The sequence below is a fragment of the Rhipicephalus microplus genome, chromosome 5 (genome assembly GCF_043290135.1).
Source record: "Rhipicephalus microplus isolate Deutch F79 chromosome 5, USDA_Rmic, whole genome shotgun sequence".
Lineage (NCBI taxonomy): Eukaryota > Metazoa > Arthropoda > Arachnida > Ixodida > Ixodidae > Rhipicephalus > Rhipicephalus microplus.
This window is the reverse complement of record NC_134704.1, coordinates 144,079,752-144,221,817: the sequence shown is the minus strand read 5'-3', so window position 1 is coordinate 144,221,817 and position 142,066 is coordinate 144,079,752. Positions and strand designations below refer to the sequence as shown.

General features: G+C 45.8%; 2 protein-coding genes across 6 annotated transcripts in view; one reads left to right on the top strand and one right to left on the bottom strand.

Annotated features, from left to right (window-relative positions):
- Positions 1-58,922: 58,922 nt before the first annotated feature.
- On the top strand, positions 58,923-133,147 carry LOC119173699 (proclotting enzyme). Of its 5 annotated transcripts, none has more exons than XM_075896004.1 (13): positions 58,923-59,225; positions 102,930-102,957; positions 104,664-104,791; positions 107,519-107,652; positions 109,093-109,318; positions 111,400-111,530; positions 112,475-112,599; positions 119,129-119,179; positions 120,511-120,596; positions 123,151-123,242; positions 125,027-125,271; positions 127,609-127,742; positions 132,761-133,147. In XM_075896004.1, the coding sequence occupies exons 1-13, from the start codon at positions 59,184-59,186 to the stop codon at positions 132,938-132,940; spliced, it is 1,602 nt and encodes a 533-aa protein (XP_075752119.1). In that variant the 5' UTR covers positions 58,923-59,183; the 3' UTR covers positions 132,941-133,147. The 5 variants fall into 5 exon arrangements, with proteins under 5 accessions (XP_075752119.1, XP_075752123.1, XP_075752120.1 ...); XM_075896005.1 differs by lacking the exon at positions 58,923-59,225 and adding an exon at positions 81,316-81,402; XM_075896007.1 differs by lacking the exon at positions 58,923-59,225 and adding an exon at positions 100,839-101,450.
- A 6,108-nt stretch (positions 133,148-139,255) lies between these two features.
- LOC119173357 (uncharacterized) overlaps positions 139,256-142,066 on the bottom strand; it is a 420,783-nt gene continuing 417,972 nt past the window's right edge. Inside the window, exon 22 of the mRNA XM_037424210.2 lies at positions 139,256-139,422. Coding sequence (XP_037280107.2) covers positions 139,299-139,422 — 124 coding nt within the window. The 3' untranslated portion in view covers positions 139,256-139,298. The remainder of the gene's footprint in view (positions 139,423-142,066) is intronic.

The following is a 142,066-nucleotide window of genomic DNA, read 5'->3' as shown; positions in this document are numbered from 1 at the left end:
ACAGCCAGACTTCAGATAATATTGGCCGTTAGACATTTAGAAGACGATGCGAGTTCGCGCACGAAGCTGCCCCACAAGTTATCTCGTTGCTTTATCAAAACTTTGCGTCAGTGCTCGTCAGTCGTATACAAGCTATTTACAAAGATAATTGCTAACAGAAGTAAGGCAACATTAGCATTCAATCAAGCAGGTGTTTGTACAGGCTATGTCCCAACAATCGTCCACTTTTTTACTATCAATCATGTGATAGATAAATGCTCTGAATACACCCAACCACTATACATAGCCTTCATAGATTTTGAGAAGGTGTTTGGTCGAGTAGAGGTATCAGCGGTCATGGAGACACTGCGGAATCGAGGCGTCGATGAAGCTAATATAAACATTCTAGGAGAAATCTACAGCAGATTAACTGCCACCATATTGCTCCACAAACAAAGCGCCAGACTGGCAGTAAAGAAGAATAAAAGATATGCGATCCCCTAAATGCGATTTACCACGGGCAAAGAGGTTTTCAGAGGCCCAGAATTGAAAGATTCAAGTCTACGACCTAATGAAGAGTACCTTAGTAACCTGTGCGTTGCCGATGACAGTGTATTGCAGAGTAACTTATGAGACAAATTGCAAATAATGAATAATGAATTAGACAAGAATAAGAGAAAGGTAAGTCTGAAAATTATTATTATGCACAAAACGAAAGTAATCTAGAACAACCTCAGAAGAGAACAGCCCTTCAAGTGAGCTAGTAGTGCTCTTGAATTTGTAAAAGAGGTTGTCTATTTTGAACAGTTAGTAACCGCGGAGCCGAATCATGATGTTGAAGTAACCAGAAGACAAAGAATCAGGCGGAGCACATTCAGCAAGCATTCTAATTCCATGAATGGTAGATTGCCGCTACTCCTCAAGAGGAAGGTATATAAAAGCTGCATCTTATCCGTGCTCACAACGGAGCAGGAACCTTGAGGATTACAAAAAGAGTTCAACTTAGATTGAGGAGGACGCAGCGAGCAATGCAAAAAAATATAAAAAGATAGTTGTAATTATACGGAAAGAGATGAGAGCACAGTGCTCCACGTAACAACATCATAGTCGAAATCAAGAAGAAGAAATGGCCATGGACACGGCACGCCCATGGCCATGGCCAAGTTCAATAGGCCTAATGTGAGATTTATATTTATTTAGCTCGACATATTGGTAGCGTGCTTTCAAATAGGATATAATAGGTTGAAGTGCTGTTCCATGTAGCCCGTAATGTCCTAACTTCTCAACATCTTGTTTTGGTGGAGAAGTCTATTTGCTAGGCCAGTATGTTGCGACGCGTGGCTTCGCAAATGCGCAAATTATTGTGCGTAATGTGCATGCAGTTTCAGCGCGTGAAAGCGTTGTGCTCCCGATTCCTCGTCCGCTACCTAGGGCAAGGAATCGCGTTAGCCTATGTAAAATAGCACGACGGAAGAGTAGAATGGCAACCCAACATCACAAAATGCTCATTCAGCTACAAGTATTTCGTTTCATGCTTGCCGCCCACTGCAAAGCGCTCAGCCATAATTATTCATCGCTGTCGGCCACATGCGGTATCAGCAAAGCTCACAAAATACCTTGCAGGTGTGTAACGGGTGCCTCCCATGGAAAGACAAATAGAGGGGTAGTGGAAGCTGTCGCAGCAGGAGGTGGAGGAATAAACTTTATTATCAGAAATCAGCAGGTTTAGGTGTCCAAGCCATGAGGGGACTGCTTATCTCAACTGGTACGTTCAGAACAAAACAAAATTGATACCCTTATACAAGGGGTCTACAAGCAAGCGCTTGGTCTCCCGCACTACACCAACACCAAACTTTTCAATCAGCTGGGAGTTTACAGCACCACTGAAGCCGTCCCACTTCGCAAAAATAATAATTTATGGCTTAATCAGTAATTTGCGAACGTCCAGAACTTTTAATTACTGCTATTAATATTAATAATACTATAATTATTATTATACCTATTTGTTAGTATACATAGAAAAATCACAGCGTATCCACGCAGTGAATGATGAGTGGGGCGAAGCGTCCGTCAGCCCGTTGGTGCTTCCGTCCATCCGTCAGTCCATTCGTTCATGCGTCCATCCGTGCGTACGTCCATGCGTCCGTCCATACATCTGTCCGTCGGCTAGTCTGTCTGTCCGCCCATCCATGCGTCCGTTTGTGCGTCCATCTATATAGTGAACACTCCAAGTACCACCACCTTCCATCTAGCAACCCCTGTGCACATACCCACTCTAGAGCGGGTATGTGCCACTGGTGGCTACGTTTAACTCTATGCATACATACGGAAGAGCGACAGACCCACGCCCCAAGAAGCTTCGCCCCTAAAAACGAACACACAGAGGAAATGGGGAAGGAGCAGGCTGACAACTGCCACATATATGGGCACAACGACTGCCTGCTCTTTCGGGAAGAGGATACTTAGTGGAAAGAAAAAAAAGGAGAGAAAGAGGTTACAAAAACAAACAAAATGAAACGCACAGGTAAATACAAATAAACAGTCACATGCCTGAACACGAAGCTCCACTCAGAATTCGCACTTAGCAGTTTCATAACCATCAGGGAATTCTTTCTTTTCCTTTCTATGCTGCACCAACGCTATCTTTTGGCTAGTAGACTACCTCACCTTATCCTATTTTGTTTGAAACAGACGTATTAGCAGGTTAACAGGTAGCATAAGAAGCACTCGTTTGAGGCACCGGTGGTATGAGACCAAGCACTATTGCGTAAGCGCCAGTATCAGTGTCATCGAAAGAGCGCTACCGCAGAATGCTCGTGGCGGCATCAGAAGAAGACAAAGGCCAGCTGAGGGAGCTCGTGAAAATTTTTACTGGGTTGCCGAAGAACAAGCAGGCAACTTCGCTACAAGCCTTTTTTCAGCCAGCTTGTACCTGGCTTCTCTTCTGCCGCGCACTCGAACAGCGACGCCATCCTCGGATCCGGTGGAACCGAAGTCCACGCCGCAGTGGCCGCCGCACCAGAAGAGCCACTCCTATGCCGGTCAGTGAAAATCTGTCAACTTATGCCATCTAGGTGCGCGTATTGCTGTAATAGGACGATGAAGACGCAAAGAGACATCGATGTGTGTATCGTTTTTATGCTAATGTTTCAGCTGAAACGAATCGGGGGCTAATAAATAAGTAGCACTATCAGTTTCCGCCTGACTGAAACGAAACAGGTTCAGTGTGGTGCCGTTTGAGAATGGTATCAGTTGATTATCAGTTATCAGGTATCAGTTGATCTTCCTGCGCACTGCAAAGCCCGCGGGTGTGTGTCTTGCTTTGAACAAACGGTGATTCTTGGTGGAAGTAGCGAACAAACAGTTAGACAGCTCTTGGAATCTTTTTATAATAAAAAGAAAGGGTCCGATTGTATCAGTGATAAATATATAATGTTTTATTCCACACGAATGCAGTTTTTCGATAGCACATTGCCTTGACCATGACGCTGTACGACGTTTGTTGGCTGTGCACGCATGCGCGGCATTGTCTTCTTTTTTTGGTGTGCATAAACAGTCGGTAGTTGGCGCTCTTTTTTCTCTTCCTGCCCGTTTCGCAAAATGTTTTCTGCGCCTCAGTCATCTGCACCAAATAAGCCCAAATCGCCCCAAAAGAAGTTTTTTTGCTAACATAATAAAGTCGGCTCAACTTGCCACGAATTCAAAATTTAAATTTAAGAGAGCGACAGGGCAAGCACACACTCGGGCAGAATCTCCTGGGCAATTAGCTTCTCAAAGAACGCACTAAGAATATGATGGAGGTGGGCGAAAAAGCCACCCTCTCTTCTGCCCCGCGCTAACTTTAATTTATTACCGTAGTTATATTATAACGGCCAGTTGATGGCTTTGTCTCCAATTCCCAAAATTTTCTTTCAACCCGCCGCACAGAATCGAGCCTCGAGCGTTTACATGCTCCAATATTCGGCGAGATATTTACAAACATCATTTAGAGTTAGAGATGAGCGATTCCCTTAGCAACTACGCGCGCTTTATCGCCGAAAAGACTTGTACACTACCTGACTACGCGATGCCGCAAACGACCTCTTAGTGCAGCCGTTCAGAGCCCTTTCTCGAAAGTAATCGTGGAAGCGTTGAGTACAAAATGTATTTGCGGCGAAGGCAGACAATTTCAGCCTGTTATGGCCTCTCACTTAGCGTTCGAACTAACATGTCAAGTGATGGCACGAATGTCGATTCACTATGAGGTGCTGCCGTTTTGCTGAGACAATGTTTCAGCAGCGTAGCAGTGCATTCTTCAAGTGCTGCTTCGCAGTGTGACAATGCGGAACGTAGACAATAGGCTTTGTGACATGAACTCTGAAAAAAAAAACACTCCTGGCCGTCAACTCCTTTATTTTATATGCGACCATCAAGTGCCGACCATCAAGTACTCAGCAAGCTCATGTTTATGAGAATTCATGTTCTCCTAAACTTGCCACTGCTTCTGGTAATAATATTATGAAGGCTATCAAATTCACATCGTCACTGATATATGGCTTTCATCTTCAATTTAGAGCACCCTTGGTGGCTAATGAACTCTTTTTTCTATAATAAAGTTTTTCTATAAACATTTTAGCACCTCACTGACCTCTAGTAAAGCTTTATTCACAATAAAGTGTTTCCATTCATCTATCATAGACCGTCTCACAAGCATCTCTAGACTCTGTTTCAGGAGTTATTTGCAGCAGAGTTAAAGCTACTCGATTTTCGTGCACTGAAATACGCGAATCAAGTTGTAGCGCAATTGTACAGAACTCGTTACGCGTACATGACTTTTAAAAACAGTCTCGTCAGAATTTTTTTAATCCACTTATGAAAGTGCACTCTGCCTGGTGATATTACCCCAGTTTTCATGAAAAGCACTTCCTGTGGCCCTAAGATACCGAAGAAAGAGTTTTCGCATCTTCAGGTTATAACGTGAAAATAGAGAAGAAATAACGTAACTGTGCCTTATATACATTAGGCTTTCATCTATCAAATACAGACTATTGGTAATCCCTACAAATTTACTAGTATTCGGCACAGCCCCACACACAACAGCACTGCAGAGAAACCGGAATTGTGTCCGAAAAGCATCGCTGAACTTCCGGGCGGAGTTGTCGCCAAGATCGATTGTATCAAGCGACCGCCGTGTGCTCTGTACAGCTTGTGAGCTCCAAACTGATGCTTCTATTTGGTTTAGATTCATGTCATTAAGCGTTGGCAACACAGTATTCGGATCGATTCAGCACTATTTTCTAGAGCCACACTCAAACACTCGATGTTGTAAGCTACACGAGTGTCGACAGGTGCTTCGCAATTTTAGGAGGGCCTGTATTGCGCGTTTGTTAGTTTTTTCCAATCTTCTGCAAAGGGGGACATTTATTTGCAGGTGCCAGCTTGAGCACACATTGTTTAGTTTGACACTACGTTTTGATAATACTGGGCCTGTGGTCAAGAAACGCAACTGTACGAATTCGATCTCGGTGTGTTGCAGAGCGATGTACAATCGACCCTTCAGAAAATTCAGTCTGTCATCATGACTCTTCCACCATATATTGTTCACACGTGCGAGCTGGCAGGCTGTTTCCCAGCGACGCCGACGAACGTTCCCTGCAGCGCACGCGGACACCGCTGGTGTTCCTGCTGGACGTGTACCGCGTTTAGACGGTACGCCAATGAGTGTCCCTTGGGTGAACAAGACATGGCGGAAAAATGTTTTTGGTTACGTTCGATAGGTGGTGCTGAATGTTGAAAAAGGTCTATTTCTGTTAAGGGAAGAAAATAATGACGCTGCGCAAGCTCACCGCTAGCAGCGCTCGCCGCTGGCAGACGACAGGGCGCAGAATGATAGATTCAAAGGTGCTCGCCTTATTGATTGGTTGAGAAGGACTCTAGCTTTGACAGTGCTGTACGGAACTACTGAAGTAGAGTTTCTTGAAGTCAACAGATCCTTCTTGTATACGCGACGTGCCCATCCTGCGTGTGAAAGCTTCGAGTACAGAAGAAGATGGCGTGCAGTTGAGAGATTAGAAATATTATTCCAGCAGTGATTAAAACTAAGACACCATTAGTTTTCCTATAAAAAATGATAACCTTGAAAACGAGCTTTGCATTCAGGGGCCTAACTTATGCTGTAATTATGGCGTCGACTTAAGTTGGAAGATGATTCGGAATATTGAACTAGCGCACTTCTGGCGGCCTTTATCAAAGTAATGTGTCGCAAGTGAACTTTGCACATATGAAGCTCAACCATAAAGTCTACAAGCCACACCGCTTGCGGAAATCTTGATTCTCGGCTTTCTGCTCTACCTTAGTAGAGTACAAAGTTCTCTAGATCGTTAGACACTTTTTTTAAACACAGGTCTAAAAATCAATACGCAAAAAACTAAAGTAATGTGCTAGTATCGGCAGAAAATGGCACTCAAGTATAAGTGGAGAGACGATGGAAGTTGTAAAAAAATACTGTCACGTAGTGCAGGGGAGACACCGCTAGGGGGCCACGGAGTGCGGACGTGTTGCGCGTCGGCTCCGCAACTTTCCTATGTTTTTGGTGGATTGTCCAATTTATCGTGCAAAACGCTTCTCACCATCGATCGGCGGCAGTTTCAAGGACTTCCCTGACACCAAGTTTTGCCAGGTGGGACCACTTTTTAGCCACTTATTGGCACCTTTTATTCCACCACGAAAGCAAGAACGCCAAGTCCAGCGTCTCTGCGCACGACGCCATAGGCCGGCCGCTGCGGCGGTGGGGCCTGCAAGCCTAACGTGTCGCCGAACCTCCTCGGAGCTCCCGATCCCCGACGGCAGCGTACAAGGCCTTTGCCAGGGCTAAATGGATGTCGTAGAGGTAGAAGGAGAGGACATTCGGCCGGAAGATTTCGGCGAGGGAGCAGGATGGTGCAGCGTAAAGAGAACGAAACAGGCCGACGGCGCGTCCGAGTCAGCGAAAGACCAGAAGACGGAGACGCAGCAACAGGCGGCTGCCGCGGAAACTACAGGGATTGCCCCGGATGCTGCCACAGCGGCGCAGAATAAAAAGAAGTGTGCTCGTTACTTGCAGCACCTCGCTAAGGCGAGCCGAATGCCAGAGCTACCGCCCGATGACTACAGGATCATTGTGCGCCCCCACGGCGGATTCAACGGGGCTGAATACAAGATAGATCGCATTTACTGCTGCCTTCGTAACGCGGCAGGTATCGGTAGAGAAGCGGCTAGAGAGGACAGCATCTGCCTCAACGTTAAACAGAAAGTCGTGGTGCTCAGCACTCCGTCCGCGGACAGAGCCAAACGATACGGAGCCATCAGCAAGCTTTGCATCGGGAACCGAGAGTTCGAGGCGAACACCTATCAGGCCGCCCCGGAGAACACTTCCAAGGGCCTGATTAGGAACATTTCCAAAGACGAGAGCCCGGAGGACATCGTTAACAACCTAGTGACGCAGCGCAACCCCGGCGTGCTGCATGCCAAGCGAATGGGCACCACGGACAACATCATCGTATTGTTCGACGGTTTCCATGTTCCCAGACACGTATACTATGGACCTATGCTTGTGAGATGCTCCCTCTACAGAAAGCACATCGACGTGTGCTACGCGTGCGGGAGGCTGGGCCATCGCTCCGACGTGTGTCCCAACCCTGCCGACAAGATTTGCCGTGGCTGCGGAAGCAGTAACCCACCGTCTGACCATCGCTGCGAGCCGCGGTGTCAACTGTGTGGCAAGGATCATCTCACGGGTGACCGCGTCTGCAAGGCGAGATACAAGACTCCTTACATAGTCAAGCGTCGCCGCCTAGAGCGAAAGCGGCGTGAAGAAGAGCAAGCGGCCGCAGCGTCCGACAGCATCTACAACAGCGGCATTAGCACCGAAGGCAACGGAGGTTACTACAATCATTATCCGGCGTTTGACAGTCATACATCCAACGCCACCCGAAGAGGACGCTCGACAAGCCGAGACGCGAGAGGCGGCGGCGGTAAATCCCGGTCCCGCTCTCGCAGCCGGACACCAAGGCCGAGAAGCATGTCGAAGACGCGCGGTGGCGCCGTTCCGGGCGCCGCAGCTGTCAACCAAGGCACCCAACAAAGTCAGCAGCATCAGACGTGGCGGCAGCCGCAACAACAAGGACCCATGGGCACATGGTAGCAGGTGAGATGGGCGGATGTAGCCGCCTTTCGCGCCGGCGGCGTTGTTTCAGCGGGACGTCCTGGTGGTCCCGCCGTCGGTGGCGGCGCTGGGGGCGAGCTTAAGCTAGCGGTAGAGCGAGCGCTAGAACAACGCCTAGGACCATTACAATCGATAATTTCAGAGCTGAAACGCGAGAACGCCGCCCTAAGAGCGGAAAATTCCAAATTGAAAGGAGAGGCTCCACGAATGCAACAACCGCAGCAACAGTCAACGGCGCCGCCACCACCGACGCCTCGGTCTTCGACTCCGTCGAGACCTGAGGCGGCGGGGATGGACACGGATGACGAGAGCAGTTCGGGAGAGGGGGCAGGCGGACGCGAAGACCGCCCGTGTATCGCGAAAAGGATAGCACTAGATCCTGCCAGGCACGAATCCACACAGCGATTTGGCCGTTATGATAAGCTACAGAAACAAATCGATACTATCGAGACCAGCCTCGATGAACGTTTTGCTAAACAGGTGGCACAGATAAATGACATGTTCAATAGTGTGATAGCTAAGCTCTCTGAACAAATGACACAAATGCTCACCGCGCACACGGCGCGCATAGAAAACATTGAAGCGCGACTCCCGACATCTGCGGGCAGACCGATTAGAACGGTGAGTAAGCCCTACGCTAGACAGCAACAGAGTCAGCAGCAGCAGAACGCGCTGCCAGACGCCGAGCCGCACATTCAGCCGCACCCCAGTCGCCTCGACGGCGATGGGCTAAATTAAACACAAGCATCACCATGGCTAGACACGCGCACACTCACACTAACACTCACAAACAACAGTACACGATCTGGCAGTGGAACTGCCGGGGATATAGGAGGAAGCGGGGAAATCTCGAGCAATTTATTCGAAGCCGTGAGACGAAACCGGACATTATCCTTTTGCAGGAAACAAATTATCCGGCAAAACTAGCTGGTTACAAAGCCATAAATGCGGCCGCAGAGGAAAACAGGCGGAAAGAAAAACGTGCTACACGGCGCTCGGTGCGTGGTGGGGCGCCGGGGGCGGCCGCGGGTCGCCGAGGGCGGGGCGATCCGCTCTCGTCGTCGGCGCGACCGCGGTCGCTGCCGTCGCCCCCGCCGCGTCCGGCGCCGGTCGCCGCCGTGCTAGTTAGACGTAACATCACGGTGGCGCAGCGCGAACTTGAGTGCGTAAGGATACCGCATGTTTTTGTAGAATTAATTCCTAAGCGCGGCCGAGGCCTGTTTGTACTTAACGTCTACAGTAAACCCACGCTACAGCACCGATTTGGGGAGATGCTCCGGAGAGCAAGCACGGCCGCCAACGGCGCACCCCTGCTAGTTGCGGGTGATTTTAATGCGCCCCATGGGGCCTGGGGATACACGCGTGAAACGCTCAAGGGCAAACACCTTTGGGAAGACTCGCAAGACCAACGGCTTGAACTGATCGCGAACCCCGCCGATCCGACGCGCCGGGGTAACAGCGTGAGCGCAGACACGCTACCGGACCTCGCGTTCGTGTCGAATGTCACAGCGGCGTCTTGGCAAAACACGCAGGAGGACTTAGGGAGTGACCACTCTCTGATAGAGATTACGGTAGACACGGGCCCGAGCGTTCGTAAAACATACCTTGAAAGCACAGGCCGTAAACTCAAATTAGTGCAGTAGGACGTGTTCCGCAAAAAGAGAGCAGAAGGCGGGCGGGGCGACGAGCCGATCACGGATATAGACGAGTGGACCGCGACGCTCAATCGGGACGTAGACGCGGTAACGTGCCACATCCCGCCCGAAGCGAAGCTCGAAGTAATCGACAGCAGGCTCCTACACATGTGGGAAGCAAAGCACGCCCTACTCAAGAGGTGGAAACGCCAAAGACATAACCGGGCGTTGAGGAAACGCATAGCACGGTTAGACAGAGAAATTGAGGAACATGCGTTCCAAGTCTGTAGGTCACAATGGGAAGACCTGTGCAACGGCCTCGAGCGACAGATGCGCGGGGCGAGTGCTTGGCGCCTTTTCCGGCACCTATTGGATCCGGAAGATACTCGTGCCGCTCAAGGCCATAAAACTCGGAGACTTGTGAACGATCATAAAGGCGATGACCTGCTCGGTGCAATACGTGACCGTTACTTTAAGTCGGCAGAGAGCGTCCAACACCCAGATTATGACGGCGTTGCTAATGAGCAACTAGACGCCGAATTTAGCGAAGCGGAAATTCGGGCAGTCCTTTTTGCACTAAACACCCAATCGGCGCCCGGCCTGGACCGGGTTTCGAACAAGGCTCTCCGCAACTTAGATGACGAGTCAATCTCCCGATTTGTGACTTATATCAACGAGTGCTGGCAACGCGGTTCCCTTCCTGAAGCGTGGAAAAGAGCTCGAGTTATCATGATTCCTAAACCGGGCAAGCAGGTTACGCTTGATAATCTAAGGCCAATTTCGCTCACGTCTTGTGTAGGAAAAGTTCTGGAGCACGCAGTCCTCAAACGCGTGACTGACTTTCTCGAAGTCCGCGATGTATTTCCGCACACCATGCTAGGATTCCGCCGCAATCTCTCCGCACAAGACGCGTTGCTTCAGCTGAAGCACCACATTGTTGATGACATTACCAGCTCAACCAAGGCGATCCTTGGCCTAGATATTAAAAAGGCCTTCGACAGCGTTAAACACGAAGCAATATTAAACAGAGTTCAAACATTAGGACTAGGACAAAAAACATATAATTACATACGTGACTTCTTTGCCGGCAGATGCGTACGCGTCGTCGTTGGAGATGTGGAACTGCAAGAATTTGAGATGGGCTCGAGGGGCACGCCACAAGGCTCCGTAATTTCGCCATTACTCTTTAATTTAGTTCTATTGGGGCTACCCGAGAAATTATTAGGCATACAAGAATTGTATCACAGTATCTACGCGGATGACATCACCCTCTGGGTTCCCGGCGGAGGTTGTGATGGTCACATCGAGCGTACGCTCCAGGCAGGTGTAGACGAAGTTCAGGAGTACTTGCGAGGAACGGGCCTCGAATGCTCGGCAACCAAGTCGGAACTTCTAATCTACAAACCTACAAGTAGAGGTCGCAAAACCCCGCGCGACGAGGAAAGGGAGTGCTACAAAATAAGCGTTCTATTGGCAGATGGCACTCCCATTCCACACGTAGACAAAATTAGAATTCTGGGGTTACACCTGCAAGCAAACGGCCATAATGGTGAGACGGTGCGAAGACTACGTCGTTCGGTAGACGACACGATCCGACTCCTACGTCGTATCACGAACAGACGTACTGGTATGCGCGAACACTGCGCGATCCGTCTAGTGCAGGCGTACGCAATAAGCCGTATAACATACGTTGCCCCCTACCTCAAATTGCTAGGCTCAGAAAAAAACAAGATCGAATGTATAATACGAAAGGCTTTCAAGAGAGCAATTGGAGTTCCACTGAATGCGAGCACTGAAAAGTTACTAGAACTTGGACTGCACAACTCACTCGACGAGTTAATTGAGGCCCATGTCGTTTCGCAAAACGAACGCTTGTCGGGGTCTAAGACGGGTCGACACATCCTCGAGTCACTTGGCATCCGGTACCACACTCAGCAGGGAGAAAAAGCGGATGTTCCTGCCTCGGTTCGCGACCGCCTAATTGTTCCGCCGCTTCCTAAGAATATGCACCCGACGCACCACGTCGGGCGCCGTAACCAGCGAGCTAGTGACCTTCAAAAGAAGTACGGCACTAGCGACGAAGTTGTGTACGTAGATGCCGCGAGATATGGTGACGGGAGACACGCACACGCCGCTGCGGTCGTTGACCGTGCGGGCAAATGCCTCGCGAGCGCCACGGTGACCACGGGACATACGGAGGCGGCCGAAGAAGCCGCGATAGCCCTAGCAATCGCCATGGTGCCGAACGCTACGATCGTAATCAGCGACTCGCAGGCAGCAATCCGCGGCTTCGCGCGCGGCCGCGTCTCGCGGGAAGCGGCCCGCATCCTTAAGAGGTGCGGTGATGGTGACTCAGCGTCGCGATCGCCACAACAAAATTTAACAGTCTTCCTCCTTTAGACCCCGGCACACACCGATGTCCCGCTTCCGGGCAACGAGGCGGCCCACGCCGCGGCTCGAGGTCTCACTCGCCGAGCCGCGGCACATTCCGTGGCCGCCGCCTCCGCTCCCGAGAACGGGGCTTCTGATCTGCCGGATCGAGACACCTTGACACACACGCAGCGACAACACAGACCACAATGGTCGTGGGGTGATCGTCTCATCACGTTCCGAGATATTACGCAACACTACAGACTGGAAAGGCGAAAGTTCCCGCCACCGCATGACAAATTAAACAGACACGATGCCGTAAGCTATCGCTTACTACAAACTCACTCTTACCCCAGCCCGGTCGTCTTACGCCACTGCTACCCGCACTTACACATTACCGATCTATGTAAAGCATGCGGGCACAGAGCAACGCTGCGCCACATGCTCTTGGAATGCGCCGATAACAATGGTCGAGAAACGGCCGCCGTTCGCGATGCGCCTATGGCGGCTGCCAGTACCAGGCAACAGGAAGCCTCTAGCTCACTCGTTCCCGCCGCCGTCCCGTCTGCGGGTGCCGCGGGGGACCTTCTCCGTCGGCGACGCCGCCGCTGGGAGGCGGCGCTGAGAAGCTCGGAGCTCAACGACCAGCTCTGGGCTGTCCGGCAGGCCGAAGATGCCGCCCGAGTTCAGGGACTCAGCGCCGCCATCTGAGGCCACCAAGACCAAGCTGCCGGCCAAGTTCTAATAAAGTTTCCCCCCCACGTAGTGCAAGAGGCGGAAGCACACACAATGAATTGTTAAGGGCGAGAGAGAGAGAAACAACTTTAATGACGGCGTAGCAAGGTCGGTAAATTTAATTTGCCTGTGGTTCGAAGGGTGGTGGCCGAAAGCTTGCCATGACCGTTTCGGCCCAATTAACCACTTTGCCTGGAGACGGTAGTCGGCTGACGACAGGAGCGACTCCCACGCCTCGAGAGAGAAAACTGGCAGTATTGTTCTTGGTTGGGAGTTCCCCTTGCATTCACAAAGCGTGTGACTTACGTGCCTAGAAATGTAGGTACGATACTACGAAAGAGTCCGCTAAGTGTTCCACAAACTCGTCCCTTTTTCGAACAATTCTAGGTCAGTCTCTCGGCTCGTGCTCGTCCACGAGAGGCATGCGCCGCACGGCACCATGACGCGTGAGCATGCGCGGGTCACTGGTTCTATTAGTAAAGGGGAAGAGCAATCTGTGGTAATGGGTCTACGTAGGACAGGTGGTAACCATGGTGCCAAACCATGAGAGTGAAATAACTTGTAGAATAATGATTGGGTGGATCACATTCGTCAAGCGTTCTGAATCAAGAACGGTAATCTGCCACTAACCCTCAGAAGAAAGGTAAACAACAGCTGCATCTTTCCGGTACTTACCTACGGAACAGAAACCTGGAGGCTTACGAAGAAGCGCTGGAAAGTAAAATTATAGGTGTAACCTTAAGAGACAAGAAGAGAGCAGGGTTAATCAGAGAACAAACCAGGGTTAAGGATATCATAGTTGAAATCATGAACAAATGGACACAGGCAGTGCATGTAGCACGTACGTAGGATAACGGCTGGTTATTAGGCGTAACTGAGTGTAATCCCGGAGGAGGCAAATGCACAAAGGGCTGACAAAAAGTTACGGGGGCTGGTAAGACTAGAAAGTTCCCAGGTATACCGAGGCTGATATGCTCGAAAGGCTCGAAATGCTCTGCTTCGATCCTGATTTGCTGATCTGTCTTCATGGGTGAACGCGACAGCTTAACGCACTCCCTTAGTATAGTACACTATACTCTAACTTGTTGAATATGTTTTTCTAGGCAGAGTTCAATTGCTTTTATGAGATTCCGATGTGTACATAGCAGTGATAAAGATTATTCATGGCGCTAGCACCTAGTGATATGTTTTTTGAGCAGCCAACCAGAATTTGGCTCATTGGCACCAGTTGTTGAGAATTATCTCGAACATTATGAAACGTCAATAAACAATTAAGAAGAGGTGGCAAAGGCTTCAGATGTGAGTTCTATAAAGTACTTATAGGTTACTACACAAAATTTAGAAAATCTCTCTTCTTTCACGTCACCCCTATTCTCTGTAATCTTGCAAGAGGTATGGCAGGCGCGCACGTCGACGAGCTCATTGAGGTTGCAGACTGCTTGACTGTGGAGAAAGCCGATGTCACCGGGTCGGCCCCTCTATCCGTCGACGTTGGCCCAAGTTTACTGCCCCCACAGGAGCAAAGCCTTCTGAAGCTTATTGTTGAGTTTCAGGACTGTTTTTCTTCGACGTCTAGAGTTCACCAAACGCCGTTGACGAAACATCGCATAATTACGGATGAAACGGCCACACCCATACGGCAGAACCCATACCGTGTAGCTCCGCGGGAACGTGAGGCCATAGAAAGTCAGGTGCGAAAGATGGTTCAAGATGACGTTATTCAGCCATAAAAAGGTCCTTGGGCATCACCGGTAGTATTGGTGAAGAAAAAAGACGGAACTTTACGTTTCTGCGTTGATTACCGCAAGCTCAGTCAGGTTACGAAAAAAGACGTTTACCCGCTGCCTTGTATAGACGATTCTCTCGATCGACTACGCCATGCTCGGTATTTCTCTTCGATCAATCTACGGAGCGGGTATTGGCAAATAGAAGTTGATGAAAGCGATCGAAAAAAAAACAGCATTCGTGACACCCGATCGTCTTTATGAGTTTAAAGTTCTCCCGTACGGCTTGTGCTCCACACCGGCAACGTTTCAGCGGCTCATGGACACAGTCCTGTCAGTTCTAAAGTGGCAAACGTGCCTGGTATATTTGGACGATGTAATTGTATTTTCAGCGACATTTGACGAGCACTTGAAGCGACTACACGCGGTATTTCAAGCGATACGGTCGGCCGGACTCTCACTCAAGCCAGAAAAATGTCACTTTGGCTTCGAACAGCTTCTTTCTTGGGACACCTTGTCAGCAGTGAAGGTGTATGGCCTGACCTAGACAAAATAGCCGCTGTTGCAAGTTTTCCTACGCCATCAGACAAGAAGGCAGTGCGGCGATGTTTAGGCCTGTGCGCCTATTACCGACGCTTCATTGAGAATTTTTTTGCATATTGCATCACCTTTAACACAACTCACCCGAGAAGACGTCACGTTTGTGTGGGGTGAAGAGCAGCGGGAAGCGTTCAACGAGCTGCGAGAACGTCTTCAAAGCCCGCCAGTTCTCGGTCACTTCGACGATGACGCTCCGACAGCGGTTCACATCGACGTCAGCAATGTCGGCTTAGGCACTCTGTTCGTTCAGTGGCAAGATGGCGCTGAACGAGTAATTGCTTATGCAAGTCGGACTCTCTCCCGTACAGAAGAGAATTACTCTACCACTGAAAAAGAGTGTCTTGCGGTGGTGTGGGCGGTCATGAAGTTTCGTCCATATTTGTACGGCCGCCCGTTTAAAGTCATCAGCGATCACGACTCGCTTTGTTGGTTGACGAACATAAAGGACCCGTCAGGACGATTGGCGCGCTGGAGCCTCAAGCTTCAAGAATTCGATATGACTATAGTTTATAAATCCGGAAAGTGACATACAGACGCCGAATGCCTTTCTCGCGCCCCATTAGAAGACGCAAATGCTGAAGATGATGACGATGCGGCGTTTGTCGGTGTAGTCAACACGTCTACAATCGCACAGCAGCAACGTGTCGATCCCGAGTTGCACTCCTTATTTATTTCTTAGAGGGACGCACATCTGATATGCCAAACCTCTTCGCAAGAGGGATAGCGTCGTTTTGTTTGTGCAAGGAGGTCCTTTATAAGGTGAACTTTTCTCCGAGCGGCAACACCTACTTACTTGTCGTCCCAACACAACTCAGGAAAAAAGTACTAGAGGCGTGCCATGACGTACCAACATCCGGTCATTTAGGCCACAGACGAACGCTATGCCGAGTGAGACAGAAGTATTACTGGCCGAAACTGACGGCAACCGTTCAACAGCACGTTCGGACTTGTCTTGAGTGCCAACGTAGGAAAGTGCCAGCCGTCAAACTATAGCAGGGCTCCTCCATCCAATTGATGTACCGGAAAATCCATTCGCTCAAGTCGGAATGGATCTTCTAGGACCATTTTTAACTTCGGCTGTTGGTCGCGAATAAATAATTGTAGCCACAGACTATCTTACTCGCTACGCTGAAACCAAGGCTTTGGAGCGGGGCACAGCAAGTGAAGCAGCCCAGTTTTTCATTGAGGATATAGTCCTGAGGCATGGCGCTCTATCTGTAGTAATAACTGACGGAGGAAAAGCGTTCACAGCCGAGCTATTACGCACAGTCTTAAATCTAAGTGGAACATCTCACCGGTGCACAATGGCATACCATCCGCAAACAAATGGTCTGACGGAACGGATGAACAAAACACTCGCGGATATGCTTTGTATGTACGTCGATGTGGAACATAAAAACTGGGACGAGATACTGCCTTATGTCAATTTCGCTTACAATACGGCTCTGCAAGAGACAACACGCATGACACCATTCCATCTTCTCTATGGACGTGACGTCACAACCATGCTCGACGCTATGTTGCCACATGAAAGTGATGGCGTTGACACAAGTGCAGACCACATAACTCACCTTGCTGAAGAAGCCCGCCAACTTGCCCGCGTACGTATTCGTCGCCACCAGGAATATGACACAAGGCGCTATAATCTTCGTCACCGACCTGTCTCCTATGAACCAGGACAGAAAGTTTGGATCTGGACTCCAGTTCGCTGTCGTGGCCTCTCGGAGAAACTCTTGCGACGGTACTTTGGGCCGTATAAAGTCCTCCGTCGTCTCAGTGATGTTAACTTTGAAGTGATTCCCGACAGTCCCCATTGTTCAAGACGTCAAAGACATGCACCAGAAGTTGTTCACGTGGTTAGGATGAAGCCTTATTTGTCCGCATGAACCCGTGGTCTACCAGTGACTACAAACCCTTCCGCCATGATGATAAAGCATCGGGACGATGCCTTCTTGAGAGGGAGGCTAATGTCACGGTTATTAGCCGTAAACACAAAAGGACGAAGAAGCCAGCATCACGGGCGCCAGTCTCTGGCGTTTTTTGAGGAAGACGACGTTGCGCGTCTGCTCTTGCGCTTAATTTTTGTATGTGAATAGAGCCTTGCTTTTAACGTCGAAAGGAAGCCTTGTGTCCTGTTCTTTGCACGTTGCGACAATATTTTAAGCATGGTAGATAGGCACAATGAGAAGCAGCTGGATGACACAAGTTCGAAGATTTTCATGTTTTTAGGTGACTGCCTTGGTATGATGAGGCAGACAAGGTAGCAGTACTTTTGCGAATGTTAAATCTAGGTTCACCTCTGAGTTACCAAAAAAATTCAAATATCAGCCTCTAAATTTGCGAATCAAGTTTGTGTTTTATAAAACTTGCCTAATGTACCAACATATAATCAAAAAATATTCCAAAACCATAATAAGGTCTTTTTTAAGGCAGCGAAAATTGGCGTAGCGACGCCATGAATGAAATTAACTCAGTCGCATCACTGAAGAATTTGATCAAAAAACCGTTTCGACCACCTACAAGGAACCGGTTGTGCAGATGAAGCCAGTTTTGTGACATGCGAAGAGTCACCGCGAAATTAGCTTGGCGACGCCACGACGCGGGCCGGGCATATACTGAGTCTGAGGGTGTGGTCAGAAAGACGATGGCAGTCTTTCATATCACAACACACCACACAGGTAGCAACAAGGTATAGGGTGTGTGTACTGTTGATAGCCGAAATCAATTTGTCAAGTAGATGCCGTACAGTCCAAAGTTCGCAAAAAATGGCGCTATCTAAACAAAGCATAGGTGTGGCATTTCATGTTATGACAACATTTGTCAGATGCCGTACAGTGAAAAGTTCGCAAAAAAGGCGCAATCTAAACAAAGCATAGGTGTGGCATTTGATATTGGGACAACGTTTGTCAATTACTCAAAATAAGTCGCATACGATGTTTCTTTAATACGTGGAAATCTTAGCATTGGTCAAACGGGCCGATGCCTAAATGTACGACTTCACGAAGACAAAATCTCTGTAAAAGGAGCACCGTATTCGCCTCATGAAATCCACTGCAAAGACTACACGTGTCAACCTGACTTTTATACAGCCCCTATTACTGGCTAGCGCCATTAACTATCTCTCAGGTTCACCAATGAAGGCTTTCGTATCGGCAAAAGTAGCAGGGGATCGCGTTACACGCCTATTTGCGTCACCCTCTGTATTTGAAGTTGCTTTTTTAGGAGAATTAAAAATACGAAATGTTCTCCTGAAAGCGTGCGGGGTTTTTCTTCTTTGTTTGTAGTGTCACCGAGTGAAATTTTCCACTTTTTAACGAAGACGTGGACTAATATTTACATATATCTGAGTTTTTGCATAATATTCGCAACTCAAGTGAACTTGAGAGGGCGCTGCGAAGTTGCAGCATGGCGGATTCAGGAGGTCACCGCGTCCGTTGTCGCCACCACAAATATTGAGTTTTCTGCAGTGTGATTGGAGTTCGCGCTGTTTTGTAGAAGGGGAGTGAATTGTTGACGCGAAGAATGTTATTTAAGTCGGCACCAGTGGTCCCGCGAATGCACGCAGCGATCTTGAAGTGGTCGCGTTGTGTGTGTAATGCAAATTTCGCTCCGCGTCTCTGCGAAATTCGTTTACATACTTCGGGCGCCGCACCGACATGTTGCTACAGGATACCATGGTCATTTCTTAGGTTCCTGTAACAAAGTTAATACTGGTGTCTCACCTGGAAAGAGTAAATCTGCTTGACCGTTCATGTTTTCTTCACGGGTGGCATCATCTTACCGTGCTCCTACCGTATACGACTGGCGCGTAAACTGTTTGGACCTCAGTACGCAGCTTCCCTATAATGCCGGTAGGTGCCACATGAATTGACGGAGCCGCGAATACCTTTCAGTCTCTTGTAGCGCCTTGTCCTGTGTTCTCAAAAAGTACCCATTCTTTCTGGTGGTTTACCATCAAGATAAGGTCACAGTTTGAATAAGAAAAGCGGCTAGTGGACCTTACAGACAAGTATTTAAAATAACAGAACGAGTTCATTGTAGAAGCAGAAAGTTTTCTGGTGGGTATGTGCCATCAAATATGCACACAGTAATCGTAGTGCACTCATCGGTCAAGTTATTGCTGCAGGCTACTGTATTATAACAAAGCAGGTAAGGAAAGGTTGACGTCACTGTTTAAGGTTTGCCTGTCTGCCTTGTCACCCAGTTGCGTTCGAATGGTGCACTTTTTGGGCTCCTAATAACATGGAACTTCCCTGTAAATTATCTATGGGCCTTTGGCTGGAATGAAGCTGTACGGAGGCACTGTATTTCCAACACGTATTTTCGTGTCGTAAGTGTTGTTACGATAAATATAGCAATATTGACAAGTCTCAATGTAGGCCAACTTCAGCAGAGTTGCCACGGTAACGAGAGCGAGAACAGACATTAGCAAATCTGTGGTATAATATTCGAAATTGTGTAGTGCTACGAAAATGCGTTGTGTACAATTTCTCGGGTTATTTTAATATCATATTGCATAACACTCTATTAGACGACTGTAATAAAAATAAAGTATATCTGGAAGAGTGGCAATGACACACTCACTTAGCCATGACGCGCAGTAGGATCGACGGCGCAGTAGACTAAGCCATTTGATTGTTTGCCTTAAAATACAGAACGCATGCGTATGCATGGATACGTCAAGGTCATTGTGCATTGGAGCGTGAGCAATTCCAGATATATTAAATGAAGTTTCTAGGTCGGTGATTAGTTTAGGTTACCACACAGTAATTTGTGTACCGCAGTTAAGGTGTTGCATGCGACGTTACACTTGTGTGCAGACACCCTTCGGAGAATCGCAGCCTCTGTCTACGAACAACAGTGCTGCCAGCAGGGGCGAAATTGAGTTCCGGCGCTGGGTGGTGGCCACCGTAATAGCGGCGCTCATAGTGATCCTGATCACGGCCCTCGCTTTTCTCATCGACGGCATGTTACGAGATATCAGCGACCAGCAACAGACTGCGGTACCACTGCAGGATCCTGTCAAGCACCTCCTAAACTCGGTGCCCTGCAACTCGACCCTCTGCCGGCGCTACTCGGAGCTCATCTCTTCCTGCGTCGGACGTGTCCACGGTTCGCCTTGCGACGGGCTATCCCACTTCGTCTGTGGTGACGGAGCATGCTACGACCGACCATTCGAGAGTCTCATCAGGGGCTACCTGCGCGCCCTAGCCGCCGACGCACTCACCTCATGGAGATATATGCCGCCCACTTCCGAGTGGCCCACGGTAGACCGCGCGGCCGATTTGTATCTCGAGTGCCACCAAGTCGCGGACAGCAACGACGGTGGCTCATCTACGAACATCCCCGACGGCGTCAGCGCCACTCAGCTGAGCACACTGCTGAACACAAATGAGACAGCAGGTGAACTGGCGACTCGACTGGCCGCCCGCTATCAAGACGGCGCAGTCTTCTGGCTTGACGTGGCAGGCCGGCGACCCGGGCAATCACAAGGGCACCTACTTGTGAAGCTGAGCAATCCATTCTTGCGATTCGCCGAGTTCAGTGACTTGTCGGCTAGTCACCGAAGGCGAAGGGATTCGGCATCCAGTGCACGAAACGACAACAATTCAAGGGCCATCAACGACAAAAGTTACGCGACGGATGACGCCGAGACCATCATTGCCGGCATGGATAACGTCTACGCGCTCTTGAAGAAAGCGGGAAATCTACTAGTTTATAAACCACAGCTAGTATCACTGGCGGAACTTGACCATTGCGGATTGAGTTCGGAGGTCTTGATAAGGGAACTCAATCGCGATGGTGGTGTGGCGTTCGGTTCGAAAGAAAGGATCGAAGTGGCCAACAGCATGATCCTTCCTTTTCTGGCGAAGGTGTTCTCGCTCAAGAACGTCAAACCGTACCTCGCCTGGGAGTTTCTGCGGCACAGTAGGGCTTGTGTCACTTCACCTCGCTTCCAGGAGATGACGCTGGCTGACAGCTGCTTCGACTGCGTCGAGCGTGTCGCTGGCCTGGCGGCTCATGTGCCGTTTCTGCGCATCAGCAGTGATGTCGACTCCCAGGCCAGGGTGAGTGTCTTCTTGACGCACCTGAAGAACTTCGTCGTGACCACATTGAGCGAGGCCAAGTGGCTGTCGCCCATGCAGAAGGAGCTGATGATTGAGCGGCTTTTCAAATTCGAGTTCACGCGAGGCGTACCTGCCACAAAGAATGCCATGGCATTGCTGAACGACCACTACGCCTACCTGCCTGTCACCACAGGTCACTTCGCACATGACTTCGATGAGGCCGCACACGCTGCCTGGAACGCCACACTGAGGCGAACATCTGGCCTGTCATTCCCCTTGCTCTCGTCGTTCCCCAACATTCTCACTGCTAGAGGCTCGGCGTACATCCCGGCTGTGGCGCTAGTCCCACCCCTTTACAGCTACGGCGAATCGGATCACGTCAACTTCGGTTTCCTCGGCGTTGCCCTAATAAGGTCTATGGTTCACGACCTGGGCTTCACGGGCCTTCAGAAGCTGCCCCAGTCCGAGAATGGGAATACAGCTGCGGAACACCTGGACCTCCTAGGTCGGTGTCTTCGGCTTAACCAATCATCGAAACAGGCGTACGCGTCGGAAATAGCGGATGCGTTTGCTCTGGACGTGGCAGTGCGTGCGTTCCTGGAAGGCCGCCAGGAGAAACGTGCACCGCAAAAGCACATTGTTTTCACTGATATCTGCACGCTTACATGCACACACGAAGACCCTCGCCGATGCGACACCGCCACCAAACAAACGTACGAGTTCGAGGCAGCTTTCACGTGCCCGCACACCTCGGCTATGTCGAAGGCGACAAAGTGTAACCTTTGGTGAACTATCAATTTTGTGTAGAAAATGGTCGCACGCTCTGCTGGTACGGATAATGGCATGGTACGCGAAAGAACTGCGTTATGTGCATTTGACAGCTGTTGAATTTCGTCGCATAGGTTCCTGTTCGCGCACGTAGGATGATGTTGTTTTGTGCTTGAATGTTACGAATGTTTTATTAAACTATTTTTTACAGCGATAGTAGCTGCCGCAGAGAATCAACTGAAAATCACACACGAAGATGTTACATGTTTCTAGCAGCTTCGCTCGTAGCCACGCGTGTATAAGCTAATTCATATTAGTAACAAGCTTTGTCTATTAACAGTTGATGTGTCTTAAGAAAAAACAAAACAAAACCTGAACGCAGTAAGAATACCAGGACCCACCTGCTCAAGTATACTCGAGCGATATTCTACAATATACATCTGAAATCTTAAAGAACGCCATTTTTTGTCAAATTTTGACGCATCGTTTGAGTATCGCTGCCCACATAAGGCTCTGACAACAATTTTCTGTTAGTTATGCTGCGTCATGAATGCAACAGCTTTCTGGTGCTATTTTCCAAAGGTGTTTGAAAAAATTTTCTGCCAATACAGTAAGAACTTCCAGAGTTATTGTCATAAAATACGCACAATCACTCTTACGCCATGTTGAAAAACCGGATGCTAAACATTGCACTATTCACAGACATAAAGCGCGCATTACTCTGAGCCAAATGAGCAAGTAGTGGCCGAAATAGGGTGTATGTATAGCAAGCGTTCAACAACGTCAACTAATCACATTATAGTCTCAGTAATGTATAAAATATTGTCTACGAATTCACATGCTTCAATGTGCATTGTGTGACACTCGTGCATCAAACTATGCACGATGTAAACGCATCATAATATGAATATTGTGACATGAGTGCAGAAATTGAAACACGTACCTGTCCTGAAGCTGTCTTGGTCGTCTTTGGTATTTTTCGGGATGTCCGCCGCAAACAAACCAATGGCATCATGACATGAATGACGTGACATGGACGTCATGTAAGCTAGGACTAGAGTGGATCTCCGCTTATGGGTATGTATCGCCTTAGCCGGCTTGTCACACTCACCTGGTGTTACTTTGGAGTGGCGTTCGAATGATCTTATGCCAAGAAACTGTTAAGAATTTCAGAACTGTCGCAATAACTCTTAGGCCAGAATACTGTCCCTCTTTATAAAGTTCATTACGAAATTTTCGTTCACTGATAGCCCTGCGTGGAAAGGCGCAGCACAGTCACAACAACGGCTAGATGAGCGGCCTTTTAGAGTCTTTTTCTGAACACTCATTGGGTATCTGCTGCAACCACACTTGCTTGATGGCCACTGCGACATTATTATAAAAATTTCAGGGTTGTAGGCCGGCATTCGCTATGGTTCTTTTTTGTCATTTTTCTGAGAAGCGTGGTGTCCCCTAAACTATTGCGAGGAACCTTGTGCCCATTGTTCATGCAGTGGCTGATGACGATGAGTAACCATGCCTGAAGTGGGAATGCGCAACAGTTCGTAGCTGATCAAAAGCAAAGTTTCGTAATGATTGGAGCATTCGATGACCCACTCATCAGGCTATTCGCATTGTGTGAAGACTGCTTGTTCTTTCGCTGATTTGAAACGCTTTATAAGTCGTATTAATGCAATAGCTTTCGCGACATCAAGACTGCCTAAGACAAGTTTGCCATTAAGTTCGAAACACCGGCGTGGCTCAGTGGTCGAATACCGGGCTAGCAACTAGTGGACTCGTTTTCGGGCCACACTGTGTCATTGGTAATAGGCTTTTTTTGCTAATTTCGCGCGATGTGATTAAGGACACTGGTGGCGGTGCTGGCAGTGGACAACTAGATCGAGCACTGCGCGAGACCCGAGTGGTGGTCTCATAACAGCTTTCGCTCTAAAAAGCCACAGCTTTGCCGCAAAGGCGAAGCAATGAACACGATAGCAACAAATTGGAAGGTAACGTGAAAAATGGCAAGCAGATTAGAACGTGCCCCGTGTTTCTCACGCACAAATAACGCACGAAACGTAATCACAGGTACAGATGAACGCTAATAGGATTCTCAGCTGTTCCTGATTGATTTGTGGGGTTTAGCGCCCCAAAGCCACCATATGATTATGAGAAACGCCGTAGTGGAGGGCTCCGGAAATTTTGACCACCTGGGGTTCTTCAACGTGCCCCCAAATCGGAGTACACGGGCCTACAACATTTCCGCCTCCATCGGAAATGCAGCCGCCGCAGCCGGGAATCGAACCCGTGACCTGCGGGTCAGCAGCCGAGTACCTTAGCCACTAGACCACCGTGGTGGGGCTCTGAGCTGTTCCTTTGCAGTGTCTATAAAGCGCGAGCGTTTAGCAAATGGCGACTGCAATGATTGCAGTGATCTTCGTGTGCCCGGTAACTACAACCGAATCGTTACACGTAAAGCCTGAGGCCAGCCGAGACGTACGATCTTCACCGTTAGATGAGGGTGCGTGAGGGAGCGTCGCCCCCCTCCTCTAAGCGGGGAAAAGTATGCATGGGAGATAAGAGCACACACCGCCACGCAATGTGACTACGCGCGCTCATTGCGCCATCGCGCTGGTAATGCTGAAAATGCGATGATTCCACCCGAGACGCTCGTGAACAGCGGTAAGAGGTAGATATAAATAGCTTGCCGTTTGAACGTTTAAGGACGTGCGCCTCTCTGGCTCAGTGGTTAAGAACTCGCACGTAAGATTCAGAATATCAAGTTCGATTCCGCGTGCCGGAGTCATTTCTGGTTTTTTTTTATTTGCTGCATTTTTCTATTGTAGATACCTATACATATACGGTGAGTAACGGCGGCGGCGCCGACACAGACGCTGGCGGCAAAATACAGCTGAGAGTGTCCATATAATTGCTGTCGCAATAAAACCATTCTGACAGGCTATACATCTGTGCATGGCTCGCAACCTTAATGCGCTGATTGAAGACGCGTAGCACTCACGAATAATTTTTATTGCTTGGTGCGTTTTAGCTCAAAGACGCTGTATTTCAGCTTCGCTATTAAAAGGGCTAATAGAGGACTTAGGCTCACAGGTTCACAAACCCCGAGGAAATAGAGTAAAGACATCAGGCTTGCGTTGAACGCGCATCAATGTCACAGCCAAAGCTGGAGAAGCGGCTTTTGCCACCTCGTAACCTCGCTTTGGGCGACTACTTCCTGTATAGTCACAATGCCACACTATAAATAACAATTTTACGATGTAGGGAAGTGCTCATTGTGCCACTACTCGTATCTCGGAGAAGTGAGATACGCGATATTCGTCTGTGAGGCACTTATTTAATGTTGTGGCTGAAGACGTTCAAAAATTAGGGCGAAGAACGCAGAGAAATTTGAATAGCTTCAAATCCCGCACTGGATAAACAAATCGCATTGCGTAATACTTGGTGTCATTGTATTCACCTTGCCTGCTATTAGACATCTTGCCGGCACGACTCCTGTATACGGTCTTTTTGCGAAAAAGGTTCAAGCACCGGTGTGCCTCTCTGGCAGAATATCTGAATCTCATGCAGAGGGCACGGGCTCACGCCCTGCTCGAGTACAGATTATTTTAACACAAAAGGTTTTTATGTCACCGGTTTACGACGACTCCGTGACGTATTTCCGTCACGGCTATGACGTGGTAAAATCCATACCAACAAGCGGCAAAGGAAAACAACGACGAGGAAAAGCTCCACAGCGGGGCGTTAAATCAGCAACCTTGCGCTTCTCAGCGCGTGACGCTCACTACTAAGCAAACGAGCGACCCATCTCCACTGTACCAACGGCAAGCCATTTATATAGACCAAATGTGCCGCTAGCGGTCCTCAGCGTTCGGAATTTAAGCGTGTTTTCATCATTAGTAGCGAGATGGCATGACGAGCGCGTCATGTGCGTGCACCTTAAAGGTCATGCCTTGACACCCCGCGCGTCCGACGTCCTCAGGATTCCGGCTCACGAGCAGGAGGCGCGCTTTCCCACACGGTGGGGGCGGGGCCCCGCGTCACTTTATGGGGCCAGAGAGCAAAACGATAATAAGTCCTCTCCCTTTCTGATTTTCTAATTGCTTTCACGGTTTCAAGTAGCAACTTTATGAATCTTTCTTTTGCCGGAGTTACAATATTGTGGTTGCAATAGTGCGAGTTCCCCAGCTTATTAAAAAATAATGAACAGCGCCTATGGGCGCTCTCGGAAATATCGGTCGTTTTATAGCATTTGAATCGCTACCGTGGAGACCTACTTGAAGATATCCAATTGCTTTCTGGGATTTGGGTTCTGACTTGTGTTTAGTTCGTGATGGTATAAAGCCTGTTTGAATCGCGTGGTAAAAAAAAAAAGTTCCCTGGCCAGTTTTGTTCAGGGTGCGACAGCCGTCAAGCTCTCGTAGCTCCATGTAGCTTTGAGATGGTGTACTGTACGGCGCCACGTAAAAATATAAATAGGGTACGCGTGAACAGAGAGGATTGCTGTGGAAGGCACTTTTATGACATCGCGAAACAATGTTTAGGGTTAGTTGAGGTAAATATCGATAGTATAGCACATCAATAGGGTATTGTTAAAAAAGACGAGGTGCATGTTCCCGAACATACAGTGTATGTACCACATAGATCTTTGTATTTACAGCACTTTCTGATTTTTACAGGTTACATGTCAGGTATAGGTATCTCATAATTAGATAATTAGTGTTATTTAACTAACGCATTAAAGGGCAGGCTTTGAAAGTGCGAATAATATTCACCGGGCAAGATATTACGGATGGTGGTAACAACTCACCGTCCGCGCCACTGAAGGGTCCGTCGGCGGGGCTCTATTCTTTTGGTTTATATCAATAACGCCACCGTGATATTACAGCAAATCTAAAACTTTTCGCAGTTGCCTGCGTGCTTTGAAGTAGTAAACGCTTCGAGCGATCAGATTCTTTTAAAGAACTCTTTAACTAAGATTCAAGATTGGTGCACAAAATGACAGATGACCTTTAAAATTCATTAAATCCATTTATATTCCAATACAGCCTAGGCAATCAATTATTGTCCTTGTCTCGCAGTATACGCACCTTCGTCTTGTCATCACATCTCACTTAAGATAGAACGAACATGTGTCTTATACTGAGAAAAAGGCTTTGAAAATACCAGGCTACCTAAGATGGGCACTCGCTAAGGCGAACGGTGAACCTAAATGACTGCATGTGAAACACCCGTAATACCAATACTAGAATATTCATCGGCTGTCTGGGACCCGTACACGCAAGCTAACACAGATAAACTTGAATCAATACAGAGAAAAGCTGTAAAACTCATGTTCAATGTCTAAAAGTAACACATCTCTGTCAGTTCTTCTGGAAAGCGCTAAACTAGAAACCCTGGAATGGAGACGTGATCGCGAAATAACGAAGCTGTTCAATAGTAATAACCTGGTAATACAAAAACTAATTATATCGAACCAAGATTGTGACACGAAACGCGTTCCTCCATTCCTGAAACAGTGACTGAGCCCCTATATACAAGTACCCTTTTTTCCCCCGCACAAGTGGAGAGTGGAACAATTTGCCACCAGAGATTCTTGAAAGTGTCGATCTCAACTAGTTTCTTCGTGCGTTAGCTGTTTCACATGGCTCATAACAACACCTTCATATATATTACAGTGCGCTTAATTTTATAGCCCATCTTGATAAGACTCATTGCTTGAGGTTCAATACCTCGCTTCTGAACGATTTTTTAATGCTTCACGATGTTTGAAACCACCTTGTGGAACAGTCCGAAAGTTTCGAACAACAAACACAGGAAATCAATGGCAGCTGTCGCAATGTCTGCAATGTCTCGCTTTCTAATATTGCCGACCTTATTTTTGCTACAGTTGGCATTTGCGTTCTTTTTACTTTTTACCTAAACAACATAAACTAGTGGGCACTGTTTTAAGAGTTCTTGTTTTTCGTAGTGTATTATGGCCATTGTTCGGATTATGGATCCTATTTCATGTCGCTTCTTTCTTTATTTTTTTGCGTTTTGAATCATCGTGCTTTCGTTCAACACTAAATATACTGCTCTACCTCCTACATAATGTTGCGTCCACTGCGTCACACACCCCTGCCCAAAGTCCAGCACTAGTCTGACAGTTTTCCTCTAAAATAAATAACAAATCTACTAGTAAATAAATTCACTTCCTTTTTTTATTACGCAACTCTTCAATTTAGCGATAGAAATTAAAAATATTAAAAGAAGTAAGTTAAAAAAGAGGGACATAATTTTGAAAGGCAAGGAGGTGAAAATTTTCGGTACAAATAACACTATTTGCACTGTTATGTCCGCGGTAGCCGCAACAACAAGCATACGTAACAGGAAACGGAGCTTATTACACTCAAGAAAGGCATTTGCGCACAGAATGGTCCAAATAGTCTGAGCTCTGGCTTTCGAGTCCGCTGTGGGTCATAAAAAGGGCGCGGAGCACAAAGGACCGACAACCAGTGCGTAGGCGCACTCATTGCCCCGACCGTCAGTCAGTCTCCGGGCGCGTGGCGTCAAGTATCGGGGGGAAGGGGGGAGGTCGAGGTGGAGGGCAGGGCGCATCCCTGGAGCTGGCTGAAAGAGGGAATACCCGGTCTAAAGCCCTTCGATGCGCTTTCCGGTAGAAAATGCGATGGAGGGGCTTTAACTTCAACAAGCCAAAGCTCCAGCCAAAACTTTTTTTTTTACGAAGGTCGCCGTTCATTCGTGCATTCTGTGAAACTGGCGGGGGACCACTGGTTGCCCTTTGCAGAGTTACCGGCAACGCAAGGCGTATTCCTTATCTGGTGTGACTTTTCAAGGTGGTTCTGGCGAAATGGCTTAGATATGTGTTCGCAGCTCGCAAGAAAACTTGAGATTCTCCGGTACCTGGCCCTTCTGGCCCGTTGTGAGTGGCTTGAAAAAAAAAAGCGTGCAATGCGCCACTATATTGACCCCGTAGTGTCTCTTGGGAAGGGCATGTTTTAGCTCAGCCCCGTAGAGTTTTGCCTGTCCCTATGTGTCGAGGTGGTTTGGAGCAGATTTCACCACTGTGATGCAGTTGTCACTTGCAGGATTTCTGTATTTTGGCTGACACGAATGTAATCACGATGTTTGAAACCACCTTGTGGAACAGTCCGAAAGTTTCGAACAACAAACACAGGAAATCAATGGCAGCTGTCGATGTTGTTTTGTTCACATGGCGAATTTCAACCCATTCACTGCAGACATCCGGAATCACCAGGAATGCGTGCCAAGGGGGGTTCGGTCAGCCCCAGTCCAGTGCCCGAGCTCGTGGCGAAGCGCGTTGATTGAAGTGGTGGGCTGTCCACTCTGCAGCTATCTCGATGCCCGTGCCGATTCCCGGCCACCACATGTAGCTGCAGGCGCACTTCATTGTGATCACGCCTCGGTGTCAGGCTTGAATGAGTGCCATTTTGTCGAACTGGGCCATGAATGACAACTCGTGATCCCAATCTGATACAACCACGATGACAGCTGAACTTAGTTGCTCTCTTGCGAAAAGCGTTGAAGTTCTCATTCTTGAAGTTTGGAACTCTGCCCTCCATCAGGGCGTTGTACAGCTTGAACAATGTCGGGTCATCTTGCGTGGCCATTGTGACTTCGTCGGCTGCTAGTGGGGGGCCTTGGTAGCGCTTCTAATGAGCACGCAGCCAACTTGAGATGTATCCTCAATTGTTTCACTGAGGGGTAAGCGGCTTAGTGCGTCGGTGTTTCCGTGCTTCTTTACAGGACAGTATACGACATCGTATTCTTATGATGACATCTTAACGCACCAGCGAATCATACGAGGCGAAAGTGTCCATGGAATCTGCTTCTGCGGTCCTGCGATACTCAGGAGTGGCCTGTGATCAGTCAGAACAGTCACATGTCTGGCCATGATATACTGATGAAAATGCGTGGCTCCATAGACGACGGCCAGTCCTTCCAGATAAACCTGAGAATAATTTAGTTCCACAAGGGTTAGCGTTCGGGAAGCGAACGCAATCGCAAGGTTTTGGGGGGACTTGATACGTGCACTTTAATGGCATTGCTTTGATAAATTCATGATGTTTTTTGACACTGAGAACTTTTCAGCGCGAACGGGATAAAGCGCGAACGGGATGAAGTACAAAAAATGAACCATACAACACAGGCGCTGTCTATCAGATAAATTTTTATTGAAATAAAATTAAAATTTAATTTATTATGCTTACGTAGCTCACATTCTGAAAGGCAAACGGATGGCTCAGAAATGCAAACATCTCCCGCATCTTTTATGAAGTACGCTTTTGTGAGTTCCCGTGTCATTCTATCACTATGTTGGTGCATCGTGACAGTATTAGCAAAGAACCGTATTGCTTGCGCTGAGTGAGTGAAACAACTTTATTGACGATCCGGCATAAAGGGGGAAGAGGTAGGGGGTTAAAGCGCTGCTTGAGCTGAAAATTTTTCAGCAGGCGTCAGGTACAACTCACCCACTAATCTACTTTACTGCAATTTGTTCAGAGTATCAACTTACAAGACATACACGCATTATGGACAAATATGCCATCAATGCAGACCTCAGCAATTCATTCAAGTGTATTTTAAATTGGGTACTATAATGTTTCCACATTTAGCGTGCAGTTATACGCAGTAGCCACGTTAGGAGAACGAAGCTTGGATGTTGTGGCGTATCGACTTATATGCTAAAGAAAAAAATGAATCTCACGGGGTTACTTATGCGCTCACCTAAGATGAATGAAATGCGAAATCAGTCTTATTTCTTCTCGGCCAATGTACCCAACTTCTCCCCTCCAAGGCGTTACTATAGCAAACATGGTTCTCTGACTGCTTAAGAAATGTGCTGTACTGCGGGCAATGAAGAATCAAATACCAGTGAAAAAAGAGTGTTCATCACGACCGAAAACCGCTTAACATTGTGGTTGCTTTCCGCAGAGACTCTAGGGCATTATGCAACTGCGCTTGTCTTGCTAAATTGATAGGCCAAGTAAAAGGTGCTCTGGAGGCTTATACTAGAAGCTGGGTTATATGAAGACGTGTGGAGCAAGAAACCGTGTTACCGCGATATCGAATTAGTGCCGGCACCCCAGTGCTTTGCTTCATGTTCCCCTTTGCCCCTTCGACGCGGCGGGTGAACAGAGGAAAGCGGGGAAAGCACAAAAAAACGCAGGGACCGACCGACTCTAAGTCATTAGCTGAACTGACACTCTACGTAATAAAAAAGTCATGGTGGCCACCATATCGCAGAGCACCTGTCCCTGACATCACATAAAAACAATGTACAGTGTCAGAGCGGTAATGATTCTTTAGCCAAACATATGATATAGTCCTTAAATTAATCATCGAAGCTGAAATTCTAATTACAATATATCACCACTGACAAAGAGTATTATTGGTTGGTATCATGACTTTTTTATGTACTATAAATTCTGAGTGAATGGACATATTTAAAATTGTTAGTCAGGTCACGAACTCAACCGAGCTAGAAAAAGAAGTCCTCAGCCTGCGAAGCCGTGCATGGCCGGTCCAGATTATATATAATATGAGTGGTCAATTATTAAAGAAAAAGAAATGCGAAGACGCTTCTTTGTGCCTTCCGTGTTAGGGTCATGGCTTGGCACTTTGGCGAAAGGGTATAAAGGGTATATGAAGAGAGAGGAGGAGAGAAATCAGGAGGTTAAGAAAGAAAGTAGTTTGCCCTGGCATGGGCAGGGAGGACTACTTGCTGGCACACCGGCCTACTTCTGAACCATTCATGAGTCAGAACGAATAGGTGGATAGAAAAGCGGCGCGTCGTCTGCTACAGCACTTCCGGTTGACGGAACCTTCAAGGCTCAGCTCTTGGCTGCTTCAAGTTGTCTGAGGTTCAGTGTAATCGGGGAGGAGGCAAGATAACTGGTAACAACCATGCCGCAGAAATTACGTGTTTGCTCCCTCTTACACTAAACGGAACGCACCCTGAAACAGCTTGCACAACTTAACACCTTAAAGCACCTCCAAACGCCTTGTAAAACACCTCAAACACTTTAACAAAAGAGCTTGGCATGGAGCTGGAAGACGTCATTTGGCTATCCACCACTTCAGAGGGGAAAGTGAGGAACTCACTCACCACGAAAAATATGGCTGGTGGCAGGTGCGTTATGCTTGGCCTCAATGAGAGGTTACAGTGGAGGGAACAAGGTGGACGGAAAAGCAGTGCCTGCTCTACTTTCAGACACCTGGCACGTCGGCTGCTGTATTTTTCCGGCTTTTGTGCCGGTTTCTCTAAAAGGGCATCAGCGCCTAACTGCGGGAAACTTTCATGCTCAAACATCAGCAGTGCTCAGCAGAGTGAAAATATACAAGTTCTCGAAACGAAATAAGAGCGCAAATAACAACACTATAGCGCAATGTTTATTCAAGGGTGCCAAACTGCCAGCTAAACACCATGTTGAAGGTAGAATTATCACAAGATTGTAATAATAATGAGATTGAAAATTGCTTCAACATCCAGAATTCAGAACAAGCTACATCAATAGAAACACGATCAAGTGTTTAAAAATTGTGAACAGATTTAGAAACAAATTGGCAGACCCCACGGACCGTGGGAGTCGATTATATGCAAAGCACGAATGAGAAATGTTGATATGTCACTTTAAAATAAGAACAACATTACGAGGTGAGGTAAAGGATGTCATACATGACTTCCGTGTCATGATTATCACGCTTGGATGTGTCGTTTACTTTCGTCCGCTATTCATGTGATACCAAATTTAGTATATGTGGAGCTCGAGAAATGGCCGCGAGAACGCTATGAGCGTGGTATGTTGTGAAGTTCTTAGATGGCATGCGTGTCAGGAATATAATGTTTGCACCAATCATAGATTTCGTCATCCATTGAGGTCCCGTAACACCAAATTTGGTATATGTGGAGCTAGCAAAACGACCGCCAGCGCATCATAAAGGGCACAGTATACTCCAATGTAACGTTGACGCGCGCGCACGCTCGTTATCAAAACGCGAGAACTCTATAGTCTGGCGCCAGGCACGACCAGCGTCGGTCAGCGCGGCTCGACGGCAACCAGCGCGAAATGCGACACGCTGCATATCGCACCGATGCGTTACCCAGATAGCACTGCGTCTGCCTCTTTTCGTGACAGAATGAGGCTGGACGCACTTGAAAGCGCATGCGTCAAAACAACGTAGTGTGGCGTGCGCATGCAAGTATATGGCACGGCCGGCGCCTGCCGTGGCAACGCCGGCGTTACGCGACGAAATGAATGCCGGCGAGCACGCGCATCGCGTCATGTCGAAATGTATTGGCGCCTTGACTGTTACACGTAGCCGTGTTCCCACATGACACGCATCTCATGATTAACATGTTCGCAATAGTCACCTACCACCGTCGTCCATTGGCGTCACGTAATACCAAATTTGGCATAAGTGAAGCCAGCGAAACGGCCACGAACGCATCATAAATGTGGCAGGTAGTCATGTTGTTACATGACATGTATATTGTGATTATCATGTTTGGATGTGTCATTTACCTATGTCGTACATCTTGCGTCGCGTAATACGGAGTTTTGTACATGTGAGGCTAGTGTAACGGCCATGAGTGCGCCATGAGTGTGCCGTGTAGTCATGTTACATGACACGCATCTCATGTTTCTCTAGTTTGCACCATAATCCCACCTTCGTCATCCATTCACGTCCCGTAACACAAAGTTAGGTAAAACAGAAGCTAGCGAAACGGCCACCAGCGCATCATGAGCGTAGCATTTAGTCATGTTGTTACATGACACGCAACTCATGATTATCATTTCTGCACCAGTCACATACCTTCGTCATCCATTCAAGTACCGTAATACCAAATTTCGTATATGGGACGCTAGCGAAGCGGCCGCGAGTGCATCATGAGCGTGACATGTCATGATTTTCATTGTAGGTTTTGTCGTTTGTGATCGCCATGCAATCATGTCACACCATACCAGTTTTTCAACATGCCATGTGAAGGAAACCACTCCGAGAGCTGCTGGACCATGAAATGTAAATCAGGACTTTGATGACATATATGTCGTGACTTTGACGTCGTCACTTGTCAAATATGTTCTTCATACAGTCATGATATGACATACCAAGTTTGGCATCCATACCTTTATCGAAACGGGCAGGAAGCTAAATGTCGTTGGCGGCTGGATAGATTGATATGATTGATTTGTGGCGTTTAACGTCCCAAAACCACCATATGATTATGAGAGACACCGTAGTGGAGGACTCCGGAAATTTTGACTACCTGGGGTTCTTTAACGTGCACTGAAATCTGAGCACACGGGCCTACGACATTTCCGCCTCCATCGGAAATGCAGCCGCCGCAGCCGAGATTTGAACCCGCGACCTGCGGGTCAGCAGCCGAGTACCTTAGCCACTAGACCACCGCGGCGGGGCTAGATAGATTGATAGATAGATATGCTCAAAATCGCCAATATTCAGTAAGAAATGCTTCGCATTTAAAAAATGTCAGTTAAGAGAAATGCTTCGCATTTAAAAAAAAATGTCAGTTAAGATACAAAAGCGTTCGCGAGCTGCCTCGTTTCGCATGTGTCCTTTCCTCTTCAAGTACCACACTAATTGTTGCAATCGCAACGGCGTCCTCAATACTGTCACGGCGTGAGGGTAGGCAGACGGTAGAAATATATAGGTCGTACACGGAGTACAAAGCGGCCTTGAACCAAGATGGCAGAGTGGCAACAACAGCAGTTTTTGTTCAATCGTCATCTTCGTCGCCTTTATGGAGCATTCGTTGATGTTAATGATGACTTGTATCATATAGCCGGTGCCGATGAAAGTGCCATCTCGGTGCTTAAGAAGGCGTGAAATCCTGTGCAGAGGAGTATGGCTTAAGGCGGGAGACGTGTACAATATCAGTGGACGGCAGAGACGGTGAGGATGGAGTTTCCAAGGGGGCGATCTCATAGGTGACCTCGGTCAGTTGGAGCAAGACTTTGTAAGGCCAGTTGTAGCGAGCGAGGAACTTCGAGGAGAGGCCAACGTGACGGGAGGGAGTCCAGAGCAAGACCAACAATCCTGGGGAGTGAGACACCTCTGTGACGGCTGTCGTAGCGATCTTTTTGAGATAGCTGCGAAGCAAAAAGGTGATCCTGGGCAATCTGGCGGGCCGCTCGAGCCTGAGTTGTTGCATCGCGAGCGTCCTCGGTAGGAGTGTCAGTATGCGATGGCAGAAGAGTGTCAAAAGGCAAAGTGAGGTGACGGCCATACAAGAGATAGAAGGAGAAAAGCCAGCGGTGTCTTGTCGTGACGAGTTGTAGGCAAACGTCACGTAAGGCAAAGTTGCATCCCAAACATGGTGATCTGCGGAGAAATACATGGATAGAGTTATTGTCAGGGTGTGGTTAAGGCGCTAAGTGAGTTTATTCGTTTGCGGGTGGTAGACAGTGTTGAGTTTATGACGTGTGGAACACGAGCGAAGAATGTCGTCCACGACCTTGGAGAGAAATGAACGACCACAGTTGGTCTCAAATTGACGTGGCGCTCCATGGTGCAGAATAAGGTCATAAAGAAGAAAGTCTGTGACATCAGTAGCACAGCTTGTTGGTAGCGCTCGCGTGAGGGCAAAGCGTGTCGCGTAATTTGTACCAACCACTACCCACTTATTCCCCCTCAGAGACGTTGGAAATGGTTCAATGAGATCGAGGCGGACGTGGTAGAACGGGTCTGTTGGAATGTCGATAAGCTGAAGTGGGCCAGGTGGTGCCAATGAAGGATGCCTGCGGCACTAGCAAGACTCGCAACATGCAACGTATCGGCGCACAGAGTGGTAAACGCCGGGCCAGAAGAATAGACGCCGTACGCGGTGATACGTGCGGGCGTGTCATGAAGCGTGAACCGGCGAAGGGAAGTATCCGAGGTGTCAGAAGCCAGACGCCGTATAATAGATTGCGAATTGCCATCACTGAGTTATTCCCTACGTATGCCTGTGAAATAGGAAATAGTAAAGACACAGTCAACAGAATCGTGCGCTGACAGGTCAGGGGGATCGATGGCATGGCGAGATAGACAGTTGGCATCCTCGTGCATTAGCCAGACCTGTAGGTCACGACAAAGCTATATTCCTGTAGCTTTAAAGCCCCACGACCCAGGCGTTCAGAAGGATCTTTGAGGGATGACAACCAGAACAGGGCGTGGTGATCCGTGATGACCGAAAAGTGGCGGCTGAACAAGTACGGTCGGAAATTTCCAACTGCCCATACAAGAGCAAGGCGTTCGCGCTCAGTGATGGAAAACTTGCACTCGGATGGGGAGAGGAGGTGACTTGCGTAGGCGATTACGCGATTTGGACCCTGTTGCCACTGGGCGAGGACAGCGTCAATACCGTGTCCACTGGCGTCAGTGCAAACTTCAGTGGGTGCTGAAGGATCGAAATGACCTATGATGGGCGGGGATGTGAGCAACGCAGTAAGTCGGCGAAACGAATTGGCTTGCTGGGGACCCCAAGAAAACAGCCTTGTCCTTCTTCAGTAGCTGTGTCAAAGGATGGCAATGTCGGCGAAGTTGTGGACGAAATGCCGGAAATAGGAACAGAGGCCGGCAAAGCTCCGTGCATATTTCGTGAAACGTTGTGTGGGGAAATCTTTGACGACACGAATTTCGTCGGGATCGGGTTGCACGTCTTTAGCACTGATAAGATGGCCTAGCACAGTGGTTTTTCGACGGCCGAAACGGCATTTGGAGGAATTGAGTTGTAAACCTGCCCTTCTGAAAACTTCCAGAAGAGCTGACAGGCTGAGGTAACTTTGAAATGATGGCAAAAATACAATGACGTCATCGAGATAACAAAGGCATGTTGACCATTTGTAACCACGTAGCAGGGAGTCCACCATTCTCTCAAATGTCGCGGGAGCATTGCATAAGCCAAAGGGCACAAGCTTAAACTGGAAAAGTCCGTCCGGTGTGACAAATGCAGTCTTTTCGCGCTCTAATTCGTCGACGGGAATCTGCTAGCATCCTGAACGCAGGTCGTTAGAGGAGAAGTAGGTTGACTCGTGCAGACAGTCGAGGACATCGTCAATCCGTGGCAGTTTGTAGACTTCCTTGCGTGTGGCCTTGTTTGGGTGACGGTAGTCGACGCAGAAGCGCCAGCTGCCATCCTTTTTTTTACTAGAACGACTGGTGAGGCCCATGGGCTGCAAGATGGTTCAATGACGTCTTTTGTGAGAATTTTATCAACTTCACGTCGGATGACTTGTCACTCTGCATGTGACACGCAATAAGGACGTCATCAGATTGGGCTGCCGTCTCCAGTGTTGATTTTGTGAGTAACAACTGATGTCTAACCCAAAGAGCTGTCGCCAAAGTCGAAGATGTCCCCGAAGGATGCCAAGATAAGCCGGAGATCGGCTGCCTGTGCTGGAACGATATATGGCACGATCATCTTGTCAAAGTCGGCATCAGTGGAGCTCTGTGAAGAGAATGCAGTAGCGGGCAAAGGAGCGTCTGCAATGAATGCAGAAACAGAATGTTCACTGATGGAAGAGACGTTGGTTAGAGTCATGCCATCTGGAACAACTTGAACTTGAACATTACGAGTAATGTAGCAACGCCACATTACTCGTAATCGTCAACAGAGTGTGACGAAGGGCAACATTTCTGTCTAATAAGACCTTAAAAATCGGTGCCAGCACATAATCGCCGTCGGGTACCGGAGCAAAACACCTCATGGTTACATAGGTAACGGCTTTGGGCGCAAGGCGAACGTACTCGACAGAACACAAACGTGGTTAGGGTGTAGTTGGAGCGTCATAGCAATAAGGTATGTCAAGCTGAAGCAAGCCTGTTCCACAGTCAATTAAGGCAGAGGGCGCGGCAAAACATCCATGCCCAGGATGAGTTCATGAGAGCACTTCTCGAGCATGGCAAAAAGCACAGTTGTGGAGCCATCAGCAAATTAAACACGTGTGGCGCACATCCCAAGCACAGGAAAAGTTTCACCGTCGGTGACTTGGATGAGCGGCACTGTGGCGGTGTTAAAACCTTTTCAAGGTGATGGCAAAGCTTCGAGTTCATCACCAAAAAGTGGGACCCTGTGTATACAAGGGCAACAACAAGTGCATCGTCCACTTTAATGTCTATAGGGTTGCGTCGTGTCGGCATAGTCAGAGGATTTGGCTGGTGAATTGTCGATGCAGCATCACCTCTGGGAGCTTCATCGTCTAGTTTTCCCGAGCCAGATGTGCAGTCGGCGAAGGAGGACGATGAAATTGGGGTGAGCGTGACGATGGGCGACTACAGAGCGCAGAGCGGGACTGGTGGCCAGGAGGGTATGGGGACCGACAATGCACCGTCGACGAACCGTCATTACCGGCTGGGCAAGACTAATTGTGGCGAGTTCCAAAGTGGCCATCTGCCTCTGCACGACGGTTGTAGCCATAGGAAGGCTGACGCCAATACCACCTGCTATTGCAATAGCGGTCCACGTGACCAACACGATGGCAGGTAAAGCAAATGGGCCGGTCATCAGCAGTCGTACACTCAGCGGGATTGCGAGAGTGCGCTGGGAGCCTCTGGCCTTGGGCGTAGGAAACTGGCGGACGACGGTCAGTCGAACGTGAGGGGGCGGCGGTGTACACAGATTCAAGGTCAACATTCGAAAGCTTTTGGCGAACGATGGTATGCACTAAAGGCACCATTTGGGAGCTGGACTGAGAGGCACGAGAGAAAGTTGAAGCGGGAGACAGAGCTTCAAGTTTTCGGCTGATTACCATCGTGACATGCTCTGCAGTCAGCGGTGCCTGGGGTACAGGCGTGTCTTCGCATGACCATGTTGCTGCTGTGTTGAGAAGCTGAGCGAACTGATGGGAAATACGTCGGCTTTTGGCAGCCTCAAAACGCTGGCACTCTCGGATAATGGCATCTACTGTGTCACAGTCCTTGTAGATTAGCGAATTGAACGCGTAATCGGCAATGCCTTTAAATATGTGCGCTACCTTCTCGGATTCCTCCGTGCCGTCGTCTGCTTGGCGGCAAAGGGCGAGCACGTCCTGTATATACGACAGGTACGCCTCCGATGACGTTTGAGCGTGAGATGCCAGCTCCTTCTTGGCCGCTGTCTTCCTGCCAGTTGATTTGCCGAACAGTGCACGCATCCCAGCTGCCATTTTTCACTTCGTGGTTTTCAAACCACACTTTACTTGTCTTCTTCAGGCAAAATAGTATGTTCGCCAGCATGAGCGCTTCGTCCCAGCGATAATTCCTGCTTGTTCGCTCGTACAGGGGCAACCATTCTTCAATGTCGACATTGTCGGTCCCGCAAAACGTGCCAGGATCTTTCAGCTGGGGCAGATCAACTGTCGTCATTGTGGTGGCCGCTGCGGGAGCCGGACCCTTTTGTGCCATCGTGGAAGAAACAAAGCGTCTGCTGCTGCGTAGCTCCGTCTTGTTACCCCGCACCACCACCAAAATGTAGGCAGAGGGTAGAGTAGGCAGAGGGTAGAAATATATTTACAGATTGTACACGGAGTACACAGTGTCCTTGAACCAATATGGTGGAGCTTTTGTTCAATCGTCATCTTCGTCGCCTTTATGGAGCATTCGTGGATGTTAATGTTGACTTGTATCAATAACATCGACATAACGGGCGATACGGCATGAAAGCTTCCCGTATGGTAAGACTTTCAGTTTCATTTTATTGGGCATCCTTCCGACATCATAGAGCAACGGAAGCACGGTCAGATGAGCTCGCGAAAATTGAGTGGAAGGTAAGCATTCCTTTCATTGTATTTTGATATCTCTACGCTGAATAACTTTGCAATGTGTGCCCCGATACTGCCGTTGTTGCGGCACATATCTCTTAAGCGTTTCCTGCACGCAACCAGATAGAAGAAACATGTAATAAAATGAAGTCGTGAAAAGTGCTAAAGGGCCCCTTTAATGTCAGGTGGGTATTCGCTGAGTTATAAACATAAGGACTAAGGAACGGAACTTAATTAGGGTAAAAACAATACAAGCTACTATAGCACACTGTATAAAGTGTGCTTTGTAGGTTTGTTTCGCGTAACTACGTGCTTTTTATTTCAACACGAAAATATTTTATGCCGTGCTGTGACTCCGGGTCCCGCGGGTCTCATTGTGGTAGCGGGACCCCGTTCTAGGACCCATCTTCGAACAAGTCAGATAAGACGTTCGTAAGAACGACAACAATTTATTTACATGGTTAGTAACTGAGAATTCGAAAAGAGGTGGTCAAGTGCCGTTGTCAGATAGGAAGGAGACGCGGAGCTGAAGCGCTTTGTCCCAGAGTCACACTTAACTCATCAACCCATCATCATCCTACGTCTGTCCCGGCACTGCCTCCCCCCCAGGGTCGTGGGGGGGGACGTTTTGTTTCGGGCAGACGGCCATGCCCTGGCAACGGGGCCACCGTTCGGCGCCAGGCGCCAAACAGACGTGGCCTGCCTCCCGGCGTACAAGCCAGGGAGACCCAAAAAGGGACTACTTTTCGGCGAAGGAACTTCGGTTGCGACGCGCAAAGTAAACGTACCCTGGCAAGGTGGACTATCGCAGCGCGTGGGGTGCGCTGCGGTCATGGCTCGTCTCTTGACCGCTAGGGCCCAGTGAGACTTACACAGGCGCTACCCTTCAACACGGTGGCTCTCGACACCGCACGCAAAGCGGACGTACCCAAAAATGTGGCAGCGGGGCTGCCCTCGGTCGCAGTAACTTCAGTCACCACAACCAAAGTGCCCGTGCACTCACACTGTCGCGCGGCTGAGAGCCTGCGACGACACCCCCTCAGGACGGATGGGCTATCGCTCGGCGCAAGGCGCTTTGCCGTCACGGCCCGTCTCCTCACCACAAGGGCGCAGTGAGACACAATCCGTCCTGTGGGGTCTACGGAACTACTATTTGGTGCAGAGGCCAATGCCGCTGCACGCAAACCAAACGTACCCACGGAAACCGGCACGGCTGAAAGCCGGCTTAGTCCTTCTCGAGGAAGGCAGCCACCTTCCACCTCGACGAGTAGGGTCGCCGAGCCTGCAGAAGAGGCCAACACGGACCTTATGGGTAAAGCCCGACAAGGCGACAGGATCACCTTAGCACATGCAAAGCTCGGGTGAAAGACCATACAGACCAAACTCGGGGGCGACCGGCTCACTAGGCCTAGTTGTGGAGCCTTAGAGAAAGCCATCATTAAAATTTGATGGTTATCTGCCCTCCTGCCTCACTGAAAATCACTGCCGGACAGTGCCACATCTCATAAAAATTCTTGGCACCTAGGCGCTGCCACTCTCGGTGGAGAACAAACCAGACCTCCTTCCGTACTTTTGCAAGCACTTCGTGAAGCCCGGGTCGCTTGCCGTCAAAGACGGCACAGCACCATGCCACCCACACTTGGTAGGAGCACTCAACAAGCAGAAGCACGTATTGCTTAGCCGCTTGTCCCGACAGGGGATGAAGAAAACGAACGGTGTCGAAAGGAACACATGGGTGACCAAACAAGCTAGCTATACTTTGGTGGAGGGCAGCTGGTAGTGCACAATCGGAGAACACGTTAACCAGGTCCTCCATAGTGCCACAAAACGGGCACGTCCCTCGTTGAGGAATTCTCGTGAAGGGTCTGAACTTTAGAGGCATGCATCCTCTGGCCAGGCGATACATGAATGTAGCGCGCTTGGCATCTAGAAAACTGGCAGTAATTAACCGCCAGTTAGGACTATGGTGGGATAGGTCAAATGCTACACAGCTTGCGGATAATGCTGGGGTAAGTCTACCAACTAACTCGTGAAGCTCTACCGAAACTAACTTTATCTCGGGGTCGACCTCTTGGAGACGAGTCAAAGTAGAAGCGGCTCCTGCATAGAAGGCAGAAGGCGTTCCCGCCCGAGGCACCGAATTCGAAAATAGCCCTGGCGAGAACAACCTCAGCCGCGTGCTCAGAAAATACGACGCGAAGCTTCTAGTAAGGAGCATATCTGAATCAAGAGCTACCCGTGTCGATTTAACGTGTAATTGCATGGTCACAACGCTAAGGTCGGGAATACCTAGTCCTCCTTCGTCCCTACGCAACTTCAACACGGGGCGCGACGCAAAAGGAGAGGCACGACTCCAAAGGAAATCGAAAAGTTTCTTTTCCAAGATAACCTTGGTGTGGGGCTTAACTGGCATACCATAACCGAATCTATGTACGTAAGAAAACTAAAGAACAGTGATCGAATTATCGTGGCCCTAGCTGTAAGCGGACAAGACAAGGCAATGTGTTCCTTAAACCTGTCAGTCAGGCCATCTGACTCGAAATGGAAACCTAATATAGGTAGGCGCTCCTTTATGGGGAGGCCTTGTACAGGACGTGGACTAGAGGGAGCGCAGTTCAGATACATGACTGCGCTCTTCAACTTAGTTATCCTGGCGCCACTCGTGGAGCAGTACCCCTCCATAACGTCCAAGACGGTGCAAACAGTTGCCTCATCCGGGACGACAATAGAGAAATAGAGGGGTCATCTGCATAGGCAAACATTGCCACCGGGGGGGGGGGGAACCCGGCGGAAGGGGAAATATACCTATGCTGGTGTCTTTAGAAAGCCTTTGAAAAAGCGCTTCGAATGCAAGCACGTAGAGAGCGGGCGACAGTGGGTCGCCCAGTCTGACTCCACGGCACACACCGAAAGACTCCGAGACGCGATCTTGTATGGCAACAGCAGAACTAGGACGAAAGTAGAGAGCCCTGACCATGCTGATGAACTTGGAACTGAAGCACGCCTGCTTAAAAACTTTAAAGATGTACTTATGACTGATAATATCAAAAGCCTTTTCTTGATCAAAAGAACAAAGGATTCCACTTAGGCTGCGTGAATTCGACCACTCTATAAGGTCCCTGATAGCAACATCATGAAATTGGCATGATCTACCTTGGACACAACACGCCTGGTACGGACTGTTACGAAGTGCACCTCCGATGACGTTACGAAAGGCGCCAAGAATCCCACCGCTGCCACCACTGTTACGAAAGACGGCGACGCCAACACGGTGCCGAAGGCGCCACTGCTCCGATCTTCACCGACACGGTCACCAGCCGTTTGGTAGCGTAGGTTTCTCAGCTCGCGACTGCTTCTGCGCAGAGCTGATAGACGAGCGGACGAGACGACGTTGAGTTAAACAAGGTTTATGTACAGCATATATACAGAGGCGTTACAAATTTGGCACTGGGGCCGACAGCTTAGAGACCCGAAGAGCCGAGCTCTCCTCTCTAACACATAGGTCTACTGCTCGCGACGCGCCGCAGGGCTTTTTTTATATGCACCGGAAGGATTCTCTGACTAACCAAATGTCCAACCACAAGCGCCGCTGGCCGTGAGGTCAGAATCTTCCAATGGGGTCGCCGCTGGGCCGCGTCATTCTCATCGAATCTGGAGCCGCTGCGCTGCACGTGGCTGCACCCAAGGACGAGTGACGTCGCCACGCATTGCGTCAGACTCGCCCGACAGGAAGGTGCCGATCGCTTCGACGGGCTCGCTGTGCGTGCGCGACAGAAAGGCACCGCCGCGTGATGACGCCGTTGAGTTGTTCGCGTCAGGCGGGCTCACGTGCTGGCCTTGACACAGATTGCCTTTTTCAGAGGCATGGACGTTGGGTGTGGATTCGCAGGCATAACAGGACCCAAAACAGTACTAAGCACTGGAGTGAGTCGAACGGACAGGCACTTAGCTATGAGCTTGTAGTCGCAGTTTAGAAGGGTGATGGGCCGCCAGACTCTCAGGTCGGTGCGTCTCCTCTCATCCTTGCACAGGAGAGTGATCCGCCCCTCCCTTTGAGTTGCTGACAGGGTGCCCTCACGGAGAAGCGTGTTTGCCAATGTAGTAAAAGCCCCCCCCCCCCAAAAAAAAAACCTTCCAAAACTTGACATAAAACTCGACTGTCAAACTATCTGAACCTAGGCTACGATTACGGTTCATGGATTTAAGGGCTGCAAACACCTCCTCTTCGATGAGAGGAGTGTCACAAACATCAAAGTCCTCGTAGGTTTTCGTGAAAGGAAACGAGTACGGAGTGGGAGGTGGTTCGGCGTAAAGGTTCTTGTAGAACTGCCTTGCCACATCTAATACTTCATCCTGCGTTTCCACTAAACTGCCTGTGTTTGGATTTACGAAAGATGTTATGGCTGAGCTCTTCCTAGCTTAGTGTCTGCGAAGAACATTTCTGCTGCACCAAGCCTTCATTCCCATTGCTCTGCTCGTGCTGTAGCCCGCAAGTGGTCCCAGCGTCGCTGGAGCAGGACTCTATATTCTTTGCGCAGTGAAGTAAGAGCCGTGGTTACCCCCGACCGCCAGACAATGGCTTTGAGAGCAGGAGAATCGCGTCAGAGACCGCTTTGATCTCGGCACGCTCCTCCCGCGCCCGCCTCTTGCCCCAATCCCGAAAGCGCTCCGTGACTCCGGCTTTCGCCGTGTCCTATTCACTACCGCCTAAGTTCTGGTCACCAAGGAGTGAACCGATGAGAAAGCTTGCTACATCTTTTGTGGCGTTCTTATCTTTAAGGAGCCACGGATTTAAACGCCATGGTCACTTGCACCATGGCACTAAACTAGAGTCGGCAAATCTCAATGCAAGGAGGCTATGGTTACTCAATGCGGAAGAACACAGCCAGGTAGAGTGCATGCTAGGAGCAAGCGAGGGTGAGACATAAAAACGATCGATCCTCGACTGGCTCCCCCTCCCCGTCCAAGTCATTCCTGACTAGAGAGGGCGGAGGGACCGCCAAGCATCGACACGTCTCAGCTCGTTAACAAGCTCCCGCAACGCTAGGTCGCCGTTTCGATCTCTAAACTTTGGAGTTCCTCTGAGGGAAACACGATCCGCTTGTTCTAGAACACAGTTGAAATCGCCTACTAAAATGACTCGGGGAGGGCCAACTAGACAAGAATCTAAGGAGTTAAAGAAATCTTTCTGCTGTCCGTACTGCGCTGGAGCATAAACATTCACACTTTAACACCAGAGTCAAGATCCACCGAGAGAACACGGCCATCTGAATCCCTGGCGTAGCGTAGCACAGAAGCGCTGAATCATGGCATTAAAATGACAGCAACTCCTCGGCAACTTGTGCCGCCATAATTCCAGTAGGATTTGGTGCCAAACATTCTGTCGAAGTTCTTAATCTGTCCCAATCTAGGTACAAATGTTTCTTGCCAGACGAGAATGTGTATTTTGCGGGACCGAGCTAAATAGATAACCTCGGCTTGTTTCGCTGCTCTTGTGATACCTCGACAATCAAAGGTAACAATAGTGAGAGAAGAAGCCATGATGAAAGATAGGAGAGAAAACAGACACTAGGATAGACAAGAAGCAAAAAGAAAAACACAGAAGAGGAAGGAAACAGCTAATACTCGAAGGTATCAGCTGCTGAAAAGCTACCTAAACTAAACCTACGAACGAGAGAGTCCCCCTCGGAGAGGGAGTCCTCGTTCGTGGACGAGTACCTTGTGTCAGACATTAACGAACACTCGCAATTCCCTGGTCCACAATTAGGGCAAGAAGAACTGTTGCTCAACTCATCCGCGGTACTGCCCGTGACACTCGACGAGGTAGATTCCTCGTCAGACTCTGTCGCCGCGGGTCGCTTCGGAACCGGGAGATCGTCCTTAGGGCTGCCGGGGCCGCCGCGCGAAGCCGCCGCCAGCCTTTCTTTGGAGGGCCCTGGTGATCGGCGGGCGCGCCGATTCTTGCCCCGAACAGCGTCGGTCCAGCTCATGGGTTCATCCTTGTCCTCGGCAGCAGGCGCGTCAGCAGGGCTGGTCCTGGGCGCACCGGCAGGCGAGGCCGGCGATGGTTCGGCGGCAGCAGGGAGGGGGGGGGCCTCAGCTAATTCCAACCCCGCCCCCTGCTCTTCCCCTCCTGGAGCCCCTTCACTAATGGGCTCCGGCTGTGGCTGGGTCGAGCCCTCAGCATCCCCTGGAGCAGCCTTCCGGTCCTCCGCAACGCCGCTCACCTGTTCTTGGGAAGAAAAAGAGGCTACAGGCGGGGCGGCCGACGAATTCATCCGCGCCTTGCACTCTGAGGAGTCATGATCGCCGCCGCAGTACTTGCATTTGAGTGTGCACTGGTCGTGACCAAAAACCCCACAGCGCACACGCTGTGGTATAGTACACTTCGCCGCATGTTGTCCGGTTCTGCAGCATCGCCGACAAACTCGCGCGACACCCTCGTACTCAAACTGGACGATGACGTCCCGCACCTGGTGGAGGTTGGGGACACTCTTGTGCATTTCAAGTCGGACCACGAGGTGGCCACTCAAGACTCCCGGCAGAAACCGCGATTCCTCTCGCGACACATCCAAAACAACGCCATACGTTCCCAACAATTGCACAATGATGCGCACATCCGCGTCCGTCAGTAAGCCAATAACGCGCACTACCTTGACCCGAACACCTCGGTATTGGAACCTGACCCTCGCATCGCGAATGACGAGGACTGGATCGTCGGAAAACCGCCGACTCGCCTCATCGTTCCCGAATGTCACTTCAAGCTTCCCCAAGTAGAAGTCAAGAACTGTACATGAGAACGGTTGAACTGGAGAACTTGAAATATACAAAAGTCTTCCGCTTATATAGCGCCGCGTTGCCAACCCTGGGCGCATTGTCCGTGGCTTCAGCCAATACGGCGCTCCATGGTCTAGGGGCTCCACCTTCGAAGGAGGGAAAAGACACCACACAATGCATGTGGAGAGGACACATTCTACACGATGCCCAAGTAAGGTTACAAATGCACTGCACCGACGTTTCGCACGCGTCACCAAGATTTCGCACACGTCCGATGATCTTAGATGACCTTGGTTTCCAAGAATCTTCTAGCAGTTGGGTGAAGTTTGAAAAACTGGCTCCCTGTACTCGTGTCAAACTTGCCTGACTGTGTTCGGGTAGGACAATGTAGTGGTCCGCCAGCATATCGTCAAAATATGCCACTCTATTCAGCCGATCCTATCCCCCTTTCCCATTTCTCCCCCTTTCCCCATCTTATTTCCCCTTTCCCCTTTCCCTTTCTTCTATGAATAAAGGGGAAAGGAGGAGTGGTCGACTAATTCCTCGTCGTCGAGGCGGGCTCCCGCTGCAGATAGTGCTTTTTTCTTTCCTCCAACCCCACATTCCATTCTTCGTTGTTTGCTGGAAGGTGCGGCTTAGCTGCGAATTTCCGGGGCTCCACTTCTCTTCGCAAGGTGCAGTCACAACCAGTTTGGTTTTAGCTTTTAGCCTAAACTGCAAATACCACGCTGGTTCCGATCTTTCCAAATCCTCCGTGACCTTGAAAATGGCCCCGCTGCTTCCTTGTTTGCCTCTAAAGCCTTGCATAGAGTCCAGCTGACAATGACCTTTCTTGGGTCGTGTGTTTTCTTTGCGCGAACTGATCCCGGACCCCTCGTTCACGTTTTGCTGACAGGAAATCAACCCGCCTTGACGGCACACCGTTGCTTGGAATGCGTCGAATTATTTTCGTCCAGTTCACAAAGACCGAAAGACTACAAAAATGATGACAGTCATAACAGTATCTCGTGCAGGGGGGTGAAGATCTCGATGGGCTGAAGACTATCCTTGATGAAGTAGTCACCACCTGCTTCATTTTGGCTAAACAGACATCACGCACGCACACGAAAACACAACCACTCACCTAGTCAGTGCCAGGCAATTCCGTCAAACCACACCAGGCATATTTACCCTTTTACAACTAAATAAAAGGAGTACACTCGTTGTTCTAAAGTTGTCTCCAACGTTTGAGTGAAACAGAATAACAACACTGGAAGCGCACCCAACCTGAAACATTGGGAAGCGGTGTCTTCAATGTATTCACCACGAGTTAAACTAACTCTGAAAAACAACAAAACAAAAAGTACAATCAGTGGCCCTCACCTAGGTCAGAAAAAGAATATTGCAGAACTCTCGAGAATGTCGCTCACGTCAGGGGCAACGACTCAAACCATCAGGATTGCCATAAAGTACCCCCTTTTTGTAGCGTATGCGAAGCATATAGTGTTGCAAAACAAGGCTCCAGCGCAGCAGGCGGCCATATGAGAAAAAAGGCAGTAGCTCCGAGAGAGGACAATGCTCCACCTCTATAAAACTCACTTGCTAATCTAGTAAGCTAGCTTTGCGAGCTGCCTTCATTAGGCTTCCCCACCACCTTAAGAGAACACTTGCAAAACAACGAAAAGCTTCAAACGAAGAATTCTTCCATGAGTTCTATTTACGCACAAAGAAACACTTGAAGTCTTCGCGTCAGGTCTCTGCTCACACTATAACCCAAGCTCAAACGTTACCGTTTCTTCACGTGTCTAGTAGGATACACCTTGAGAGATTCAAATTTTTCACACTAGATTCGGCTGCATCTCACAACTGTCAGAAATGTCGCTTCTACCTCGACTTTCGGTAACGCGTAACACTCCGCTTAAGCTATCACACGATACTTATAAAAACCAAAGTGACGGAACTAAACCTTGCGTATGATAGTCTTGTTTAGTCAATGTTACCTTATCATGCCAGCCTTTTGGATAAAGAACACGCTGGGTTTCTTCAGGTGTTATAGCTCTATTCACACTTATATAGCGCTGTAACATTTCACGACCAAACGTACGCTTCCATACCACCTAAAGATCTCCTAAACGCGCGTTTGGTTGTAAATGTTGACAAAAACAACAAAATACCACGTTCAGCATGAACCCTTTCAAACCAGCCGTTTTTTTTTGCTCAAACCCTACTGACAAAAGAAAACTTTACTTCAAAGGATCAAAACTGGAAGAATATTCAAATAACTACCCTGCAGAACTCTGGGTCGCATTCTGTGGAAAGCTTGCAGCTGATATTCACGCTTTTAGTCTTGCACGTGCCGATCGTGTTCTCTGATGCTTTCGCGACCGCCAGAGACCACAATGAGTGCAAGCTCCTAGTCCAACTTTGCTATCTCGTCTCACTCGTGATTTTGGCCAGCTTTCTTCGTGATACCGCATATTTTTGAAGTGCGGGTGAAAGATTCGCCATTGTCCTTTTGTGTTTGATTTCACCCTGAATTTAGGACCTGAAGATTTTCTTTTAGGAATCTGTCCACACAGTTCTCGATGCAAACCTGTTCTATTCGATGGCGCCTTCCTTCTCGGGGACGCGCGTCGCTTTCCGTTACTTCTCTCTCGCCAACTTCGCCTGACCTTACGCCTCAAAGGACGTTTTACTGAATTTCCCGATGTCCAACCCTTCCATTTTTGCTGCGGCTTGCCCTCTGCCTTCACTCTTTTTGCTGCCGCACGTCCACGTCCACGCTTCCTGCTTTTGCGGTAACGCTTACGTACACCCTTTCTTTGGTTCGGTTACAAACTTCTCTGGTTGCGTCATCGGCAATCTTACAGTTCAGGTGTGCCTGTGCACCATCCTTTCTGCAGCCTTTGCCCTTCGATTTCTCTGCTCCATTGCGCTGTCCTTCCAATTTATCTGCGCTACCTCTCACAAAACCAGACGCTGGGCCCTCCACAGATTTGAACTCTTGGAAATTCGCATTCTCCTCGATTACCGGGTAGCTTTCAGCGTCTGGCCGATCATTTAAGTGCCGCTGCAGAAGGCATGTTTATAACACCACACAAGCTCTGTTGACCCTGCTGGGATTAGACTTCTCCTCGAAATGATCCTCCACCGAACTTGTGCCTGTTTGTACATCTACGACAGCCTCGCAATGTACCTTCTCACCCTCTGAAACATTTCAGACGCTATCTGTAGGAAATACTTTCAAGAGTAGCTCGCCCTCGCTGGCAGTACTGTCGGTTTTCAGTAGCGTTATGTATTCGCTATATTTAGGACCACATTCGTTGTCGTCTCTTTCAACATCCGAAAGGTCATTCCCTTGCGGAGGCTCGAGCGTGGTCTCCAGCTCATAAGCCTGTTCAATGACTCCACCAGGGCGACTGGAACCAGCCTCGGTCTCACAGGGAACACCTTTTAGACTTGCTACAGTTTGCATACCAGCCCCCGTCCTGCTCTCAACATGCACTATATTCACACCATCGGAGAATCGCGTACCTTCCAAAGGCGCAATTTCACTAACAACGACCTGTTGCTCTTTTCTCTCCGCTGAAGGATCACTTTGCATGTCCCACTCATAGAGACGCGTAGCTTTCTCGGGCGGAACCTCGCAAACAGCGGCTTTCTCGGTCACTTCACACGCCACCGTCTTCGCCACTTCATTGAACCTTTCGGGTTTCAAACATACCCAACATATATACGTCCAAAGACGCTTTCGATGCTGTGCCCGAACTTCACGTTTCCTTCGCCTAATGCTCGTATTTCAGCCTCGTGTACACGTATCCTTACGGCTTTCTCTTTTCTCTGGGCTTCTCCCTCTTATCGCTGGGCTTCTGCCTCTGCCTCTTTTCTCTGGGCTTCTGCCTTTCTTTCCTTAGTGTCCATGACATAGCCTGAGAGTCCCTCATCGTCTATCCCTGTCACGACGATCCGCTCGTTCAGTTCTGTTCTTGTTGGGGAGTCCAACACATCTAGTTTAAAGTCCTTTGCGATCGCTAGCAATACGGGTTTTTGTAGGGCTTTCAGATTCATGCCTGCTTAGGTACCGTTCTCTGTTCCACGAATGATTCCTGTGTTGCAGCAAATAGCCCTGCCAACAACGACCACCCTAGTTTTCTGCCTTGCCTCAAGTTACCTGTTAACTTAGTCTGTAAAAGCTTCCTTACGCTCTTACGTGGAATCCTGTTCTGTCACTGTTAACCTTGCCATCACCCACAGACTGTAGCTTAAACAAGCTATCTCACAATTATCTGCCCGACGCAAGTTATTTGTTAACCCAATGACTAATACAGCTCTGTCACTGATAACCTTACGATCATCCACAGACTATAGCTTAAAACAAGCTATCTTACAATTGTCTGCCTGACGCAAGTTATTCATCACACGAATGAATAAAATAGCTCTGTCACTGATAACCTTGCTGTCACCCACAGACTATAGCTTAATCAAGCTATCTCACAATCTGCCTGACGCCAGTTACACAATGACCAAAAACGCTATTATTCCTCCCAGCTTTTACTCTCACATTAGTATATACCTGGTAAAGTTTAACAGAGAATGTCGGCACTCACCCAGCTCGCAGTCATGTCTGCAGCGTCGTGCATCTGAGCAGTGCCTCTCGCTTGCCTTTCGCGGTCGGTGACCTCGTGTCATCCCAGAAGTGCCGTTTGGCTGCCTTTCAAGTCGACCAGCTCGGAGCATCCAACCGTTGTCCTCCAATCACCTATCGACGTCGATGGGGTCGTAGCATCTGACTGCTGTCGTCGAGTCGTTGCTACCAAGGTTGACGCCATCTCTCCGCTACCATGCAGTTGTTGCGACCTGGGTTGACGCAATCCCACCACTGTCATCCAGTTGTTGCGACTCCGGGTCCCGCGGGTCTCAGTTTGAGTTTGAGTTTGGGTTTATTCAACCACGTGACAAGTACACAAAAATACGCTGTATACGTGGTTTGGTGCGAAGGGAAAAAAGCTGCATTTCACAGCTTGACTGGCCCCTTCACCCAGAAAAAAATCTAAACTACAAATTTACAAAAAGTTACAAAAATTACAGGCAGCGGAAAGTCACAATACAAAAAGAAACACGCATGTGGCCCATGACAGCAAATAATAGAATCACAACTCTAAAATACACACAAAAATATTCATAACAAAGCAATGCATGAAAGAATAAAAACTGAATAACCATTAGAGAAATCACCCAAACATTCATTTACAACACAATCAGCACGTTCGATTTAACATTTCAGTTTTAGACAATATACGCAGATTATTAGTTGTTAGTTTCCATTTGTTCTTCACACTTGGAAGGCGGTAACGTAGTGTTTCAAATCCATAGTTTGTGCGAGGACAAGGTACGTGCCAAGTCTCCGTACACCGAGTAACGCGACTGGCAGGATTTGGTTGCAAGGTGGCCAAGGTGCGTAAAAAGATACTTCCTCTGCGTATTTCTGATTTAAATGCTGACAGAAGCTGGTATTCGTAATAACAGGTAATTCTTAAAATTCTATATTTTGCAAATATTGAAGCAGTGTGTGCGTTATAGGATACACCTTCAATGCACCGCAAGGCCTTTTTTTGTAACACGACCAGGTTCTTTAGAGATGCTTTAAAGCCTGTAGACCAGACCAGATGACAATAGCGTAAATGTGAAGAAAAAAGAGCATTGTACACTAATAGTTTTGTTTCACAGGTAGTATGTTCTGGCATCGATGCAACACACCTAGAACTTTACAACGTTTGTGACTAATGTGTTCTGCATGATAATTCCATGCCATGTGTTCGTGAAAATGGACACCGAGAGTTTGACAAAGTTTAATTTCAACGTTATTAAGTATTAGTTTGTAAGACGTTTCAAATGACCTGGCTTTCGCACGGAACAGTACAGCCTTGCTTTTAGAGCAATTAATGTGTAGAGAATTTGCCACAGTCCAGGCATATATTTTATTTAGTATTTCATTAGCAGAAACAATGAGGTCATGAGCCGTTTCCCCAGAAAAAAATATACTAGTATTGTCGGCGTAGACTACATATTCTACAGAGCTGTCAATGCGTACAATATCGTTGACAAAAATATTAAATAATAGGGGTCCCAAAATGCTACCTTGAGGTACGCCATTCTTAACGTTCATGGATGATGATAGCTCTCGATTAATTGATACACATTGTTTCTTATTAGATAAGTAGCTTCTCATTAAAGCTAAAACGGTACCACGAACGGTACCACGAACTCCATAACAGTAAAGTTTTTCTACCAAAATATTATGGTTTATTCTATCGAAAGCTTTCGAGAAATCTAGAAATATTCCTAGGGTAAGTTTTTTTGCTTCTATATTTCTTAAACTCAATTCCTTTTGGTATAGTAAGGCACTTTCGGTTGAGAGGCCTGACTGAAAACCGAACTGTGACGGCGTAATATTGTTGTGTTTATTAAAGAAATTTGATAACCGAATGAAAATAAGTTTTTCACACCCCTTAGAAAAAACTGGTAAAATCGAAATCGGTCTGTAGTTTCCTAAATTGTGTTTGTCCCCACCCTTATATACAACCGTTACTTTAGCGTTTTTCATTCTCTGAGGAAACAGCCCAGTGGTGAACACGAGATTATAAATATGTACTAAGCAGGCGAATATGAGATCTAAAATGTATATTATAGGTTCTAATTTTAAGCCATCTATGTCCTCGCTTTTACTCAATTTGAAATGCTGAAAAACGCTGATGACCTCTTGCGCGTCTGTAGGATTTGCAAACACAGAATTATTTAAAGCAGGAGGCAAATAACCTGATGAATCACAATTATGACTACTGTGAACTAGTGAGGTAAAGTACTCGTTAAATCTGTTTGCTAGTACTGCGCCCTTGATATTTTATTTTCGATCACCAGCTCACTAATATCGTTAGACACTTGTTTGGTAGGTATAATAGCATTAAGTTTGTTCCATAATTGCTTAGAATCGGTGACACCGTCAAACATCTTGAAGAGATAAACGCGTTTAGCTTGTTTTTGTAGTTTAGTGAGTTTATTTCTGTATACTTTAAAAGCTTCAGATTTATCCGGGCCTCGCTTTATCAGAAACTCTTGATACAACCTATTTTTTTCTTTTATCATATTGAGTATTGCGGAAGAAATCCAATGTTTGCGCGCCCGTTTTGGTCTCTTTAAGGCTTTGTAAGTAAAATGTTTTTTATACACTGAGCATAGAGTATCAATAAAACAATCATAAGCAAGAGCAGCAGAAGAACTAGATAGAGCGTTGTTCCAATTGAGAGTTCTAATTTCCTCTCTAAAAGAAAATAGCGTTCGTGGATTAATTTGTTGAGAGTGAACGGCAGGAAGGATTTCACTCCTTACACTGGTGATATTTTCTATGACTAGATATATGGGCAAATGATCACTTATCGGGGCACGCAGCGCGCCTGCCTGTAGCGTACTGTTTGTATTACTTGTGATAAACAAGTCTAATAGAGAAGAAGTGGTATCAGTAATACGTGTTGGAATATTAATTACATTTGTTAAGAAAAAAGAAGCAAGAAGGTCTGAAAGTCTCATCATTTTTTGTGTGTCACTCAACATATCTATGTTAAGATCACCTCCCAGCACTAGTTTGTAATTAAATTGGTTTACAACGGAAAATAGGTTTTCTAAATATTGAATAAATGAATCAAAATTGCCACTTGGTGGCCTGTAAATTGCATCAAAAATGTAGTTGTGATACTGTAAAGTTTACGCCTCAAGGTCATCGGTGCACAGAGACAGATCTTCATGATACTCATACGTTATTTCAGCTTTGACATACAAGCATACACCACCACCAATTCTCATTTTTCTATTTTGGTACACAACATTATATACGTCAATACAAAACACGTCTGTTTCACTACGGTACCAAGTTTCAGTCATCATAATTACGGAAAAGAAAAAATTCAACTCATCAAGAAACAAAAGAAAGTTTTCTTCTTTCGAACGAGCTGACTGCATATTATTGTGAAGGAATGTCATGGGCTGCCTATGACGGCCACCTACGTACGAGTTCAATTCAGAAACGCTGGAATACAATGCCATTGTTCACAGCAGAAATATAAGTCTACTACTAAGCTAGACTACTTTAGCCAGATCCGCCTCAGAAGTTACATTTAAAACAGGTGTCCTGTCTGCTTTCCGTATGAAGATCCTGCCCTGTGATAACCATACATATTTCCATTCTCTTTCACGTCTTGCTTGCCGTGCCTTACTGAGCAGAACCTTCATTTCCATGCACAGGTGTTCATTTATATATACAGGGTTACTGTTGTCAAAACCAAGACGAGTGCTTTCTAGTTTAATCTTTTTTGCTGCGGACAACATCTTGTCTCGCGCCGTTCTGGTGAGGAATCTGACGACCACATTTGATTTCTTTTTATCTTTCGATAGTACACGGTGCGCGACGTCAATGTCGTTATCTGTGACATCAGTTCCTAAGCACTTGGCGATGTTTGCAACAGTTTTCTCCAAGTTTTTTTTTCCGACTAGCGGAAGACCTTGGATTTCAATATTCATATTTCGGCTGTATTGCTTTAGCTCGACAATTTCTCGTCTAGCTTCTTTCAGGTCCCTCCACAGTTCTTCGTTTTCCTTACGACACTGCGCACTCTCAGCCTTTACCACGTTAATCTCCATGCGAAAAGCCTCCACGTCAGTCATAAAGAGCTCAAAGCTCTTATTCATGAAAGCAATAGCATCTCGAACACTTACAAGTTCAGTGACTATTTTAGTGTTCGAGGAAGCGACCTTATACAAGTTCAGTGACTATTTTAGTGTTCGAGGAAGCGACCTTAGCTATTTCACATTTAACTTCAGTCGAGAACACGTCAAGTCTTCCCACCAGATCACATAGAAATTTCACGACCTCTTTAATGCTATTAGGCTGCCTCTCAGCAAGGGTCGCCGCAATACTGCCCATGACGCCCGAATTTTCATCCCCCCATGGTTTCAAGCACTTCAAGTAAAAAAACTGCACAAAAAATGCTATTGTGCACACAAAGAAAGAGGCAAAGATTGAAGATTAGAACGAAAAAAACAATGTTGTGACTACAATGCCCAATAAAACTTCAGCAGCAGCAGCAGCGACGAAACTAGGTGCATATAATGTTCAATATGAAAGTTAACCAACCTGCAAAGAGTGCAGACAGTAGGTTGGCGTGCGTCCTTTCGCCATCGCCGCTGCTGATGAAGTTTGGTAGCGGGCCCCCGTCCTAGGACCCATCGTCGAGCAAGTCAGATGAGGTGGTCGTAAGAACGACAACAATTTATTTACATGGTTAGTAACTGAGAATTCGAAAAAAGGTGATAGAGTAGAAGTCAAGAACTGTACATGAGAACGGTTGAACTGAAAAACTTAAAATATACAAAAGTCTTCCGCTAATATAGCGCCGCGTTGCCAACCCTGGGCGCATTGTCCATGGCTTCAGCCAATACGGCGCTCCATGGTCTAGGGGCTCCACCCTCGAAGGAGGGGAAAGACACCACACAATGCATGTGGAGAGGGCACATTCTACACGATGCCCAAATATGGGCACAAACGCACTGCACCGACGTTTCGCACGTGTCATTAAGATTTCGCACACGTCCGATGATCTTAGATCACCTTGGTTTCCAATATTCTTCTTGCAGTTGGGTGAAGTTTGAAAAAACCGGCTCCCTGTACTCGTGTCAAACTTGCCTGACTGTGTTCGGGTGGGACAATGTAGTGGTCCGCCAGCATATCGTCAAAACATGCCACTCCATTCAGCCGATCCTATAGAGAAAGAGAAAAGGAGATGTGGTCGTCTAATCCCTCGTCGTTGAGGTGGGCTCCCTCTGCAGATAGTGCATTTTCCTTTCCTTCAACCCCACATTGCATTCCTCGTGGTTTGCTGGAAGGTGCGGCTTAGCCGCAAATTTCCGGGGCTCCACTTCTCTTCGCAAGGTGCAGTCACAACCAGTTTGGTTTTAGCTTTTAGTCTAAATTGCAAATACCATGCTGGTTCCGATCTTTCCAGATCCTCGGTGACCTTGAAAATGGCCCCGCTGCTTCCTTGTTTGTCTCGAAAGCCTTGCATAGAGTCCAGCTCACAAGGGCCTTTCTTGGCTCGTGCGTTTTCTTTGCGCGAACTGGTCCTGGACCCCTAGTTCACGTTTTGCTGATAATTAATCAACCCGCCTTGACGGCACACTCTTGCTTGGAATGCGTCGAATTATTTTCGTCCAGTTCCCAAAGACCGAAAGACTTCAATAATGATGACGGTCATAACAGCCGGGACTCACCACGGCTCCGCTTAAGTATTTCCGTCACAGATATAACGTTGAATCCGATCGCGTTCGAGAATGCAGACAGCGCGCGAGTAACACAGTAACACCGACGAGACGCGAGCCAAGGAAGCCGAGCGAAAGCGTCTTCAATGCGCCCGCTGCACTGCTTCGTCCATGTCCCTCCAACGACCCGGCACGTACGGTGGTTATCCATGATAATGAGAGAGGTACTCGTTCTCCGCGTCTCGGGCAAAGCTTGCGCAGCAGCCAATCGGAGACTGAGCGGCACTTGGCAGAGTAGTGGCAGAGTAACGCCATCTAGAAAATGAGACGAGAATTGGTCATCCATTTTTTTCGCCTTCTTTTCTTTCTCGTCTCTTCTCTCGGTTACGCGTGACCAGTGACATTGTTAGACTAGAAGGAGCTTCGCCCCTAAAAAACAAAAACGAGCAGAAAAGGTTCCATTGCGAGGCATCGAACCAGTAACCTCACAGTCTGCAAAGCACTGCGCCAACCACTCGGCCACAAAACCTACCATGTAAAGTTTGCTAACAGCAAGCCAATATTATACGCCACACACCATTAGGTGGTGTTCATAGCTCTGTAACTTCGGTGGGGTTGAGTCACCAGTACAATATTCTATTCTATTTCAATTTATTTAGCAGAAAAACAATCTGTAGGGACACCTGGCCAAAAAGCTGTCCCAGCAGCTTGACGAAGGCCAAGCGTCCCTTACATGGCAATAGAAAACGCACGACACATATCATCAAGTGTTTTTACATAGCATTCGCATGGAAAGCATTATACGTACAGATCAGCATACTTCACACGTTTACATAAAATGTAACTGTGAGGCTTCGTACAGGAATGCAGGGTAATGGGTTATTATAAAGATAAAAGTAGTGCAGATGTTTTTTTATTTCTTGCGGCTCTGTGTTTGTGCCAATTGAGTATGGTTAGAATATTATCAGTTAGTCATTGCAGGCTGTAGTTGTTCCGGAACTAGGGTACCTTCATACCTTAGGGTTTGATGTGTGTTTTGTGTTGTTGAGCACTTCTAGCTTAGCGAGTGACGTAAAGTAAGTTTGAACATTTTTGGATGATAAATGCATTTTTTCTCAATAATCTATATTAATGTAGGCTGTCAACGCGAGATGGGTCGGGTGCGCTAAGGTCGTCGCCTCTCGCGTTTCGTTGAGTGCCACCACTCTCTCCTGCGCGTCCAGTTATCACTGTTATCAGACTCGTGACTCGGAAGGCTACAAAGATCACTTCATTCGCTGCTGCGGCCGCGTTTGCGAATAGAGCACGGTGCTCACACGAAGAAGTAAGAACTTTGGCAGTTCGTGCTTGTCCTGTGTATACTTGTGCATTCGTTTCATGCGTCTTTCTGTTCGAACAGCGCGCTGCGATTTTTGAGCTGCTTGCTGTTCTTCGCGTGACGTGGCAGTTTGTTTCTGCTGCATTCATTTATTCGCCCTTGTGGCAAAACAATGAACAATGACCACTCACCTACCTTTTTGAAGACACGTTTCGCTTTCGTGTTATACTGATTCCGAAAATAGGTATAGGCCACGTTTTTAGTGATATTTGGGACTCTTTATATATTTTACGGTACATTCCTATTGTCCTGAGTTGCTTACAGAACAAGTGTTCCAAGGAATAGACATTCATGACCAACAAGATGTCCGGTTCCGGCTACACACTATTGTTCGCATTCGCCCATATTGCTGCTTGAGAACAGCGTAACAAAGCACAACAGAAGAAATTGTGTTGTACAGGCTTCACATCGCATAGTAACACCCTGTGGCGTTGCACGCATCGCACAATCTATTTGTTAAGTTTAAGGGTTCTTAGTTACAGCGCTTCATCGTTGCACTTACGGGAGCTGCACGTAAAGAAATCTTGCGATACGGCGTGAAACTGAGAATTTGCAGATGGTGCGCTTTTTGCTTTCATGTTGTTGCTCGCGCCGATCGCTTACCTCACAGACAGATGACGTACAACGCGCACATGAGGGCATGCGCCCGCCGCTCAGCTCCTAGAATCTCTCCCAGACGCTACGAAGACCGCAAAACGATGAAGACGGAGCGCGCAGTTCTCTGTATTGCACGCACAGTCGAAGCTCCTTGAAAGTGTTCTGTTCTGTTTCAGTCTTGAAAGTGTTCTGTCTTTTGTTTGAGAAAGGAGTGTGCGAGCGAGCTACGGAAGGCCACGCGTGTGCGAAGTGAAAGAAAAAACACAAAAAAACAAGATACCGGAAGACTGAGAGCAAAGCGTGCTTGGCCCGCACTGAAAGCATGAAACTTAATACCGCAGCTGTCGCCATGTTCTCCGTTTGGGTGAGTCAGTCACGACTGTTTCGCACTGTGGTTCTGCTGTCAAAGTGCAGACAAAACGTGCACTCGGCGCACCTTTTTGTCAGAGCGCTTTGCGTAGCAGATTAGCGTTATCATCTTTTGCATTTAATGTAAAGCAGATACAGTGAAATGAACGTTTCATAAACATTCTTGGTCAGAGTTGTCAGCATGTAAATTGCAAGTTTTGTTCGTGCCCAAGAAAGAAAAAAAATTATAATTGGTTGGTTTGCACAATAGGTTTTCCTGCCGAGTAGCATCTTGGACAAGCTTGCTTCGATCGTGAACATTTTTTGAAGAGATGGTGTTGTATATGTCTGTACGCAATTGCTAGGCATTCAAGTAGCAGATTCTGATTGTTTCACGGCGATTACAGGTGTTTAACCCCGACTGACATAATTTACAAGGCGCAGTTATGTTACAATGCAGTAATGATATATCTAAGCTTCAAAGAGAGCTATAAAGCATGATGGCATGTTTGTATACTCGTACAGTTAGTATTTATTCAAACTCCGTAGCTGCCTTGGCAAGAGTGAATGAGCGGGTTTTCTTGAAGACTATCTGCTGGTGATGCTCAAAAAAACTCATCTGAAAGGAGTTGCTTATTTGTCAACTCTTCACTGCAATAGTAGAACGTTTTCGCACTAGTAGGTAACTGCTGGTCTTGTTAATAATAATAATAATAATAATAATAATAATAATAATAATAATAATAATAATAATAATAATAATAATAATAATAATAATAATAATAATAATAATAATAATAATAATAACCACTGAATCAAATATTTAACGCGCCCCGGAACAACCATGAGATCTTAGTGAAAGTGCTCGCAAAAATAAGAGAATAAAAATAAACCATACACAACAGACCATGTTCAGAAAAAGAAATGAATTAAAGAAGAGAGAAAATGCGCAATGAAACACATCAGAGCAAAATGGGGAGAATAAAAAGACATGATAATCTTGAATGGGAGTGAAAATTGAAGGGGAACATACACAACTATCGTAGAAGCCTTCTTGAAAGACGGAAAAGGGAATAATTTGTACAATGTGGAATAACTAAGAGCCGAGATCAAAACGATGAGATTGGTTTGCGAAAAACATAATGATCATTAAAGTGAACATAATATAGACTTTGTATCCTGTGAACGGCAGAGTTGAGAGAAGTTGGCAGGTACATGAAATGGTCGATTCTCTGTGCTTACCTTCAGCGAAATCCGAAAATTTACACAATTGACAAGTGAAGGACAGGATATGATACCATGAACTAGTTTGTAAAAAAAAAACGAAAGGTCAGCGCGATTTTTTCGGCAGGGAAGTGCTGGCAAATATAATATTCTGACAATGTTGGAACACGATAGATAGGCATTTCTAGCGAAATAATGGTTGTAAAGGCTTACGATTTTTTTCTGGACTGGCTCAATGGTATCCCTGTCAGATTTACCAAGCAGATCACCAAGATTTACCAAGAGATTCAGATTTACCAAGAGATTTACCAATGCAGATCACCAATATATATGTTCACGTTAAAGAAGACATATTGCAGCATACAATTTGTGAAAGGCTATAGGAGAACTGAATTCGATTCTACAAATGCAGCTGACAGAACGAAGGCTACGCATTGCGGCACATTTACTGTGAGCAGAAAGAACCAGCAGGCTATCAATAAGAACACCAAAATCACTAAATTCATAAACCTTACATACCATATGGCCTCCACAGAGTATGGAAATGACACGATGGGTGTTTTGTGAGATATACTAATGAATTTGGTGTTAGAGGTATTCACAGAAAGGTTATTGTTTTCACACTATTTGGAGTAAGCACACAAAATTGACTGCATCAATTGACATTCGTAAACTGAATGAATTTCTTTAAACATCCTCATGCTATCGGCATACAATAAAAAAGAAGAATAACAAGTTGCAAAAGAAACATCGTTAATGTAAACTTTAAAAAAATCACAGCATATTCCCTCAGTGAATGATGATGAGTGGGGCGGAGCGTCCATCCGTCCATCTGTACGTCTGTCTTTCCGTCTGTCCATCCGGTTATCTTCCATCTGTCCGTTCGTCCATCCTTCTGTCCGTCCATTCGTATTCTCGTCTGCCTGTCTGTCTGTCTGTCTGTCTGTCTGTCTGTCTGTCTGTCTGTCTGTCTGTCTGTCTGTCTGTCTGTCTGTCTGTCTGTCTGTCTGTCTGTCTGTCTGTCTGTCTGTCTGTCTGTCTGTCTGTCTGTCTGTCTGTCTGTCTGTCTGATACTGCCGGTTAGTCCTGATGCAGGACAAGGTCAAGCTAACAGGAGCTTCGCCCTAAAATAAGAGTAAACCTAATGCCGACCCTTGGAAGACTCCACTAGTAACTTTGTACAAAGAGTACTTTTGGCCATTTGCGGCAAAATAACATGATCTACGAAAGTAATGTACAACAACCTCGGCAAAGAGCAGCGCTTCGAGATAGGTAATAGTGCACTTGAAGTTGTAAAAGACTATGTATACTTAGGGCAGGTAATAACCGCAGAGCCGAACCACGAGATTGAAGTAACTAGAAGAATAAGAATGGGGTGGAGCACATTCGGCAAGCACTCTCAAATTATGACAGGTAGATTGCCACTATCCCTCAAGAGGAAGGTATATAACAGCTGTATCTTGCCGGTACTTAGCTACGGAGCAGAAACCTGGAGACTTACAAAGAGGGTTCAGCTTAAATTGAGGACGACGCAGCGAGCAATGGAAAGAAAAATGGTAGGTGTAACCTTAAGAGACAAGAAGAGAGCAGAGTGGATTAGGGAACAAACGGGGGTTAAGGATATCATAGCTGAAATCAAGAAGAAGAAATGGACATGGGCAGGGCATGTAGCGCGTAGACAGGATAACCGCTGGTCATTAAGGGTAACTGACTGGATTCCCAGAGAAGGGAAGCGGGTTAGGGGGAGACAGAAGGTGAGGTGGGCAGATGAGATTAAGAAGTTTGCGGGTATAAATTGGAAGCAGCAAGCACAGGACCGGGTTAACTGGAGGAACATGGGAGAGGCCTTTGTCCTGCAGTGGACGTAGTCAGGCTGATGATGATGATGAACATGATCTACTAAGCACGTTGATGTGCAGTGGATTCACAACTTGCGAGTCAACTTCAAAGTTTGCAAGTTTATCCAAAAACAGTAATTGACTGACCAGGTCACAGTAGACTACGTCAACCTGTCCTCTCTGAGAATTAGGGTGGATGATACTAAGAATGATATTAATATATTATTAATAATAATAACCATGTAACAGGTGTTTAACATCGCAAAATCACGATATCATTGTGTGAAACACCGTTAAAGAAAATTCTAAAAATTTTGACCATCTGGTGTTCTCTAACACGCACTGACATCGCACAGCACGTGGGTGTTGGGCTAGTTGGTCATTACACTGAGCTGCACGCGGGCGCATAGGCACAACTAATAAACTAAAGTTTTAGGAAGGGTGCTTCTAACAAATAATTTTGTATGCAAAATGTATGTAGGTGTTAAAATGCAAGTGGAAAATTTCGACAAGCACACCACTGCATCCTACTGCTTCATGCTTAGTTAAACTTAAGAGTTTATTAGAGATTAGGCTATGTTTCAAAAGTCAGCAATACTTCAATGTTGCGAATATAACATTTATTAACCGATAGTTTGCCACTTTTAGTACAGTGCATAGTACGTGAGTACACTTTCAAAGTACATACTATTTTCAGTCATCGGCTTTTCTTTTTTCTAAACGCACTGCGAAGAAATGTCGTGTAGCGTGTTCTTTTATTGGCCTCGCTGCCCTCTTGCTTATACAATAAGAAGTTTTCCTGAAGGCGTTAACGTTTTCTTTCATTAAGATTATTTTGTTGCGTCGAATTGTCGCTCACGCAATCTATTCGAGAAACGAGGCAGAACATAAAAATAGCCCATGCTTTACTGATGTGACAGAACTTGTATTCATTGAACTACCTGGAAATCTAAGCCAGTCACATTTAGGAGCAAGCCAATCATGTAAATAATTATCGCTAGTGTGGCAATAACTAATTGCAAGAATTGAGGATTATTTTGGCGATCAATCCATTTTATTGCTAACAGCTTGGTCCTTTTACCCACTGTTATCACCAAGAGCTTGTTCAGCTTTTATGATTGGGTTAATGAGATAAAATTCCAGGATAACAATCAACTCGACACTCTAGGGTTTCCTCAATTGTTCTACACAGTGGTATTTCAGTAGCAGTCACTGCGACTGCTATTAGGCGCTTCCCAATTTCAAGGCCGTTAAGGTGCATTGACAGGAATATTTCCTGTCTATGAACCTTCAAAGGTCTGCATTTACAAGCGCCTCATAACATCGGCGACAAGGATCTGTAGCTACAAAGCCTAATAGCTTTTAAGGTGCAAGATTCTTGTCGCCCAAGGATTATGTGGCTACCAAGCTACACGAAAATTTGTGCGGATTTCTATGTTAATTCGTTATGCAAACACGTGGTTGGCGATTTTATCTCGCATGTTAACTTTTAGAACTTTATGTTTGAAGGCGCAGTTGGAATTAAGAGTTTAGATGTAGTTCGAATGGGTCAGATAAGATTTTCTCGAAAGATGTACGATTGTGCGAAACTCGAGAACAACGCATCAATTATTTTCCGAATACAAGCACTCTCAAATCCAGTTTACTCGAACATAACATGGAAACGTTAACATATACCTCACGTCGTTCACTTCGCGCGGTCATAGATAAGTGGAAGCAAAATAGTATCAGTTTGCACACAGTTTGAAGGAGACACAGTGTGCCCAGCGTCTCGCATACAACCGGACATTTTTACCCAGTTATGCTCAATCTCTTTACAATGAAATGTCATTTATAGATCGCATATTCGAGAATGCATAGTTCTTGGCGTCAATACATGGAAACACATCTGTCATATCAATGAAGGAAAGGCTCGTTTTTTTTTTTGCGAAGCATTTCTTAGCGAACTTCGGTGACTTTAAGGGCATCTATCTATCTATCTATCTATCTATCTATCTATCTATCTATCTATCTATCCATCCATCCATCCATCCATCCATCCATCCATCCATCCATCCATCCATCCATCCATCCATCCATCCATCCATCCATCCATCCATCCATCCATCCATCCATCCATCCATCCATCCATCCATCCATCCATCCATCCATCCATCCATCCATCCATCCATCCATCCATCCATCCATCCATCCATCCATCCATCCATCCATCCATCCATCCATCCATCCATCCATCCATCCATCCATCCATCCATCTATCTATCTATCTATCTATCTATCTATCTATCTATCTATCTATCTATCTATCTATCTATCTATCTATCTATCTATCTATCTATCTATCTATCTATCTATCTATCTATCTATCTATCTATCTATCTATCTATCTATCTATCTATCTATCTATCTATCTATCTATCTATCTATCTATCTATCTATCTATCTATCTATCTATCTATCTATCTATCTATCTATCTATCTATCTATCTATCTATCTATCTATCTATCTATCTATCTATCTATCTATCTATCTATCTATCTATCTATCTATCTATCTATCTATCTATCTAGATGCTTATGGTTTCGTTCTCTCGTGGGCACCCCCTTAACTTGGCGTGAACCAAAATTAGCATGGGAGGGTAAGATGGCTGGTCAAATATGACCCGCAGGTCAAGACATGAACAATGTCACAATTCCGTCGCGTACGTCGTCAGACATGTCCCACCAGACAGTGGAACATACCCCACTGGCAGGTATATGCTTTGGTGTGCGGGTATGTGCCACAGGTGATTGACCCTTAGTACCTACCCAGGAATGATGAGGACACACATCGACAATTTTAACGCGTGAGCGTTAAGAAACACCCGACATCGGTAGCATTGATCCGATGAATGCAAACAATATATGTCAGGGTCACAGCTGGAATCAAACCCAAGCATTCTGCATGGCAATGTAGCATTTTTCCACCGAGCTATGCAAAGTCTCGGAACTTCTTTTCAAATAGACGCTAGTATTTGTGAAACATCAATAGTGGTTGCAGTGCAGCCCACCTAATTTTATAAGTATTACATATTTACACTTTTTATACAGCCGTCACGTCGGGTTAACGTCGATTGTGGTTAGCTGCCAAGCGCTGAAGTTGATTTATGTAGCAGTGTTCAGGGCCAGCATCCTCGCGAGTATAAGCGCTTCATATCAGCCTATATGGTGTTGCTAATACACGTGTTCCAGTTGGCATTGTTGCGCAAGTGCAAACAACTGGTTATATAAACATCTGTAACTGTTTAACCTATGTCTGTGCGTGCAACATTTTTACATATATTTAGCGTCATTTCATGACGTGTTGCTCACTAAAAAAATTGCAACACGGTCACCTTCCATCAACATGCTTCGCATAACGTCGGTTCCCCGGTACGTGGGATCTGCCGTTTTTTTTTTGTTATAGAAAACCTCTGTGAAAACTGGCAAAGAGTGAATGAGCTCAAGAAAGCCACAAAAAACTTAAACTGCACTGTTTTCACTGCAATAATATAGCGGCAATATATGTTTGAAAAACGTAAACTGAACAAAAAGGGAACTTGCCATGGGCAGGGACTGAGCCTGCGACCTTCGGATTACGGGTTCGGTGGTCGTACCGACTGCGCTACAGCAGGAGTCGTGCCTCTGCTTTCATAATGTACTTATGCGCAGGGGAGCACTCGGAGTATTAGGCCAAACCATTATTAACCATGATGGCGAGTGTAGAAACGCATATGCTATCTCATCGCATGATGGCGAGTGTGGAACATATGCGCTGTCTCATCACATGTAAAGCGATAGCGTTTCACTGTAACATGCTTGCAGCATAAGCAGTGGGAACTCTGGGGCACTTGCATGAAACAATATACATTTGCCACTAATGCTTCATCATTCTGATTTGGAGTGCAAAGCGTAAAAAAAAAGAGTTTTTCTCCGTTTTAACACGAATGTGTTCAATGCCGGGGTACACCATGGCTCCATGACGTACTTTTGTCATGGATATGGCACTGTAGAACATAAGCTAGCAGATTGCAAAAAAATGGAAATTTCTGCAGTGTGGCATCGAAACAAAGACCTCGTGCTACCTCTCTGTGGCGTAGTGGTCAGCGTCTCGCGCTGCAGAGCGCTAGTCACTAACCCCTACGCCACAGAGCGACTTCTCAGCCACAGGTTAACGGAAAGCCATTTATATACACCATATACCGCTTGCTGTCCTCAGACGTTGGAAACTTCAGCTCGTTTCCGTCACCCGTTGCGATACTGTACGACGGGCCCACATTGGGCGAGTGCGCTTGAAAGGTCGTCAAGCCGCGCCACCCTGCACGTCACTGTGCGCGCGCGCCTCCACACCTCAAGTCTGCTTTGAAGTTACAGTAGGTAAAGAGAGCACGAATGTCATTTCGCTCACTGCCACAGCCACGTTTACGAAGGCAGCGCGCTCTGACAAACGAAGAAGTAAGAGTTGTGACTGTTGTTCGCCCTCACACTGTTTCTACCTGTGCGTTCATTTTGTGCGTCTTTCTTTCTATTTGAACAGCGTACTGAAACTGTCGAGTTCAGAAAGTTTTTTTTTCGTGATCGTTCTGTGTATGCTCATTTAGTACGTGTTTTCTGCTTGAGATGTGCGCTGCAAGTTTAGAGTAGGTTGCCGTTCTTCGCGTGAGATTGCAAATGGCTGGTGCAGCATGTATTCCTTCGCCCTTGTGGCGAAACAATGCACGATGAATGCTCCACTACTTATGCGAGGACATGTGTTGTTTTCGTGTGATATCGATTCCTAAATTGAGAGATCGACCACGTTTTTTACATTATTATTCATTTTCTTGCACGCACTGGAACGGCTAGTGTCAGAGGAGTTTATTTGTGCTTTTTTAGATGACAGCTACAAGTCCTTAGGTACATTAGGTATACAGCCTCTTGATCCATTAAATCCGCAACACTCTTCGCTCGCTCATTTACTCCTCGATACTTCTCACGTGCCGGTTGGGCATGCGGCCCATTTTCGTGGACTCGCCGCAGTGTTCATTGGAGGCGTGTGATTTCAGGCCAGTTGCGCGCTCCACGGTGGCTTCGAACTCTTTGCAGATGGTGTTGAAGGGCCACTCACCAGGCCCCATACCAAATTTTATTTAGACCACCGAAGCTCTTATGTGGCCGATAAGGAGCATTTTGCCCTCAATTTTTTTTTTCGGTCAGGTCATTACGAGCTGAGAAAACTGTTTTTTTGAAGCAGCGAGAAGTGAGCGTGAGAGGAGGCGAGCTCGAAACCCTTGCCGCTCCTCCGCGTAACCTTCGCGAGCCAAATCTCTTCGTTGCCCTGTCCGGCATCCGACCAAGTGGTCACGTGCGCATGACGTGCCCGAACAATCCCAACCCCCGAAAACGCGAGCGGCTTTTTTTAGGGGCGAAGCTCCTTATGACGTGGCTTGTGCATCCCTCGTAGTACGTAACCACCAGTGGCACATACCCAAAATAGGTATAACATTTGACCTCCAAGGTTGTGCCAGTGAGATATTTCTTCTGTGCGTTGTTTAACAATAAAAAATAGTGCTCAATGTACAAGCCAATGGCTGCTAATGGGGAATGAGAGACAGGAGCATTCGGCTTTTAGTCAACGCGCACGCTGCGATCCCCATTAGCAGCCATTCACATGTACATTAAGCACTATCGGACAAGAAAGGGTTGCTATATTATACTCGCTGGGTGTAACCTCTTTAGTTTTAGAAAGTTTTAGTGAGCGTTGAGCCGCAGGGCCATGAATACAATGAACTAGTATATACCATGAATGAATTCGAGGTGGTTAAAGGGGAGAAGTAGATACGAAGCGCAAGCCGTAAGAAATTAAAAGCTGAATCCTCCTGTCTGTCATTTCACATTAGCAGCCACTGGCATGTACATTGAGCGTTATCTGACAGGAAAAGGTTGCTACGTTATACTCTCTGGGAGTAACCTCCTTGGTTTTAGAAAGGTTTAGCGAGCGTTGAGCCGTAGTGCCATGAATACAGTGAACTAGTATATACCGTGAACTCAAGATGGTTGAAGGTGGGAAGTAGACCCGAAGCGCAAGCCGTAAGAAAGTGTGCGTGTGCCACCTCTCGTTTAGTCCTTGGAATGTCCACTGAATGGCGGTGCTTCTATATGGGGAATATATGATAAAAAAAATGCGAGATGGTGGGACTTGGAGTGTTGAATAGATGGACGAACGGACACACAGACAGATGTATGGATGGACGCATGAACGGACGCAGGGGCGGATGCATGAACGAAAGCAGGGACGGGCGCACAGACGGACGCATGGACGGACGAATGCTTCGCCCCACTTTCCATCATTCACTCCGTGGATATGCTGGCATTTTTTTTACCAACGTTATTTTGTGGTCTGCTTCCTGGTTCTGCGGGATGGTTTGGAAACGCTGGATGAGACGCGGCAGAATAGATTAGCACAATGAGGGCGCGAACCCGTAGAAGCGTTACTTTTGCTTTTTACGGCTGTCGCCTGCTCGGTGCGCTGACCACGGGGACACGAACGCATGGGAAACGCCTGTACATTAGCCCCACATCTCGTTGCAATTCACGAAAAAATTAAAAACGAACGCGCACATTCCCTTATTGCGTCCTAATATTAACCTATGGTTTTATTAATCTGTTCAAGGAAAAAATTACATGAACTACGCATGTCGTGCTAAATAATTTTCACCACGTCATGTGTCACTGTTGGCAACGTCAGAGCAGAGTCGTCTACGTAGAGGACCAACGTCACTGCATTGCCGTGTACGTAGGGCCATTCATAAGCGCACGCCAGGCCCTCAATATCTGGGCGCGCACCCACGAAAGGAAGGGGCAGCAGCGTTCATTTTGAAATTTTACTTGTTTCCGCGGTGTGTAGCGTTCCGAATTCTAGTAGACGTGATCATGAACGCCTCATCTACGCATTGCACTTGTCAGCTCAAAATTGTCAAACCTGGTGAGTGGCCCATTAACAACATCTAAAACGCTGAAATGAACGTTTCCTAGGAGCTGCTTGTTTCCCAGAGTGGTGTGAACAGGGCAAACTGATATAAAATGAGGTTGAGAAGATTTCTAAGTCGGATTCGCCACTGCCTGCTAGATAGCTGATCATTTTTGTCATTACGATGAACAAGATCCTCCCTATTTATATTGAGGTTCTCATTCCGAATGACTTGATGCTTTCAGAATGTACGCAAGAGCGTGTTGATCAGCTGTGTGCTCGTTAAATGAGCACGTGGTACGTAAAGTGAGCTGACAAAAAAGTGTTCTATGCCCACAAATATTGCTTCTAATGGTGGTGAGTCCCATTCCCAGATTTGCATAAGCAAACATCGTCGACAAAATAGACGATCGGATGGTCGCCACAAAAGCTTAATTGACAGCGCAACTACAGCACGTTTCCGCAGATTGCAGCTTCGGTCCCTACAGGCAGCTAGTTGTATTTTCATCTACTTTCTTTACAAGTATATCATATTATGGCAATCCAAGTAAAACAGTATCATTACATTCTCTGCCCCTTCTGTGGTTTCATCATTTCTTGGTTTCCATTGATCTAAATTGCTTTGAATGAGTATTTGTATGTAGTAAATAACTATATAGTTTTCGAACGCTGAAAACATAACTTCATTGGCTCGTGATCATTTCGCGAGAAAATTGCCACTTTTTTGTAATAAATTTTACCATAGCGTTCTCAAGCTGGTGCTGTCTTCGATACTTCGGTGCAAGTACAGACTTTTAACCTTCAAAGTTTGAGTTGCATATGCTGAAGTCCAAGCTAACATTTCACTCCTCGCATCATGGCACGCTGATAGAATGGTATTTATGCAGTTCTGAAGGGATCCGTGTATCCAAATGTCTCCGTCACTCACATCGCTAAAAATTTTGTTGAAGACTTGAAGTGCAAATGCAAAAGACAGCTGCGTTTTTGCCGCGATCATCGAGTTTGAAATGACCTGTGCTTCTGCGAAAGTCGTGCAGAGTTTTAATGTCACTGATGAAGGTGTAGTTGATAGTATTATACATTCTTTCACACCAAAGTCTCGAGAAAAAAATTGCACAACATATCCTACAGCAAAGCATCTTCTGGAATAAATGCGCACATACATACGCTGACGTGACAGCTCTGCTGAAAAGTAATAAATGCGAGCGATTTCTTCCCTTACTGCAAGCACTTTTGAAATGTTCCTATCTATCTATCTATCTATCTATCTATCTATCTATATATCTATCTATCTATCTATCTACCTATCTATCTATCTATCTATCTATCTATCTATCTATCTATCTATCTATCTATCTATCTATCTATCTATCTATCTATCTATCTATCTATCTATCTATCTATCTATCTATCTATCTATCTATCTATCTATCTATCTATCTATCTATCTATCTATCTATCTATCTATCTATCTATCTATCTATCTATCTATCTATCTATCTATATACTTACTCTGGGTGCTCTCGTGATCATCCTATAACTTGGGGCAAACATAAATTAGTGTGCGTGGGTTATATGGTTCGATGAATACAACTGGTTGGACATAACAGGAATAAATGATTGATGGCACTATCCCCTCGCTAACGTCGTCAAACACTTTCCGCATACCAGTGGCACATACCTGTGGGCGGGTATGTGCCATTGGAAGGCAGGTATGTGCCACAGGTGGTCGACACTTCATATCTACCCAAGAATGGCGAGAAACCACATGAGTAATTTTAACGCGTGAGCGTTAAGAAAGAGCCACATCTGCTGTATTGACCCGTTGACCCGATGAATGCAAAGAAAAGGTCACAGCTTTGGCGCAAAAGCGAAGCAGTGAACCCGATAGCAACCAATCGGAAGGTCACGCGCAGAATGGCAAGCAGATCGAAACGTGCCCAGCGCTTCTCACGCTCAAATGACGCACGAAACGCACTCACCGCTACAGATGAACGTGAAGAAGCGTCTCAATTGTTAGTTCGCTGTGTCTGAAAAGCGCGCCCTTTTCGCAAATGGAGACTGTGCAATCATTGCAGTGACCTTCGTGCACCCGGTAACTACAACATAATCGTTCCCGTCAAAGCCCAAGGCCCACCAAGACGAGCGATTGTGCCCATGGCGAGATACTAGAGCAACCGCATGAGTGTTCATCCTACCCCCTCTCCGCGAGGCAAAGTACGCGTGGGAGATGAGAGCACGTGCCACCGCGTCGTTATGATGTGGTGACGCGCCCTTTTTGCGTCATCTTGATGGTAAAGTTGAAAACACGGTAGCTTTTCCCGAGATACCCGTCACCAGCGGTAAGTGGTAGATATAAATAGCTTGCTGTTTGAACGTTGGAGGAGGTGCTTTTTCGTGGGTCAGTGGCTCACGCCTCGCACTCACGATTCAGAGGTTTCGCGTTCAATTCCGCGCGCCGGTGTCTTTTTCTGGATGTTTTTTTTCTTTCTTGCGTTTTCATGTATACAGATACGAATACAAATACAGGGAGCGACGCCGACGCTGGCGGCAAAATCCAGCTGAGAGTGTCCGTATAATTGCTATTGCAATTGAAAATGCCAGGGTTCCAGCAAGAATCGATCCTCAGCACTTTGCGTGCCGATGCACGACAGAGCCATGACAGGTCTCGCAAATGGTTTTCAAGTAAACCATAATGTTCGTGAAGCGTCCATTGGGGATGCAGTGATAGCTATCCAGTTGATATAAAACGTCAAGTTACGATCAACTGTAGTTAGGCGCGATGCATTGAGGGTGACTGACAGTTTATATCAACCAAAGAACAGCGTGAATAGACATCGGTAGTTTTAATTTTAGAGCATTAGGGAAAATCATTGCGTCTTCACCAACTGAATCACGATGAGCGGGCAAAGCTATATATAGGTGCAAAGGTGCACAAAGTACACATTAAAGTCACCGATTAGTATAAAGGACGCACAGATGAATCGACGGATGAACGGATGGAGGAACTCCCGGAAGGATGGGTTGTTGGACGCATGCACGGAAGAACGTACAGGTAGATGTATGAACGGATGTACAGGCGCGCGCATGGATGCACGGACGGACACATGAGTGGACAGAAAGATGGATGAACGGATGGACGGATAGGCAGATGGACAGTGCTGGTGATCATGCATTGTGCTTTCGCACAGTTCATTAGACACAAAGTCGGCTGTTTATACATGTTTCCGTATTTGTCGTGCAGACGTTCAGTTCCGGCTTCGGCTTTGTGAGGTGTGATGGACGCCAACTAGGACATCCCTTAAGAGCTTCACACCTAAAGGCGGGTATTGGCAGCGTTGACCAAAGAAATACATAGCATAAATATTATTGTCCCAGCAGGAATCGAACCCCAGCATTTTGCGTGGCAGTCAAGTATTCTACCATAAAACCACGCCAGGTCTCTAAGCTGCTTTTCAAATAGACCGTAATGTTAGTGAAACGTCAATTATGGTTTCAGTACTGGCTATAAAATCTTCTAAACAGTACTTACATACTCCTATCTTACAGCCGTCAGCCATCATTGCTCTGTAGGTTCCGCCTATTAACGGTACAAACATTTCTAAAATTTTATAGCCTTCCATTCAGATGAGATGAATACATTTTATTAGTGAATCTGACCCCTTCTTTTTTTGTTTACTGGCCACGTTTTCATACAATTGAAATAATATATGTACAAACGAAAGTGGCGAATATAAGTGTCTACATCGGAGAGGTAATGATAAATAATGAATGAAATAGGTTTTTCAAAAGAGATTATGATGAGATATTTCTTCCAAAATTTATATTTAAATCCCCCAAATCCTTAGACAACAGGTTAGATTATTTCCTGGTTTAAGCACAAACACGTAACATAATAGCTGCAGATGCTTCTGTGAATGAGGAAAGAGCAGGTTTAGAAGTTGTCTCAGAGTTTCTTGGCTGGTGGTTCGCCGTGAGGCTACCCGATTTCATTCCAGTTTTTAATGCTGAGCTCATGGCGGTAATCATGGCACTGCGAAAACTTCTGACAGACGAGAGGTGCACGATATTAAAAAAAGATTCGCTTTCAGTTCACCCAGTTCTTTCAGCTTGACATAAATTGCTAGCCCTTAAGCCGTTATGCTCTTTAGTTCCACGTCAGCTATGAAGCACTGACATTTAGTGTGCGTCCCAGATCACTGTGTGTTGAAATTAAATGAAACGACCGATGCCTTGGGCCGCTCATCACTAGATATTCGAATAGTTCAGGTTCTAGTATATAGTGGAATATTAGACTCCACTCAGATATAGAAAATTCACTCAGGTACCATTCACTCAGGTAAATCGAATCAATAAGAACATGGATGAAACACAAGCACCTAAACTTTGCATGGAAGGCTTATTGGAGCCAATCTCGACAAGAAAAACTCATGATGATGATGAAATAAACATTTATTTTTCCGGAACAGTGTTCTTGAGCTCGTGAGCTTAGAGTCACCGTAGGCGGAAGGGTCCCTCATTCCAACAATCTTCCGGCTGTGATTGCCTCCCACGCCCTGGAGACGAATCATTGTTGGTCGTCTAGGTCCCGTGCGATGATCTTCACCTCCCACGTCTCGGCTCGGGGATCGATACAGGCGGTCATTGTAGACCTCGTAAAGCCATCTTTGTGGCGCCACGTGTGCTCGAGTATTAGGCGTACCAGTGTGTCGGACACGTAGCATATTGGGCAGTTGTCGTTGTACAGTGCGCAATAGATTCTACGCAGTAGGATGCCGTGCGTATAGTTGTTAGTTTGCCATCTTCGAAATTCCACGGCTTCTTCTTTATTCAGCTTGAGGTATAGCTGCGGGTACACCCTACAAGCTAAGCGATAGTGTTTTAGTATGGCTTTATAGGTTGGTTGTACTCTCTCCACTTGTGCTGCAGCGCTGGCTAACCGTGGGTCGAGTGAGCAGCCGAAGAAGGCCCGGTTTACGTGTCTGCGGGCCGCGCAATGAGCCGCTTCGTTTGCCTCGCGCTCTCCTACTCCAGCACCCATCCCACGCCGGTGTTCGGAAGCGCAGTTTCGCCCTTTTTCAGAATTTCGAGAGCTTCGGTGGAAATTCGGCCTCGAGTGTAATTGTGGACAGCGGATGGCGAATCTGTGAAGACTACGACCGCGTCCTTACCAGTCGTCGTGGCAAGGTCGATCACTGCTTTCTCCGCCGCGTTGGAGCTTCTCGCCTTGACTTTGGCAGATTCCAGCTCTTTTTTTCTTCTGTACCAACCACCCTGATAGTGGAGGCATTTTTGCCTGAGCACTTAGCCACGTCGACGTAGCCAGCATTTGGATCATGCTCATGCCTTCTGTGAAATGTGTCGACTCGAGTGATGTGTCTTTGCCGATGATACTCTGGATGCGTATTACGTGGCACTTGTGCGATGCTGATTTATTCTCGGGCGTGGCGGTATCTTCTCTCTGTGGTTGGCCTCGCCGATGTAGCTCTCGCTGTAGCCCAGGCGCGCAAGGATCAATCTGCCCGTCGATGTATCAGCTTTAATCTCTCAAATTTACTGGTTCGTTTTGCCTTTACCAGCTCTTGCCAGGTGTTGTGTAGCCCCATTCTGAGGATTCCTATGGTCAGCGCCATCGGAGCCCCATGGCAAGCTTGGTAGCTTTGCGGATAAGGCAATTGAGCTTGTCGACTTCAGATGTCTTGAGAGCGAGGTACGGAGTTCCGTCGGTGATTGAGCTGATTAGAAGAGCCTTCACAACTATTAAGGTATCGTCTTCTTTCAGGCCGCTAAGTCGGTGGTCGACTCTCTTTATGAGGTGCGTGAGCTGAAAGACCGTGCATTGAAGTCTAGGAATCATGGTGGCCCCTGATTAGTCGTAGTGCAGGAACATGTCGAGTACACAAAGTGAGTGACCGTCGGTATTTGGACTCTATGGAGGGTGCCGCATGGATCTGGTGCTTTGCAGGTTGGAGGTCTTCCTCGCGTGCGGGCCTTGAGTACCAGTAATTCCGAATTTTCTGGTGCACAGTTTATGTTGCAGCTTTCGAGGTAGTTCACCATGACGTCAACCACTTCTTGAAGGCAGCTTTCTTGTTTTCCGGTACTCTTGCTTCACGTCCACACCGTCATGTTGTCGGCGTATCTGGCGTTACGTAAGCCTTCTGTTCTTACGAGAAGCTTGGGGAACTTAATGAGCAGCACGTTGAATAGTTGGGGTGACATGGCAGAGCCTTGAGGTATGCCCCTGTTCGGTAGCTTAAATTTTGCACTTCGTATGTTCTACATTTCCACTGTAGCTGTACGATCAGTGAAAAAGCTTCGAACATAGTGTTAAGTATTGGAACCGCAGCCAGTGTCTTCGAAATTTTGTAGTATGGCTTTACGGGTAACATTGTATAAGGCACTGTTGACATCCAAGGCAAGAACGGACGACTTACTCTTTCTTTTCAAGTGGTCAACTAGACCTTCCTTGAGAAGTGAAAGGATGTCCCGCGTAGAAAGCAGCTGGTAGAATCCGAACACAATACCTGATAAGTACCCGTTGTCCTCAACGTGAGACGTGAGCCGGTCGTGAATCGAATGCTCAGACAGCTTGCCACCGCGCGAAGTTAGGGACGATAACCAGATTTCAGTGCCACCTCCCCTCAGTAAACTTCCACCTACACAGGGCTGCTGTGACGATATCACCCCTCTGCTACTGCTTCGCAAAATTAGATAACATTTCACACTACTTTCCGTCATGTCACCGGTATTGCAATAGTATAAACCGACTTCTCAATAGTCCTCTTTCGAAAATGGACTTATGCCTATTTGAACCAGTTGAATGAATCTTAGGTGCCTTAGGTTTGGGATACTGCCACAGGGATGTCTTTAATTCCACGTGTAACTTCATTCAAACTACCAAATGAGTTCTAGTTTAGTCTTGCCTTCAGAAAGTTTCGTTACTCAAATGCGAAAAACATACGTAATCTCTTCTAAATGGTGCTAGTAAGGTTTTTACGGCAGTCTGATAAACGAGCTCAAAAGCATAAAACTTGTAGCCTTAGTTATTGGTAATGCATACCGTATCTCTCCCAATTTTTTTATTATTAATTATCTCAAAATATTCAAATGACCTTTCAAAATTTCAACAACTCATTCTTGGCCAACCTCCAACAGCAGGCACGTTCCATTATGTTTGAAGGCAAAACAAACAAATTATAGCCAGAAAGGGCAGTATATTCGCACACACACATCCAATTGTACACACAAAGATGGCATTGTGCCAAATGAACACCGGAACAAAGCTACACAACTATGCATGGAATGTCTGGTGTAAAGCCCCAGTTTCCTGAGCCACTGTTTATCAACAGTGAGAGTATTCTTTTTTCGAAACATAAAAAGTGAATACTCACAAATTATGCATAATTTTATTATAGCCATGTAGACAGTCCCACGGCAGATCGATAGATTATTTTGAACCTACTTAATATTCACTGCTTTTTCAGTTAGCAAGTTCCAAAAATCAACCAGCACTTCTGTCGTGGACACCAGAGATGTTTCAATAGCTCATAACATTCCAAGTTCCTAAAGGTGCTTTAGGTGAAATATTTTGTCTTGTGCCAACAGAAATGCTTTTTGGGGATGTGTAAAAACTCTAAACCAGCACGTACGTCAGTTATCGTTATCCATAAGGGTGTTTCGGTTGCTTGAAACCTACGTAAAGGTTATAAGTCGTTCACAGTGCGCAATTGGAGCGACTTCTTAATATAACGCCATTGTGACGTTGACGAAGGCAGCACTAGGTGTGTTCAAGACGAAAAACTTTGCGTGGCAGAAACTGGGCATATTTAAACATACTGCTGCTGGTCCGAATAAATATTAACATGGAAGCATTGGAATGGCCAGAAATGTTTTGAGGGGAAGGGGGGTTAAACATATGTTACGTATGTTCTTTCGCGTATATTTACGTAAGCGAAAGTGACAAATTTTAGGAGGGGTGAGCCCCTTTATTTTGCTACGCAAACATAACGAATTAGGCATCACTCTGCGATGGTCAAGAAAGCTTTCGTCCCAGTGGTAAAGGAAATCATCAGTTTTAAAAAACAGCAATATTTTTTTAGGGGCGATGCTCCTTAAGGCGTGGGTTGGGTGTCTCCTGTATGTAGAAGCCACCTCTCGTTTTAGTTTGGAAGGTCCACTGGATGGCGGTACATGTATAATATAAACATATGATGAAAAGATGCGAGATGGCAGTACTTCGAAAGTTCACAAGATGGGCGGACGCACGGACGAACAGACAGATAGATGGAGGCACGGACGGACGTACTGGTGAGTGCATCGACATATATACAGACAGATACACAGACAGACAGATTGACGGATGGATGAACAGACAGATGAACATACAGACGGACGCGGCCAGCGCATGATTAATGCTTTGCCGATAAAACTTTTTGAAGCTTCGCTCCAATCATCATCATTCACTACGTGAATATGCAGTGATTTGTTATGGTGTGCTTCTCAAATCGCGTCATCAATTAGAAATTAAAGTGGACACACACCGTTCTCTTGAAGATTCGCCTTTTGCAAAATGCCAACCTTTTTCAGGGCGAAGGCCATTCGCTCACAATTTGTGGTAGTGACAGTGGAGGTTGCACTTGATGATTACGCTTTTTAATGATACGGCTGCTTGTGAACTTGGGGAGTTTCCTACCACTCATTCTTAACTTTTTGCACTATAATGATAAAGCCTCCAAATGCCCAGCTTGATCTTGAGCTATACTCTCAACTTTGTTATAGTGCATCTTGTATTCTGTGTCCGACTGATGCCACAAACCTTTCTGTGTCATGATGTTCTAACCACTTCTGTGACTAATAATCATATTCCGACTGTAAAGTGCTTAACGACCTAATATTTAGAAGTTGCACTGAACTCGCATCTGCATAGTATGTCTTTCCTCATCAGTTTCACGATCATGCATGACTCTGCGCTACAATACCCGGGGCCGAGTTCACAAAGCTTTCTCCTATAGCTACGCATTTTCTTAACCAAGAATTCTCTTATCTGGAGGCATTACTATAGCGCGGGTACGAATTTAACTTATTCGGCACTTGATAGGGTGAGGAGGACACACGATAGCCGATGAAACGACAAGGAAAGAAAGAAGTGTGTGCCGATAATATCAAGGTAGCATTCAAAGCGTCTAGGATCGAGAGTATACGATGATAGCCAATGATTTGCTGCATCTAAGTTTCCACGCACAACGCTTGGGTTAGATTCCTGCTCCTGGGTGCTATGCAGGGTCGACCGCGTTTTGCGAAACTAGGGGTTTTTCCGAGTTCTGGCAACACCCCCCTTTTGAATGAGCCAACAGTACAAAAAAAAAAAAACCAAATCTACTCTTCAGCGCACTGCCTTTCATTGGTTATGATGGAACCAGTCATCGCGTCACGGACAACTTACTCCCCGCCGCGGTAGTCTAGTGGCTAAGGTACTCGGCTGCTGACCCGCAGGGCGCGGGTTCGAATCCCGGCTGCAGCGGCTGCATTTCCGATGGAGGCGGAAGTGTTGTAGGCCCGTGTGCTCAGATTTGGGTGCACGTTAAAGAACCCCAGGTGGTCTAAATTTCCGGAGCCCTCCACTACGGCGTCTCTCATAATCATATAGTGGTTTTGGGACGTTAAACCCCACATATCAACGGACAACTTACTAAGTTGGGTGGTGTTTTGAAATCAGAGGCATATTTTTCAATTGTTTTGTGGTTCCACAGAGTGCAGAAGTGCACTTTTGCTATAAATGCGCCAGGAAGTTTTTGTGAGAATACTTTATCGAGGCACGGGCAGTTTTAATTCATTTTGAAGCTTTTAATGCCTGAACCAAGTCTGTTTTAGAGTAATCAACACGGTGGTTTTTGAGATTAGTACGGCCCAAGTGCCTTACTACATCGTGACCGCAGCTGAACCAGAGGCCGTGCTTTAATCATCGTGAGCCTGTAGATTCTAGTGATCTGCCCCACCACGGTGGTCTAGTGGCTAAGGTACTCGGCTGCTGACCCGCAGGTCGCCGCATCAAATCCCGGCTGTGGCGGCTGCATTTCCTATGGAGGCGGAAATGTTGTAGGCCCGTGTACTCAGATTTGGGTGCATGTTAAAGAACCCCAGGTGGTCAAAATTTCCGGAGCCCTTCACTACGGCATCCCTCATAATCATATGGCGGTTTTGGGACGTTAAACCCCACAAATCAATCATCAACATTCTAGCGCTCTGCTCGGATGTTGCGCGTCGAGCAGGTGCGGCCGGCTTATTAGATATTCGGCTGGACGGCATACTTGGCTAGTTAGGGCAGACATGCTGTGGCCAAGTCAATTACAGCAAGTTTCGATAAGGGGGAGGCCGAGACGTAGCAAGGGGATAGCATACCGAACACGTGGCGCTCCCCCCCCCCCCCATTTGTTTCTCGCCATGGAATAGCGAGCGAAAAATGACCATTTCAGGGGGTGCCCTTCCCGAAATTAACGAGGTGGGACCCCAAAAAGTCAAATCACATCTACTGAGTGAATGATGATGAGTTAGGTGAAGCCACTATCCGTCGGGACACATGGGTAGATGGATGGATAGAATCAGGCATGCACGCATGGATGGACGGGCGAAAGCACTGACGGATAGATGAACCAGCTGACGAATGGACGGACGCATGGACGGATAAAAGCACAGAAGCATGAACCGACAGGCGGACAGACGGAAGCACAGACGGACAGACAAGAGCATGCACTGACAGAAGCGGGGATGCGCGGATGGACGAACGGAAGCATGTACGGATGGACGGAGGTGCAAACGAACAGGCGCACGGACGGATGGACACAGCTATGAACGGACGGACGCTTCGCTCCACTCATCATTCTTCACTTCATGAATATGCTGTGACAATTACTAACGCCATCTAGTCATGTTATTCCCAAGGATGGATGGATGGATGGATGGATGGATGGATGGATGGATAGATAGATGGATGGATGGATGGATAGATGGATGGATGGATGGATGGATGGATGGATGGATGGATGGATGGATGGATGGATGGATCCGGCTGTGCCCTTTAGATTGGGTGGTGGCTAGCCATAAAGTTAAGTACTATCACTATCTGTTTAAGGATAGAATTTCACTCGCGCCTTAATTGTAGCCACCAAGGACATATACACGCAACGCCATCTACTGATCAACTGATAGATTAGAGGTGGCTACATACTGCTATTACTATTAAAGAGGAGGGAACGATCCGCAGTTTGAGGAGCTTCGCCTGTGAAAATTTTTGGCTACGTGCCTGTGACGAGGTGATTAAGCCACATCTTAAGATGACCAGGCTAATGCAGCCACGTAAAGCTATAACTGGGCTAACTGAAGCATGCAAGTTGTGAGCTAACTAAGCCTTGCTACTTAACGCGACGTTGATCATGAGCACACTGTGTAAAAACCTAGCTACTTAGTGCTTACTAATATAATGAGATGTAGTATTGTGCTAATCATGATTACGTTTTATTGATCTATAAGGAACATGGCCTTGCTAATTGCGCCCACGATAAGAGTTCTTTAAATGAACGTTTATCAACGAAGACAAAACAACTCAGTTTAATCGTCGTTAAGAATTTTTAAAATAGCAGAATCAATAATAAAACAAAGCTGATGCGGTCTTCACTTCGAAGCCGACCAAGCACATGACTACACGACAAACTTAAGTTGCAAGAAGCTAGGTTATACCAAGCTGCAGCTCCAGCCTTGCACAAGCAGCACAAGCTCACTAAATTATTTTGTATGCAAAGAATCTGCTGCTTAGAGTTAACAGTATCAAATGCTTGACAGTCACACCGGCCCCATGACAGTCACAAGTAGAACTGCGGCCTTCTTAGAATCAAAAAGTTAGTCTCCGAGTCCACGCGTCAATCAGTTTGATTGACAGACGTGCACCGTGAAGGGTGGGTACGCCCCCACGTCTGCTCTTGCTGAGTAACAGTACTCGCGTCGAGCGGCACGCTCAATCTATCAGCTTTATTGCGCAGACTATGCACACACACGCGCAGAAATAAAAGTAACAGCATGACGCTACTACGAAGTCTAGCACTCTATTTCAACATGCTCCTGACGTATTCACTCACAGCCGCGTTGCCTCCATGATGGGAGCGCCCCAGGTGAGAACGTGTCCTTATATATATCCGCAATAGTTGATAGAAGTGAAAGAGCAGCAAAACAGTACTGCGGGTGCATCTTGCTGCCTTAAAGAACGGAAATTTCTAAACATGAGGTACTACGAAAGAACTTGTCCGAAAAAGGACAAATGCCCATAAACACGCCCGTGGCAGGCGCTTGTATAGTTTGCAAAAGATAACGCGACAATCACAGTGCCGTGGCTGCACTGGTAAAATGTTGACTGAGTGACGACGCTGACGTGTTTGCCCGCAGTGTTTCTTAGATAACCACCGTTCCACACGCGTTTCCAACGCCACGCGCGTTCCTGTCGCCATTTTTATCAACGCTGCTATGACGCGCTCCGCACTCTCTTCATTCCATAACGGCCGCAGAGAGAGCTCAAAGCAAATTCGACAGCCCGAGAAGCTCGGATTACCTTTCATAGAACTTAGGAACCTGATTTCAGGGGTGAAGCTTCTTGAGCCCTGGGTTGTGCGTTCCTGATGTGTGTAGCAGCAGCAGCAGCAGCAGTAGTAGTAGTAGTAGTAGTAGTAGTAGTAGTAGTAGTAGTAGTAGTAGTAGTAGTAGTAGTAGTAGTAGTAGTAGTAGTAGTTGTAGTCGGACGGAAGGAAGAGCAAACGGACAGACCGAAGCGCGAACTGATGTACGCTTCGCCCCACTCATCACCATTCACCTTGTGAATATGTTGTGATTTTTTTAGAAGCTTGCTCCTTTTCCTAGGGGGTTGTCTGTCGTCATTGACCCTGTATGTATGCTACTGCTCATTGCTCCCACTAGAGACACAGCCATGCTCTTCGTTTAAAAAGCGCTCACTAGATGGCACGCCACCGCTTAGGCGACGCTCGCTCCAATCTCGGCGCGTGCTCTAGTTTGCTAGGGGACCGCTAGGTGGTAGTGCCTTTAAATGGCGCTCGCTCTCGGCAAACTTTTTTTTTTTCGCCAGAGATCACTCAGTGCGCGTCGATACCACTACCCACTGTGAACACTGCAGAAGCCAAGGTGGCGGCGCGGAGGGCTGGCAATGCGGCAGCAGGACGGGCTCGACATCATGACCGTTCAAAATCTTTTCCGTAAACCTTATACCTAGACATTCTCTGGCTTTGTATTTTACGGATCACAAAGCCATTAAAATACAAAGAAAATGTTCCTCCGACCTTATGTGATCCATAAATGAGCTCTTGAAGAAACTCAGTAAGTAAGCATCTGACTATTGTATATTGATATATAAGTAACAAGCATTGTGCATATAACGAGTGTATACAATCACACTACGAAAATGGGCAGATCCCACCTACTGTAGAAATCGATAATATGCGTAGCACAAATGAGCAAGGTTGATATGTCACATTAAGATAATCACAAAGTAAAGAGGCGGACGTAAATTATGCCGTACAAGACTTCCATGTCGTGATCACCAGGCTTGCGCCTAGCATTCATGTTCATCTTCCATTCCCGTCACGTAATACCAAATTTGGTATATGTGAAACTATCGAAATGGCTACGAGCACACTGTAAGTGCAACATGTAGTCATATTTTACATTACACAAATGTCATGATTATCACGTTGGGACGTGTATTTTCCTTCGTAATCTGTTCGCATCACGTAATAGAAAATTTGGTATATGTGAAGCTAGTGAAACGGCCGCGAACGCATTATGAGCCATGCAGTCATGTTCTTCCATGACACACATGCCGTGATTATCATCTTTGCACCAGGCACATACCTTCGTCATCCATTCACTTCACGTATGTCTGAAGCTAGCGGAATGACCGCGAGCGCATCATGAGCGTGGCATGTAGTCATGTTCTTACATGACATGCACACCATGATTATTATGTTTGCATCAGTCGTATAGCTTCATTATTTATTCGCGTCACGTAATAACAAATTTAGTGTGTGACGCTTGTGAAACGACCGCGAGCGCAGCATGAGTGTGGCATGCAGTCATGCTCTTACATAGCACGCACTTCTTCATTTCCACTTGAGAGCCTTTCACTTATCTTCACTATGCAGTCATGCCATACCATACAAGTTTTGCCATACCACACAATGACATGTAAATAATGACATTCATGACCTACATATCATGATTTTCATGACCAGTTAATTAAGCTCGTCATAGAGTCATGTTATTTTATACCGATTCCGGTAAAAATCCCATTATTCAAAAGACTAGGAGAGCTTAAAGTAGTAGGTAGCTAGACAGAGAGACAGACAGACAGACAGACAGACAGACAGACAGACAGACAGACAGACAGACAGACAGACAGACAGACAGACAGACAGATAGATAGATATATAGATAGATAGATAGATAGATAGATAGATAGATAGATAGATGGATAGATAGATAGATAGATAGATAGATAGATAGATAGATAGATAGATAGATACGGTCAAGCTCGTTGAAGTTTTCTAAGAAATGTTTCGCATTTATTAATGATCATGTCATGTTTTATATGATGATGATTGAGCATATGTACTGAGCATTCATGGTTTACCGGATTCAACCTCTGGGGCAAGCTCCTTCATCATCATTCAATTCGTGGATATGCTGTATTTTTAAAAATTCGAATGCAATTCTTAGTCGGGCTATGTCGGGCATCCGTCGGGATCCGTCCGCCGCCTTCGCTCATAGCAACAGCACTGGGCACACGCGTCCCTAGCAACAGAAGCCCCCATCATGTCATGCTTCTGCGTTGGCCGCTGTAAGCAACAGCTGCGGGCGCGCGCGCTTATCCTGTACCCTAGTAACCAGAGCCCGCACCTCCTTGATTTGAGCGTGACTTGCCACCGCATCAATGCACTGCGTTTAAAACTCTATTGTAGCGCTTGTGCTGGCAGTGTTTGTGTAGCGCTTGTGTTAATAAGACGCTGATATTATGACCGTCAGGTACAATGATAGGTGCAGTGCTTCGCCGCTCCTCTCGGCGTTCGCTCTCTCTCCTTCCTACGCCACACTCTCCTGTCCGATGGAGTGAAGCGCGCGCCTCACTCTTGACCGTTCGCTGGCTGGGTGCCTCCAACGCCGACTAAATTTCAAGGCCGAAAGGCTGCCGCAGTGAAGTCAGAAGGTGGGGGCCCAGTTACGCTGTGAACGCGGCGGAAAGCCTGCGTTTCGTTCACGTTTTTGGAGAACCAAGAACCTGCTGCTGCGGCTTGATTGAGCCGAATAAAAGATCTGGAAAAAAAACTCCCAAGCATTTCCGCGAGGGTGAACATGGTTAAGTGCGAATACACGGGGTGATGCTATGAGGGGTATTTATTAATTCGCACTATTATATTTATTATTCACACTATGGTGCCTTTATGGTGTAATGGTTCCTGGGAATCGCAATTTGATCACACGGGGGAGTTTACGTTAACTCACTGGCGAATGCCAACGGATTTTAACTTTACTCCCCCTCACGACCCGCTCTCGACGGGAGACTGAGAGAGAAGGCGGGCGCGCGAGAGAGAGGGGTGCGCGCGCAGCTGCAGCGAGCGAGGAGAGCGGAGGAGCGAGTGAAGGGGGAGGGGGTATAAGGTGCGTTACTGACACCGATATCAGCGTCGCGTCCGTGGCTTATTCGGTAGAGCGTCGCGCTGCGGCCCGCCAAGTCCTCTTTCTTTTAAAGATAGAGAGAAGACTGCGGACGCCGCCGACGGCGGTGGTTGGTTTGAGTCGCTTATAAAGTGTATTCACACTTAAAAGTCTTACTGAGCATGCTCAGTAGGGCAACTGGGCCCCCAACCTCTGACATCACTGCGGCAGCCTTTCGGCCTTGAAATTTAGTCGGCGTTGGTGCCTCTCAAGGCGATGGCATGAAGTCGGTGAAGGCAAATCTCTGACGGCAGCGGTACCCCTAGCAAGAAGTCTAACACAATCCAACCCGGGCATTACACCTGTCGCTGGAGGTGATGTCACTGCAGTAGCTTCAACATTATCATCAACTAGAGGAGAAGAAGCGAAAGACAAGGATGCGATGCGAATAGCGCGTGATGCAGAAAGCCAGCGTGCAAAGCGAGCTGCCGATACCGAACTTCATGCTCGGTTAGCCGCTGCGAAACACCAACGCCGAGCCGAAGATCCCGAAATGTGTGCTCGATACGCCACTGTGAAACGTATAATGACCACTCTAACATGCACATGAACGACAAGACGTTTGTACACTATATACAATGTTGTTTTATTGGTCGTCACTAGGGTATACTCCGAAAGGCCCTTTCGTGGGTGAGAGCACTTTCTTATCCATGGCACAGAGAGAACAGAGAGTTATAGTTTACCAGTAGCGTGATAGCGTGGGTTAAGGAAATAGCGTTTCCGTGCAGCAAACGCTCACTACGGACCGCGCCTTAACGTTTAGCGGGATAGCCTTTACGGGGTTTACGTGTCTCAGCTGAGGTGGTGGTGCCACCTATCAATAGGTTAATAAGTTAAAGAACATTGAAAGCGAAGCGGCCACGAGAATATTTTCCTTTAAACCACGTGAAGCATTCTTACTAGTTTATGTTAGTAATAATAAAGTAATGAGCATAACCACAGCACAATACACGAAAAAATTTGTTTCCTGTTTGTTTACATCGATATTCTAGCTAGGCCTAGAGACTTTCGAAATGAGAAGCTATATAAACAATTAAGCTAACTAATCAGTTATACCCAGTCATTGAAACTAACTGAAGGCAGGCGAAGCCATTTGAAACAGTCGTTTACTGCGAACTAAGTGAATATTTCAATAACTATGCCAAAACCACTTCAAAGTGGGCGTCCGAAAGTGCCGCCATGTTTGCGTACACTACGTACACAACGATAACCAGGTAACGGTAAACCCGAAAAATAGCGTGCGTTATGGTGAGCGGTATAGTTCACGTACATTACTGCACACGCGCACTTCGATCCCGCCAGACCCGGTAAACTATAACTGTCTAATGCGTGGTCTGAAACGCGCTTGTTCTTCATCATCATCAGTGCCATCGTCTTTGTCAAGGCGAGACGGTGGACATCACTCGATATTAAGGAGCTTCGCTCCTAAAACGATTACTGCGCCTCTTGTCTTTACTGCGCCTCTTGTCTCTTTACGTGCCACTGAGCTCTTCATTGGTTCTTCGCCCAACGAAACGGCGCCTTAACCCAGCGGTGATAAAGCTTCGACCTCACAGTCCACATTTTAATTTCGCTGTGCTGCCCTGTGCTGTTTTGTGGAGACCGACACTACAAGAAAGAAGCGGTATTACTAGAACGAAAGCCTATGAGAGAAAGAGGCGTCTCGCTATTTTGCCGCTAGGGGAAGGGTGCCCCTCGAGCCGCGATTTTTTTCCGCGCTGCTTTGACACGTGCTCAGCGGGGGGGGGGGGGGGGGGGGGGGATTTCTGCTCGGTTTTTGGCTGCGTGTAAACGACTTGTCTTTGAAGTCATGGCACGTGGTGGAAGCCGGTCGAGTTATCACGACGGGCTACACTATCCCCTTCCTGTGGCGGAAAAGGGTGGCAAGGTCACGCGAAAATTTGAAACAAGTGGAAACGAATGTTGTAACAGGCTGTAACTGCCTTACTTTAGCACGTATTTGCAAAATTCTTACGACGGCTGTTACATATAGCAAAAGTGAGCATATTTATGTTCAGTAAAATTTTCGGACCTCAGGAATTTTCTCTGTACCTTAAAGTGGTCAAAGCAAAAAAAAAAAACAAGATTTGCGGCAAGGGTGAAGCAATGGTAACAATGGCAGACCATCAGAATGTTACACGAAGTAGCGCTAGCATCCTGCCATAGAGTTATCATACAGACTTCAGAAGAAAAGCAGGTCAGAAAAAATATAACCACCAAAATGCTAACATCTTGGAACGTTGTCGTTGTTGTCAATACTATACTTAAAGAAGCACTCAGTATAGGAGTTTAAAACTGTGTAAAACACTCCAATTTGCGCGGTATAAGCCATAAACAAACATATTCTGTACTATATCTACAGGAAACGTTTATATCAACTACATTCATAAAATATAACATGGTAGTTTACACAATTTACTGCATGCAAAAAAGTGTTTCCAGGTGTGTTTAATAGATGGTGCCACCATCATTGTACGGAACATTCCAGGCGGGAACGTGCGGCATGCGGCAATATGCACCAGTTTGCATTGACGTCAGGTAAATTGTATAAACTGTCTCGTCGTCCGTGTTTTTTTATGCCGTGAGCCAACAACTCGGCTTTACTTGACAGTCTCTTTTGCGACGCAACAGAGATTCAGAAAACAAAAAATTATGCCGGGGTTATTGCGGCATGCAGTGGCGGGTGCCAGCGCAGGTACCCAGAAAATTGAGTATCGTTGCATCATGGCGACGCTTGAGCGGTTACAGGTTGTAATGCACGGGCCCTACGAGGAGCCTTTCCTCTAGAGTCTGCACATTAACTTTATGAAGACCGCTGCTTTCGCCTGCCACTTGGCGTAATTTCTGGCATAAGGGAACAGAGCCACTAGAGCCAGTGAAACAACGTTGGTTATCTAGGACCTTGATACAAATTTTCCGTGAGAACACATCTCTCAAAAAGACTTTTGCCATCTGCTGATAGCTGTGAAGGTATGGCACGTGAGACTACGAGCGACTATACGGAGTTTCTACCGGAAATGCGTTGCCTGCGTTGCAGGAGCATCGCAAGCGCCTTCGCACGAACGACGCACGAACGGTGGCGCAGTGGAAGCGCTGGACTGCATGAATGCTTGACGAACTTGAAAAATTGTATTCAGGTGGATTATGCCACTGTAAGATTACTTGGACAGCATTGCTTTTCAGATATGCCGTAAGAACAGAGCACGACCCACGTAATTTTTCTAAGAAAACTAATAAACAAGCTCGTTGATCGCGTGACTGCTGCCTTTTTTTTCTAGCAGAAAGTGTTTCGGTGTTGCACAGTTAGTCACACTGAAGGCTCTAAATGTAGCTCCACCTTGATGCACCCACTGCAGAAATAGCTCAAAGGCTATCGTCAGAACACTATTGAGAAGAGGGGACCGTGCACTGAAAGTTTGTCGCTGTGTTCAAATGTTGTGCGTTAGAAGTGCGTTGTCATTTTCAACGTTGTCAGTGCGTTGAAACAGTACGTCGTGAACAACAGAAATAAAATAACAGGCAACGTCATGGACGAACGTTTTTACTTAGGGGAAGTGAAAGTCACAAGTCCTGTCAGACTGCCTTGGATTCGTGACAGCGTCAGGGCAGCCTAATTTGGAATCAAGAAAGAAAGAAGATATTATTTTACAGAAAAAGCTGGCAGTTAGGTCTCGGTGGCCTCACGAAAAAAATTGTGTGATATCGCGTGCTTACTTTTATTTCAGGGGGAATTATACAGTTCCACGAATTCAGAAAAACGATCTTTGAATGGAATAGAAACACCTATTCAAAATCATCCTTACCACATCATCGGAGGCAAAATCCAAGTACAATATTTACTACTGCGCAAAATCTTACAGGCGAAATTAATGGTGTGCACTCGATAGCTGTAAAAAAATTGCCGTTTATTCCGCACAGATTCATGTGATTCTGTCTGTGAAATATATATGCTCTTTTTCTTCGCCGCATTGTTATGCTGTGTTTTGAAATGCGAAGCATGTCTTAGCGAAGGTCGGTGAGTTTGACCGTATCTGTCTGTCTATCTAGCCACCTACGACTTTCAGCTCTCCTGGCCGTTTGAATAATGTGATCTATACCAAATTTGGTATAGCATAACATGACTGTATGACGAGCATAACATACTAGTCATAACATGAAAATCATGATATGTTTGTCATGAATGTCATTCATGATTTCTATTTCATGGTGCTGCAGCTATTGTGGTGGTTTCGTTCACATGACATATAGCAAAACTGTTGTGGTATGACATGACTGCATGGTGAACGTAAGTGACAGGCCCTCCCGTGGTATTCATGACATGCGTGTTATATAAGAACATGACTACATGCCACGGTCATGATGCGCTCGCGGTCGTTTCGCAAGCGTCACATACACCAAATTTGGTATTACGCGACGTGAATACATGATACAGGTTTATGACTGGTGCAAACATGATAATCATGACATGAGTGTCAATAAAGAACATGACTATATACCATGCTCATGATGCACTCGTGGCCATTTTGCTAGCTTCACATATACCAAATCTGGTGTCACGTGACATGAGTGGATGACCAAGGTATTTGATTGGAGCAAACATGATATCCATGACATGCCTGTCATTTAGGAACAATACATGCTATGCTCTGAGCGCGCTCGGGGCTCTGAGCGTGCTCACTAGCTTCACATATATCAAACTTGGTATTACGTGACGTGAATGGATGACGAACACAAATGCCAGACGCAATAATGATTATCATGAAATGGAAGCCATGTAAGGCATAGTATACTTCCGCCTTGTAACGTTGGGCTGAATTTAAAGAGAAATATCAACCGTCCTCGTTCGTGCTTCGCATATCGTCGATTCTCACTGTACGTGCGGTCAGCCAACTTTTTTTTATTGCAAAAGACATTCGGTACTATTTTCTAACCCATAACATATGTGACCTATTTAGCTAAAATAGCGCGAAAATTCGAGGCTTATCGATGCTGCTCCCGTTCCACAGTAATGTGCCAGAAATAGGGTGGAGCGAGCAAGTCACGCGTTTTATTCCGTTCTATGTTTCTTTTGCGGCTTGCATGCAACGTGCTCGGGATCCCTTTTTGGCTGTGTAAAAAAGCGTAATTATTATTTGAATATATATATATATATATATATATATATATATATATATATATATATATATATATATATATATATATATATATATATATATATATATATATATATATATATATATATATATATATATATATATATATATATATATATATATATATATATATATATATATATATATATAAAGTGGGAGTAATAATTCAATGGGCCAGTTAGTCTTCTTGAAGGTATGGGATATGGCACAACGGGAGCGTTGTCAACAAGGATAAATATATTTATTTCCCAATAGTTTCGGGAGGGGTCCTCCCTTTATCAGGGGATGAGTTATACTAACATGAACTTCCAAACTTCGTTGCTGTCGCGTCCCTCTCGCCTTGGAAGATTTTTGCGAGAGTGAGAGAGAACTAAAAAAAGAAAGAAAAAAAGAAAATAAAGAAAAAAAGAGAAAAAAAGAGGAACAAAAAGAAAAAAAAAGAAAAAAAGAAAGTAAAAAGAGGAAGAACCACTGTCAACATTGAGAACAAAACCAAATGTCCGTGTACGTCCACATCCGGTTCTGATCCCGTGCTGGTCAGTTCTCGGCGTGTGTCGGGCCACCCAAGATTGTCACCGCGGTGGCGGGAGGGGTCCGTGACGGCGCGCCTAAGGAAAGGGTTTCCTTTTAATGGCTCGGTCGGCTCTCTTTCATCTTCGTCCGTTTCCCTTCAATGGTCATTAGTGGTGGGCGAACAGAAGCACTTTGTATGTGCATGTGAAAAAATGAAAAAAGGGAAAAAAGAAAAAAAAGGAAAAAAAGAAAAAAAAAAACAAGAAAGGACAGTGTACACGTACGAGTCAGTCAGAAAAAACAAGCATGGTCTCCAGCTATTAATATTTGTCACCAATTTCCTCCTGGCTTACTTCTCGGAGGCAGGAGAGTCTTCCACGGTCCTCGTTGATGCCGGCTACTAATGTTCGAAATTTGAAAATAAAATATGCCTCACGCTGTTCGCGCTCGCGTTTGTTTGAGAATATATATATATATATATATATATATATATATATATATATATATATATATATATATATATATATATATATATATATATATATATATATATAGCCACCTCAACAGCCACCTCAACAACACTAATTGTAGGTCGCAGATCTGCAGAGCCATTCCATAAACAGCAGCCACTCGAAGGTTGCCTCGAATAAGAGCAATAGTATTGACATTTGTACAGCCGTCGCCACCTTCAGTCGCGTCTCCTCGGGAGGTCTCGACGTACGCTGGGAGTAAAGTTTAATGCGCGGTTCGAAGAATTCAACCACACAACTGGTGCCCTTTCAGCTTCATCAGTCAAAAAAAAGAAAGAACTTGACACGCCGAAGTTGGTCGCACTCTCAGGCACAAAGGTGCTTTCATTCGTACGCTGCACACTTTACTGCCTTCTTAACAAGTGAATATCCTCGATTTCTCGAGGCAGCGCAATAGTTGTTGATGCTCAAGCGGTGACACACAATCATTTATAATATGCAGTACACGGTCATTCTGACTTGTATATATTTTGGTATTGACAGTTCGTTGCTGCTCTCATTCGAGTATCAACAAGCCATACTGAGCTATCATGAGTCATGCTGAATTCTGTCGAAGAGATGAGCGTACAAACATATTCTCAGAATATTCAATACTTGCTTTATCAAGCGGGTGTGAAGTAGCTCTGATAGACATACAACGGGTAGAATACTGCCGCTTCTAACAACAACAACAACAACAACAACAACAACAACAACAACAACAACAACAACAACAACAACAACAACAACAACAACAACAACAACAACAACAACAACAACAACAACAACAACAACAACAACAACAACAACAACAACAACAACAACAACAACAATGTTATTATTGTTATTATTATTATTAATATTATTATTAGAGGTGTTTTTATATCGTGAAACCACCACGTGAATAGGAAGGACGCCGTATATTGAGGGCACAGAAAATTTTCACCATCTGGTGTTCTTTAAAAGGCGCAGGCATTCCACAGCAGGCGGGCCTCTAACATATCGTCTCCAGCGTACTAGCGCTTCCAGCAGACAGTTTCGAAATGAACAACTGCATTTTTGAGTTCAGTCTGTTTGTTGCTGTTCATGATAATGTTGTTGAGCCGCCACCACGCTGAACATTAGGTATGGGTCACCAAGGTGGCAAGTGAGTTGAGCGCGTTTTTGCTGGTGCTCTAATTGTGAAATTAAAGTGAACGTGGCGGATGCTATTTGGTGGGATGTGAAAGAGTTTTTTGCCTCATAGAAAAATGCGGATGTACCAATGCTTGTATTTGATTTAGGAACTAACGCAACGAAGACTGCTGTGGGTATTGCATTGAAAGGCTCATTATACTCTGATACGAGTTACACTTTCCAATTTTTCGTAATCCTGACACGAGTGGTTTTTGTTGCACCCTGTTCTGATGCACATGCTTGAAAGACCATGTATCCGCCTTAAATAACTTTTCTGACAAATAAATCTTCAGTTGTCAGAGCAAGCGTGGCCCTTCTCCGCCTCTTCGGTCCGTCTGTTTTTTAGTGAGCTTCAACAAGATTTTCAATGATGAACGTAATCTAACTGGCCCAACTTGCCATCTTGCTGAAACAAAGAGCTTTAGTGCTGGCGTTCTGTGCAGTAAAAAACAGACACTGTCACTGTCGCACAGATTTGGCACTACCGTTTAATAAATAGTGATTTTTCCGTGCCGGCATCTTTGGCAAGTGTGGCAGTAACTATTCACTCAAGGTTGTTCACAAACATTGAAGTAAGGTGACATGTTCGTTAGAATACTAAACGTATCTCAAGGCAAATTGAACCAAATAAGTTAAGAGAATGGGACATTTCAGTTGAGCGTTTACTGTGCAAATTGCACCCCGCACTCAAGTGAAGATCCGGATGCGTACTACGAAAGTGCAGCTAGAGTCGCACGGGACTGCGTATCTCGACGAAGCAATGTGAACTAAACACGTGTGTGTATGCAATGTGCATGTGTAACTACGCGTGCTACTTGCTTGCCTACGTGGTTGCATGCAGTGAAGAGTACGTAAATCAGGATTTCATGGGACCGCAGAGAATATCTGAATGAACCAAACTGCGAATTATCCAAAATGTGCGGAAAACAATGAAGAATTATCTGTTTCACCAACCCAGCTTTATGGTATTGATATATAGGTAAACAATTGTCATATTACACGTAAAGGCGTCGTCAAAGTCACAATTTTTTTCATCCTGCGACTTGGTTCTCAATACAGTCATTGTTCCTGGCTTCCACTCAAAACGTGCTCTGCACCATTCCTTATTGCGCACCGCCAACGCCACAACCACGCTCACGGAATGACGGAATGGTAGTTCTTCTGGAGTTTAAGTGCCCGGCAATTGACAGTTCACCCATCGCGATACAGCAAAAATATTTGACGCCAGCTCACTTACCGTGGCTGAAATCTCGTTTTGTGACACTGCTCGCGGATTTCATTAAGCAAAAACAAAGCTACTGAGTGCCATATGCACATTCGTACAGAACCGTGCCCTATCATAGGTGAAGACAGCCATGCATACATTGCCGTTTCGTGCGCATTGTCAACGAACGCCGCTCTCGCTCTTTTGAGTCTGGCTTTTGCGGCACTTCACTCTCGGCGTGCTCCGAAGATTGTCGTGCGGCAGCATCCGGCTGAAAGTGCCGTAAGGCAAGAGAGCTTGATGCCCTCAGACAATGCTTATGCTGATAAGAACCAGGAAACACGTTCAACTTATGCCATTTTGCGAATTACTACTGGTTAAACTGTGGAGCGTTTACCGTGTGCTCCTAGTCATACCCGATAGTGGCAAGCTAGGTGATAAATTAAAATTACATCAATGTCTAGCATTATGGTTCTTATGAAAAAATTTGTATCCATCTATCTGTAAGAATGCCCCTGATGCGGTAAAGCTGATGAGTAGGGCATATTTTGTCCTATTGAAACAAAACACGATTGATAAAGGAAACTGATGAGCCATAGTTAATTTCCTCCTCCTCGACTAGCTTCAACACTAACTAGAAAGGGAAGATGTTTGAGGTTCGGAATGGGTCCCCTCGATGACTCGAGTGCACGGTGGCAGCGCGAAGGAAGAGCCGTAGTCCGGTGAAGAGACGCTTTATTGCAGCCTCAGGCCACTGCCCGAGTCCAAGCCCGAACATCCGCTCTAGTTAAGAACGTGCCGTTCTATGCTGAACTAGAACAGTTCTAAGCAAAAAAAAAAATCTAGCAACATTGTGCATCGGCCTTGGACGCGTGGGCGTCAACGCGGTTGACGCGTGCCAGTGGTTGCGCGCCCTTTTCCTCCACAGGGGCGACTAGACGCTTTTGACGCGTTGGCGCGTGCACACGCGTGCCAGTGGTTGGCACTTAACAGCACTCGGTAATGACGTACCGCGGGGGAGGTAATGCTCGTCTCCCTGCCGCCACTATCTTTCGGTCAGCCAAGTGGTCGGTCTCAATGGCACGCGTGCATGCCAACAATGGCGTAAACTCAGACGGTGGCGCCTGACCTGCCTCCTGCCAGACGTTCTTTCGAGTAAGCTTTCCCCTTCTAATCCCGAACGGGGGCGACCTTGATGGCTCCGCTCGTGAACCGTGCGAACGAAGAAGTGTCCTTTCTTTCCCATGCTCGGGTCTTCCGCTTTCGCCTTCGCGGAACCAATCAGCTTCGCTAGTTGACGGGCCGGGAACTGGCTATGCGCTCTACATCTGAAACCTATTGAAACCTTCTACACTACTGAAACCATTAACAAGATGAAATTGAAGTTCTTGGAACACCCTTCCTACTACCAAGACCTAGCTTCATGCGACTTTCACATATTTGGGCCACCAATTAGTGCCTTGTGCGGTCTACTTTAACGTGCAAAATGTGGTGCAAAAGGGGCTTCCCGACCAACAGAAGACACTTCGTTTGGAAAGAATACGTAAGTAGGTTGATCAATGTGCCAAGTGCATCGTTAAAAAGGGATACTACGTACAAAAATGTGTACAGTATAACCCTATGTTGACGTTAATAAACATTATAACGAAAAGTATAGACGATTCCTTGCTTGATTGATATGTGCGGTTTAACGTCCCAAAACCAGAATATGATTATGAGAGACGCCGTGTGCGGGGCTACGGAAATTTCGACCAACTGGGGTTGTTCAACGTGCACCTAAGTATGGGCACACGGGCATACAGCACTTCTGCCACCATCAGAAATGCAGCCGCTGCAGCCGGGGTTCAATCCCACGACCTGCAGGTCAGCAGCCGAGTGTTTTAGCCACTATACCACTGCGGCGGGGCTAGATAATTTCTTTCTTGCCCTCGTATATATATAGAAATGTTATCCCGAGCTGAAGAAAACATCAGTCGTTTACATGAAATTTAGACTACTGTATTGAGAATGCTATTTATTTGAGCATGAAGTTTGGTTGCTTAGCACGTTTTGACAAATGGTAATCAGCAGGACAATTCATAAGGTTTTTACATCCATCCATTATGCACACTGAGGAGTGCAGTCATGATTGATCTAGTTACGGAGTCCAGTTAAGCTCGCATAAGCGTTCTCCGGCACAAAACGCTGCAGGACAAGGAAGGACTTCACTTTTTACAAGCACATCGGCGCTTCTCTAGCAGAAAGTTTTGGTTCTTTCTATAGAAGTATCAGTTCTCCCCTCTTCTCAGCTTCCTGAGATCAAACGCTTGCTACAATCTTTCCTGTAGACACAGTGGTACATGCCCCAACGCACAAGTCACAGCTAAGTGACACAGTCCTCAAGACGCAAAGCCCTGTGCGTACCCAGTCTTGCAGACAATTATTGATTGCTATGACATGAGAGACATTGGATGGTGTAACGAAGTATGTTTGTAAAATGGAAATTCGCTCTGCTATAATTTTGCTAACGAAACGTGTAAGCATTGGTTTCGATAGCGCTTTTAAGGGGGACCTAAATATACTTCGCGCAACTCTGTCACAGAACGAGCGCTAAACAAGAGCGCGGCGCCAAATCCTTGCGACAACGGGTGGCAGAAACGCCGCGAGGTAAAAAAGAAAAAAAAATTGCCCGCAGCTTCCCTCGGAGGAACACTGAGGAGGATGCGGACCATATAATTGGTTAACAAGGTGTTAAAGTGCGACTTACTTGGGTCGATGGCTAAATTGGTTAACGTGGTTGTGAAATGGGGTGGTAAATTGCGACTTACTTGGGTCGATGTCTAAATTGGTTAACGTGGTTGTAGGAGGGGGTGTTAAATGAGTGAACACGTACACACGTATGCGAAAGGGCGGCGCTGGTCGAAGGGACGTCGATCATTGTGTTTGTGGATTCGTTGGAATTCATTTCACCGCGACCTTGGACGTCGACGCGCCGTACAAACCAACCGACGAGCGGCAACTGAGCGAGCGAGCGCCGACCTTGAGTATATATACAGCACGACGGCGCATGCACTGTCAGCTGTTGAATGTTCTCGAAGCGCGACACCACATGCGCGTCCACTGGAGAATCAGGAGAATTGTAGATGTCGAACGCGGTGTGTAGAGGAGGAAGGGTGCACAGATGGTGGAGGAGTGAAGCGCGCGCGGTGTGTAGAGGAGGAAGGGATGCACAGATGGTGGAAGAGTGGGCGACGGCGCGACGGCGCATGCGCGCGCGTCAGCTGTCGAATGTTCGAGAAGCGGTGCGGACGGCGCGGACGGCGCGGACGGCGCACTACAAGGCGCGAGTATAAGATGCTCCGCATCTAAAAAAAGAAAGCCAACATCCAGGGCTCCCGGGCGCGCGCTCTCCCCGCAGAAGCACGGCTTCGCAGACGATCCTCCTCACCCCACATCGGCGGCCCAGCAAGACCGCGATTTTTCTAGAACGAAGGAGGCGGGGTCAGACCGAGTGAATCATCCTCCGGAGAGGGCAGTCGAACCGTCTCGTGCCTCTCCCCAGCCTTCGCTGCGTATCGCGCCGACGAAATGACGAGAAACATCTGGAAAGTCGCGCGCAAGGTATTTAACCGAGCAGCCGAGACGAGAAATCAGGAGGAGACGGAAAGTTAGCGCCGGAGCGCGTAGGGATTCCGCCGTGGAGTCGGCGAAGGTTCTGCCCGTAGTGACAGAACAGGAGGAGACGGAAGTGAGCGCCAGAGTGCGTAGAGAGTCCGCCGTGTAGTCGGCGAAGTTTTTGGTCCGTAGGGACGGCTCGAGCTACAGGCAAGAGCGTGGGTTTACCGCTATCGAGCGAAGACGCGGGCAACAGCTGCGTGTGTGAAGCCGACGGATTTCCGGCGAAGAAGTTTGAAGCTTCGAGAGTGGCCATTTGAGGACGCGAGGTTTCCTGGAAGAGAAACTTCGAGAACTACGGAACGACAACAACGCTGGACTTTGAGTGAGTGATTCTCGGAAGAGTATCATTCAGACTTTTGTTCCAAGGACTTTGGACTGAATAGGTTTTCTATCTCTTTAGTCCTTAAGTGTCTTGGTTGTTCAATGCATGCGACTGCATTGTAGTGCGTATTGTTGTCTGTGTCAGTTGTTTTGAGTGTGGCTGATTGTACTGTGTAGTACGTTGTCTGATTGGTGACGTATTGTATGTAACTATTGTGGAGTGTGCATTTTTGTGTATTATTTTCGATCTGCCATTTTCGAGAATATAATATTTGTTTTGTTTATCAACTCTCGACTCTGACTTGTTCTTTGGACCACAGCCGGCGTCCGCTGGCGCGCCAAAAAGGACCACTTCTAAATTGTCCACGCTTTCGTGGTGCGGTTCGGGGGGCCGATACTTCGACCCTTGGAATTAGCCCGGCGATCGCCTCCCTAATAACGGGACAGGTGTGACAATTAATCTGGCGTCCGCGATACAGGACCTTTTGGTGCACAGTGTGTCCAAAGTAGTGAGAAAGAGCCTCGAGTTGTTGATAGTGCTATCGGAACGATTTTGTGTGTTGTTCAGTGTTCTCGTTAACGAGTGCAGGAGAGTGTTCCGATAGACTGATTTAGGCAGATACTTTTTGCACGCGGCAAGGTTTTAGTTGCGAGTTGCGAGACACAATGGATCTCGAAAAGTTAGTTGCTCTTGGTGAAAAGATGGGTCTTTCTGGCGCCGAACTACGGAAGTGGGTCACCCAGAAGGAAAAAGAAGAAAAAGAGAGAGCCAAAGAAGAAAAAGCAGCCGAGCTGGAAAGAGAGAGGTTGGCGGCAGAGAGGGCCAAGGAGGAAAAGGCAGCTGAGTTGGAGAGAGAAAGGCTGGCCGCTGAAAGGGCGAGAGAAGAAAGAGAAGCAAAGGAGCGACAGCTGAAAGAAGAAAGAGAGGCAAAAGAGCGACAGCTGAAGGAAGAACGAGAGCAGCAATTGAAGTTGGAGCTGGAGAGAGAAAAGTTGGCAGCCGAAAGGGCGAGAGAAGAAAGAGAAGCGAGGGAGCGCCAGCTGAAAGAAGAAAGAGAGGAAAGGGAGCGGCAGCGGCAGCACGAGATGGAACTCGAGCGGCTCCGTTTGCAACAGCGAAGTGAAACTCCCGTCCAAGCTAGAGTTGAAAGCAGCGAACGGGAAGATCACGGCTTCCGCTTGAACCCAAGCAAGTTGCTCGTAGCGTTTGATGAAAGGAAGGACGACCTAGACGCGTACCTCCACAGATTCGAGACGATTGCGAAGAGCCAGAATTGGCCGGAACATCAATGGGCAACTGCTTTGAGTACTTGCTTGAGTGGTGAAGCGCTCAGTGTGTACGGTAGGCTGACGCCGACCGATGCAGCCAACTACGCAAAGGTGAAAGCGGCTTTGTTGAAGCGATTTAGATTCACTGTGGAAGGATTCCGGGACAGATTTCGGACAGGAAAGCCAGCTGATGGTGAGACGGCTACGCAGTATGCCGCCCGACTTTGCCATTATTTCGACAGATGGATTGAACTTTCAGGGACAGCACAGGAGTACGAGGAGCTTAGAGAGCTCCTAATTAGAGAACAATTTCTTACTAGTTGCCACCCAAGCCTGTCGCTGTATTTGAAAGAGAGGAAGGCTGAGTCATTTGAAGGAATGCTTGAATTGGCTGATCAATTCTTAGAAGCGCAAGGAGGAACTAATTTGGCCAAGGTCAAGAAGGATTGTCCCGATGATTCGAAGAAATTTGCTCCTGAAGAAAAGAAGCGTGCACCAGAGAGCATGCAGCGATGTTTTCTGTGTAACCGAGTGGGTCATCGCGCGAAAAACTGTCGAACGATCTTTACGAGCCCTACGGTAGTGAAATGTTTTAAGTGTGGTCAGACTGGGCACAAAGCAGATGCATGTCGGAACGGAGTGAGTCAAACTCACCAGGTATCCTGTGTGCAAGCAGCACCGAAATCTGATAATAATGCCGGCACTGATGGATTCGTAGAGTTGAAGAATGGGGAGAAAATTCCTATTGTGGGGGCTGTAATGTCAAAACAGCCAACCGGGGTTACGAAGGGAATGCCAACGCTGCCTGGAAAAGTTGCGGGCAAAAAAATTACGGTGTTAAGAGATACCGGCAGTTCCACTGTTATCGTGCGGAGAAATTTGGTACGGGAAAGTGAGTTGACAGGCAGAACGAAACCGGTTTGCCTAATTGACCGTACGGTTCGGATGCTTCCCGAAGCAGAAATTGAGGTTGAAACCCCGTACTTCAGCGGGAAGGTTACCGCTCTATGTATGACGACCCCCCTGTATGACCTTGTCATCGGAAACATCGACGGGGCGCGAGGGCCAAGTGATCCAGAATGTTTGGGAGAAGACCCGAAGATAGAGCCCTCGCCAACACAGCGGCCGCGAGATACAATGGAGGAGCATCCCGTGACGGGTCTCACTAGAGCCCAAGGTGAAGCTGCGGCGCAAGAGACAGCGAAGGAGAAGACGATCGTGTCGAATAAGTTCACAGGCCGAGCAACTGGACGTACGTCGGCACGACCTCAACCGACTGACAGTGTAAAGGAGACGGAGTTGGCCAGCCGGGAAAAATGTAGAGGCATGATCAAGCGGGTAAATAAACAGACAGGACCCGTCGAATGTAATGACCCGTTAACGGTGCCGGAAGTGACAACGATGGCTGAGACGCCGCCTCAGATATCGTCGTTGGAAAGGGCTCGCCGAAAGGGAACGTGGAAAAACAAGAAGAAGTCGAGCGAGCACCGCAAGAAAGGGCGCAAGCGCCACTCAAAGTACACAGGATAGGTGCTGAGGTGGAATCAGAATGTGTCTGGCAGGGCTGAGTGACATATATTGTGTTAATGTTCTCGTTATTCTGTGTCTCAAGTGTATGTCGAGCGAGTCAGTGTTCTGTGCGATGATGTGATGTATAGTGTTGTATAATTGTTGTATAGACAGAACTTTGTACGTTTGTATTGTTTAGAATGTGTGATGAAGTGTTGTAGGCATGTACCTGTGGCTATATTTCATGTGTTGTGGAATTGAACTACAATGTACGATTGTATTGAGTGATATATTGTGAATGTGAAGTGTCATGAGCGACGGATTGTGTTACAGTCTGTGAGAATGTGTGGTGACTGTTCGCGCTCGTTTGTGTGGTTTTGAATATTATGAGATAATATTCTTAAAGTGGGGTGCAGTGTCACAGAACGAGCGCTAAACAAGAGCGCGCCGCCAAATCCTTGCGACAACGGGCGGCAGAAACGCCGCGAGGTAAAAAAGAAAAAAAAAGAAAGCCAACATCCAGGGCTCCCGGGCGCGCGCTCTCCCCGCAGAAGCACGGCTTCGCAGACGATCCTCCTCACCCCACATCGGCGGCCCAGCAAGACCGCGATTTTTCTAGAACGAAGGAGGCGGGGTCAGACCGAGTGAATCATCCTCCGGAGAGGGCAGTCGAACCGTCTCGTGCCTCTCCCCAGCCTTCGCTGCGTATCGCGCCGACGAAATGACGAGAAACATCTGGAAAGTCGCGCGCAAGGTATTTAACCGAGCAGCCGAGACGAGAAATCAGGAGGAGACGGAAAGTTAGCGCCGGAGCGCGTAGGGATTCCGCCGTGGAGTCGGCGAAGGTTCTGCCCGTAGTGACAGAACAGGAGGAGACAGAAGTGAGCGCCAGAGTGCGTAGAGAGTCCGCCGTGTTGTCGGCGAAGTTTTTGGTCCGTAGGGACGGCTCGAGCTACAGGCAAGAGCGTGGGTTTACCGCTATCGAGCGAAGACGCGGGCAACAGCTGCGTGTGTGAAGCCGACGGATTTCCGGCGAAGAAGTTTGAAGCTTGGAGAGTGGCCATTTGAGGACGCGAGGTTTCCTGGAAGAGAAACTTCGAGAACTACGGAACGACAACAACGCTGGACTTTGAGTGAGTGATTCTCGGAAGAGTATCATTCAGACTTTTGTTCCAAGGACTTTGGACTGAATAGGTTTTCTATCTCTTTAGTCCTTAAGTGTCTTGGTTGTTCAATGCATGCGACTGCATTGTAGTGCGTATTGTTGTCTGTGTCAGTTGTTTTGAGTGTGGCTGATTGTACTGTGTAGTACGTTGTCTGATTGGTGACTTATTGTATGTAACTATTGTGGAGTGTGCATTTTTGTGTATTATTTTCGATCTGCCATTTTCGAGAATATAATATTTGTTTTGTTTATCAACTCTCGACTCTGACTTGTTCTTTGGACCACAGCCGGCGTCCGCTGGCGCGCCAAAAAGGACCACTTCTAAATTGTCCACGCTTTCGTGGTGCGGTTCGGGGGGCCGATACTTCGACCCTTGGAATTAGCCCGGTGATCGCCTCCCTAATAACGGGACAGGTGTGACAAACTCATATAAAGAAAGTTCGCGGAAATGGATCTGCAGAGACGCTAAAGAGTTTAGACACAGTGACCCTGCAGTGGCCTTTCACCTTTCAAGAAGTTGAGATAAACATAAAGTCGGAATAGACAGTCAACTAAACGCCGTATCAGCTTATTAACAGTTTGGAGAGCGTATTCAGAATGAGTGGCATCCTTTCGTCCGTAACCTCTACGCCTTATTAAGTTGGCGGTTAAGCTATGCAAAGCGTATAGCACACAGTATTTTTGCTAGGGGGCCAGCTGTATAGAAACCACGAGTTATAGAATGTATTGACTCTTAACAAATCAATTCCGAAGGATATTCTACAAACGAATCTAAGTAGAAAAGTAGATCCAGAAAAGGAAAGGCCGTAATGTTAATGTGAAGAGCGTACAATTTTACCTCGTGTGTAGTGCATGCCATACACTGGAGGTGAGGGTATGGGTGCAAAAAAGAGAAAGAAGAGAGAAAAATAAGGACTGCAATCACATAGCAGTACAATTTGACTCGCATGTCCGAGTACTTTGTCATACGTGATTTCCACGCTCTGACATTAAAGTGAGAAGCACATGTCTTCTTTTTTTTAGAATTCAACGTGCTCTATGTGAGTCACGGGGGTCACTGACGAACTCGAAGACGCTAGCTCAAGAGCACCCAACACTCACTCCAGGCTCTCGGTTTGTACCGTCAGTCAAAAATCATGCGTATTTCATTCATTTCTTTGTTTTCCTCAGGTAACTCGTAGAAAACGAACCAGCGTTTGTTGGGGCAGTGTATGATGCCTCCCGCGTAGCATATTTGAGTTTGGCTGTGGCAATGACCTTCACTGGGTCTTTGGGAGTTAAACGTAGGTACATAATGTGCGAAAGTTAGCTCTGACATTGCTGAATTAAGTTCGCACCTTCTGAATGAAGGCAGATGCATTCAGTGTAATGCCCGTGCATACTAAATTTTTACATTTGTTGGCACCGTGTTCACTTATTATTCCTGGGCTTTTCTTTTACATCGCAGGTAGTGCTGAACTCATGGATGCTTTCAGGTATGGTACACAAGTTTTATAGGTTAATATTTCACCCACCTAGCTACTGAAAAATGTACAGAACAATGCTTACTATAATTTTCATCACATAAATTTTTCTGAATATGAATTTAGGCGAACGAATTACTTGGCACAACAATGACGCACCCATCAAATTCGTATTAACCACTCTCTCAAGAGGGCTAAGGTTACAAAGAATAATTTATTTAGCAAGGATTAACAAAAATTTTAAAATAGCAATAATAAAACTGTCTGCGTTTCGATCACATGGACATTTTTCTCAGTAACACAAAATAAAAGACATTTTTCTAACAAACAAAATATTTTTAACGAACAATTTTTATTTTTTATGTTCAACAAATAATAAAGCATAGGCATACATGCATTCGACACACTTTCATCACTTTGTACTTGTAACCAGACTTGAAAAAAAATAACTCCATAAAAAACAAGTAAGACATTGTGGGCCACTGACCACACTAGAGCGAGCATAACATTTAGGTTTGCCTACTGCCGTAAAGGAGCATCATTGCATTGGCTCTATTTCTAGGAAAAATATTTTCAGACTCAACCTCACAGTGTCGTGTCGCTGTTCTCAACAGTTTTCGTAGAGACGTCCTGCCATGAATTTTCAGCTATGTTAGCCGATTTTTTGGTGAAATTGACTAGATATATGCATAGAAGCTAATTGACTAACGTTTTCTCGTTCGGCTACACTGTTGTACGTATCGTCTTTCAACCTTTATTCGTGCTTGCAGCTTTTATATGACCAAAAGGCTTTGTTTATATCCTTTATTTTCAACACTTCGATCATAGTGCTCCTATTTCCCACTACACATAAATATTCCGACTAACAGCTTCTCATATCATACTACATGACAACTATTAGATTTATTCTGTGATATCGAACGTTGATATCGATGCGAAACGCGCGAGACGTATTTTTAACGAAGGTGCCAATATATGACACCTTGATTGCCTGAGGCACACCACTCATACAATACGTCATGACTGCCAGCTGTGCTGGCCTAAAACGTTCAGTAAGCACGAGCAAACAGCAATTTATAGCTGTTCTCTGCAGAAATATTAGGCGATTTTACATACACTGTCCCTAGAGCTTTGTTTAAGAAGTGGAAAGAGCACCTGGAGAAAGTTGCAGCATGCAGAAGTAGAAACAAATGTAAATAGCAGAGGCACATAATAAAAATGGCAGAAGACTGAGTTATATTGCATAAATATGAATACGGCAAACGTGTTGAAATAGACGTGAGTGACGATTACAATAGAGCTATATTAAGAAGGTTCGTTGAGGTGTGGCTCATAGACACTTATACATGCTTAGTGACTCAAGATTTTGAAGCGGTTGCTTGAAAAACGCCATTTTCGAGGTAACTAGTCTAATGTCCTACTCATAATTTATTAATGAGTTTTAATGAACAGCACTGGTACATGTTCATGTTCCTTCAAATTGGATGCGCCTTAAATTACACAGTGCTCTACAATGAATGAGAAATGGCGCGGGGGGAAAAAGTCGGTAAATCCGCGACTGTCAGAAGACTATTGTTAAAACTCAAAACTCAACCGCTCAGGTCCTCTAGGTTTTGTTTACCTAACCACCACAAGTCGTATATCTCAACTCAGGCACACGTACGCTGCAAATATCTGAGTTACGATGTGAACTAGCAAAAGTGCGTGGACATTTTCAGTGGCCGTAAATGTTCTACCCCGCAAGCTGATCGTATTGACCAAGAGTCACACAGAAGACTACATCGAAAGTCCAAACTATCCCGATGACTATTACCCTCAGGACATACAAATTCAGTACAAAGTTGAGGTAAGTGGCGAGAATATGCCTTGCGTTCGAATTGCACAAATGAGTAGGAAATTATAGTTGGAATCCCGCCAGAAATGGCTTCACTGACAATTGATTTTGTGACTTAGTTGATTTAAAGAGCTTTTAGTTTAAATCAAGATGGAATATTTCAGGTTTTCTTACTTGACCATACCATTTTTTTTACCCTCGTGTGTTAGCATGAAAGATTCCTGCGAAAGTGTGCTAAATTAGAAGGCTTCAAAGTATAGTATAGCTAAACAAACGCGAGGAACAAAAGAGGCTGACTACTCAAACCTAGTGGCCATAGGTAATATAGACAATGTTAGGTGCACATTTCTTACAGTTTCGGAAAAATCGCTAGTTATAAAACTTAAATTGTGATCATAGCCTCTTTCTAGTATCTATATTATTCTGTAAATTTTCTGTAAAATACCAAGCAGAGAAATAGACTACGTAATAGTCGGACATGAAAGAATTCAGTTTTTACGGGATAGGGAAAATCCGTATGATGTCGAGAACACAGCGGATGACTGTAAGGCTTCCACCCAAATCAATAATTAGCACCTCATAGGTCAACCAAGAACAATGCAGATATTAATAAAAGTTCCAATATCTAAGATAGTGGTGCTGCAACATTAGTCATGCATGTTATATATATGATTCGTTATTTTGCTGTCGTCTTCATGAAAGAAAACAGTGTAATTTGTAAGATGTGCACGTGCAAAAGGGTATATAAAGTCCTAGACGAAAAAAAAAATAACCGGTAAATTTTGGTCAGGCTTGCTCGCGCCTAACATTCTTTTGTATTGAAGAGCACCTCACAACCAGTGGCTAGAAAAGAAATCAATAGATGCACTTTCATATTCATTTTTTGATTCGCGTTCATATGTTTGAAACATATAACCTTAAAGCGTGTGTTTGAAGAAATTTTATGTATTAAGACCACCTGCTACCTGACACCGATAGGCGAAAAAAGAAGACTGTTCCACACTTGCCGTCACTACTACGAACGGCACTGAGTAACAATCTCAGGTTTAAATGCACATTTACGTATACTCGGCAAAATGTACGGTGGATGACCACAGCCGTTTCTTGCTAGTTCGTTAGTTTTCGTTAAGTTTGTGCCTAGTAAATAAAAAACTAGGCTTTCAAAGTCATGCGACTTCACTTATTGAGACGCAAAACAAAGAACAATCAACTGAAGGAAAGTATAGGGGCGTTAATTGTAGTTTGCTGGTATAAAGGCGAATAAATTAAATTGAACTAAAAGGCAACATGCCACTGGTACGTACCAAACATGTAACATAAGAATAAAGCAGCTAACGCAGTTGCTTGGGCGAGTTGGTTTGACATAATCCACATAAAAACAGCGCCAAAAATGAGGGACAAGAAAAGAAGGAGACAGACAGTGGCTGTCTGTTTTTTTTCTTGTCTCTCGTTATTGGCAGTGCCACTGTCTGTCTTCTTCGTTTTTGGTCCCTCGTCATTGGCGCTGTTTTTATGTGAATAAGAATAAAGCCTTTCAGTGCTCTACCTATTAAGCTACGGTGACGGTCGTACAGTGAGAAAAAGGCACAAGCTTATGAACCACAAGATTAACGAGAACACTTCCTTAGCACAGCAGGACTTATTTTTGTCTGAATAAGCTTGTTGCTTTAAGTAGCATATAAATTAATTTTTGGATAAATAAAAAAATTTCTTTAGCACAGCATCTGCTACTGAAGTATCGGATAGGTAGTTATTGTAAAGAAACAACAAAGGAAACATTAGAAGTTATTCGTGTTCACAAAAACGTAAGTGCGTATTTTAGCGACAAAATTTTGTAAATGAGAAAGAAAATCGCAGCAATGAGGCCTTCTCAAAACCTTATTTTGTTTTCCGATTTTATGACGATACCGACAATGTAAGGCTGCAATTTCCGTACTATCTTCTATTTCTCTAGCGAGATCATAATGCGCCTATACAAAAACCAAAATATATATTTTTTAAAAGCATTAAAAGATAAGCCTCCTACGCATCACCTTGTCCTGAGCACACACTTTAAGGACAGTTACGCCACATGGGGCGTTTTTCGTTCTACAACACACTTGGACATGTAGCCTTCCTTTGCTGAGGTGCGCAGGATTTTTCTGGGTCACAACTGGAGTTAGCGTTATCACCGAGACATACAATTTTTCAGTAGGAAATTCTCAAGGACTTAGTTTCAAGAAATGAGTATTGAAGCAACACGGATGACGCATATTGTCATACATGTGCGCAGTGTTGCTCATTGGGAGAGGGGTGGTGGTAATATTTTACCTTTTCCACTTTGTCTAGTACTAAAGAAAACAAGCTTGTCAGTGGATTAGAAAATCGGAAATGCGGAGAGGAGGTGCTTCCCACGATAAGACACCTTCAGAAAGAAGTAAAGAAAAAGCGACATCAATGGCCTTCTACCGTCATCACTGTCAAAAACCTGCGTGACAGTCACCTTTCATTTGCAGCAATGGCGGGGAACCCACGACAAACTAAATAAATGGGGCAGGTTTGCCTCTTCTTGCTCAGACGATGAAGAGAGGGGCTGTCCCCCCCCCCCTCCCCTTTCAGGCAAATGCCTCTGTACATTGCAATGGAATCGAAGTACACCACAAGCACACTCTACATACTGTGCAAGACTAAAACGACCTTCGAAAGTTCTTCAGAGTGCAGGTCTTACAGCGTCAGCCTTTATCTATGACATCCGTGCAGGCCAAACTGGGCAACGAGGTTCTACAGGAGATGGCGCGAATCCAGGTGACGTTCGAGGTCTTCCTTATGGAGCGCAGCGCCTTCTGCCACAAGGACGGTCTCGACATCGTCGACAGAACCGGAGAAGTGAGAGCGTAAGGGGGTCTCGGAATACCAGCGCGCGCCTCGCATATCTATAACTAGATTGAACGCGCGCGTCGGGTGATGCGTTTTACATTGATATATCTATTGGCCACTTAGATGTCATGACAGGAGTCTTTTACACCACGCGCCTTCTATAACATCCATTTACTTTTCTCCTGTCGTATAGTCAAGCCCCATCGGTACTTTTTGTACTGTCATGCAGTTCGCACTGTTACAAAAAATTCGCACTGTTACAAATGAGAACATAGCAGCCAAATACAGAACGGATCGCGAATATCATGTTTGCGATATTTGTACGAAATCAAAGTGATCAGAAGGTTACGAGGATGCGAGTAATTCTCAAGTTTGTGTAAAGTAAGAATAGCACACGTGTATGCCCTTATCCGTAGTATCTACGCCACAGTAACATGTCTTTACGCTGAAATAAAGTGACCACGTGGAAGCTTGCATATCGAATGCATTTGAACATTAGGGATAACAAAAGGGTGTTCACGTCAGCAGGTGCAGGTGGCATAGCATAGTACAGTTTTAACAAGCTGTGTACAATAAAGCACTGTCCATTTATTTAAGACAAAAACTACAGCACATCCACGAAGTCAACGATGGCGAGCGTGCGAAGCTATTACGCGACATCCACGAAGTGATTGATGACAAAGGAGCTTGCTCCATCTATCCGTCTGTCTGTCTGTCTGTCTGTCTGTCTGACTGACTGACTGACTGCCTGTCCGTCCGTCCGTCCGTCCGTCCGTTCGTTCGTTCGTCTGTCTGTCTGTCTGTATGTCTGTCTGTCTGTCTGTCTGTCTGTCTGTCTGTCTGTCTGTCTGTCTGTCTGTCTGTCTGTCTGTCTGTCACAGCGCGCACCTCCATGTCATCACGGAATTAATTCGAATATTAGCGTTGCGAGTGTCATTTCGTAAACACATCGCGTACTAGGGGTGGCTACGATAGACAACTACATTTGAAGAAAAGCCCATCATGCGTTAAAGCGTTTAGCCCCTAAAAAAAGCAAACCTAATGTGTCAGGTCCGAGTCACCAAGTATAGGCTGCCTTCCAGTCCTCCCGGGAAGAGTTGGGTTGGGTGAGGATGGGGTTTTATCGACCACCCACAACATGTGTAAGATGTCACTGGAATTCTCTTCACAGTGCAGCCACTTGTCCATGCAAGCGGGGTTAAAGTGATGTAGCAATGCCGGGCAGAACGAAGTTCTCGTGTAAATACGACGGAGGATTCGCTCCTCCCTCTTCATGAGGCCCTTACAGGGTTTCGATAGGTGGGATTGTCAGGTTTTGTAATACGTGAGCTTGCGATGTTTGCCGTTCTGTCTGTTGTTAGACCTACGTAACTGACACTGCGTGTGTGAAAGTGATGCTTTCACACACGCAGTCTTTTGTTCTAGTGCAGTGATTGCTCTCACTACTGTCCGTGCAGGTACTGTGGTCCACAGAGCGGTCGCAACTTCCTGATGGATGACAGCGTGGTCTTGATGCGCATGTACACAGATGCGAATGGCCGTGACCGGGGATTCCGGATCCGTGTTCGCCTCTACGAGTCGCCCTGTGGTGGACTCTTGCGGGTCTTTCGGTCGGGGTACATCACCTCCCCTGACTACCCGTACAGCTATGGGGCACACAGGTTGTGCGTATGGAGGATACAGGTGAAAACGAGGTGTTTCAAAACAAATAAACCGATGATGCTACCCCAGAGCGTAATTTATTGCATTTTATTATTTGAAAGGCAACCTCAAATATACTGCGTTATTAACAACTAGCACGGTTTATTTAATTATTTATTACTTGCTTATTTATCTATTTATTTGTTTCAATTTTTCTCTTTGTTTGCGCACACAACAAGTGGCAGAGATATTCAAACGTTATAGGTATAAACAAAAAAATTCGATGTGGTGGATGATTTTTATGATCGACATGCTGTTCCAATATGGAAGAACACATACTACCAACGACAGTAAGGCTTTTTGCATTGTCGGGACTCAACAATATAATAATGCTTTCTTATTGTTGAATGCTCATTTGGACAGCATTGGCCCTAATGGTGTCTCTGCATTTCTCGGCGGTTCAAAAGGCGGTGAAAGACCTCTATGGTTTTTGAGAACGATGGACTGGTGTGAACGCCTTTGACTTGTGGTGAAGTTCCACACCCTGTAGTGAATTCAGTGCCTCTCTCTTTTCCCCATCCCCTTTCTTCTTTCGTCTTTCTATTATTCTTTCCTACTTCCCCAGCGTAGGGTGGCCAGCCTCAAGACTTTCTGCTTAACCTCTCTGCCTTCTACCTTTCTATTTGCTTCTTTCTTTGACATCCACGGCATTGAATTGAAAATAACCTATAAATATTCATCATAAACGTTTTTGGAACAAGAGTTTCATCACATGACTAAACGGTGAAGATGAAAAGGGGCTTCAAGGTATTTTATATATAGATTGGCGTCATTTAATTGCTGTATTCACTTCTGAAAACAACCTCTAACAGCAGGACTTAAAATTTTCCCAATTTTCGACATGGCATTTTCGTCTTGAATAAATTTACGTGAAGACCTAAATGTAGGGGGTCATATGCTGGGCAAACAAAGGCAGGCTCTTGGGTTCAATTCATTTGAATTCCACAGCTATGTACTGCATTGCGCAATTGACCAGTCAAAGTTTTTACAAGATCAGGTTGTATACCGTTCAGAGGGCTCTCCCTAAACTTTTTTAACTTGTTATATGCTGGTATAGTTTAACAACGAACATGTATAATTACAATTTTCATGGTATTATAAAGCCAGCTTCCTTCAGACACACAATGAAGCAGATATTTTTGATGTATTGAGACATTAGTCAGCCTAATTCACGTCACAGAAAAAGAAATGTGGCCTGCTCAATTACGCTAGCATGTTTTTTTTTTCGCGCAGCAACGCTCTAAAACTCATTTTAGGGCAATTTTAAATGAAGTAGTAAAGAGAGAGTAATAGAGAGGAAAGACAGGGAGGTTAACAAAGCTTGGCTCGGGAAATGGAGTAGTAATGAACCTAATAACGTTTCACGTTCAACGTTTCAATGCACAGAGCAGCATATAACAGCACAAGGATGTTGGGTACGAAGGGCACTGTGTCTGACTGTGTGTAAACGTAAATATTCGAGCTAATGAGCTCGCAGAGGCTCTGACTTATACCTACATTGGTTCCTAAGGCAATGTATATCTGTACACAAACATTCGTTCGCATAATTAATTTGGCTAAAAAATTGAATGAAAGAACAATTTTACAAGGTATAAAATTCGTCGCGAACGCTGTGTAGCAAACCTAAACGACACGATCAGAGTACCTTCGGCAAATATAGGCCCTGATTTCTGTAGCACCACGCCGGACAGACAGTCGATGCGATTGTTTTCCTCAGCGTCAGCTTCAAGAAGTCGGCCATCAGCAAGGGAGTGCCATGTGTGATAGTGTGCAAGTGCTACGTGCCATAAATCTCTAAAGCCTTCCTGGAACAGAAACATACCGAGGTTTTAGTTGGCATTCAATGCAACACCATTTCTGTCGAGGATGCAAAAGCAATCTTTGTATATTTGGTGTACCGTGTAACCTGTCCTCTCACGCACTACATTATGCGAAAGAGTTCACAAGCATGTCCCAAGACTGTGTGGCACAGTTATGGCAGCATGTTGAAAGATGAGACTGACAAAGGTGAATGAAGAGCAAAACGTTTCGTGTCTGATGAAATTTTGATACTTGATTTACAGGCCGTCTATGGCATGCGCATCAAGTTAAGCTTCGATGGCTACTTCGATATCAGAAGTGATGACCACGACACCTGCTTCATGGACTACCTTGAGATTAGCCGGTCGGGCAACTTCCAAAAGGATTCACAGCGGTAAGATCACACGCCGCAGATTCTTAGCGAACGCACCCATCTAATTATTAGAAATGTAATAACAAGCACTGGATAAACTAAAGCATCACAAACATGCCTGCGTAAAAACTCTTCGTAAAGCATATGTCAGCTGTGTGGCTTCTCATTTTTGAAGTGATCCTACTACACGATGGTAAGGCCGCTCGTCAAAGTAAGCACTTCACTCCTCACAGCTGGATCCACGAACAATTTTTACAGGAAATAAGAACTTGTGATAGAGATGCTCATGTGAAATGGCAAAATGTATCGTAATGCCATGACCACAAGGAGACAGTGGTTACCACAACAAATTACTTTCGGAGGTTACAGCATTCCATTCAAATCGAACGATAATATAATTTGGCGTTTATGGTCGCTCAGCAAAGTACTCACGCTGCATTCAAGATTTATTTTCTGTACCGAACTGTCACACACATTTAGGTGTGCGATGGTTCACACATCCTAGCTTTAAAAAATGAAACTTGAACTACATTTCAAAGTACCACAGAGGTCGCTCATCTCCAGCTCCTACTAAGCGAATTTATGGTGCGTCTAGACAAGGGTCGCTTTTAAAAAGGCAGTCACCTATCAAGGAGGTTGATGCAGAGGCGGAAAGCCATTGCGCTGACTTGTTCACGTTTTGTATGTGTATGTATGCGCGCACACTTAGAGAGAAACGCACGAACATGCCGGAAGGTACGTAGAAATGGCCGTCCACACAGAAAAAATTTGGTTCGCCTATTCACAATGGCGTATGTCCTCTCGGATCGTAATGGCTAGCCTACATAAAAGTCATTCTTCTTAGTCCAGAGGACAGGTCCTGTGCGCTTTGGCTCTTTTTAATTCTCAGTGCTAGTACCATCTGTTTCGATCGAGTGAATCTAGCAAAAACAAAAAACGACTGGGTAATGTTTTGATCCATGTAGGTACTGCGGGCAGACAAGGCCTAAGACTATCATGTCCACTACCAACAGGGTTGAGCTGAAGTTTGTTACGGACTGCTGCGAAGAAGGACGAGGATTCAAACTGCGCTATGACATTATCCCGTCTTGTAAGTACCCCACGAGGAAAGTTTCGGTGATGTAAAAAGTATTACTTTAGACAGCTGCTATCACGTACCTTTCATCAACTTCATTCATAATCGAGGTAAAGTATTATCGAAGAAGTACTTATTGTTGGGCTAGTTGGTTCGTCATACTGAGGGGTAATTCTAGACGCCTAAAGCACCACAGGAAAAAATAATCACAGAGAAAGAGCGTCAACTCGGAACTGATTTAATTGCGGGAGAAACGCAGGAATTATATAGCCGTACACGCATGTGCAGAGCACACTACTTCACCTAGTCATATGACCACAGACATAAACTGAGGACGTTCAACTGGCATATCTAATCAATCAACGAAGCGCAAAAATCAAACTCAGACTTGTGCAAGATGACTGACGTGTCACTTATACACAAGTCACCTTTTCTCTTTATCCAGAACGCTTCCATTATTTCACGGGCCAGAGCATCTGGGCTTTTGGCGAGGACAGAAACGCTTGAAAACCTCGCCTCACAAGCACAGGAACGGCAATGCGCTGGCAAATGTGCTCCGGAATTATTTCGAATAGAAAGCTCATGTTCCCTAATTCTCACGTTCAAACACCGTCCAGTTTGGCCGATGTAAACCCGGCCACAACTAAGTGGGATTAAGTACACCACACACACTACGCAAACCACATACATCGAAGCGTGTATTTTTCCACAGGTGGCGGCGGGTGCTCGGTGTTTTAGATATACGTGGGAATAGGCCAGCCAGCTTTCGTGGCGCAGAAAAAACAACATACACATTGTATCTGCTCGCCACGTTCTTAAGGTTGTGCGCTACCTTATGAACATATGGGACAACCATAGGTCGTTTATCCCTCGGCGGCCTGCATTTTCGTTTGCCCTTGAACTTTTGAAGGAGGGTTTCCGAAAAGGATACAATGGCAGAGTTAGTTAGGATAGCCAGCTGAATGCAGCCGCCTAACCTGATTCAAGTAGCTATCGTGCATCCTGTGATGGCAAGATTTCACTAGCGCGCCCTCGAGGCACATGGTTGCAATGGCTCTTTTTACAAGTTTAGAATGAGTTGCATCAAAAGGTGAAAGCTCTTTGCGCGAACGTGGATGATACGCCCAGCACACGTGTCGCTCCGAGAACATGATGCTCAAGTCTAAAAACTGCAATTTATTGTCAATGGGAAGCTCATGCAAAAAACGAAAGGCCGTTAGCATGTCTGAAAAGTGCTTAAATATCATCCACTAAACTAGTGGTGGTCGTCAGAGGGTTAGTGTTTAGAATAACTAAAAAGTCGTACACGTACCGAAAGACTTTCAGCACCTTTGCATCGTGAATTGCTTGAGCTAAAGCAGTGTCTAAGGCGGATAAGAACATGTTACACAGCACTGGAGTGACACAAGAGCCAATGCAGATCTCTTGTCGCTGAACGTAAAGATTGCCATCATGTCATACAAAGGTTGAGGTAAGATAAAATTCCAACAACGTCATAAAGTTATCTAGAGATACGCCTGCGGCCCTCTCGAACGCTAGAACTCCGTTCGTTTTAATACAGGTTCTGACGATTTTGAATAGCTCCGAGTGCGGCACAGAATAGGAAAGGTCTTCAACATCGACTGAAAAGCCGTACGCACCACCCTGGAGGCAGTGCAGAGTCTGCGTAACGTCATTCGAGTTCACTGCAAACGGGTCTGACTTCAACCGTGCTGAGGTGCTTGAGTAAAAATTTACTGACATGCAACTGCCACGAGTCACGATCACTCACAACGCACCTGAAAGGCATGTCAACCTTGTGTGTTTTTGCACTGAAGAACACTGACAGGGTTTCTTGCCTGGAGGTGCTAATAGCCTTAGAAATTTTTAAAAGTTCAAGATATTTACATAGCAGAATAGCTTTAGCCTTCACCTTGCTTGCTTGTGACGTCGTTGGTACGAAGTTCTGTGGAGCTTGAATAGCCTTTTCACTGAAGGCTTTGGCTGTCAGTACCACGAAACCACCTTCCTTGTAAGCTTTCATGAGCTGTAGATGGTTCCTCCGAAAGTGCGTGACGACAGCCTTCACCTCAGGGTGAAGATGCGTTCGCTGAACGTTCTTCAAAATAACGTCCACCCCATCCAATAGGCACCTTTTTCCGTCCTCTTCGGGTGCACCCTTGGCTATCCTCCTATTAGTAGCCAGTACTTCGTGAACCCGGAGGTTCGGTGTTACCAAGAACTTCGTTCCTTTCTTCAACAGGCTAGAAATTCGTTCAGGTAGCTCCACGTTGTCTAGCAAATGAAGCTCGGCTGGATCGGCAGGTACCCTCCTGGGTTTCTTAGGCAAAAAGTTTAGCGTGCATCGCCACCAAACCTCCGTTGTCTGGGCGATTACTCGATGATATCTTTTTAACTTGTGAAGAGCGTACTACCACATGTCCACCTCGAAGCACTTTGCTCGTAGACAGTCTTGCAGAAACTTGATTTGCCTCCAAACTTCAGATTTCCAGATCCGGCATACTCTCTTCGAATGGCCCATTGAAGGCTTGACTGTTCCGAACAAGGCTTGCACTTCAAGAGGAACTATTCCACTGTTGATGCAAAAAGCCAAATATCTTGCGTGACACGTAGCAGAGGCAATGTGTGCGACTAGTAGTAGTGGCTCCATGTTGGAAAGATTAGAACAGAAAGCAGGGCCCACTATAGAAGAAATGTAACTTAGAAGTAGTTGTTGTTGGGCTAGTTGGTTCGTCATACTGAGGGGTAATTCTAGACGCATAAAGCACCACAGGAAGAAATAATCACACAGAAAGAGCGTCAACTCGCAACTTATTTATTTGCAGGAGAAACGCAGGAAATATATAGCCGCACACGCATGTACAGAGCACACTACTTCACCTAGTCACATGGCCACAGACATAAACTGAGGACATTCAACTGGCATATCTAATCAATCAACGAAGCGCAAAAATCAAACTCAGACTTGTGCAAGATCACTGACGTGTCACTTATACACAAGCCACCTTTTTCCGTTATCCAGAACGCTTCCATTATTTCACGGGCCAGAGCATCTGGGCTTCTCGCGAGGACAGAAACGCTTGAAAACCTCGCCTCACAAGAACAGGAACGGTAATGCGCAGGAAAATGTGCTCCGTAATTATTTCGAATAGAAAGCTCATGTTCCCTAATTCTCACGTTCAAACACCGTCCAGTTTGGCCGATGTAAACCCAGCCACAACTAAGTGGGAATAAGTACACCACACCCACTACGCAAACTACATACATCGAAGCGTGTATTTTTCTACAGGTGGAGGCGCTCGGTGTTTTAGATATACGTGGGCAAAGGCCAGCCAGCTTTCGTGGCGCAGAAAAAACAACAAACACATTGTATCTGCTCGCCACGTTCTTGAAGTTGTGCGCTACCTTATGAACATATGGAACAACCATAGGTCGTTTATCCCTCGGCTGCCTGCACTTTTGTTTGCCCTTGAACTTTTGAAGGAGGGTTTCCGAAACGGATGCAATGACAGAGTTAGGATAGCCAGCTGAATGCAGCCGCCTAACCTGATTCAAGTAGCTATCCTGCATCTGTGATTATTTCTTCCTGTGGTGCTTTAGGCGTCAAGAATTACCCCTCAGTATTATCGAAGATTCTGCCATGGTACATTGACAGTTTCCTGAAAGTGTGAACTACATTGCATTAATAAGAAACATAGCACGATTTCGAACAACCAAGCAATGTTGTGGTTTGAGCACCTGCTCTGTAAAGTAGAGGACAAGTATGCAATAACGTAACTAGTGAAGAATAAACAGATTATCCAAGGAAAAGGGTAGAGCATGAATATTTTCGATGCTGATGATATGTGGGGTTCGGTTCAATGTCCCAAAACCACCATATGATTATGAGAGACGCCACACTGGTGGGCTCCGAAAATTTTGACCGCTTGGGGTTTTTTAACGTGCACCTAAATCTGAGCTCACGGGCTTACAGTACTTTCGCCTCCATCGAAAATACAGCCGCCGAAGCCGGGATTCAATCCCGCGACCTGCGGGTGAGCAGCCGAGTACCTTAGCCACTAGACCAACGTGGTGGGGCTATTTTCGAAGTTGTTCATTCCAAAGTTAAGAAAAAAAATGAGAAAATAATGCCGTATTGCCCGGATGATCACAGTTGTCAATATCAAACTAGCTAGGTAGGTGCTAGTTCTACCACCAAGATCTTAGTGCAACTGGAAGTTCTCAAAAGACAAACAGAATATATCGACTTTTACCGTTTTCTGAAAGCTAAACTGAATTCTAATGAATATCATGGTTCGGGTTAATGTAGAAAATTTTATTTATTATGTATAGCTAAATTTGGAAGTTTGTGTGTATGTTAGAGTGGTTCAATAAAAAAAACAGTAAACCTGAATTTCGGGCCTTCTGAGACGCTTTGTTTAGAGAACTTACTAAGATTGCTTTCCTGAGCTGCCATGGTATTAAAGTAATTGTAATGCTTCACTGCTGACCCACCGATTGCAGCATCAAATCCCAGCTATGGCAACCTCATTTTGATGGAGTCGAAATCCTAGATGCCCGTATACCTAATTCAGATGCACGTTAACTGAAACAAGGATATAAAAACTTTCGGATCCCTTCACTACGGCGTCCCTCATCATCAAATCGTGGTTTTGGAACGTAACAGAGCAGCACGCATTACTACGCAAGATTTTCTCTTTCGTTCGAATGAACGAAAGTGGGACTTTGTATTATTTATAAAAAACACGTGTGCCACATTTTACAAGTGACGAGCGCGTATGATTAGCGTGGTGTTTTCATACATGCCGAACACGCCCCGTTCTGAGTGCTGACGCAGCTAACATCCGCCTAATTTCGTTCTCGTCACGTGCATTTCATTCGCCTGCCGGTTATGACGGCAAGCTGGGCTAGTTCATATGAATTCATACGTAGAAATGTTCAGCGCTTACAAAGAAAGGACGGAAGATGAAATAATTGCGCAATACGTGTGGTTATGCTCCACTGAATGTGTACTGAGAAACACGCACAAAATAAACTGAAATATCATGAAGCGATATGTGACAGGGCTCCTCATTAAAATGAGGAAAGGGCTCACGTTGATTTGATTGATTTGTGGGGTTTAATGTCTCAAAACCACCATTTGATTATGAGAGACGCCGTAGTGGAGGGCTCCGGAAATTTTGACCACCTGGGGTTCTTTAACGTGCACCCGAATCTGAGTACACGGGCCTACATTTCCGCCTCCATCGGAAATGCAGCCGCCGCAGCCGGGAATCGAACCCGCGACCTGCGGGTCAGCAGCCAAGTACCTTAGCCACTAGACCACCACGGTGGGAGAAAGGGCTCACGTAAAGAAGCGCATATTTACGTGAAATTATTTCACATATGTGCATCTACACAACGTACTTTTGCGACAACGCTGTTACTGCATCGTGAAATGTACGGCTCGTGCACTGCTCTCAAGTCATTTTTGAAATTTGAAATCTGTTTGCGTATCGTTACAAAGATTTCTTGGTTCAATGAGCGACACTCAAAGCATGCGGTGCCTGATTATGTAAGGTGACACTTTTTCTTATCCTCGTGGTTACCTTTTCAGTTCAAGCCACAATTATTTACTAAAAAACAGTGAATCAAACCGACTGCCTTAATTTCAAATCTTTCAATCACTTCCACTTCTGTCCTTAATTTTTACCAAGTGTTTGGGGGGAAGTTTCAATGTAAAAATACACCGAGGTAGTTCAATATATTCCCGAAACACTGGTTCCGGAAAAAGTCAACACTTCTTGCACGATTGCTGTCAACTTCACTTGTTTTGTGTTTACATGCTCACGGTCCTATTGTTCACTGTGGTGTTGCGTGGATGACCCCTTTTTTTGGTCCTTATACATTGATGTTGTTCGTGAATTACCTTTATTTTTCAGGGTTTTTTATTCACTGGCCAAATATCTCCTTTTTGTTCATGTTTTGTCGTATATATGACAGATGGTTAATATCTTTGGACTGAACGCTTGTTTTTATGCTGGTGGTATTTAGTGTCTTTCACAAGCAATGGGCTCAAACTTGCACAGCCTCAAGTTTCGTCAGCCTACGGCGTTCGGCGTTTACCTGATAAATATCGTTTTTCTCACCCTCTTTCTTAAACAAAAAATATTCCCTAATTGAAGGTGTACGTGCACATGTTGAAAGAAAGCAAACTCATTTTCAGATGTCACATGCTAAGTCTTGCCACTGTTGCCAGTGATATTTCCTAATTCAACGCTAAGAATTGCGGCAGCATAAACTCGTTTAATGAGATGAATAAGGCTTTAGCGAAATCTCACTAACTACAAAGCATCAAGACTTATTGACCGTAATCTTTCTGTACAAAGTAATGGTCTCATAATTTACTGAACATGCCAGCACCTTACAGCAATGTCCACTCTTAATATTGACTCTCTAAACTGAAATAGTTCTTTTCAAGCATGTCTAAAAAGGCCTTCATGGTTGCCAATGCGATGTCACAGTAACATTCACGAGAACTCGGGGCGTTTTATTTACGTTTCAGGGTCCGTTACCCCGACTCGACCTACAGAAAGGTACCAGCCAGTCCCTTGCAGTAAGTGAGTGTGCTTATTCTGAATGGAAGACGACTTCAAGAAACATTTCAATAGACAGCAACTGCAAGCATTATTAACAAGCGCCAAGTAAGCTTCATTGTTAATTACATAGAATTGTCATGCGCTTGTACCTCCAGAGGTAAGAAAGCAAACAAATGAATTGGAGTGATAACACTCGGATCAAACAGCCGTTTGGACTTTGCAACACCTTTGTTCAATGTGCGCCATATTTTTCAATGCAGCAGCATGTGATCCAGAAGTGCTGCTTCAAATCCAAGAGTGCACTTCAGTCTTTGAACAGTCAGCCTGTCACAAGCCCTACTTACAGACACCACAATTAGGCAGCTAGAAAAGACACATGTTAAAAATATATATAACTTCTTTTTTTATTAGTAATGTTTATTTCCAAAGAGAAATTCTAAAAAGAGCTTACTTTTTTCCATAATTTCAATAAATACCAACCAGGCTTTCGTATTAGAATCGCATTGTTAGGGTCATTCGAGTAATTAGGGCATATTCAACATTGCTTGAGTTTACAACAGTTCTTTACAATGCATGATAGCTTTCGATGATACTAGAATTTTAAATCATAACTCAGGAAAAGTTTCTTTACAACGAATAAAGTCAAGTGCTCTAAAGTGGCGTTCGTTTTCTGCCCGACCTTTGGTAACGTCCAGTACCAGAAAGTGCATTGGTGACTCGTGTTCATCCCACTATAGCCTGACTACGTTGCTTTAGTCAGTGACTATAGCCTACAAATGTAAGATTTATAGCACTGATGACACTTTCCACACGTTTAGTTTCGCCATGTCCTAGCTAGAAAAAATAGCACTTGTCTGAATGTCCTCACAGATATTTTAATCCATATAATTTTGGAAGATGGGTCATCTCGTGTTGCTTCAATTTTATATATATTTAGGCCAAATTGTAATACAAAATTTCGTTCTACCAAAGAAGCGCTCTGCATACTTGAGGGACACGGCTGCATTCCAAGACCCAAGAATAGGAGCCGAGGGCAGACTCCCTTCTGATAAACAGAGTTTTACTGTTTATATTCATCTACAACTATCACTTTCAAGTGATTGATAGTTAAGCTAGTAAGCAAGCTGGTTTTCTAAATATAGTGCTTGCTAAAAAACGCATACACAGTATTCGACTCTGCAAAGTGGTCAAAGCAAACCTGTTTTTATATGGTGACAAAATGATGCGAATCAGACGGCACAACGTCTCTGAGCTCCATATAGTCGCAGTTAATGTAAATTACACAGTATTTTACGATATCTGGTAGCATGTCGAAGTATGCAAACCGAAAGAAATTATGCTATTGCAGGCATGACGGATTGCGGCAAGCCACAGGAGCTGCTTCCCAGGATTGTTGGTGGTGAAGAGTACACCGAGTATAAACACCCTTGGCTTGTAAGTATAGGCACCAATGTGCAATAGGGGTGAATACAGGCAAAACGGAATCACTCCCACAGGCCACAGTCGCTTCTTCATTTCAAGAAGCTGTGTCTCAGTGGTAGCTTAATCGCTGAGGTATGCTCATCCTGCGTTTGTCGACCACTACATCAATCAATCAATCAATCAATCAATCAATCAATCAATCAATCAATCAATCAATCAATCAATCAATCAACGAGTCAATCAATCAACTCATTCAATCAATGAATCTTGTCAACATTCTTGAAGTAAGAATGACTTTGCAGGTAAACATATACAAGAAGGTTCTGAGATTACAAACCATCGGTAGGAACTCCCGTGATAATATACTGAAATGAATAAAAGTTGTCTATAGAAGAAAAATACTTCATGATTTGTAACCTATACATAGTTAAGTATTTCAGCAATTGGAAATATAAACTCATCAACCACAGAGACTTAGTTAACCAAGTTATTGCGTTGCAACAGTTACACATTGAAGAAAAAGTCTTGCAGCTTTAGCCTAAATTCATAAATAGGCATTATTTATTTTAGCTACGATGGGAATGATTTCCTCAATGATCATATGACGATCTCTTTTTTCTATGTTTACTATTTCTTTCGGCAGAAAGAAGTTATTAATACTGTATATCTAGCTTCTGGAGATTAGGTAATAGTCAGGCTAGCACAAAATTGAATATGAGCTTACGATGATTCATTAAAAAAAACGAAACATGTTGTTAATGTATAGAGCTGAAAGTGAATTACTTGGAATAGAGGAGTACTAAGCCAAGAGGTACTAACATCGTTTGACTTGCGGATGTAATAAACTTAATGGCTTGCTTTTGTAGAATCTTTCACAGTAAAAAAGTGAACTGAATATGAATTAGCCTATAACGTAACACCGTAACTTAGACGACTATGAATGCGTTCATAATACAGTGCTTTCAGAATGTCGATGCCGGACCACTTTGTTGATTTCTGCATAGCCCTAATTCTATAAAAATATTAAAAAAACAGAATTCATGTGCATGTGAAAGTTCAGAAGTGTATTTACAATGACTTGTACAAGTGTTGCGTGGTTACTTAAAATGATTGCAAGACTTGACATGTATAATTCGCAGTGTTTGTTGTTTGACTAAAAAGTCATAAAACAAGTTTTAGATGAATAGGTGAATGGTTAATTAAGTATGCTCATTGAATAGAAAGGGGTGAGCCAGCTTAAAAGTTGGACAGGTTGGTCGCAAAATGACATTGATGAGAAAAGACTGTAGAGTCATATGCACCACCAACAAGATTAAAAGTTAAGTCAAACGGTTCAGTAACTGATTCATGTCAGAAATAATAAAATGCTCAAAGTCGAACATTGTGGAACACTTTGTAGAATTTGATGTGTACGTAGTGATCGAGACGGCGTGAGGTCTGTTCAGACGAAATCTTTGTAACAGTTTGAGTGCAGGGCTATTTGAATGGTACAACCCTTTACATGCCTCACCAGCCTGAATAAAACCCCTTTAGACAATTACCCGTGCGTATGGCACTTTGTGATCTTTGGTGTCCTTTACATCAAGCCCACGCTTTCGTCCCAGACATTGCCTCGTCCAGGCCTACGCGTTTTTTTAAAAAGCTCGGCACGTTTTCTCAACACTAGGTATGTCTCGTCGAGTGGCCCATAGGCTATTAGCATTAGCAGTGATAATCGAAAGCAATCAATTCCGGCTGCAATGCTATGTGCTCCCTTTCTGTTGCACAAGAAATGAAGTGTAACTTGAAGTGATGGTTTTCTTTGTTAGACACACTAATAATGAGATATAACAGACAATGTTACCAAAGAATGTACAGGGGATCTTATCACAAGAAACTGCAATACAAATGTTCAGAAAGAAACGTGGACGAAGTGATAACTTGCCGTGGACAGGGACCGAACGTGCGACGTTCGAATAACGCGTCGAATGCCCCGAACGCGTTATTCGAAAGTGGCAGGTTTGGATCCTACAGGTGGTGAGTTGTTTTTTCGTCCATTTTTTATTCGCATTCTACAGTATTTACTTCCAATATCATCCCTTATACTTTCCTTGGTATCATTGTCCTCGCCTTTCGTCAACTCATAAAGCAGTCAATGCTGTCTTGTGCTTTTTGTGGACTACAGGCCTACGTGACCACCTTTAACTTTTGTGTAGTGCCACCGCTGCATACGCGTCAGCCCATTGACTGACAATCCTCTGTTTTTACTCTTTCTCTTCTCTTTCCTCTCTCTTTCTTCATTATGCCCCCTTCCCATTCCCCCAGCGTAGGGTAGCAAACCAGGCATGTGCCTGTTTAACCTCCCTGCCTTCTGTCTTGTTGTTCATCTCCCCCATTGTTTCTTGCTTTTCATTATTATTCTCAGCTGCATCCTTCTTTAGTAATTTATTTTTGGCTAGAAAAAATGTGTGGAGAATTCCCTAACTCAAAGATTCAGAATTTATCACGCAAAACGAGGGGATTCAAAGTGGGGGTTCCATGTGCTTGACATTGAAGTTACTGTGTTGTAATATGGCGTTTTTGTCAGGTGGCCATCTTTGACGAATACAACGCCTTCATCTGCGTGGGTAGTCTGGTATCACGGAGCCATGTTCTGACCGCTGCTCACTGTTGCGACGGGTAAGTGGCAGGCTCTTGTCAGCGAAAACAAATCTCCAAAATGGTCAGGCACCAGCACTTTGTGTATTGAGACTGCGCAAAGTATAGCTGTTGCTATAGTTTTGAGTTGGCAACAAAACGCCCGGCATATAGCAGCAGCCGCTACTCCATCATTGCGGTTCTTGAACCATGAATGGCGATGTCCGGACGGTGCTATAATGATGATTAAGCAGATAATAACAACAACAACAATAATAATAATAATAATAATAATAATAATAATAATAATAATAATAATAATAATAATAATAATAATAATAATAATAATAATATTAATAATAATAATAATAATAATAATAATAATAATAATAATAATAATAATAATAATAATAATAATAATAATAATAATAATAATAATAATAATAATAATTCATGTTATTATTATTATTATTATTATTATTATTATTATTATTATTATTATTATTATTATTATTATTATTATTATTATTATTATTATACGCCTAGCGTATAACAATGACACTAAGCCGCTTTTCAGATTTAGGAGCCGGGACCTTGCAACTGTATTTGCGTGACCAAGGTGCGACTCGAACCCACCACCTTGCATATGTCACATAGCCCTTTATGCACTTGCCTAATAAGGGTGAAAGTCATTATTTTATTTCTCCTCTCTGCTAAGCCCTTCCCTCGAAAGCGTCTTGCACCCAACACAGCTTTGCAGTGTCCCGAAAATAGCAGGCATTTTATGTGAATTCACATTTCTTGCGGAAGATGGCCTGCCTTTCAGCATGCGACGATCTCATTTCATGACGTCGTCATGGGACGTCATGTTATGCGTTTCCATGGTGATGGTGCATTACATAACAAATTTAACGATCTGTGGTGTGATCTCAAAATCTCTCTTTTGTTTTTTTGCATCTCTCGTGTTGGCGTTACAGCTAACATCTACCTGAAGAGGTATTTAAGGCTTTCACCTTCTTGAGACGGGGCCATGTAACATGTTTTCCTGGTGGCAATAGTTCGGTGAAATGTTCTCTGTTAATTCAACTGAGAATGTATATGTGAACATGTGCCGTTAATGCAGCTGACAATGTACGTACACCCGTGAGCAAATTTATGGACCAGTGCCGTCCACGCACCTATGTCATTTGTACCATGTAGTGGCAAGGCGTCTGCTGTCGAGGAGTTTTCACTAATGAAATATATCACAGTAATGCTCTCGTTACCAATTGCGTCCAATAAATTCTCTCGACAGCAGACAGCTCACGACTAGGCTGCATAGAAAACGATTTTGGTGCGCATTACCGTGGTTCGTGTCTTTTATGAGTGTACACAAGGGGAGTACGTTGCTTGCTGCCGTAAAGAACAAATGAAGGAAAAGGTAAATTAAACTCTATTGTCTCTGTTTCGGCTGACCAATTCACAAGGATCAGGAAGGTAAACTTTGTCTTGTATTTACGAGATATATTTTTAATTTGATAATTTTTTTCCGCCAAAACGTACATGCTACAAGGAAATCGCAGCTTTTATGACATTGCTTGAAGAGTAAATCCTGCTTGTTGGTTTATTGATGCTGTCACGGTCAACTGGCTTTCCTCTTGTTTCGGGCCTACTGCTTGACTTGTTATGGTTTTGCTAAAATGTCGGCGTTATTTGCTTTATGACTCTCTTCAATGTTATCTGAATTCTTATCAGAATGTGAGAGTGGTTGCCATCTAAGTGGCGGCATTGTCGCGAGCACGTCCTGGGTTAATACTCGTATCTGTTCTCGAAATATCTCGTTTCAGTCAAAAGGGCCTCAGCGTCAAGACGGGAGTCCATCGTCTCACCGATGGTCCACTTCAGGCGGTCCAGCGCTGTCACATGCACCCACACTACAGGAAGCGCAACCTCGTCAATGACATCGCCCTTATAGAGCTCACAGTGAGCGTGAACTACAATGAGTTCCAGAGGCCCATATGCCTTCCCCTCGGCGCCAAAGACATGGTGGGAAAGGATGGAATCATAGCCGGATGGGGCCGGGAGTCTTACGGTGAGAACCCACTCAAGGACTTCATAACACGTGTAGGCCAGAATCTCTTGAGCTCTCTCAATTTTCGCTGCTCGAGTGGGTCTTGAACCATTGCGGCACAGATGTATTTCACCTTGATGCGTTTCTGTGTTGCTACTTAGCACAGAAACTTTGTTTATTTAGTTGCAATTTAACTTCTGTGCCATATCAAGAGCCTCGGAAAGAACAAGAGACGCACCGAAAGTCATTACATCAAGTGCAATGCCGTGTAAGTGTAATTACATCAAGTGTAACTTTGCCGACGTGAACGTGGCGCCAGCCGCTATCTTTTGTGGTGCAATGAACTTAGGTATTGCATATTGTATTTAGGTTGGGCTTAAAAGTAGCAACTACCTTAGGTTGCATGTAACTGTAAGTGTAAGCCAAATTGTATGTTTAAAAAAAGAAAACTGTTCTTTATAATTAGTGTACACGTTGATGATTTTCTATGGCAATTTCATAAAGAAACGCGCCCACTAATGCTGGGATTGTTATACACGAGACCCCCTGTTCAATCTGTTACCCGTACGTAAGCTTGTGGAGGGTTCTGAGTTAGCAGGAACGATGTTTCAACGCAGCCTCTCCCCCTCCCTTTATTCTATCGACGGAGTTTTAAAAATAAGTGGACCATCGCTATGGATGCAAAGCCGATAAAGCCATGAAGTCTTGTTCTCAAAGTCCTGCTTCAGTCTTCAGCCTTCCGGCAATTAAGCCGGGGAATAAGCAGTTCTTGTAGTACAACGTCTGTCATCTCAGACACTGTCATTTTCGAAAAAAACAAGCATGGTAATAACACCGCACTTTGAACAATCGCGAGAAAGTTGCTACCCAATACATTACGGGGCATATATGGCACCCACCTAGATGAATCTACTCTTTGCGCCTGCCCATGCATGAAATACGACCTTTCTGAATTTATCTTATTCAATTATCTATTGCGAGGTTCATTATGTTAGGAAAAAATACGGACGTAGTTTACCGCGGTGGAGCAGGGGTTATGGTGCCCGGCTGCTGACCCGATGGCCACTGGTTCGATAAAGTTTACAGTGGCTGTATTTTGATGGAGGTGAAATTCCAGAGGCCTGCATACTGTGCTATGTCACAGCACGTTTAAGATCACCAGATCATCGCGAATTCTCGAGCTCTCCACTAAGACGTCTCTCGAAATCACGTCGTATAGTTCTGGGACTTAAAACCTAAGATAATAATAAAATGGTGCACAAAAACTGTCCTCACAGTTCAATCAGGAAAATTGAAGATCTTTTGAATTGACCGTGGTGTCATAATCGGTGTAAGTCCAATGGTAATCTCTCTCATACATTTCCCACGGAAATCAGAAAATAATACGCATTATGCAAAATCCTACTAATTAAAGTGGTTAGAAAAAAGAGGAAAATATGCTACTCAATCAGCGACACACTGTTATTGCACAACACTGTCTGTTGTATCTGGTCAGTTTTAGTTCTACGTTCTTCATTTTGTGACTAAAATATCAGCTCGTAGCGATATGTTAGCCCCAGAACCGACGCTGCTGTTTCCTCAGCGGCTTTGCAACGTGACGATCCTGGCTTTTTTGAGGGAACTTTGGTTACTCTACTGAAGATTAAGCATGTAATTTAGATATATCGGTCCCTATTCACTTGTGCGATTGCAATTTCAAACCTTGGGGGAAGTTGGGAGTGTGTTAAACGCGTGAAAATGCCTTATTTGAAAAGGAATCGGTTCAAGATTTTAAAAAATCAGCATATCCACGAAGTGAATGATGATAAGTGGGGCGAAGCATTCGTCAACCCGCCCGTGCTTCTGTCCGTCCGTTCGTTCTTGCTTCCATCCGTCCACGCGACCATCCGTCCATCCATGCGTCCCTCTGTCTGTCCTTGCGTCCGTCCGTTAGTCTGTTCGTGAGCCTCTCCATCAATCTGTCTGTTTGTGCGTCCCTCCGACCGTTCGTTCGCACGTCTAGCCATCCGTCCATCTGTCTGCTAGTCTGTCTGTCCGTTCATCCGTGCGTTCATCTAGTCAACACTTCGAGTACCGTCTTCTTACATCTCTCATCCCCTGTAGCACATGCCCCCTCTAGAGCGAGTATGTGCCACCGGCGGTTACGTATTACTTCATACACACAAGGTATGGACAGACCCACGCTTTAGGGAGCTTCACCGCTAAAAAACGTATTAGTCCAAGTAACCTAATATGCAGGATCTTATCAACGAAATTACATTGCCTAGAGTGAAACCTGTGACAATGATGCACCCGATGAAAATTGTGAATAGCAGCAATGAGGCCTGTAGTTTCTGAACTATATCTTTACTAACCTAGGCGGTCGAGACAGACAGACGCCCAAAGAAGCCAACGTTCCATTCGTCGCCCAGTCCGAGTGCACGACGAAATACGGTGCCATCATTCTCGAGTCGAACATCTGTGCCGGTGGTGACGTTGAAGACGCCTGCCAGGTAAGCCTCCGTCATGATCTTTGTGCACTTTCTCCGTGCTATAGAATACATGTGAACTACTGCTTTGTCTAACTAAAGCATAAATGTGTTATTGCCTTATTATTTATTACTAAGATACAAGAAAATGTCGTAATTTCTCTCAAACAAGCGTTCTCTCTCTTTACAAGCACATCGCGATCCTAGCCACTTTGCAAACGAACAGATCTATCGAGGTTCACTCTGAATTAGCCTTAAAATGGAAACCAACACATTTTAAGAATTGTTGGTCTTTATAGTCCCAGAACCACCATGCAATTATGAGAGACGCCGAAGTGGAGGGCTCCAGAAATTTCGACCACCTGGCGTTCTTTAACGTGCACCTAAATCTAGAACACGAGCTTGCAGTATTTTCGCCTACATCGAAAATGCAGCTGCCGCAGCCGGGATTCGATTCCACTACCCGCGGATCAGCAGCTGAGTACCTTAACACCGTATTCACAAACGCTCCTCGACTCGACTTTCACCCTTCACTTGACAAAGTTGAGCACTCGGCTGAAAATGGCGCTGCGCTGCTCGAGAATCGCACCACATTATCGCTGATATGCAGTGACTTGCCTGGCCTAGTGAGGGCGCTTCCATCGGCCTTCTCAAGTGAAGGTGAAGCGTTGAGTGAAGGGACGCTCTAGAATACGGGGGTAGTCACTAGACCACTGCAGCGGGGCCACCCGAATTGAAAAGTGCGTTTGATAGGCGGTTCCGATTGAGCAATACGTACCGAGCTTAGTGTCCACACATGCGTAGCATAATCAAAGTCTACGTCATTAGAGTCAATATTTACTGCAAGAGCTCGACCAAGTACGGCCCTAGGTGCTCACCTGCTTGACCTAAACCTTAGACCTCGGGCATCCCTCGAGCACTTCTTAGCATTATGCCCTAGCTTACCACAGCGGTAGCATGGTGCCCTCAAACCACCACAAGCATTGCAGCTATGCTTGCTGCTGCCACACCGGCTGCATTCCGACACCACCTGGTTTCCCGTTCTCTGTCACGCATCAACCTTAAGCCCTGTTAGCTCTAAGCTAATTTTCTCCGCCGCTTTTCCCGCCGGTTCAGCTACGAGTGCCATGGTTTTCGCTTCCTGCAGTGTTAAATTTTCTTTGGCCAGCAAAGACTTCTGCGACACCCTGGACCGTACACCGTATGCGATATGGTCTCGAAGCATTTGATCTAGCATTGAGCCAAAAAACATTTATCGACAGTGTGTCGTAGTTCCAGAATGAATTCACTAACAGGCTCACCTTGCTTTTGAGCGCGGTTGAAAAACCGGAAACTTTCCGTAGTTTCGTGGCGCTTTGAGTCGAAGTAATCATCCAGTGTTTTAACTGCTTATTCATACGTGAGTGAGTTGGGCTTCCTTGGCGCCATCCTTCATGCGAGCACTTGAACGACTCTTGTGTTCAGCGCCACGATAAGCAATGCACTCTTCTTCGCCTGGTTGCTGATACCCATCGCTACGAAGTAACCCTCTGCTTTTATGATGTAGGCTTTCCAGTTGTCCCTTTCGTCATCGTACTCCGTTGGCTGTTGAGGCACTAATGAAACAATTCTTTCCACAGCCGCTGCTCGGTCTCCGTTGTCTGGGTCGTTCTTGACTCCAAGGATTTTTTCCGCTTTCGTTGCCACTGTTACGTAGTAGGCTATCACGCAAAGTATGCTCCCATCCCCGAATGAGACGAGTGAAATGCGAGCAAAGAATTGGATGTTTCTTGATCGTACAATCAGGCTTTCATAGCCAGGAGGAGAGAGGAGGAAGCGAGCACTGCTTGTGCCCACGTGCGACTTGCTCTGTCGTGATAAGCGGCGATGGCAGTCAGATAGGTTCCGTGGCTACAGAAAGTGAACTTAATTAAAAATAAGCCCTATGTGCGCATGTCTACAGCTTCACCTTGAGTGAATTAGAAAACTTCAGCCACGAAGCGTGGTTGCTATTTCTCACCAAACTGGAAGCTCATATCATGAATATACAAAATGAAACGAAGAAAACTGCCCCAACCAGAAAAATTGCTCACTTGGTTTTTTGTTGTTAGGCGAAAATTGGGAATTCAACACCAGGCACGTCCCAGGGAGAATTTTGTCTACCTGGTAATTTCTGAATGCAGCGAATTTGAAAACACGTGCTATTTTCAAAATGTTTGTCCCCATTGAAGTGCGATAATATGATGGATATTAAATCAAAATGACTTACTAGTACAAAGAAAATACGAGTCCCAGGTAATACAAATCTCTTATCCCGACAATTCTTCGCAACAAAAGCCCAAAGAGGCATTATTAAAGATCAGGAAATACCTAGACCTTGAAAGTGGATTGCCCGAACTGGGTGGCTTCAGGGCTCGCTTCTCACAGCTGGATGGCTGCCAGTGATTGAGCATTTGAGCCCTAGGTGGGCAGCACTGTCTGCAAAGGTCCCGAAAGCAAGTATGTGCTCTAATCTATAGGCGATGTATCCTCCGGACACTGCCAGACTTTGCGGTCAAATGTGTTTCGGTATTCAGTTATCACACAGCCAGAATTCTCGGGAGACCAGCCCCACATGGACGAGAGCTATGATTTTGTGGTTAGTGGCACCTCGTAAGTCAGGAGTTGCATCCGGAAGAGAGCGCCTTCGAGACTTGTCATTGTTGAACAAGTTCCTTCGATTGCACAGGCTCGTGTTGACACGTAGTAAATCATAATTCATCGTCTAATCTATCCAGGCCCAAAGCCATCGCTTGCAGCCACGCCGAAACCTCGCCAGATAGTGTGTGCACGGCTTCTCTTCATGTATTAGACGAGTGAGCCGGAATAATTATAAATACAATGTCTCCCGAAATCTTAGTTCGAGTTTTCTCCTAAATACGGATTGTAGTGTCACACACTCGGCCCGCAAATAGTTTACATGTACACTGTGAGCGCTCTGAGAAAAGTATCAGCCTAAAATGTTTCTATGGCGTAGCCGTAATCATTGTATACAAGTGCTGTTTAAGTATTTTAAAAACTGCCGTATTGGTATTCCTGTATCTCAATTGGCCACGTCTACACAATTGTTTCTTATGGGGTGCTTTAGTTCGGAGAAGTAGTGTCCGTGTGCAGGCGTCCCTCCTACCTACATGAAATATAAGGCACATGTTCTTTGGCTGTGGCCTGGCGTTAAACAGCATCACTTATTTCTGGGAATGCTGTTTTGTTATAATCGTAGACTCACCATTGATGTAGTACAAGTCTAGTAGCTCTTTCCAGCTTTTCTAGTAGATTGTAACTCCACCCCTTGTAAAGTGACCTAAGTTTCTGCGGATAGATGTGCTTATTGTACCGCTCGTGTTACAAAGAAGTCTTTTCGGATTAAGAGACCACCTACCGTTTTCCGAGAGCGGCCACAGACATACGACTGCAATTTGGTCTTGTTAGTTTGCCCTTAGAAAATGTCACTGCATGCGTTAATACTGTGACGCATTCTATTGGCAAAGCAACAAGCCTAAATGTTTTCATTCATACAGTGACGCATAAACAAATATAACTTGCATAAAAAGAAAAAGTCACAGTTTTGGTGGAAAGGCGAAGCAATGAACGCGACAGCAACAAATTTCAAGGTCACGCACAGAATGGCAAGTAGATCAAAACGTGCCCCATGTTTCTCACGCAGAAGTGGCACACGAAACGTACTCACAGGTAGGGATACACGCTTATTCTGAACATCATCAGAATAAGCTTGTCAGTTGTTACTTCGCTGTGTCTGGATAGCGCGCGCTTTTCGCGAAAGGAGACTGTGATGATTGCAGTGACCTTTGCGTGCCGGGTAACTACAGTAGAATTCTTCCAGGTAAAGCCCGAGGCCAGCCAAGATGTACGATCCTCCCGTACTCCCCATCGCTAGATAAGGGCGGGCAAGCATAGATTTAAGGGCGCACAAGGATCCGTCGCGCCCCTTTTCTAAGCGTTGCTTTGTACGCGTGGGAGATTAGAGCGCGCAAGCCGTGCGATGTGGCGGCGCGCGCTCATTGCACCATCTTGCTGGAAATGCTGAAAACACCATTCCCCCCCCCAGATGCCCGTTATCAGCGGTGTTTGGTATAAATAAGTAGGTTGTTGTTTGAGCGGTGAAGCACGTGCGCCTCGGTGGCTTAGGGGTTAACGCCTCGTTTCAAGACGCAACGGTCCCACGTTCAACTCTACGCGCCGAAGTCTTTTTTTTCTATTTTTTTCTTTCTTGCGTTTTCACATATATAAAAACGTATACACATACTGTGCTGAGCATCGATTCCAATGCCGGCGGCAAACTCTAGCCGAGAGTGTCCATAATATTGCTATCGCAATAAAAAAAGCTCTGGATGGCTGACCTTTCAAATAGCATCTTGCTGGTCGAGTTGGTTCTTTATCATCGCAAGAAGCAACGCGAAAAACGGAGACAATGAAAGATTGCAGGATCACAGTGCTGTGTATGGCTGGTACATCTCTTGTCTCCATTTTTCGCTCTGCTTCAACGAAGTTGAAGGATTTTATGAGAACGAGAATGATTCGTGGACAAGCAAATACTTCCGTGCTTTGGCAGCATTAAAATAGGTACACAATGGCAAGGACAACCATGGGACTGATAACCAGGGCTTTTTCGCACTTGAAGAACTATAAAGCTTCCAGGGATGTAGATTGGTTCTTGCTTAGACATCAAGGGTATTATGCAGTTTCAGAATAGCGTACGCTAAGTTAGTGGTAGTTGAGGTCTCCCGCGATTTCCTTCAATTAACTGGCGCGCGAAACAGATTAGCACTCGGCGCTTGCGCTGTGGTGATTGACGTTAATTGGAAGCCTTGCCTAGACTATTTTAGAGCTCTCTACTATATAATACGAGTTTTATGTACGCTTCTCCTTTCCATTCTTTTTTGTCATCTTCGGGCCTGATAGGGTCTTCTCGGGAGTGCTTCAAAAGATATTTTTGAATATTTTTGTGCTTATGCTGAATTGGCTGTGTAATTGAAATCGTGTTATGACGTTGACGCTAATCGCAGGGTGACAGCGGAGGCCCGCTTATGTCCCCTGTGCACGTTCCGAGCCGGGTGGTCCAGATGGGCATTGTCTCGACGGGAATCGGATGTGGTCGCAAGGGACACCCCGGCATCTACACCAGAGTCACTTCATACCATGACTTTGTCTACAACATAACTCGCCAGCAGTGGTGCACGGTCTAGACGCGGCGTTGATGAACATTGTGGGGGCGCCCAAATACCAGTCACACATCGTGGTGCGGAAGGAAGAAGCTGCACTTACCACTGCTCACCTCATGTCGCTTTTGAAAGCACAGACAGTGAAACCAGAAAGCTGTCTTTGCAGAAGAAGCAGGCGCTCAAGGAATGCCACGCATATTCTCATCGCAATAAATCTATCATGGCCAGTGACCACTGCACTCTGATGAACATCTCTGTTGGTTCAGATGGCACATGGCTCCTTAAGTAGCTTCATCATAAGTAAATGTACTTGTTTTTCTGCGTAAAAGCGGAAAACCTGTACTCCAGAAGATATAGTAAGCCTCCAAATATAGATAAGGTGTCTGACGCACAATAAGCAAAATGCCGCTGCCCATTCTATGAGAAGAATAATTGGAGGGAAAAGCAGCTTTGTAAAGTGTTTTAGGCATATTCTAAATAATAATAATAATAATAATAATAATAATAATAATAATAGTAATAATAATAATTGTCATCTCCAGTAACACTCAGGTAACGGGCCTGTGTGGCCAAAGCCAGACGGTGGCTTGGATGACTAGGCCCGGCATATCGGCAAACGAGAGATAAAATACATGTAGAAGAGCTTGTAACGTAAAATAATCGAGAAAAGAAGATATACAACTATTTTACAATGCATTTAAACACAATACAATACAAGACCTAAACCACAGTGGAAGCAATACTACCTAAACATCATAATGTTATGATAAGTACAAAGCAACTTTCAACAGAATATACCCGCCATGAAAGAAGCCAGAAAAATAGTCATGTGATGAATGGTGTGCTGTATTAAAGTGATTTGAGGACATTTTGTGTACTGCGTTTCATCATTATAGAAAAAAAGCACTGCCGGGCATGTCTTGAAAAACCGAAGGAACTCGGGCCTTTCTGATAGCTTTGTCATATCAAGTTCTGATGCATGGTACAAGAAAGAGGAATGTTTAGCTTAATATAAGGGCGGCGATGCGTTTTTTATTGAACTAGAAGTTCCAGAAATACCATTATACAATAGTTTGAATAAATGACTCTTCGAAAGACAGCAGGCAAATAAAGAAGTTAAATTTGGATTGAATGTTGAAATACGATTGTGCACAGTAGATTTCATCATGCTTTTCGAATTATTATGAAACCTGACAGTGTTATCGCGAAGAACGGAAGGCATATAATGTGATGCCATATTGCAGGATAGTGTACGCAAGAGTAAGCATGATTGTAACTTTATTATCGGTGGGCGTAACTGATCTAACATTGAAATGTACCGTGAGATTCAGAAAACGTTTCATTGTAACAGACGTGTTTGGTTAACAGAACAGTGTCGGCTGCAAACTGAAATACAATACATTTTGGAGCAGCAGAAGTGAAATTATTTGTGAATAAATAAATAATAGAGGATAATAGAATGGATCCGTGTGGCCCACCAGCTTTCAAGGAAAGCCTATTGCTGAAACGCAACTGATCGTCTAACCAAAGTACCTGGAAACAAGCAGAAAGATAATTTCTCAGAAAGTTGTTGAATGGACCTCTGAAGCATGGAAGGTATATTTCTTCAAGCGGGATAGAATGGTTTACGGCCTTGAAGATACCAAGATATAAAGCAAAGGCAAGCATGTTATGTTCCAAAGCATCATGTACTTGATCAGACAACTCTAAGGAGATCAATAGTGCCTCGATCTGAGACAAAATTTAACTGACGATTTGAAATAAGCGAAAATTCATCTATAATTTATGTCATGCATAGGAACAAAGATTCCTCAATTATTTTGGATAAGATAGGTAAAGCTGATATAGGTCGATAACTATCAACAGTATCCTTCGTGGAATGTTGTGTCTCAAATCCGCCACTCCCGGAGTTTCCACCACCTGGCGTTCTTTAACGTGCATCCAAATCTGAGAGCACGGGCTCACAGCATTTTCGCCTCCATTTAATTTTGGTCCATCTTTATAAAGCAGCTTTACAATTGATGTTTTAAAAGTGATGACACAGAAGTTGTTTCTAAAAATCAATTATGCGTAAAAAACAAAATATCTGATCATAAATCCAGATTCTCCTGTCGCAAAAATGCAAAGATACCATCAATACCTGCTGATTATTGCCATTTGAAACGATAAAATATTCTATTGAGTTTGCCTTTTGTTAAAGCTGGGAGGAAGGTGGAAGCGAGTATTCATTTATTTATATTAGATTGGCCTGTTGGCGCCGACGATAACCCACCAGACGAATTTTGAAAGCGGCAAATAAATATGTCAGCTATATGTGCAGAATCATGAGTATACGGATCAGTAGGTTTAGCATGGCTACTTTCATACGCTCGAAGGTGGTTTACCAGTCATGACACATCCGCAGCGGATTTGTGGCAGATAACTGAGACTGATGGTGGAAGTATCGTCATTGTGCCGATCGGGTAAGAGCACCCTCGCCATTTCTTGTCATTCTGTAGTTGATACAAAACTCTTCATCACCAAGCGAGCATTTAAACCATTACCAAAGCAAATCTTTGCCACAGATTGCTTCCAAGTTATCTGAGCACAGCCAGTTGTAATACCGCTGTAATACGAGTATACAAGAATGTTGCAGACTACGTATTTTCGAGCAAAACCTATCATATACACAAGGAGAACTAGAAATATAGAAGAAGACCAATCGAACTTCTTAATGAATGAGTCCAATTTGCAATGATCAATAACTGATACATGCTTTTATTTACGGGAGGTGTCGATAATAATAATAATAATAATAATAATAATAATAATAATAATAATAATAATAATAATAATAATAATAATAATAATAATAATAATAATAATAATAATAATAATAATAATAATAATAATAATAATAATAATAATAATAATAATAAAGGCAAGAAGAGTAAGATAATGAAAAGAAAAAGACGAATTTTGGTGGTTTATTTTTTCGAAAACTACAACAGCTTCTTGACCAATTTTTGGGATCTACTTTTGTTAATTTGTCGTCATTGGGAGCATTCAGTTCTTTTTTCTTCTCTTTTTACCTCTAATCGTGTTTTATATTGTGTTGTCCGCCCATTATGTAGGGTTTTATCGGGGACTCTCTACGTACAAATGAATAAATAAATGATTATGAGAGACACGGTAGTGCAGGGCTTCAAGAATTTGACACACTGGTGTTCTTAAACATCCACTGATATCGCACAACACATCACACGGGTCTTTTTAATTTCGGCTTCCGCCGCCGGGATAACCAAGCAGCATAACCGCTGCGCCACGATGGCAGACTCGGGTATTATTTTGATATTTCGGCTGCAGAAATTTACAATGAGTACAGCACTTAAGTATTCATTGGGAAGACCTCGTTTCCTGGATTATCGAGAATAAAACAGGGTGGCTATGAAAGAAGGGGTTAAATAAACTTTGAAGTTGCCGATGCGGGCTACGCGCGTGATAGGGCGTCGCCACAGGTGCATGGGCATGAGGGCACAAGACGTCGTTTTGACGCCATGCAACAGGCTGTACCTTCTTTTTTTGTTGTTGCCGCGAAGCTCTTATCTGTATTTCAATTCTAGGGATGAGCGGTCACGATGAACGCCGTAAAATAACGACTAATAGGCAACGATTCTGACAGCATTCAGAGCTTATGTCATGTTTGCCCTGCCAATAATCTTTTTACAGCGGAGATTTCAAGGTATTTATTTGGCCAGTTTACGTCACGAGAAAGCTCTAACAACTCTTAGCAATGAAAACATCGCAGGTCACTTTCTGATTTCCGCAGTGTGCTTGGTGAAAGCCAGCGACCTTTCGAATTTACGGTGCGTTTTTAATGCGATATCGTCAAAGAGGTCATTTCGCAAAAATGCCGGTGTCGGCATGGGCACCCTTGCTTGTGAGAGAAAAATCATCTTCCTCATGACCTAAAATCAAGAAAGAGGCAAATAAAACAAACAACAAAAACTTGTTTTCTGAGCGAGGATCGAACCCAGAAAACGTGCGAGAAAGCAGGTGTTCTGCCACGAAGCTACTCATCTGCTTGGAAACATACTTGAAATAAGTGTCTCCACTTGAAGATGCATGTGAAGATGCTGTATGCATGCACGGTTTAACAAAAGACGTGTCCTGCATACACGCTTCACAATAAAACATGTGATATTTCCGTAATACCGCATGGTACAAGCGTACATTTTCATCGGGAGTTAGAACACGCGACAATCATAACGACTTCGTCCTGGTTTAAAGCCGCCCACTTATTCCAAAAGGCACACATGTTACTGCGTGTATCCCCTTAAAAACACGCAGTGGGTGCATAGCAAGTTCCGCGACATTTCACGTGCGCAACTGCTCGCTATTTCAGGCATCCTAACCATCACACAGAATGCAGCCATATGTGAGAGGTTCACTGACAAAAGCCGTTTTCAAGTTTATCTGTTGCATCACAGTAATCGAAAACATTAACTTCTCTGGTACCGTTATACTATAAAAAATGTGCATTAAGTGGCAGCGTGGTGGTGTTACACAGCGGTGGCTACATAGTGAGAGTGTCTACTTTCAATGCGGGAGGTAATGAACGGCTAGTGCCGACTGGGAACCCACCAGTTTTTCCCAATGAATAAAGGAGCACACCGATGTGGTGCTCGGTTGTTTCTGCTGAGCGAGTGAGGGGAGAGGTCATAGCAGGACCCGCTCCATGGCGAGGATGGACGGACGCGAGTATAAGACAAAGGTTTTCGCTTTAAAATCTTGATTTGGTGTGGCAACGGAACCTGGGCCGACTGCGCCGCAGACAAGTTTTCTAACACAAAGCTTCACCAGTGCTTGGCGCTGCTTTGGAAAAAAAAAAACACTAGACCTATGAGGAAGACGCAGTACAGAAACAGATAAAGCTGGAAGAACAGCCTTTGCCGTGTCTAAAAGCGGTAGTTGTGGAGGCTGCTTGCCGAGTAGAGGACGTCATGCCGAGGTGATGTGCGACCGCATCGCGATGACCCTCCTCTCGCGGGGCTAGGAAAGCCGTTCATCAAATAAATAAATAAAATGTTCTCTCTCTTTCTAGAACAATTTTCGGGCAACTGCTTACAACCGCACTTGCATGGTACCCACTACGTCATAGATGATCGTAATTACTGGGTAGTAGGCAAGTATCCAGAACGCCACGATTTCTCGCTGTAAGGGTAAGCGTGGTACCCACTTCATTCTTGTACGGCATATATGCGGCTTCATTGATTCTGTGGTGGACGACAATGAAGAAATAAACCTGGGGTTTTTGTGATGAGTTGAAGCACTCAACAGCCTACTTGTCACGAAACTGGCATTGTGTGACGCCCGGACAGGAATGGGTATTTACTGATGAGCTCATGTTATAGAATAGCGATGCCTAGTAGAGTACAGCGAGGGTATGGGAAAGGACAGCGAGCGATGCAACAGTGAATAAGAATGAATGAATGAATGAATGAATGAATGAATGAATTAATGAAGTTTCTTTGAAGTCCGGCAGTTTTACCGGGTGAGGTGGGGGAAGAGGGGATCAACTCCTGTCCCTTCCCAGTCTCCGTCGATTATTATGGCGGTGCCTCAGGTAACCCTCGAAGTCCTTGGAACCATAATCACTTATTTAACATACGGCAAAGGTCAATAGGGCCTTGTAAAGGTGAGTAGTTACAAGCAAATGAAGTAGTTAAATGAAGTAAATGACAAAGTTTAAAGAAGCAAATGACACCTAGATATACAATAGTGTTCGTATGGACAAGTAGAACAACGTGAGGAGAAAAAAAAAAAGGTTTGGCAGTTGTATTTTCCTAGCTATGACGGTATCGTAAAACTTATCAGTGGCGGTGACTCTCCCGGCAGTGAGACGATTTCACTTCAAGTGCGCTGAAAGGGCTCGAAGTTAAACGATTGCTTGATACTTCCACAAGGCGTTAGGTCTGAATGACGGAATGGCGGTCTTAATAGTGGAAGAGGCGACCACAGAAAGCGGCTATACTCCAAGAAAAAAATTATTACACTGAGATATGGCAGTGTTCGACACTGCTTCGAAAAAAAGCATTACAAACAGTTGAAATTACAAAATGAAGAAACAATCAATATGCGTTGGCCAGTTGGTGGCGCTTGCTTCACAACCTAAGAGACATACAATTTTTCAGCTCAGTCTCCCCGTCAGGATTAGTAGTGCTAGTGGGTTTGCCACCTCTTTTTTTGTTGTGTCACATTTGTCTTCGGCAATTTCAAGGCTTCACGTTTGTGGTGAAACGGCTGTCTGAGTGGATGTGACAGAAGCAATTCCACAAGGTAAGGAAACTCTAGACAACATTAAAAAGAAAACAAACAAGAACAAGCTTTATTTCCGTGCAACTCAGTACTCCCGCCTCGTGGTGTTCCATAGGTCGCAAGGATTCTTCGCCTTGTACATCGGGGTGCCTGGTTCGCAGTTGAAAGAGTCACGGAAGTACCAGCTGTTCCTCGCGGCAATGTCAATGCTGCATTTGAAAAAAAACGGAGTACTGCAGAAACTGGTAAGAGCTTTTTAAAGCTCCTTCACAACTTCCTCTAGCACCATCCGCGCGAACGTTTGCGAATCCACCCATCTCCCCACGCATGTCACCGAAGAGGATGACGACGAGTGGGTGGAGCTACAGGTCCCAAGACCCATAATGGCTGCGTTGAAGTCACCGACTAGTATAAAGAGTGTATGCTTGTAAATCTTTTGGAATGTATTGACACAATTATCACTGTTATGTATTGCGAACTTCTTTATTCAGATACAAACACATTATATATATATATATATATATATATATATATATATATATATATATATATATATATATATATATATATATATATATATGTGTGTGTGTGTGTGTGTGTGTGTGTGTGCGTGTGTGCGTGCATGCGTGCGCGTGTGCGTGCGTGCGTGCGTGCGTGTGTGTGTGTGTGTGTGTGTGTGTGTAACACCGGCATTGTTAACAAAGTGAAAAGGGGTGTACTGATTCGATTACTAGCTAATGATCTCGTGCTTTTAAAGATATACATATTGCCACATGGTTTGCTTGGGTGAGGTCGAAGAGTGAAAGAGGACAAAGACGATCTCTCTGAGCCGCTACTTGGCTAGTCGACTCAACGAGACCATTGTATCAAGTTTGTCGTGAGTAACGTGACGAGACTCGTGGAGTTGCTGCGTGCAAAGTCTCACGATCCACCCGATCGTGAGAGTAAGCCGCCACCAACGAGGCCTACCGCCTGAGACACCAACCACTGACGCAGCGACCATCACTTCCAAACAAGATCCCATGCAAGCTCCGACACCTTCCACGCCGATCTACTGCACCGTCCAGAACCCGCTCATGCATAGCCCCTTTCACGGAGAGCAGCATGAAGATCTTCACGACTGGCTGAGTCAGTTCGAACGTGTCGCAGTGATCAATTACTGGGATGATGCCGCGAAGCTCCGGAACGTGTACACTTGCCTAAAAGACGGTGCCAAGACGTGGTTTTTAAACAGGGATGATGTTCTGACATCTTGGCGCAAACTCCAGCGTCGCCTCCTGGAGACTTACAGGAGTCCCGACCGCCGCGAACGGGCGGAGCGTGCACTACAATCACGCATTCAGATGCCCAACGAGACCGACTCGATGTACGTCGAGGACATGACACGGCTTTTCAAGCGTGCGGATCCTGCTATGGCAGAAGAAAAAAGTTGCGCCACCTCATGCGTGGTGTGAAGGAACAACTTTTTGTTGGTTTGGTGCATAGTCCCCCCAAAAGTGTTGCTGAGTTACTAATCGAAGCGGCAGCAATGGTGCGAGTAGTGCACTAACGGTCTGCTCTGTTTGACCGTCAAGTGAATGCTGCCTCAACTCCCAAAATTTTCGCAACCCCTGGGAGCAAGAGCCCTGCATAGATTCGCGAAATCATCCGATCTTTTGTCCGGGAAGAAATGGAAAAGATGTACGGTACAAGGTAAATCAATGTTGGTTCTATCACCAGTGTCATCCGTGACGAGGTCCAGGAGGTGCTGCACGCCCATCAATTTCCGCCCATGTCTGTTGATCCGGAAACGGCTTCTGTGTCTACTGAAAGTCACCGTCGTACGTACGCGGAAGCCTTGTCATCTGCCACGCCTCTTACTGGTCAAGGATTCCCGACCCAGACAGTGCCGCACGTCCCGATCCAGACAGTGCTGCACGTCCCGATCCAGACAGGGCTGCACGTCCCGATGCAGACAATGCCATACGTCCCGCTCCACACAATGATGCCGTCAGTTGCGATTCAGTCAGCGCACGCTGATTTGGACATCGATAGTCGCCGTGCACCGACGCGCAAGTCTGACCTCTGGCGTACGCCAGACAGACGACCCTTCTGCTATCATTGCGGTGAGGCTGGTCACATTTACCGCGAGTGCCCATACCGGCAACTTGGACTGCGCGGATTTCCCGTCCATTCCCCTTGTCCCCGAATTGGTCAAAGGCCAAGGGATATCGAAGAGTATCTCGCGCAACAGCGTGCACCCTTTACACGACGGCAATCGCGGCCACCATCTCCGAGGAGACCCGCAGCCACTGGGCCACGTTTCGGGGTGACGGCACGGGAACGCTCCCCGAGCCCTCGTCGAGAAAACTGAAGGCAGCGGCCTTCGGGGGCAAGGTCGCTGGGACTCAAAGTGCGGAACACCTCCCATCGACACTTGCACGCAGCGCCGAAGGCATTTCGTCAGAGAATAGTCGCAGTACCGAAGAAACGCCGATATCCACATCTGAACCTAGTGACCCCGTGTCACTCGACATACCTGTGCTGATTGACGGTCTTCAGGTCACTGCATTGGTAGACACTGGTGCAGACTATTCGATTATCAGCGGGAGGCTAGCGAAAGATCTCAGGAAAGTGATCACGCCGTGGAATGAAACGCGAATTCGAACAGCTGGAGGACATGTAACACCGCTTGGTCGCTGTACCGCAAGAGTGAAAATTCGTGCGTCAACGTTTGTGCTCAGCCGCCTCGTTCTTCGCGACTGTTCGCGTCAGCTGATTATCGGCATGGACTTCCTGCGGGAATACGGTGCGATCATGAATCTCTGGGAGTGCATCGTGACCTTCTCGACTCAAGGCGCAACAGATCGAGAC

Coding starts and splice junctions, on each gene's coding strand:
- LOC119173699 (XM_075896004.1), top strand. CDS start 59,184: ATGAAACTTAATACCGCAGCTGTCGCCATGTTCTCCGTTTGG. Junction 102,958..104,663: donor GAACTCATGGATGCTTTCAG/GTATGGTACACA, acceptor GGACATTTTCAG/TGGCCGTAAATGTTCTACCC. Junction 107,653..109,092: donor AGAACCGGAGAAGTGAGAGC/GTAAGGGGGTCT, acceptor CTGTCCGTGCAG/GTACTGTGGTCCACAGAGCG.